Source organism: Triplophysa rosa, linkage group LG7 (genome assembly GCF_024868665.1).
Source record: "Triplophysa rosa linkage group LG7, Trosa_1v2, whole genome shotgun sequence".
Lineage (NCBI taxonomy): Eukaryota > Metazoa > Chordata > Actinopteri > Cypriniformes > Nemacheilidae > Triplophysa > Triplophysa rosa.
Genome location: NC_079896.1, coordinates 4,572,462 through 4,680,787, shown reverse-complemented (window position 1 = coordinate 4,680,787; position 108,326 = coordinate 4,572,462). Strand labels below are relative to the sequence as shown.

Below are 108,326 nucleotides of genomic sequence, written 5' to 3'. Positions count from 1 at the left end.
TATACATGTATTCATAGGTATATAAAAAACCTTACGTAATGAAGTGTTACGTCTTTATTACCGTAGAATGAGCTACTTCTATCTACATACACCGCAGTGCCCCTATAGAATTCGCCATGTTGTTTCTACAGTAGCCCTAACGAAGTTGGCTGAAGAAATGCTAGTGAGGGCTGTAATCCAGTAGTGTACATCTTTACAGTATTTCATATTTTTGTTCTATTCAGAAGTGTGCCTGCTTAGCTGGATTTCCATTTAAACTGCTGACCTGCATTGTTGTCTGATAGTGGGCCTAAGAAAGTAACTCAACCCTCATGGTCTAGTTTCAGCTATGGGCCTCATCATTAACCATTCTTAAAGTCACAGAGACGAAGATGAGAGAAGCCATGTAGTGTTACAGTAACATATCTGAGAGGAACCACAATGCAATCCATGCCTTGTGTTGTCTTGAAGCAGCTGTTGTATTAGTGCAGAATTGTCCTTCATGAAAACATTGTGTAAAATATTTTTATGTAATTGATGAAAAATGTAATTGATGACAAATAGGAAGGATTCCATTTTCCAGTGTCCTTAAATTTACTACAAGATTACTTTTAACTCATTTCATCATATTTATTTCACTTCACAACCAAGTAATATTGCCACTGTTTAACTTCTGCGACACTGTGTTTCAAAGCATCCATACACTCCGCTCCTATAAATGAAAAAAATTGGACCTTATCAAAATCGTTCACTATTATAATACGAGTAATTGTGCAGCCCTACTTGACTTAGTCAACATGAAGTCAAAAAATGTCTTTTTACTTTTGTAGTACACATTACTTAATGTACACATGTCATAATTTATCCAAAGTAAATTTGTCATTTTTAGTTCATTTAAACCTTTTCAACTTATTAAAGGACTGCACAAACTATTGCATATATTCTTTACATGTGTGGTTAAACTGGTTTCAGTCTCTGACAGATTTTATTGAGTGAAGTCACGTTGGTTTTGTTGTTTTGTTTTGTTGAGGTATTTTGATGCTTGTTTCTTTTGCTAAAGCTCCTCCCTATATTAGGCCCACATGGAATGTAAAACATTGTTTGTCGATTGATTGCAACAATGGTTTTACCCTATTTTTAGGGCGAACTGATTTCCTCCTCACCTTTAACCACACAAATGTTGTAAAGTAAATGTATTTACAGTTTTCAATAAGAAAACAAAAATGGCATTACAAGTATGTCAGATGAATGTAGACTGAGGCTAAGCGTTATTGTTTCATGCGGCATGTAGCCTTAAGCGATTTTCATTAACCCATCGTGAGAAATTTTAGAAAACCCAACAGTTTCTCAACATTGAATTCATTTGGACACAAAGAACCCAGGCGCATAGATGGCACTAGGGACGGGGGGGACATGACCTCCTCAGATTCATAGTGACCCAATCCGTCCCCCTCACTGTCCCTACGAAAGGCGACAAACATCGGTAAAACTGAGGATTAGTCAGGGTTTCCGCTATGTACAATAGCCCAAGTAGTGGCGGACAGGCCAGCCGCTGCTTAATTATTTTTACGTCACTGCTTCAGAATCTGGTCGGCCACTGACGTTTACGTTCTCTGTGCTCTCTGTGTGCTGCTGCTAGCCTGCTACGACTCCTGACCCCGGAGCTGTTAGCTGCCTCAATTGTGCGTGTAGTAGCGGTACCATAGCGATCAATTGCCATCGTCTATGACTGGTGAAGCTGGTGATTTTTCTAGACTGAAAATAATGGACTGCATAACTGCCACATAAAGGCAATGAAGAGACAAAAAACAATCACCTCGTTTTTTCAAAAACCAAACAAACAATGTAAGTATCCTATGCCTGTTGACTTTTCCCAGATGTGGCAGATTAGTTTTGTTATTTATTTGTATAGCTAGTCTTTAGCACTTAGCAAACACAGCAAACGTGGAGAGCATGACTATGCAATAAGGTGAGTGGACAGAGACAAATAGCGAATTAAAACAAAAAGAATGGTTGGATAAATCAAACAATTTATCGTCAGGAAATAATGTTTTATCTGGACTTACAAGACTAAATTAGATTCCTGGCATAACATTATCATCTAACCCAATGTACTGTGTAAATTGACTGAGGTAAATTTACTGATTTATGTAGAACTAGTTAAAGCCCAAAATAGGCAAAATAACTAACTGAGTTGAAATCATTTGCTGACAGCTTGGTCCCCCCAGTTAAAAAATCCATCTGCACCCCTGAAAGAACCGGACACATTTCCAGCGGATGTGAGAATGTTAAGGTGTTCCTCTGTCTCTCTATATATTTTTTCTGTGTCTTTGTTTGTTATCTCTTTGATGGACTGTCCAGGGTGTTTCCAGGCCTTTGGTAGACTCTATGTAAGACAACCTTACCCTACGTAGGACAACAACCATAGAAATCAATGAATGGATGGAGTAGGTACGTCCAAATTTTTCACATATTTTACTACTATAGTGTCTAGTAATAAACATGTTTTCCCCTCCCGGTTTTGACTGACAAAGACCTTCAAGGTGCTTTATAAAGCTACATCAAAGCCAGCAGAGACGAGGCGCTTGCCCATTTATTTTCCTGTCCACATTCACCGTCATAATATGTTACAGTCAGTGCACTTGAAAAGCGGCCGACTCCTCAGAAAGTAACCGGGACACAGAATGGTTAGGGCTTTTTGCAGAAACGTGAAGCTGTCTGACAGGGTTGACATTTAAAGATGCTTTTCAGTGGAAGTATGTGGTTAAGCCAGTCAACTGAAACGTTGCCAAATATCCGTGTGGGCTTGAACAGTGGGTCCCTGTTACAGAGAGCTAATCGGCTTCAGGAGAAAATGCACCCTCGTCAGCAATCCGAGGAAATGGGGATGGTGCGGTCTCACAACGAAATGCCAGCGTTCATTTATTTGCTCTGATATCTGCCAAGATGATTCATATGTTCTGAGAATCAATGTTCCGTCGTGTACTAAAGCTTTGTTGAGTGTACACAGTAATATTCGGGACAGTAATATTGGACACTTCTTGTGTTGTTACTGGATTGGAGTCTTTTCTTGACCCCTTTTTAAATTCTCTTAAAGGTAAAAGATTAGTTGAATTATACTGACTTGTTTCAGTACAAATATACTGTTTTATATCTAAATAAAAAAACTCAAGACATATTACAGTAATTAGATTATTTCTAGGACTGTCATATGATTAATCATATTAATCACATCCAGAATAAGAGTTTGTGTTTACATAATATATGTCTGTGTACTGCGCATATTTATTTTGTATTTATAAACAAAACGCATACATGTATACATATTCAGGAAATATTAACTATTATCTATTTACATTCATCAACAATTTAAATTATATAAATGTTCATGAATTTGTTTATTTTTCTTAAATATATCCATGAGTATGTTTTTATAAATACAACATTTATATGCACAGTAAACAGACGTATATTAGTTTAGTACAGACTTTTATTCTGGATGCGATTAATCGCAATTAATCGTTTGACAGCCCTTATTATTTCAGAATAAAATACGCTTTACTTAATTCATATTAAAAAGTAAAAAATCTCAAAGAAATAGTTCACTCAAAAATAAAAAATCTGAGTCTTTCTTCTGTAGAACACAAAAGAAGATATTTTGAGAAATGTCTCTGTGGTTTGTGTCCATACGATGGAAGTCAATGGGATCCAATTTTGTTTGGTTACTTACATTCTTCAAAATATCTTCTTTTGTGTTCTTGTGAAGAAAAAAAGTCAAACGGGTTAGGAATTACATGAAGGTGAGTAAATATAAAAAAAAATATTTTTTATTTTTTGTGTCAGCTACCCCTTTAAGGGTTTTTTATCTTCTCTACACAAAATATTTGTCCAAATTTGTCTTCTGTTGACTTTTGGTTAAAATATGACTCATGTTACATATATGTTTTTGTGAGGTGTATCCAAAGACATGTTAAGCCGTTGTGGTTTGCTTTAGATAATATTCCAAAGTCACTATTTAATTTGTGTTGAAAGATGGAAACGCTTTGAAGAGGTGGGGCTGAAACTGGTTATGCTGTAACTTGCTTATTCTTAACATATAACTACATACTCCATTTATGTCAGGCACCATAACACATAGAATCAGAAAAAAGTTACAAATTAACAGATACATATGATGCCATAAAATCCTAGCTGTGATTAATATATGACTAAATTCAGAACTAAAAAATATGACTAAATTAAGAACCCATAAAATCTTTTTTCCTCTGAATCCTAGTCAACTTAAGTAAATAATTTTGTATAAAAATGAGAAAAACAAACAAAAATACTTTTTTGAACATCTCTTAGGCTTTAGGCTTGCGGTTCCTGTCTGCATCGCTACCGGTTTGTTTGTATCCCTGCACTTGCACTTCGTTTTAATATTAGTGTATTTTATTATCGTTACTTATCACTGTCGTTGCTAACTTATCCTAATATCTCAAAAACCCTGTTCTTGTTATTTACTTGAAGATTCTAAACCAAAATTGATAGTTAACTTAATGCCGTTAGCATAGCATTAGCGTGTTAGCGGCTCTCATGTTTTTGCTAAGTGGTTGATATCCTTAGGGCAACATCATGCTGACCCTGGGACAACATTTAAATCAACCAATCAGATTTCAGAAATAAGTTTGCAGTTTTTTTTTAATTTAATCTTCCAACCAGGATTAGGTGCTTCTAGACCATTGTTTTTCACTTATCATTTCCCTCTGATTTTAGGGGTAAGTTATGGTTAGGGTTGGGGTTTGGTGTGGGTATAGGTTTTATTTATAAAAATGTTGTCCTTAGGTCAACAAAATATGTTGTCCTGAGGACATCAACCACTTGGCAAAATCAGGTCGAGCTCTATTCCTGTTATTGTTACTTGCACCTCATGTCATATGTTTAGCTTAGCCTTCTCTGTCAGCTGTGAGGGTTTTATATGCGATAAATGATCTTAGAATTAGAGTCTCGCATCCAATCTTTATCTGAGGATAGTAAGAGTGTAAGGATCATAGAAAACACTTTGGATGCGAGCAACGTTAGCGCACACAGCTGGGTTCCAGTTGAAAATCCCCCGCAGCTGGGAAACTTCGTGACTGTGAGACAGCGTAGTCGCAGGACAAAACATCCCTCAACCATTCCGATTACAGTCTCGAACAGGTTTGCCCCGCTCAGTGACGCACCGACTGAGAAACCTGCTGAAAGTGCCCTAGTTATCGGTGATTCTATTGTTCGGAACGATAACATAGAGGCACCAGCCACCATAGTCAAATGTTTACCGGGAGCCAGAGCGCCTGACATCAAGTCAAATTTAAATGTGCTGGCTAAGGCTAATCGTAAATTCAGAAAGATTGTTATTCACGTCGGCACAAATGATGTTCGACTCCGTCAATCGGAGATCACAAAAGATAATATTAAAGAGGTGTGTGAGCTCGCAAGCAAGATGTCAGACACTGTAATAGATTTATAGCAGATTATCATCACTAATTGGCTGGTTGTCTGAGTGGTGCCTGCAGAATGATAGTTTTTATAAATAACTGGAAGAGTTTTGAGGGCAGACCTGACCTGTTGAAACGAGATGGTCTTCATCCCTCCTGGGCTGGGGCTTCCCTCCTGTCTAGAAATATGGCAGAAAGTCTTAATAATGCTAAAACTTGACTCACTGGGGCCCAGGTCAGGGAGCAGACAGAATGGCTTAACCAACTGTCTGCTTGCCATCTCACGTCACAGAATACACAAACATGTAATAATCCCTTCTCCCAAACATCATAAAATAGAGACTGTGTCTGTCCCCCGGATTAGCAAACATAAAATAATGCGTAAACCTCTTGAAAGTAATTTAATAAACGTTAAACAAATGAAACATGAACAAAATACAGATAATCAACTGTTACGACTCGGATTGCCAAATATTAGATCTCTCTCTAATAAAGCACTTTTTGTTAACGATATGATAACAGATCATAAAATAGACATGCTCTGTTTGACAGAAACATGGCTAAAACCAGATGATTATATTGCTTTAAATGAATCTGTCCCCCAAGATTATTATTATAAACACGAGCCTCGTCTAAAAGGCAGAGGGGGAGGTGTCGCAGCACTTTACAATAACTCTATTAGCATTTCCCAGAAGTCTAACTCTAAATACAATTCTTTTGAAGTCATAGTACTTCATGGTTCAACACCTAATACTAAGGATAAAACATTTAAAAAATGTGTTCTAGCTATTGTATATAGGCCTCCAGGGCACCACACAGATTTTATTAAAGAATTTGGTGGGTTCTTATCAGAACTAGTCCTTGTCGTTGGTGACTTTAACATCCATGTAGATAACGATACAGATGCATTAGGAATGGCTTTCAAAGACACTCTTAACTCCATGGGCATTAAGGACCCACTAACCTTCGTAATCATACTTTAGATTTAATACTGTCTTACGGTATAAATTTGGACGACGTTAAAGTCCTTCATCAGAGTGAAGACATTTCGGATCATTATCTGGTTATGGTAGAAAAATTACTTCAAAACTGCATGTCAGTTTAAATCTAGACTAAAGACGCATCTTTTTAATCTTGCATACACTACACTTCCATAATATAAATCCTCTGAGGGTTTAGGCTGCATTAGTTAGATCAACCGGAACCAGGAACACAACTGATGTACTTGTTGCATCAAAGAGTGCAGAACAGTACTCTACTCTCAGCCAGTCTTGTCTCATTGTTCCAAGGTTACCACAGCGAGCAGGATGCAGTTCATGGCCTGACCTGATGGTAGAGCGGAGAATGGGAAGTGGGGACCTGACAAGAGCTGAGATGATAGAGCTGGATAAAGAAGGACGCGGTCCTTGACACGTCTTCACCACAAAATTTCAAATGCTATTAGATTATTAATGATAATCTTAAATCTATAATTTACCTTATTAGTAAGTTTATTTATTTTTATTTAGCCTTGTTGTGCAAGCACTGTGAGCTTGTGCAGAGGCAGCAGCTTTTGCCAGAGGGGAACTGGAATCCCCTGGTTGGGCCTGGGTTCTCCTGAGGTTTTTTTTCTCGATTGGAGTTTTGGGTTCCTCGCCACCGTTTGCATACTGTTTTGCACTATTTGCCTGGCCGGGGGGGCTGCTTTAGAATTTTAAAGTTTTACTAATTAATATTGCATATAGGAATTTATAGTCTGTTTAATATTTGACCTGTGTTTCTCTCTCCTTTATCTTAAATGTGTGCTTTCACTGTGTGTCTGTGTCTGTGTGGTGCGTGCTTGTCTGTGTGCGTGCGTGTGTGTGTGTGCGTGTGCGTGTGCGTGTGTGTGTGCGTGCGTGCGTGCGTGCGTGTGTGTGTTCATGTTTGTATATCCCGGTGGGGACCTAAACCTGAATACACACCAACACATGGGGACTCGTGTCACCGTGGGGACCAAAATTGAGGTCCCCATGGGCAAAAAAGCTTATAAAGTAGGGATAAAAATACAGTTTGTACAGTATAAAAACATTACGCCTATGGACTGTCCCCACGGAGATAATAAACCAGACGTGCGTGTGTGTGTGTGTGTGTGTGTGTGTGTGTGTGTGTGTGTGTGTGTGTGTGTTTGTGCGTCCGTGTGTCTGCGCATCCGTGTGTGTGTCTATGTCTATGCGTGTTAGTACGTGTGCATATTGTGTGTGTGGAGTGTTTTGTATGTGGGTATGTCTGTATTCTGTGTTGTCACCTTTTTCTTGTTTTTACAGGTATAACTTTAATTGTTTTGCTTATGGTCAATATGTACAACTGCTTTGTAACAATGAAAATTGTAAAAAGCGCTATATAAATAAAGTTGAGTTGAGAGTTGAGACTGGTGCACACATGAACGAGACATTTATAATCACTTTTGTCATTTACTGTTGTTCACCAGAGGTGGCACTGTTGCCTTAGTAAACAGTTTATGGACAGATTTATGGATCACATTCAGTCGAGTGTGCTTCTCTGCGTACAAGAGATTGTATGCACTATAAAAATTATTATATCTAAATGAACTGATTATATAAATAAACCTAGACAGGGTGATAATATGCGGCTGACTGTACATTATTAAGGTTAAAATAACATTAAACTGAGTCATTCTGGCTACAAATATGTGCATGTACAACTGCATGGTTTTGTCTGTATTTCATGTTCCCTGTTTTAGGTGAAATGTTATGCTCCTTGTTTTATGTTGAAATAATTTAGAAAAATGCAGCAACGTACTGTACAGCAATGTATGTTTCATTCAATTCCTTTTCTGATTTTAGTATTAGCTTTTGTAAAGCTACTTAAAACATCACAGCCCATGGCCCACGGTTCAATCTTTCCCTCATTCAGGAGATTACAGGGTTGCAGAGATCCTTTGTGGTGACAAATGGAGTTTCATTAAGAAGATGATATGAGAAATGACGTTTGTGAAATGCTTTCAAAGGGATAGCAAAAAAAGCATGTCATCGCTTAGACTGACGCTTTGCTGTATGAATGCAATTAAAGTAAATGGCAACTGGACCTCTTTTTATATGTTTTATGGATGAAAGGAAGTCATAAGGCGTTGGATTTGGTCTATGCTTTAAAATACAGCCGCAGAATAAATTAAGAGACCGTTTCAAAATAATTTTCCGTTTTTCTGAATGTACTATTTATAGGTATGGGTTTTTTGGAATGGTCTCTAAATATTTTCTGCTCTGTGTTCCTGACAAAGATGTTCCTGACTGTTGTAAAGCAAGATTAGGGGTAATTGTAACGTGAACACAAGCATTCCCAAAAACAAGAAACAAGCTTCAGGTCGGTCTGGTAGTTATATTCCACATTTCTAAAGAAGTGTGTTGTATTTGTTCAAAGTGCAACTGTGCAAACCTATTTCACTGGGTCTGCACAACTAAGCACTCACCTCTGCATTTCTAACTGATGTAGGAGTTTGTGGCTTAAGAGAAAATTTCGGATGTGCTGTGATGGACAGCTATCTATCTTTCAGTGACCTTTAGAGGCCCCAGAGAGAACAGGAAGAAAAGATGGGTTTGATTAGTTTTCACTCCAAATGTTTTGGAAAAGAAAATCAGATTAATGTCTCCCAGACCTACGATGACTCACTGATATACACACGTAATGCATTTAGCCGCTTAACCAAGGCCAGGTTCGTCATCGCACAAACAATGCTACGTGTTTGAAATGCATTCGGAAGCAGGGGTCCTGAATCTGTTGATTGATGCCATTTCTGGAATTACACGCATGCAAACACACGCACGAATGACCAGGGCTGGGAAGGTTACTTTTAAAATGTATTTCACAACAGATTACAAATTACATGCTTTAAAAAGTAATTTGTAACGTATTTCGTTAGATTACACAAGTTCTGTACCTTAATCTAAATACTTTAGAATACTTTGGAATACTGATAAGGTACGTAACACAAAGGATCACTAAACAGAGGACTTGGTTTTCCTATGCATTTTATTTTAAACAACATTAGTTTTCCACAATATATCTTAAAGCAAAAAAGGAGACAGTCTTAGAAAAAAGAAATGGAAAAATGCTGGGGTGTGTAAACTATATAAAAAAATATATTCTAATAAATTCTAATATAAATTTTTTTATCTATAAACAAAATAAAAAATCTTTACACATCATACTGTTTAAACATTTCACCCCCTTCTCTGAATGCATTGTGTTTCATGGAAACTTGTTTCAATCACTAAATAAAAAAAATAATTTAGTTTTTTTCAGAATTGCAAGATGTAAAGTCACGGTTGCAAGTTATGAAATCAGAATTGCATGAAAAACTCACAATTAGTAAGTTTATTTCATGCAATTCTGAATTTATAACTTTATAACAATTCAGATTTTTTTTCTCAAGCTTGCAATCCTGAGAAAAAAGTCAGTGTTTTTTCTCTCATTGGACTGATAGATGCAATTGTGAGTGTATATCTCTCACAATTCTAAGAAAATAAATCAGATTTGTGAGTTATAAACTCGCAATTGTGAGAAAAAGTCAGAACTGTGAGATGAAAGATCTCTGAGATAAAAAGTCCCAATTCCCTAAGCAAATTACTTAAACAAGGGACTCGCAAAACATGAAAACAGTCGTTGATCATTCAAGTAACCACAGACATTAAAGATTCAATGATATGTCAATTCTTTTATGTGGCAATTTGTATAAATTGGCTCAAGTTGTGTAATGGAGTATATGAAAACTTCTATTGCGTGAAATAGCTTATTCAGAACAGTACTAAATAAAATTAATATGCATTTTCTATGAACCCAGATCCCTTTTATTTTGTTAAAATTATTCCAATTTTGCATATTCTACGAGGGGCATGAAAATGAGCATAACTGTAGTTTGGGATGCTTTTGCAGAATGTCAGCGAATCACCGATTGCTGTTTACATTAATTGCCCGTTACAGTTAATGAAAATACAGTTTTAATGAAATAAATGACATTGAAATTCCAAGTAATCACTTTGGTAATCTAAAATACTTTTCGGATGTAACTGTAATTTGATTACCACCATTTAAAAAGAAACTGTAATGAAATACAGTTACTCAAATTTTGTATTTTAAATACGTAACTACTGTAAATTACATGTATTTCGTTACTCCCCAGCCCTGCGAACGACAAAGGTGATCTAACAATCCAGAATCCATTCATATACATCATTAGGTGAAAAAACTGACCTCCAAAATAAAAGTCCTAAATTAACAGGCAACATTTATTAGTGGTGCTTTCTAAGTATTACATTTTAGAGTGTTATTCAGTCCTGTAGGTTTGTGCTTTGGGATTGAATTATGCCTCAGACTCTTCAGCTTTTGAAGAAAATATGGGCTTTTCGCAATAATCTGAAATATGATAAGGTAAGAAAATCCCCCAGCTTTACATTGAATATACACTTTAATGTAACATCATATGTTGTAGCGTGTTTACAGTATGTCTGATATAACAAAGCAATAGCTGCATAAAAATGCTTGTTCAATGTAAACATTCAGTCAGTACAATTAATATTTTGAAATATAAATGTTCGTTTACACAACTCTGACTATAAAAGTAGGACATGTCCTGAATTGAAGTTCTAATCTAAATGTTCAATCTATAACAGTAAAAAGGGTAGATGCGGGCGAGAGACACAGATTGAGAAAGACTCTCTCTCTCTCTCTCTCTCTCTCTCTCCCTCACTGCAGATGATGTTGGTTGCTGAGTGGGTGAAACGTGTTTTTGGCCTGTTTGAGATTCACACTCCAGTGCCAGAGTAACACTGTGTTTTATGGACGCTCTGTGAAGACATGCAGTATTTTATTCATTTGTTGATACATTTATAATTATCTCAGTTGTGCTTCAAGGTGTGTACAGTATATTATTTCGGTCTTGTTTTATGTGTGTCTGACCAGGTTTGTTTTAACACAGCTCCAGATGGAGAGGCTGTTAGAAATCAGGCCTCCCCGCCACTCATCTTTGGAAGCTCTGGCCTTCATCCCATTGTTCACAGATCTGAGCATCTCCAGGGTTGGTGTAGGCTCTGCACATTGTGACCCAGATTTGTTGCCTCATGGCCAGGTGGTGCACACAGCCACACGGTCAGTCTCTCTGACTTCTGATTTCTCCCCGCCCGGAGACCTTTTCTCTGCCATAAAATATCCTGTTGATCCTGATTACCTAGACCGTTATAAAGGTAATCAAAAATTATTAACTTTCTAATTTGTATTTTCACATCATTGTTTATGTTGAAGGCAGGGAATAACAAAATGGAAATCAAATTCAGTGCCATTTACAAAAATTGATATTAAAGTCCCCGTGAACCGGAAGTTGCGATCGTTTTTACTTCCGTATTGTGAAGCATTTCCGAGTGAAACGGAATTTCAAGGGACAAAATTAGGGGGCGTGGCTTGCGTTTTTCAATTGCGAATTGATTGGATGTATAAAAACAGCCGTTGCATTTTTAAATGAAACTGGCAGCAGACTGACAGTTGAAGGGGAGGAGTTAACGGATGCTCCGCCCAAGTCATCTAATTTACGTCATTTTCATTTCAGGGCGGAAGTGCATTTTCAGATTTTAACTGATCATGAGGGTACATGAATTTTAAAAAGAAAATGACGAACATTGATAAGCTATTTATTATAAACGCTGCAATATTTCATGAAAAAATAAGAATTGTCATTTTTAATTTCACTGGGACTTTAACAAGTAACAGTCACCTCACTAGGTGTTGTAGATGTAGTGGGCATGAAACTGCCTACGGCTAAAGTGAAATTAATACTACATGCCAATTTATTTGATCTCATTTGTGTCATGTGCCTCAATTTTCTCGGAAGATCACAAATAAGGTAGTGTTTGATGCCATGCACAGAACTCAATAAAATCACTCTTTTAATCATGCATCATGATTAAAGCAATAGTAATCATATAAAACAAAGCCCTTCTTGGATATTAAAATGAATGAATGCACAATTATTTTATTCCTTACATTTGCATTCTTAGGTAAAGCTAAATAATCGTTATATAATCACAGACAGCTTTCCATTCTGGTTAAGGGGCACATTTAGTTACCTTAACATTTGATATGTGCAGGTTTCCTTAATACAAATTTATTCATACACATTCATAAACACATAAATATACAGTAGGCCTATTTTTGTGGTAAATGTCCAAAAAGCCACGATAAATTAAGTCTTTTTTGATGGCATAAGTGTCTAAGTTTTGATAATATTATAATGTAAACTCAAATGAAGGGTGGCCTTTGTCTGAAGCAGGTTTTGTCTCATACCCTTTTCCCTGGTTTTGATAAAACCGTATATTGCATAGCTATGGTAAAACAAACTAATATAGCGAAAAAATATAGTACATTTGTAGTTACAATGGTTTTTCCCTCAAATACCATAGTTACAGTATAATTAGCCTACTGAAGCCATCGCTCATTTTCGTCGATAGTATTTCTCTTCCGAGCTCGCTCACGCTGACGTTGGTGACGTTTAAAACGCAAACGACTCGTTGAATCCTCTTAATGAATCTGACGAAGCGAATCGCGTTATTCTTTTTTCCACATTAAAGCACAAGCAACAACCGGCTAAACGAACAGCCTCGTTTTGAACGATGCATTGAGTCGAATTACTTCAAACGAGCCGATTCTCTCTCTCCATCGTAGCTCCAAACGATACAGTACGAGCGCGCGGGGATGTGAGCGCTGAGGTGCAGCATTCGCTCGAGAGCATCAGAAGCGCAGCATCATCCTAACGAAGCGCAAAGATGGCATTGCGCATTTAAGGCTAGACTTTGGAGAGTACCGTATTCAGGAATATAGGAGCTTCGTTCTTTGCCGAAATTTTAAAGACACGGGACACAAGCCTGGAAATCAAGGGCGGACAGTGGGGGGAATTTGGGGACGGTCATGGCGGGGGTGGGAGCCAGGAGGAGAAAGACGGGGCTCCCGGGGTTCTGTTGGAAAACATGCTATTTCCACATCCTCTTCTGGGTCGTGTCTGTCTGTGGAGAAGAGAGAACGTTTATTGTTGAGGTAGGTGGAGAGATGAGATGCCCACCATGCTCTGCTCCGCTGGCAGCGCGTAAAAGAGTGTTTCATTCAGCGTCAATGTATGGACACATTATAGCGCAGGTTCATCTTTACGCGCATGTTTTGGGTAGATGATGCTTGTTAGAATACATTAAAATGCTGCAGATGTAGGTCAAGTGTTAAATACTGATTTCGAGATGAATATTCACTATATAAACAGGCAATGCTCATTTTCTTTTTCTTTTTTTACAGATTTGTCTAATCGTTTTAAATAGTAGCCAATAAACACATTTGCGATATTACAAAACAGTAATAATATTTATAAAACAAATGTATATTAAGAAATATTATGTATTACGTTGCATTCAAATATATATTTTATTATTTTTATGAAAATGTAGTTCAGGTATTGAGCTGCAGCTGCAACAATAACAATGCAACCCAACCGTCCACATGTCAACCGACGAATTGTTATTCTTTCTCTGCTCCATTTTGCCTTACATTGGGCTCCAGACAGACATTAAGTGTTTGATGTGAGCTCTTCCAGGAAATACAGCACACTGAAGCCATTATCAGGTTGCCAGTAATTGGATAATTTCATTGCGCCACTCACTTCACATGCATCTCCATATTATACCCGGTATATTTTGTGTCTCTGTTGTAGGCAACATGCCTTTACAATGCCATCGTAGATGATGTTGAATGTTTAAGACACACAAACAGGACAAAGAGCTTCAGTTCAGATGTGCCACCAAAATCTTTTTTGTCAAAGACCTTCAAATAAATGTGATTAATGATACTATCCAATCTCTATATAGATTGTATTTATAGCCACATAACGCTTTTGTCTTGATGTAGAGATACTGCTTTTGTGTGTGTTCCAAATATAGGTTCCTCCATTATTGATGTGATAGGCTGGGATGCTTTTGAGTAGAGAGGCAAAGCTCACCAGAACAGTTCTGGATTCAGCTTTGTTGTGGCAGTGGGTTAGTCACTCGAGATCTTGCCATTTTAAATTGTTGTACATTATTGAAACATAAAACATTTCTTTATATCGACAGTAGGTTGATTTAGAACATAATATATACAGTGAACATAAATATATCCAGTTTATATCTAGATGTGTTTATCTTACTCATAACCTTCATCTTTTAGTTGGTTTAGCAGAAAGACACAATAGATGTATGTATTCCGAAAAAGGACCATGGTCATGGTCCATTTCGGTCTCATGCCAGGATGTGTTAACCCCCCCATCCCATCTCTTTGTTTCGTTCATGAGAGTGACCTATAGCAAGTGGCTTTTATGTAAAAGTATGCATAAAATCCTCAGTATGCTTTTACATAATAGCTAAATGCAAATATTGCAATGTATATTACACCATAAAAATAAAAACATTTAAAAAAACATTAAAAAATCAGTAGTTGCATTTGCACAAAACAGTGAACGACCCAGCAGTGAAGACGTGATATTTTTACAGTAACTGAAAAAATAAAGATGAGCTATAGCGAGCTCTGTGACCCAGTTTTTACATTACAATAGACAACCAGATTGGAAAGACAAATACATCTCCAGTCTTTTACCAATTCATGCTCCTTACAGTTTTCAACAATGTTGCTTGCTGGAAATTGAAAATGGAGAAAAAACAGGTTTCAATATCAACATCCCATCAAAACTAATCTCGCCGTGACGATCTCGTTAACTGCAGATTCTGTTCTCAGATCGTAATCTTTTAAGATTACTATATCGGATTTTACTACATTATATAGATTATATCTTCATCTCTCTGGCCACATTCTGCTTCACTAAATTACATTATTAATAGCATCAGTCATCATCACGGAAGCAATGGTGGCTTGCGAGGGGATTTCATTTGTAGTTGTTCACTTCAGTTTGGATGAAGCGAACCGTAAACAACCGTAAAAATATAATCTGGATTACTAGTCTTGATTTCATCGTCCAGCCAGACACATGTTTCTTTATTGGAGCGGGTTGACGATAAGGATCCGGGTGGAGCTCCTAATGAGAAAAATAATAATGGCAGCTGGGGAGGATGATGGTCCTTTTCTTGTGCCAGCTTTTCTGTCTAGTTCTATTCAAACCGGTCGTCTCGGACCATTCTGTTCTACCTCGTGAGTCATGCAGTGAGTAGGCTACAGTTTATACTCGCATTGGATTGTTGCCTCATAGCTGACTTAAAAATATTTTTTCTTACTGTATTGCCCCGGCACAGCAAAAAAAAAGACTTGTTAATATTTAACTCTTTTATATTTTTCGTATGCCACGAATATTGATTTTGGCAGAGATGAAAAGTTTCTGCAGAAGACAGTCTTTGATAAGAATTTAAATAGACCTTCTCTTTAATGTATTTTTTCCAGCAGTGTAATAATGCTTTAGAAGACAATATGTGGAGAAAACAGATTTAGATTAGTGATTAAATCAAATCCGATCATAATTTGTAATCTACATGCATTTTGTGTGTGGCAGTGATGTATGTTGCCTGATCCTGTTCTTTGTAAAATCACCTTGTCATTTACTTATAAACCCTAGAAGTATTTTGGTTAAAGTATGACACTTGCTTGTTAAGAATATACTGTAAGTTCAAATGAGACTTTTTAAATAATGTTATTTGAGTGCTGTTTTAGTTTTTTTTTTCAGCGAACTGTCATAAATGTTTCATCGACAAGGTGTGAATGACGGTGATATGCTTGTAGCAGGCCATATGACACCTGCTTTAATGGATGACAGCTGTTGGCTGTTATCTTCATAGGCCATAGAGAAGGTTGATGCTTCAAAGTCTTTATTAGGACATGTTCATCAAACTATAGCAAGCTGTAATTTCATTATTGCAAAGTGTTCAACTCCGACTATTAGTTTTCTAAGTGCTCAGACTTACAGTTAACAATCCCTCAATACATATTTGGTGCCCGATAGCACAACCCCTACACCCCCCTCCCCAGAAAAACAAAGTCATCTTAGTATTGGCTTTTACATGGGCTAATACTGACATTTTATTTAGAAAATGGCATGTTAAATTGTAGTATTTTGATATTAACGCATATTGCTTCTCACATTGTAGGAGTGCACCTTCAAAAAAAAAAGGAGAAAAAATGTACCCAATCTGTCACTGAGGTGGTACCCTCTTCCTAAAGATTGCGTATTAGTACCTAAATGGAACAAGTCAGGACCTTTTTAAATGGTACTGTCCCTGGGACGGTCATTTTTTGACCGTTATTTCCGACAGGGTGCATCTAATGTTAGTGTACCATGATGGCAGAGAATTCAAAACAGAGTATTTCTGGGGTTCTTATAAGCCCAAGTACTGACCTATTTTCCCATTTGCTTTGTTTCTGTAACCATTAGCTTTCTTCAATACCGTCATTCTCATGATGGACTGCTAATAGAAGCCATAGTGGAGCTTTCTGGTCATTTGGTGGTTTTGCTAGATTAGCCCGCACAGTCGTGCAGAATTTCAAATCTGATTCAGTGCTTTCCCCGAACCATCGATTGATTTCTCCTTCCATGTCTGGGCCCCTGGAGATGTGAAACCTATTCACCTGTGAGTTCTAGCGTCTGGGAAGTTGCACCCGGTGTGTTTAGACTGCTCTCTCCATCTGAGAGTTTCATTTCACAGCCAACAATTTGTTGGATTTGAATATAAACGTTCAATGGTCGTATACTGTATGTATATGTGACCGAAAAAAAAGAAAAAAAGATGATTTTCGTGATTTACTTACCCGCATGTCATTCCAAACCTGTACGACTTTCTTTTGTCTTCAGAACACAAAGGAGGTGTTTTGAAGAACGTTGGTAACCAAACAACATTGGACCCTATTGACTTCCATTGTATGGACACAAAAGAACCAAACATTTCTCAAAATATTTTACATATTTTACATCATCATTATAGATTTAAATGCTAAATCTGTTGCGACTGTTGGTTAGCAGGCTTAAGGGTCGTTCTACATTTATACATTCAATGACTGACATCTTTGTTTATCATGATTGTATAAAGCCTCTGTGTCTGTTGAAGGATCTTATGCATACCATGTACTGTATATGAATATATATCATATCAAACTACCATCTGCATTACAGTCTTTGGCTGTGTAGATATAAATATCATATTGGCCTAATTTTGCATCTCTGACGGTAAAGCCTTGTAAAAACATCTTCAAAGCCTCTGGAGTGTGCTGAGCAAGTCCTTCAGTCAGTCCCCAGTGGATTTGTGCTGAACGCTGTGAAGAAATCTGTTGTTTTGTTGTTTTATTTTAAACCTTGTTTTTTTGCTCTCTGATGCATTAGCGTATTTATCGTTATATCTTTAAAAATCACACACAACGGTAAATGAAACTGTTATAATGGCCCATTAGATAAATGTGTTACAAACAAAATAATAAACAGGGTCCGGATTCACGAAACTGTTCTTAGGACAAAATATAAGATTGTTCTTTAGATAAATTATAGGAAGTTCGTAAGAATGTTCGTAAGTGTAAACATTTCTTAAAACGTTCTCAGATATATCTCACTGTGATGTCATACACTGTCATATGCTGCACAAAGTCAAACGCATGCTTACGTCGGGCACCTTCTATTAGCATACCGCTGACAGTACAATAATAAATCAATGAGAGAGATTAATTTTTTGATTTTTTTTGTTGGAAAATCATCTTTCTAAATGGGAGCGCTTTGTTTTTTGCTAACTTTCCGCCAAGGGCCAAGGCTCAAACGTCACGGTTCGCTACTGTGTTTATCTATACAATAAACTTTATGTCTGCACAAGCACATCGCATTCTTATATAGCCCATATAGATTAGCATGTGATGTGTTAAACGGCATTTACGATCGCATGATATAGCTAATATGTTAGCAAGCGTTAAAATATATACTTATTATAATACTTTTTGCGTTACTACAGCATAATACTTGTGACCCTCATCATTTCGAGTCACTTTGTCCCAGAATAACGTAAAAAGCTCTCAGTTTTTTAAATAATGAAAGCTAAAGTAAGGGAGCTAGATTTTCTTCTTGAGAATGTTTTGTGAATCCGGCCCCAGATGGTGTTAAACATGTTTATTCTAATCAGTTTCAGTAATTGAGTCATGATCCTCAAAACAATTTTAAGACTTTCTCAACAAACTTTTCATATGAATAAAGTAGAGATGAACCTATACCAAATTTCTCCCCCGATACCTTATTATTGAGTGATATGTGCCGAGACCAATTCTGAAGATTAAATGTTATTCATTCATATAATGACTATTCATATTGAAAATCAGGTTGGTGATGTTTTTTAACATTTTCTATATATAGAGCAGAGCACAAATTCAATGCATTTTCGATAGCCGATTGTGTGAAAAAATTAATCGACCGATACAGATTAAAGGCCGACATATCGGTGCATCTCTTGTACAAAGTTTTTGTATTGTAGGTATGGTGAATACTGCAGCTTTCATTTTACATCCAAATGTACAAACCTGCATGTGTGCTTGAAACACATTTCATATACATACCAATGAAAGATCACGCTGGGTGAGATAAAAGCAGTTCTCTTTGACTCTGGGATCTAAATAAGGATGGATGACACAGTCTCCTCATATAAAAGTCTAATTTGGCCTGAATGTGTCTCCTTAAGATGCCACATGCTGAGGGAGAAATTAAACGTACGAGGAATTTATTTACACAAATATTGTAAAAACTGTCATTTTATCACCCTCATGTCATTGCAAATCTGTATGACTTACTTTCTTCTGCAGAACACAAAAGAAGATCTTTTGAAGAACGTTGGTAACCAAACCACATTGGTCCCCATTGACTTCCATTGTACGGACACAAAACCACAGAGCCATTTCTCAAAATATCTTCTTTTGTGTTCCACCCAAGAGTCATATAAATGTCATGAGGGAGAATAAATGATGACAGAAGTGTTATTTTGGGGTGAACCATCCCTTTAAGTGCACTCTTTAAAACAAAACTTCACATCCTGTTGACATGTTGTTTATCTGTGAAATGCTTGGAATTTTTATAATGCTTGTTGTTCCCGGTGGCTACCTTTGGTTACTCGTATCAGCTGCAAAGCAAACAATGAATTTGGGAAAGTCACGGTCATGTTATGATGCTAATCGTTGTGGTTTTGGAAGCGTTTGATCTGTGTTCTTTTGTCTGGCTATAAAGGATACAGGCACAAACAGCATCTCTCCTGTGAGTCTTTGTGCGAGCGCCTCTCCTTCATTCCCCTCCCCCACTCCAGCATCTACTGTACGCTCTCGTTTTCTGCCTCTCTCCATCGCCCTCCCTGTCTTTCTCCGTCTTGCTCTGTTTGTCTCACTGCGACTGTCTTTTGTGTCTCTTTTATTTGCTGCATATCTGGTTATTTCCTAGACGTCGTGTTGTTGTTCTTATTTTGGGTGAAATGATGGTAAAAGATAGGGACATATTTGATCCAGACTTGATCCTTGTTCTACCTACCATTGTATGTTCAAGCACCGCTGCGTGTTGTGTGTATATATTTTGACAGAGCATAGGAAACTTTATGTGACTCTTTATTCTGTGGAACACAAAAGAAGATATTTTGAGAAATGTCTCGGCGGTTTTGTATGGAAGCCAATGGGTGGTCGCTGTTGTTTGTTGACCAACGTTCTTCAAAATATCTTCTTTTGTGTTCTGCAGAAGAAAGAAATCATACAGGTTTGACATGATACGAGGGTGAGTAAATGATTAAATAATTCTCATTTTTGGCTAAACTATCCATATGATCAGGGCTGCTCTATTATAACAAAAATCATAATCCCGATTATTTCGGCCAATATTGAGATCCTGATTATTTAACACGATTACTCATTAACTTTTGAAACAACATAGAAAAATAAAAAACTTGGCTATCAAACTGTAAATTCAACTGAAAAATAAATGTGAAGAAATAGCACAGCTGAACCGCTGTAAAGGAAAGGGGTGCGCTGTGGATTTATATCACAAGAAAAGAGAGGATTCTTGCAGCACAATAATCGTTTTACCTCGATTATTTTGTCTTTGTAATCGCTGAAGGCCAAAATTGACGATTACGATTCAATTTCGATCAATTGCACAGCCCTACCTTTTATAGAACAATCCAAATAGAACAGGTAAATAACACAAGCCCGAGTCAGACGTCCACTTTTCGTTGACTATATCCAGACATTTATTGATTTCAGTGATGATGTGAAATGAGAAACACAAAACACAAAAAGCCATGCAGCACCTGATCGATGCTTACAAAATACACACTGTCTGCACGAAGGCAGGCTTAACATATTCTATAACACACCACATCACATGATCAGAGCATCTTGTATTTCAACCGGCCAATCGGCTGTGATCACAATCTTTAGTGCCAGCAATAATTTTAAAATACCAGGTTTGTGTATGCTCGGTAATGCACGTTACATGATTTTAATGGCAGATTATAAAGAAATATTTAAACTACTATACTAATATTTATATATATAAACAGTCATTTCATACTGTATGTTCTCCATGTTTTGAAACACACTAGTACTGAAGCTATTGTATGCAGGTTCAATATTCAATTTTAAATGCATTTGGCAGATGTTTTATGCATATTAAATATACAGTGTAATTGAGTATTTATCAAATTCATGGACTGCTTGGGAAATGAACCCATGACCTTGGTGCCGCTTGGCCAATTGAGCTGCAGGAGCACTAAATGTTATGAGTGACATCTTTCTTACATTTTAGAAACTACTGTAGATTGATGGTTGATTTGATCTGTCAGCACTCAGCAGAGAGTCGGGTTGTTTATTTGATGTATAACATGTGAAACCTTGCCCAGATTACATTACAGCAGATATCAAGATGAGGTAATAATCGGGCGCTATTTGAGATCTGGACAGGCTCGTGGGAAAAGATTGTGCTGTTTCAGCAGGGCTGTCCAATGTAATTGGACTCAAGCAGACTTCTAAACCTCTTTTTGTGTATACATTTTACGTAGCATGTCATTGTGGGTGCCATAAGCATTATGCCAAATCCAACAGATGATATTGTGTAAAGACTTAAAGGTCCAGTGTATGAAATTTAGCGGCATCTAGCTGTAAGGTTACGAATTGCAACCAATGGCTCACTCCACCCCTTCTCCTTTTTGAAACACTAAGGAGGCTGACACAGGACAAAGATGTCGTCACGTTTTCGCTTTGACGAAGGAGATAACGTACGTGGTCTGTATGTCCGTTTAGGGCTCCTGTAACAACATGGCGAATTCCATGCAAGGTGGCCTGCGGTGCATGTATGTAGATAGAAATAGCTCATTCTAAGGTAATAAAAACATAACGCTTCATTATGTAAGGTCTTTATACACCTAGTTATGTATATTATATTGCATTTCTCTCAATAGATCCTCCAAAAAATGACACACAGCAAATTTAAAGGAAAGAATCCCTCACAGTTTAAATAGTATATATATATATATATTCTATAAAAGAATATAAGTGTATGCTTATTTACTATAAATCACAATCACTAGGGTGAGTTTCTAAACACAAAGAAGCCCAAAACCGTCAGCTCTGTCTTTGTTTTGGCAGCAAAGATCGTCTTAACAAACGTTACTGGATGCTGCTCGTGAGGTAGAATATCATCGCTTTGTGCCACCTGGCAGGGAAAGGATTTCAAGTTTCAGGAACAGCTGTGCAAAGAAAGAAGTCCTGAGCTATTTGTGGTAATGAATACTAGTTTACTGTTTACTGAATATAGTACATCATGTGTACCGTATACAGTATAATTGTACTGTACTTTTAAAAGCAACATTTTGAGTATGTTTGTTTTATTCTTTTACGGAATTATTCACGGTATTTTTTTATTGGCTCAGTTAAAGTTTTGTAAATTTCACAAATGCCTGTTGAAAAGACAAGTGAAAAATGTATAAAACCTCAAGTCAATAATAAAAATGTTTAGATGTTACCAGTCACTAGGAAGTTTTGAGTTGGGCTCAGTGTTTTTACTGAAAAAATATCATGTTAGTATTTCAGCAAGCAGCTACAGTATAAAAAATGTCTAGATCTCATTTTTAAAATATCTGATCTGTAGCTCAAATTAAAGCTAAGTTCAATCACGGAAGTGAAGAAAGAGTTGTTTTTTCAGGTTTGTTATTATGTCCATACATTTTTATAAATAAATATACAGGTCTGGGATTTTAATGTCATTTATTTATTTATATTTTTTACTTTTTCCTCACAATTGAGTTTTGAACTCGCAAATGAGGGAAAACTGTAAAACTGCTGTTGTTTAAAATAATATGCAAAGGAAAGCCAAGTCCTCTGTTTGTTGATCACTTTGTTTTATGTACCTTATTAGTATTCTAAAGTATTTAGACGAAAACGAAATACGTTACAGATTACTTTTTAAAGCATGCATTTTGTAATCTGTAATGAAATACATTTTAAAAGTTACCTTCCCAGCCCTGCAAATATATAATGACATATATTTTAATATAATAAAATATATGATATACATTTGATATATAAATATATAAAAATGTAGAGGCCAGGATCATATTTAACCTTTGAATGTTAAATTATTACTGTAGAGTTCATCGTTAAAGGTTTAAAGGGATAGTTCACCCAAAATGAAAATTATTTTATCATTTATTTAGGCAATTCCAAACCTGTATGACTTTCTTTCTTTCTTCTTCAGAACACAAAAGAATATATTTGGAAGAATGTTGACATGGTTTTGTTTCCATATAATAGAAGTGAATGGTGACCAACAGTTTTTGTTAACCACCATTCTTCAAAATATCTTCTGTTGTGTTCTGCAGAAGAAAGAAAGTCATACAGGTTTGAAATCACAAGGGGGTGAGTAAAAAATGACAGAATTTTAATTTCAAGATGAAATATCCCTTTAATAGCTGCTGTTACTCATAATACTCTTTCTCATTCTTTATGAAGTCAATGCAAGGTTAATTAAAAAAACAGTTCACGACAACATCTGATCGCTTAGATTCGCAGACAAATGTGAATGTCAGACTTTAAACTGAATTGCAATGAAGTGCCAGATCAAAAATAGACCTGAGGCTGAACAAAGCTTATTACTCATGGAGCTGTACTGTCTCCCTCTTTTGTGTTCTTCAGATGTCAGATTTTTCAAAGTCTCTACCCATCCTCTTTCTCCGATCGGATGAGATGTGTATTGTTAGAGCTAGCGTTGGTTTCAGAATTCGCTGTATGCCATCCTATAATGATACCAATGCACCAGTAACAGCGTTGGTGAATTATTTAATGGCTACGATTTCCCAGGAGGCCGTGCAGCGCTGCTGTTACCATGGAGGCTGAGCCAGTTGTGTCAAAGAAGAGTCTGTGCTTTTCAGAAGTTGCTTTTCAGCATTTTGAATGAATATGCAAAATGATGGTACCATTATAGACTCGATAATAGATGCACATTGATAGACAAAGATGGTTTAGAATTAGTGAACGAGCTGTAAATGCTTTTATATTTTAACATTTAAATACATCTTCGCATATTTTCTTGTTTCTGTTGGTTTATTTGTATTAGTCACTTGACCTAAATGTTATTTTTGGTAATGTTCGTTGTTATGAATTAACTGTATGTATTACAGGTCCTATTAAGAAAGAACAAATTTTTATTTGAATAAACTTACAGGTCAACCTCTCAGGTACAGTGTATTGATCGATTTCGGTAGATTTCATGCAGTGACCCAAGCGTTTCTGATGGGTCTCGCTTCACGCTGTAAAGAAAAAGGCCAGCAACTCCAGTAAAATATTCATGTTGAAAATGGACCCCAAGTCATGAGCTCAATTAAAGAGCTCCTCTCCTCGTGTGCTCCGCTTTGAAATGAGGGCTTTGCTTACTGCTTCTCCGCTGTGCCGGTCCGTAGGGAGAGATGAAAGCCGAGAACACTGAGATGATGGGAATGAGGGTTGGAACGTTCTATATAAGTTCGTTCGAGTTTATTTTTATGTTCTTAAACGCGTACAGATCAAGGAGCATGAGCTAAGCAACTGAGAGAACCAATAGTGTATGCATTAGGTGGATGAGCTAGAAGTGTGTGACTCCCCTTGTTCTTTTATTAAGATGTCTAAGCTGTTTTTTGTCATGATATATAGCCGCGGAAACCATTTTAACATTATTTTTAGTATTTCTGAATTTACTATTTGTAGGTATGTGTTTAGGTAAAATGATACATTTTGTTACATTCTGTGAACTATTAACACTATTTCTCCCAAATTTCAAATTAAAATATTGTTTCTATCTGCGTTTATTTGCAGAAGATGAAAACTGGAGAAACAGGTCATCATTTACTCACCCTCTTGTCATTTCAAACCTGTATGATTTTCTTTCTTCCGCAGAACACAAAAGAAGATTTTCGAAGAAAGTTGTTAACAGCCCCCCATTCACGTGCATTGGTTACAATAGAAGTGAATGGGGGCTGTGTGTTCCGTTACCGACATTTTTCAAAATATCTTCTTTTGTGTTCTGCGGAAGGAAGGAAGTCATACAGGTTTGAAACGACAAGAGGAGTGTAAATGATGACAGAATTATGAACAGTAATATTTGTGGATGTATTTAGGAAAAGTTCAAAATGATTTTTTATGTGATATCACAGTTTTCATGTGTTATGTCACACTGTCAGTCTTTCACATTGCTGTTGGAGGACTTTATGTCATTCCTGAGGTTTGATTTAGTTGAAATTCAACACACACCGGACTGGAATGGCCACAAGACATTAGAAATGCTGATTAAAGGAAAATTTGGAATGGTCTCATAATATTACTGTACATATTGTATGTTACAAACAGAAATGCATGTAGAATTGACTGATATAATAAATCCATACCTACTGTATGTGATATATTCATTCTAAAAATTCATTCTATTATTCATACATTCTAAAATGAGCTTTGTGCCTCTTCATGAGAACTTCTCTCTTCATCTCTTCTCAGACATGGCTAAAGAACTATGGCTACCTGCTCCCTCATGACATCCGAACATCGGACCTGCGATCGGAGAAAGCCATGCAGTCGGCGGTCGCTGCCATGCAGCGGTTTTATGGCATTCCAGTGACAGGAGTCCTTGACCAAACCACCATCGAGTAAGTAACTCTCTCTGTATATGACAAGTGTTTGTAGATTGGTGTAAAAATGATGTCCATATATGTTAAATTTCAAGTTATTGGTGATGATATTGTGTTTTTGAGACTGCATGCTTCATGTAGTTTTTACTACTGTCACAAAAAGTATACTGTATTTATATAGCATACATCGTACGATAGTATATTAATAAAAACATGCAGCACTTTAACGTTGTACTAAATATTACTGTTACCTCAAAATTATTTGATATATCAATAGAGTTTTGAATAAAGGCCCTGCGCGTAAGTGACTTGCATACCTTTATTTTTTATTCTACACGCTAGTAAAAGCTAGCTAATGTTAAGCTGATGTTTTCTATTAATTTATATGAAAACCGCATATCAAGGTGAACTGTGGGATTTGTTGTCTCTCATTGTTATCATCTCTTTAAGGTGGATGAGAAAACCTCGCTGTGGTGTTCCCGACCATCCTCACATCAGCCGCCGCAGGAGAAATAAACGCTACGCCCTCACCGGACAAAAATGGAGGGACAAAAAGATTACGTACAGGTAAAGTGCGCATCTAGATAGATAGAGTTACTGAATGCTTTACTTGATTGTGTGAGGCAGAAGATCCTTCAAAAACTACATTTACTCATTATAGATCAATGAGGATTGTAGGCTATCACAGGGAGGCAGTCCAAAAACTCCATATGCCTGTAACTAACTGCACCTCGCGTGATTTGATTATCTGTAATGGAGGGCCCATTAGGCGTCTGGCTGAAGCTATCTTGTTGAGTATTATCTTCCCTTTATTCTTTAAAGGAGAAGAGCGGTTTCAGCAAAGCTGACAGTGCCAAACGGAACTGCAATCTCTTTGTTTAAACATTCAGACATAACAGCATCAATATTTTTGTGTTTATATTTGGTACAGCTCATTATTTTGGTGCACATTACGTTCACACATGTATGTTTCAAAATATATGCAAATTATGCGATCTTTCCAATCTTAAAGCTCCAATGTGTACATCATTTTTTTTGGAGGATCTTTTGATAAAATGCAATACATAACTATGTCTTCAGAGGTGTATAAAGACCTTACGTAATGAAGCGTTATGTGTTTATTATCTTAGAATGAGCTATTTCTATCTACGTACACCGCAGGTCCCCTTACATGGAATTCACCATGTTGTTTATACAGTAGCCCTAAACGGACAAACTGCTCTACAGAACACGTTTCGTAAATACGTTATCTCCATCGGCAAAGAAGAGAAAACGTGATGTCATCTTAGTCCTGTGTCAGCCACCGTAGTGCTTCGAAAGGGAGGGGTGGATAAGTCGTTGGTTGCAATTCGCCATATTCACCAATAGATATCGCTCAATTTCATACACTGGACCTTTAAAGGGAGTTAAAAATGCTTTTGTTTTTCGGCTGAGAGAGAAAAAGAAAGTAGGAGATTGTGGCATATATTAATATAAATAATCTACATATTATATAAAATATATTTTAGATAATAAAATAATGTTGGGCAGAGTTCAGTTGTTCACGGTTGCAGCTTCTAATTTGCTGCATTAATATAAAACAAACAAAGAAAAAAGTCAAACAAAGAAAATTAATTTTATTTCTCTTCATATTAGTCGTTTTCAAAATCAAACGAATTTTGACTGTTTGTCAAGTTAGGGCCTTGAAGTCCAAAATAAAAGGATTCTGGGATGTTTTATACTCACAGTTCATTCCTATTGGCCTACACATTAAATCGTTTTGATAATATGCAAACATTGTTTTGCTTTGGTCCTTTTTCAGGCTTTATTAATTCTAGCTATCATCTGATGTAGGGTTGTGTCTGGTTTACAGTCGCTGGTTAATTAAACGTGATTTTCGCACTTGCGTGTGCCTGCAGTTCTATGTCATATGCGGCCATCTGTTTGTGCCTTTAGTGTTTGGCCTGGTTTAACTTTTTGCCCCATATTCAAGGAAATTTTTGATGCAGATTAATTCTTATGTAACAACACAACAGTGCGCATTCAACTGCATTCAATTCGGTTTACTGGTGAGCTAATTCATACGTATCAATGCAACTGTAACGGCTGTTGTCATAGAGAAGTGTGTTTACAGCAGAAACTATCAAGCCTTGCTGTGTAAGAAATGAATTATAAATGTTCATGTTCATGTAGGTATATTAAAGGTGTTTCATGTCTATATACTGCTGTGGATACTTGGCTCGATGGTTCATCAGAAATGCATTTAATCTTTCATTCATATTCTCTCTCCTCTTCTTGTTTCCAGCATACATAATTTCACCCCCAAGGTGGGTGAGAAAGACACTCAGAGGGCGATTCGTCAGGCCTTTGACGTCTGGCAAACCGTGACCCCGTTGACCTTTCAGGAAGTGGCTTATTCTGAGATCAAAAATGAGGGTAAAGAGGCCGATATCATGATCTTCTTTGCCTCCGGTTTCCATGGTGACAGTTCCCCATTCGACGGAGAGGGAGGTTTTTTAGCTCACGCATACTTCCCCGGTCCCGGGATTGGCGGAGACACACACTTTGACTCAGATGAGCCCTGGACGCTGGGAAATGCCAATCATGATGGTGAGTGTGATGCTTTTATGATCAAATTAGGATGTGTTGTGACTTTTGACAATCACCTCATTTTTTATTTAAACCGCAATCTGTGACTTTACCTGGTTAAAAAGAATGATTGAACAAGTACATAAAACATTTGTGTTCAAATTTGTCAACTTACCTAAATATGATTCACAACGGTGTGAACTTACAATAATGTTTTAAAAGTTGAGCCGTCTGGTGCAATTTCACGGAAAATGTCAGTTTGAGATCATTTGACATCAACCCACGTAAAGATACGTGTGTAAATTAACCTGCAATTTTATGTTTCAAACAGAGATGGTGATAGAGAGGCAAAAGTTACAGATCGCAACTCTGATTTTTTAGATGATTTTAGTTTTCAACAGCATTTCTCAGAAATAGTTTCACCTTTAATGTTGAATATATGTGATGAATGTTATTTTAGCCATAGATGAGATTTCTGTAGCTTTTTAAGAATAAATAAAATTAATAAAAGGGATAGTTCACCCAAAAATTTAAGTTCCGTCATCATTTACTCACCCTCATGTAATTTCATACCGGTATAAATTACTTTGTTCTGATGAACACAGAGAAAGATATTTGGAAGAATGTTAGTAATTTTCAGTTCCGGGACATCATTGACTACCATGGTAGGATAAATTAAATGGAAGTCAAAGGTGCCCCAGAACTGTTTATTTCCCTAAATTCTTCAAAATATCTAATTTTGTGTTCAACAGAACATAAAAACTACAATATTATGGTAGTGGATGATGTCCTAGAACTGAAAATTGCTAACATTCTTCCAAATATCGTTCATTGGAACAAAGAAATTGATACAGGTTTAAAACAACCTGAGGGTGAGTAAAAGATAACTTTAATGCACTGTAAAAAAAAAAAAAAAAAAAAAACGAAAAAAGCTAAAATAAAAGAGAAAAACAACAATTTTTTTCAACGTAAAATTACATGCTTTTTCTTGTAAATTTGCAGTCTTTTTCAGTAGTTTGACGATTTTTTTCCACATTTCAAAATATGTGAAAAATCTGTAAAATACCAGGAAAAGTTATTTTACAGTGTATGTGATGGGTTTGGTTGGTATAGGTTTTTGATTGAAAATAGATTTTTTTAGAAATTTCTAAAAAAAGAAATGAGGAAACAGTAAGATACTGTATAAGCAAATCTGTTGGGATTCAGATCTCTGGTGGTTAACCAGAGCAGAGCTGAGGAACATCTGTACCGCAGGGGAAATAAAAAGGAAGCTGAGAGCTTCGGATGTTTTTTCGCCAGCATCAGCCCTGTTTGCGCTGTGCATATTTACCCTGTTATCTTTGCCCGGGTGCTGCATTGTCAGCAGTTTTAGTGCACGCTTTATAGATCACAGAATCTGTACCCACTACACGTACACACACACATTTCACGTACAAGTCTACACATTTATCTCTATACACCATATCTACCCTAGTGTATACAGATCAAAAGTAACCGCTTTACCTCTCACAGCAATATCTGTATTTATGATGCCGGGCTGTGTATTTCATTTATTTCAAATGATATCACAGGAGTGCGCTGAGCTCATAATACATTGTTGGTTATTTTGAAAGAGACAAAGAATAAATTAGACGGGTAAATTGAAAAGAAATAGTGCACGATGGGAGATGAAGAGGGCAAGGCGTAGAAAGGAAATACAAAGGAAAGCAGCCTGTAAACTAGATGTACTCGAGACTTAGAAATCAGGGTATTTTTGTGATCCGAGGGATTGGGTCACATCTCTGTTTACAAAGACATGAACATGTGAGACTCAACTGAGTCATGCTCTGGTAATAGCTCAGATTCACAACCAATGCACATGATGTTCTTTTGCATGTACGCTGGGTTCTCGGTACAAGCAGTGATTTTCACATGCAGTTTACTCAGAGTTGTTTTGCTTTGGAGAAAAAGTTGGGATAATGGATGCACAATTGTTAGTATTCACCCCTTACGTGCCTTTTATATTTTATGTTGATTATTGGCTTCTATGCATATGCAAATGAGGACAGGAATGGTTCAAACAAAACTGCAAATTCTCTTATAGTGCAGTATACTGTATGTCCTCCCTGGGGATCGAACCCATGACCTTTATGTTGCTAACCCAGCTTTACAAATGAAGCTACTGGAACACTGCATTCCAGTTCCAGCCTTTAATAACAGAGTGAACGTTTTATTCTCCGCTGATTAAGCGTTTAATGGTCTTACAGTATATGAGAGCCATTATCATTCTGATCTGCTTTTAACAAAATGCACTAATTTACACATGAAATATACAGAGCCTCAGGCCTTGCGTATGAAATTCAGCTGCTTCCATCATTCTGTTCACACATGGCAGACTATGTTGGTTGGAATTACATTAACTGATTTATTCATGAACGCACAGTGTACTCCAAATGGATTGAACTGTGCAGTTGACCTTTAACCTTTATTTTACAGGCAATGACCTTTTTCTCGTGGCGGTACATGAGTTAGGACATGCTTTGGGTCTGGAACATTCTAATGACCCCAGTGCCATCATGGCCCCCTTTTACCAGTACATGGACACGCACAACTTCAAACTGCCTCTGGACGATCTTCAGGGCATCCAGAAAATCTATGGTACAGTTGTATTATTATCGTTTTTTATTATTATTTTATTAGCTTGAATCCAATATTATTATATTATAGGGACTAAAATTATGGATGATGATAATGTAAAATAAATGACGCTAGAGAGTAGATTCAAACGCTTGCATGCATGTTTGTGCTCTGTGAAGATGTAAACACAGTTTACTATTTCTTACTATCAACAGATTTGTGTCAAAATGTCATATAGATGCATTAGACCTTGCACTGTAAATGCAAGCTAATATTGATTGATATTAATCATACAAGAATATTGACAGGAAAACCACTCGCTGCTCTTAATTCTTCATTTTTATTGCTGACAGTTTGCTTAAGAAATTATTTAAAACATGAAGCAGTGTTTACGGATTAAGGAGATAGTTCAACCGAAAATTTTAATTCTGTTATCATTTACTGAACACAAAAGAAGATATTTTGAAGAAAGTCGGTAACTGAACAGTGCCGGCTCCCATTCACTCCTGTTGTATGGAAACAAAACCAATAGAAGTGAATGAGTACCACCGTTGTTCATTTACCAACATTCTTCAAAATATCTTCTTTTGTGTTCTGTGAAAGAAAGTCATACAGGTTTGAAATGACAAGAGGAGAGTAAATGATGACAGAATTTTCATTTTTCGGTGAACAATCCCTTTAAGGATCATGTGTTTTTGCAGGTATACCCACAGCCATGCTGGAGCCCACCCGTCCTCTTCCTACACTACCTGCACGCCGAACACACTCCACCTCAGACAGAAAACATGACCGGCAGTCCCGGCCCGCTCGTCCACCCTCCGGAGACCGCCCATCCTCCGGTAACGGCAAACCCAATATCTGTGACGGCAATTTCAACACGGTGGCCTTCTTTCGGCGGGAGATGTTTGTTTTTAAGGTGAATTGCTGTGTTTTACTGTAACTTTTGATAGTAAAAGTGTTATCAACAAAGGTTTTACTTAAAGATTAGTCTGCTGTGAAGTTTTATATTGTATTGCTTTTTACAAAGAATATTCAAATGTCTCACAAAGTATGTCTAATATTTTAATTAAACTATGTGAAAGGTAAATCGGGTCTGGCATCTCAGAGACCACATGAACAACTTTAAAGATATCATTTTAATATGTCTGCTTGACAGAAAAAAAAACGGATAAACTTGATCCAGATAATCGTTTTTTCATCATAGGATCGCTGGTTCTGGCGTTTGCGAAACAACAAGGTACAGGAAGGCTATCCCATGCTCATCGAGCAGTTCTGGAAGGGTCTTCCTCCCCGCATTGACGCTGCTTACGAGAGATCCGACGGCAAGTTTGTGTTCTTTAAAGGTGAGACGACTTCTCTCTGCAGTATATTTATTTATACCTTTTCTCCAAAGCGAATTCAAGCATACATTTTCAGTTTTGTGTTAAATGCGATTCAAACCCTTTAAAGGGATAGCCTGACTACATCAGACTGTATAAAATATGGACGTAGTGTCCGTGACGTCACCCGTAGGTTTGTGAAGAGTAAAAATGAAGCCTAAAGTAGGCGGAGGCGCTCGTCGCCATCTTGGCATCACGTCATCGCACGTCACTCCCGGATAATCGAAAATGGGCAAAAAGGCGGGACGTGGTTAGAGCTGAGGCGCCTGGTTTGCTGAAACCACTTGTCACTCTAGTGGCCACGCACCTAATTTGCTGAATTTTAAAGCTTAATATAAGTTAAACGTGTGAGTTATAAAAAATTCACCCTCCTCACAGTTGTCATGAAGGGTAAACTTAGATATCTAGACCAAAATCATTTTTTGTACCAGGCCCATTTTAACATTGAGCTCAATGAGATTCTGCTCTCTTTTGGAGCCAGCCTCTAGCGGCAAGTCGATAAATTGCAATTAAAGTGTTGGCTTCACGAGAGAGACCGGAAGGTTGCCCCTCGGTCCCAATTCGCCTACTTATACTATGCACTAAAAGTATGTACTGTTTTTGTTATGGAAAAGTATATACATTTTAGCGTGTAGCAAAACAATATGCACACACTGGGACATACTAACAGGAAACGGACGTGGCCGTTGTTGCCTTGACAACATTGTGGCCATTAACTGTCATATTATATTAGCCGTTAGAGTGTGCATCAGTCTGCACTTCAAATTTCTACCGGAAGTAGTAGACCATCCAGGAATCTTTGGAATACTCTTTTCAACATACTACGATTTGGGACATACTAATTCTATTTTCGAATACTATTTAGGACGGATAGTCTGATAGTCTGATATAGCAAACCAGCTCCCAAATTATCTCCGGCTCCGCACCAGCCGTCCAACCAACGAACAGAGGGCAGGCTGAGAGCCGTGACGTAGACACTAAGCGCCGAATTTAAGATTGTAGTTTAGGTTAGGGAAATCTAAAACGACAACGGACATGGAGACACGGGATGCTATTCGCTCTGTTGTGGAGAATATTCCCGGCATTTGCCAACTGAAGCCCGAACAAGAAGAGTGTTTGGTTCACATTTTGAGTTTTAGAGGGTGTATCTCGGTCTCTTTTATCTGTCGAGCTCGAACTGACCCTTTTGACAGGTCAGTGTCTCCTTTCTTTTCCAGTCCTTGAATATTGCCATGTCATGCTGTAATCTTGCAATTAAGTTGCAGCATTTCCGACAGACTCGAAATAAAGTGTTTAACAGAACTAATGCCAACTTTGACAGTTGGCTGCAAATATTTTCTTGTTTGTCTACTGTCAAATATTAGTTTAGATGCACTAATTGTACCGTGGATGCGTAGATTTACGCATAACATACGTCATAACCAAACGTTATGTGATTGGCTTACGGGTACACCAATGATTTTAAACTTCAGACAAGCTCCCCCTCCACGAGAAAGTAAACCCTTGTCAATTATGCCCTTTCAGACTCTGTCTACAAATCAAAGCGAAGTAGCAGAGTTTGGTATTACCAGGCTATTAAAGGGATACTCAACCCAAAAACTTAAAATTCATGTCATCACACCTTCGAGTTGTTCCAAATCTGTATAAATTTCTTTGTTCTGATGAACACAGAGAAGGATATTTGAAAGAATGCTTATAACCAGAAAGATTTTGCCCCCCATTGACTCCCATAGTAGGAAAAAATACAATGGTAGTCAAAAGTGCCCCAGAACTGTTTGCTGTCCTACATTCTTCCAAATATCTTTCTCTGTGTTCATCAGAACAAAGAAATTTATACAGATTTGGAACAAATGATGACCGATTTTTCATCTTTGGGTGAAGAAACCCTTTAAGCTGTTAAAGCAAAATCTTATTTATAATTTTTATCATAAATGTAAACTATGATCTAAAAACTTGATTTGAAGCTCTAAGTTGAAGTACCTGAATGATAATCTGAACGTGTATATGGCCTTAACCACAACGCAAAGTGCAGCTACAGTATATCCTTTAAACAACTGCTGATTCTGGATCAGTTTTAACCACAGTCAGCCTTCTAAAGTAAGATACTGTTAAATACAAGCACACTGTATGTCTAGAGAGATGAGACGAGAATTAAAGGCCTGACTGTGAGTTCATCTCAAGAAACGACTGAATTTGTTTCTCTCACATTAGATCTGGAATCCTTGTTGAACCCATTCAATGCTGTTTTATTCTATCTATTATTAAGTCTGTTTATCTCTTGCCTTTTTCCTCTCAAGCGCTCGTTCTCACCCCTCTCACTCATTAAATTAGCCCGGCGCAGTCTTGCTGCGCGAGAAGAAGCTGGGTGAGATATTTATAGCCCAGTCTCCTGCTCGCATCTGAGGGTGAAATCAAGAGGAATTATAACGAATCCTGTTCTGATTCAGATTCCCAATTCCCAGTTTGATTCCTAATTCATTTAAACCAATAAGTACTTGTTTTCAACTGTACACAAACAGAAATACTACAAAAAAACAATATTACTATGTAACGTGTTTTAATATGGAAAGTGAAATCTATTACAATGAAAGTGCTTGAATCTTATCATATTAAGCTGCAATCCATAACCTTTGCCTCTCTATCACCATCTTTGTTTAAAACATAAAATTACAAGTTACTTTATGTATTTTTATTTGTGTTGAAATCAAATGACGTCAAACGGACATTTACAGCGAAATCCGACACAACGTCTCGATGTATAAATCATGATCATTATAACAAAATATTTTGTTTTGTGTTGGGCACAGTGAAATTTATTTTTATATATTATACAAGAATAACTTCAACTGATTCAATGACAAAGTGACTCCTTAGACTGATTCATCTGATAATTAATCTCCAATCCATTTTTGACCAATTCATTTAACCCTTGTGCAGTGTCTGGGATTTTCAATGTTTACGAACGAAAATGACTCATTGTTTTTTCAACCTTAGACATTTATATTGATTCACTATAGACATGTTTTTATTATAGATATTTCATAAATATTCGTCATAGATTTTTCTTTCTCAATACTTGTTTTTACAAAACAGCATCTTTTTGATGATAAGTATGATATAAAATATATATGGTGACCATGCTACTTTTATTTCTGTATTTTTATGCTTTATATGGCTTTTTACATAAATTAGACTGGCAAACATTGGGAGAGTAACAAAAACTTGAACACATACAATGGTTAAAAACAACAAACTCAAAAGAATCACTCCAAATTTGAGCTCATCTACTCTTTTCTCCTGTCGTCCTTCTAGGAGATAAATACTGGATTTTCAAGGAGGTTACAGCGGAGCCCGGTTACCCCCACAGTCTGGTAGAGATGGGCAGCTCTTTGCCCCGTGATGGCATCGACACGGCCTTACGCTGGGAACCCGTGGGCAAAACCTACTTCTTCAAAGGTGACCAGTACTGGCGTTACAATGAGGAGAAACGCAACGTTGACCCAGGTTACCCCAAACCCATCAGCGTGTGGAGGGGCATCCCTGAGGGTCCACAGGGAGCATTCATCAGTCGAGAAGGATGTGAGTCATTGTTTTAATAAATAATCAATATTTAAATGGCCATGTGGTTGATGGATATTTTATAGGACTGATTGCTTCAAAGTTTAACACACTGAGATTGGTGAATCCTTGAACATCTTGTAGTGTAGACATGATATTAGTTTGGTGCGGTGGTAGGGGTGTGACGAGATCCGACTGGTCTTGCGAGAACACAATATCCTCATGCAACTGGCATGATGGGAGTGCTGGGCTCGAAATTGCGACCATTTTAGTCGCATAAGTTCCCTATATTTAATCTGTGCGACCTCAAAATATATTTGGGAGCATTTGTGTGAGTGCACATTTTATTGTGGTGCGGCCTGTTTTCATTACTGTGACAGGCCCGGCCATTCATAAAGACAACGTCATTTACCATCCCACAACGCTACTTTCCCACCGTTTCTCTATGTAAACACGCGCTAGACAGACAGTTTAAACATTCGCGTGCGTCTTTCGTGTCCGCAGCGCCTCGCGCACTAGTGTTTACGTCGGTTCGCGCTGCCAGCAGCGCTTTGAGAGCGCGCAGCTCGCTGTTGAACAGCAGCGTACTGTACCACAAGTTGAGTATAGCAATTGCAAGTTCACATTATGTTATTTTAAATACATTCACAGGCAAACCTCTTCAAAAACGGATCATCTGTCTCTTCTCTGAAGGCTATAATAAATTCAGTCAGTGTAGGAAGGAGGATTGACAGTGTGATTTGATCGCCACCTCTGCTAACATGAGCACTATGCAATAAGCATATAAAGAAAACAACCACAGCTCTTTACTAAAAGCTGCACCTGTTAAGAAAACAATTTTTGTTTGTGACAAAACATTTTGCAGTGTTTACATATGGTTTATTGCGGCATGATATAATTAATTAAATAGAAGTTTAATTTGAAGGTTGATTTTATAATGCCTACACTTTGTGTTTTTAAGGTGAATAAGAGACTATTTTTCCCTATATATTTCATCATTGAGTATTTCTTTAAAAAAGTCTAAAAATCTCGTCTCGTTCTCATGAACTCAGTCTAGTGTCTCATCTTGTCTCGTCTCGTGGGATAAGTGTCTCGTCACACCCCTATGCGGTGTAGTGTGGAAGTAAATGTCGTTGTTGAGTAATCGATTGGTATGTTTTTGGCTCAGTCGATGCAGTATTGTTGTGTTGACAGTAACAGTTTGGCTCTGAATCGTCCTCACTGGTTATTAGATCTGGTTTGGCACGGCGGTTGAAAGAAGGGAACTGTCTGTGTCTCGACACTTCTGTGTATTCATATTTAGCTTCACAATGATGATGCATGGTTATTATGATGACATTAAAGTCCCTGTGAACCGGAAGTTGCGATCGTGTTTACTTCCGTATTCTGACGCATTTCCGAGTGAAACAGAATTTCGAATGAGAAATCCCCTACGATTTGATTGGATGTATAAAACAGCCGTTGCATTTTGAAATGGAACTGGGAGCAGACTGACAGTTGAAGGGGAGGAGTTAACAGATGCCCCGCCCAAGCCATCAAATTTACGTCATTTAAGATGGTTTGTCACTACAGGGCGGAAGTGCATTTTCAGATTTTAACTGAAGATTATGAGGGCACATGAATTTTAAAAATAATTTTGTTTCTATCTCCTGCGTCTCTGTTGTTTCTTCTAAGAAAAAGAGCAAGGCATCTCACAAATGTCTCGATTAGAGTTTCAGATAAGATGTCAATGTCCCAAACTGAACTCAGATTTGTCTGCAATCAAAAGTCAATATTATTGAAGATCTCAATATGAACTCAAACATTTCTCATCAAATTTACCCAAATCCAGATTCTTTTACCTCTACAATCTACATTCATTTTGCACCTCCATACTCTTTATGTATTTAAACAATTGTCTCATTTGTTTCTATTTCTCTAAAGCAATTTTAAGAGAAACATCTGAGACGCGACCGGCGCAACAGTGTGGACAAAATTTTAAATTATAATGGGTTCTAATGCGTTCTATTGTCTTTTATCGCATCGCGCCCGGTGTAGACACGGTGTAAGTTGATACTTAAATGAAACTATAAATCTTGCTTTGAATATTGTTAAATATTTGCATTAAACACACAGGTGTCATTGTTAACTCACAAGAGTCGTGTATTTCTTCCGCCGCTGCATAAACTTGCAGATTTATTCCTCATCTCCAGAGGGCTCTCCAGCAAGAGAACGATCATATTTTCTGCTAGCCGTGTCATAACCTCCCGACAGCAGAGCCGTGGGGCCAGGGCACAAGATGGAGACGCCGGCAGAGTTACACAGACTGTTTGCTCTGCCCGTAGCTCATGAGGTGAGTGTATAATTATACAAGAATAACTTCAACTGATTCAATGACAAAGTGACTCCTTAGACTGATTCATCTGATAATTAATCTCCAATCCATTTTTGACCAATTCATTTAACCCTTGTGCAGTGTCTGGGATTTTCAATGTTTACGAACGAAAATGACTCATTGTTTTTTCAACCTTAGACATTTATATTGATTCACTATAGACATGTTTTTATTATAGATATTTCATAAATATTCGTCATAGATTTTTCTTTCTCAATACTTGTTTTTACAAAACAGCATCTTTTTGATGATAAGTATGATATAAAATATATATGGTGACCATGCTACTTTTATTTCTGTATTTTTATGCTTTATATGGCTTTTTACATAAATTAGACTGGCAAACATTGGGAGAGTAACAAAAACTTGAACACATACAATGGTTAAAAACAACAAACTCAAAAGAATCACTCCAAATTTGAGCTCATCTACTCTTTTCTCCTGTCGTCCTTCTAGGAGATAAATACTGGATTTTCAAGGAGGTTACAGCGGAGCCCGGTTACCCCCACAGTCTGGTAGAGATGGGCAGCTCTTTGCCCCGTGATGGCATCGACACGGCCTTACGCTGGGAACCCGTGGGCAAAACCTACTTCTTCAAAGGTGACCAGTACTGGCGTTACAATGAGGAGAAAAGCAACGTTGACCCAGGTTACCCCAAACCCATCAGCGTGTGGAGGGGCATCCCTGAGGGTCCACAGGGAGCATTCATCAGTCGAGAAGGATGTGAGTCATTGTTTTAATAAATAATCAATATTTAAATGGCCATGTGGTTGATGGATATTTTATAGGACTGATTGCTTCAAAGTTTAACACACTGAGATTGGTGAATCCTTGAACATCTTGTAGTGTAGACATGATATTAGTTTGGTGCGGTGGTAGGGGTGTGACGAGATCCGACTGGTCTTGCGAGAACACAATATCCTCATGCAACTGGCATGATGGGAGTGCTGGGCTCGAAATTGCGACCATTTTAGTCGCATAAGTTCCCTATATTTAATCTGTGCGACCTCAAAATATATTTGGGAGCATTTGTGTGAGTGCACATTTTATTGTGGTGCGGCCTGTTTTCATTACTGTGACAGGCCCGGCCATTCATAAAGACAACGTCATTTACCATCCCACAACGCTACTTTCCCACCGTTTCTCTATGTAAACACGCGCTAGACAGACAGTTTAAACATTCGCGTGCGTCTTTCGTGTCCGCAGCGCCTCGCGCACTAGTGTTTACGTCGGTTCGCGCTGCCAGCAGCGCTTTGAGAGCGCGCAGCTCGCTGTTGAACAGCAGCGTACTGTACCACAAGTTGAGTATAGCAATTGCAAGTTCACATTATGTTATTTTAAATACATTCACAGGCAAACCTCTTCAAAAACGGATCATCTGTCTCTTCTCTGAAGGCTATAATAAATTCAGTCAGTGTAGGAAGGAGGATTGACAGTGTGATTTGATCGCCACCTCTGCTAACATGAGCACTATGCAATAAGCATATAAAGAAAACAACCACAGCTCTTTACTAAAAGCTGCACCTGTTAAGAAAACAATTTTTGTTTGTGACAAAACATTTTGCAGTGTTTACATATGGTTTATTGCGGCATGATATAATTAATTAAATAGAAGTTTAATTTGAAGGTTGATTTTATAATGCCTACACTTTGTGTTTTTAAGGTGAATAAGAGACTATTTTTCCCTATATATTTCATCATTGAGTATTTCTTTAAAAAAAGTCTAAAAATCTCGTCTCGTTCTCATGAACTCAGTCTAGTGTCTCATCTTGTCTCGTCTCGTGGGATAAGTGTCTCGTCACACCCCTATGCGGTGTAGTGTGGAAGTAAATGTCGTTGTTGAGTAATCGATTGGTATGTTTTTGGCTCAGTCGATGCAGTATTGTTGTGTTGACAGTAACAGTTTGGCTCTGAATCGTCCTCACTGGTTATTAGATCTGGTTTGGCACGGCGGTTGAAAGAAGGGAACTGTCTGTGTCTCGACACTTCTGTGTATTCATATTTAGCTTCACAATGATGATGCATGGTTATTATGATGACATTAAAGTCCCTGTGAACCGGAAGTTGCGATCGTGTTTACTTCCGTATTCTGACGCATTTCCGAGTGAAACAGAATTTCGAATGAGAAATCCCCTACGATTTGATTGGATGTATAAAACAGCCGTTGCATTTTGAAATGGAACTGGGAGCAGACTGACAGTTGAAGGGGAGGAGTTAACAGATGCCCCGCCCAAGCCATCAAATTTACGTCATTTAAGATGGTTTGTCACTACAGGGCGGAAGTGCATTTTCAGATTTTAACTGAAGATTATGAGGGCACATGAATTTTAAAAATAATTTTGTTTCTATCTCCTGCGTCTCTGTTGTTTCTTCTAAGAAAAAGAGCAAGGCATCTCACAAATGTCTCGATTAGAGTTTCAGATAAGATGTCAATGTCCCAAACTGAACTCAGATTTGTCTGCAATCAAAAGTCAATATTATTGAAGATCTCAATATGAACTCAAACATTTCTCATCAAATTTACCCAAATCCAGATTCTTTTACCTCTACAATCTACATTCATTTTGCACCTCCATACTCTTTATGTATTTAAACAATTGTCTCATTTGTTTCTATTTCTCTAAAGCAATTTTAAGAGAAACATCTGAGACGCGACCGGCGCAACAGTGTGGACAAAATTTTAAATTATAATGGGTTCTAATGCGTTCTATTGTCTTTTATCGCATCGCGCCCGGTGTAGACACGGTGTAAGTTGATACTTAAATGAAACTATAAATCTTGCTTTGAATATTGTTAAATATTTGCATTAAACACACAGGTGTCATTGTTAACTCACAAGAGTCGTGTATTTCTTCCGCCGCTGCATAAACTTGCAGATTTATTCCTCATCTCCAGAGGGCTCTCCAGCAAGAGAACGATCATATTTTCTGCTAGCCGTGTCATAACCTCCCGACAGCAGAGCCGTGGGGCCAGGGCACAAGATGGAGACGCCGGCAGAGTTACACAGACTGTTTGCTCTGCCCGTAGCTCATGATTTTTCTGTCACTCAGATTTTGCAGATAGGATCTGGGAAGTCTTGCTTGACAGGATTGAGAAAGTTAGAGAGGAGAGGAGCCGGAGAGGAAGGTCGAGCACTTCATCAATCTCAGGGGTTTCCGTCGAGAGCGTTGCCACTGTATTTAAGTTTGTGTATGATTATTTGGTCCACTGGTCTCGGTGGGATTGTGTAACGCTGGAACTTTTTGAAATACTGCGTCATTGAATCCTCACAAGGGCGGCTATTTTTGCGATCATGAATATGAATCAAGCTTTTTTTAGAAGGTCATACATCACTGCCTGCATGTAAACGCAAATATTTGCTTTCATTAGCACTTTAGTGAAGTGTTTCTTCTCTTAAATCTATGATATATGTTTACATCATGCTCAAACAAGAGGCTGGGTCTTTTATCACTTATTTTTACGTTTGCCAGCTGCATTATCTTATTATTTACATTATCCAAAAATGATCTTGTTTGCTGTGCGTATTTTCTTTAAACTTTATCATGTAATCATATCGCTGCTGTCCTTCTGAAACCTTGCATCTCCATATTTCGTGATCATTATTATTAGTCACCCTTTATGTTTGTCACTGGGTTTTGCAAATTTCTAACCAATAAAAAGTGTTAAAACGTGCTTGTCAACTTTGACAACACAATATGTAATCACTTAATAAGTACAGTGTACATTTCTTGAAAAACTGTGAATTTGGACATTCAAGGTTTCAGAAGGACAGCGACGATATTCAACTTCAAATTACCCTATTTTATAAATTATATGATTTCATATATTAAAATATTACTAAATAATTGACCATATTGCAATTGTCCTGATATCCTGTTTCGTTTCTCTCTCATTAGTTTATACCTTCTTCTACAAAGGAAAGGACTACTGGAAGTTTGATAACCAGAAGTTAACCGTGGAACCAGGTTACCCCAAATCTATCATCAAAGACTGGATGGGTTGCGACCAGTCTGATATGGAAAAGAACAAAGACAGGCACCTTCCGCACAATGACGTCGACATCATGGTGGCCATCAACGACGTACCCAGCACTGTAAACGCCATAGCCGTGGTCATCCCGTGCATACTCTCACTGTGCATTCTGGTCCTTGTATACACTATCTTCCAGTTTAAGAACAAAAACGTTCAACAGCACGTCACCTACTACAAACACCCGGTGCAGGAGTGGGTATGACAGACCGGGGGGCGTTTTAGACCCCAAACGATCGAACATAACTGAGGGCTACTATGCTGAGGTCTGAAAGCATATGTGACCAGTGCCTGTTTTCCGAAACTTGCCCCAGAACGCTGAAAGGACAAGGCAAGAGCATCGACGCCACTTAAGACAACGTAAAAATACAAATATCGCAATTTTTTATAGCATGAGCCCAAGGGACGAAACTTTTGAGATAGTTGGCGAGAAGAGCGGGATGGGTTCAAAGTGAAACCCAACGTTTTTACAACGTTCAGTCAACGTTATCGTTGTGGAACGAACGCTCCAGGTTTGGCAACGGAAGAATCCAACTTGTTCTCAGAATAAACTTGTATATGTTTTGAAGTATTAAGAAATTAATGAACAAAAATGAACAAAAAAATAACTCAAGACTTGAAAAACAATGTAGGTAGAAAGGCCATAGAAAAGAATACCAAGGAATTCATGCAGTCGTTTTCATTTATGAGGTGAAGGGTTCACCGCTAATACTCGAAGACTTCGAATTTTTTAGGGGGGTGGGTTGGGAGGCATTTCGGAAAAAAGAAAATAACAACAACTGACTTTAACTTCAATCTGAATGTTTGTTTGCTAGATAGTTTTTCTTTCTTTTGACACCTGCCTACTCGTTTCCACAAAGCAGGAACAGCGTTTGATTTGTAATAACTAGGGCAGTCTTAATACCTCCTACGCTGTACTGTACCGCGCTTCTATTTTTCTTCTTCGGCTGTTTTGAACAGTCTGTAACAAAGGACGATCTCTTTTTTGATCGAATTTTGTTTACAGACAGCATTCGTATTACGTTTTTATAGGCGAATCGTTTCTAACAGCTTCTGTGGGAAATCTTTGGGTCAAAGAGACAAAAAGAAGAACGCTTAAAATTGCGTTTTTGGGATTAGACACGATTTCTATTCATTATGTTTTTCCCACCCTCTTTTACGTTTTGTGTTTAAATTTTTAAACAATTTTTAAAATACTTATTAATTTATTTGTTACATTTGAACACATCTGAATATGAAAACATTTCCTTTGCTTACGTTTTGTGTTTAAATTTATCTTTTAAATTTAAAAAATATTTATTGCTTACATTTGAACACATCTGAATATGAAAACGTTTCCGTTGCTTGCGTTTTGTGTTTAAATTTATTTTTAAAATTTTAAAAATATTTATTAATTTATTGCTTACATTTGAACACATCTGAATACGAAAACGTTTCCGTTGCTTACGTTTTGTGTTTAAATTTATTTTTAAAATATTTATTAATTTATTGCTTACATTTGAACACATCTGAATACGAAAACGTTTCCGTTGCTTACAGTACAGGAGATGATCTGTAAGCAGTTCATCCGTCCTCATAGAATGAACATAATATGCTGTACGTCTTACGTTAAGTGAATTTCACGTGTTCGATGTTAACCGTCTAACACTTCACTCATAATGTCTGTCGAGTGCTTTAATTAGTACGACTGTGATGTTAAACAGTAATGTGTGTTTGAATCCACTGTATTAACACATCTCTCCACTCATCCGCTGTGGAATGGAATACATTGCACACTGCAAAGAGCTGAAGTGTTATTGATGTTTTAGGATTAACTTGATAAAGCTTCAGGCATATATTAAAGGTTTGTAGAATCTTAATCGGTACATTAAGATGGTAGATTTGGCAAGGCTCCCTTTGGTAACGCTTTACGGATTTTTTTTAATTCATCACAAATACATTTGCCTTAACATGTTTACTTTGCATGTAATACAATAACTTTACATTTTTGTCGGACATGTTTTATTTAAACAGTAAAGGACAGTGTAAATATTGTACGCTCAGTTTAGTTAGGTTGTCTGGTGTCTTGAAAGGTCTGCCAATGACTTGATGATCCGTCTGAATTTGATCATGAGCTGTGACGTTGCATCAGTAGTAAAAGGAAAAATGACGCGCAGGGTCATTCGATTTTGTTAATACATTTTAACCAACATGAATGTTTTCTGAATAGCCCTGTTGTCTGTTAAGTGAACTTTATGAGGTTTTGTGTTAGTTGGATAAGAGGAACAAACTTTTCTCTAAGCTTGTCTTCCAAAGTGACATTTAATGTGTTTGTGTCTTCTTTAAAGGGGAACCAACATATAGCCGTTGATCTGAGAGATGAAACAGAGCCGATTTATATACAGTACATAGTAATAAAAAACAAATAGTATGATCTTTAAAGAAATGATATTGTTATTACCATGTCAAACAATACCATGGTAATACAACTGTACCATCTCCACAAATCCATTGTCTTTTTTTTTTATAAACAGTGGTCTTAAAAACAATTGGTGTAATGTTTCATAAAACGGCAGAAAAATGTATAATTGAGGTTCCGTGACTTCCCCTTTAAGACACTGTGCCTTGTCTAACAGTCAGCTATGGCACATCGATTCCTACATCTGTGTTGTGTTTTAAGAACGCATCCATAAATCGTGTCCCTTGATCAAAAACAATGCATTTGCTTATAGAAAACGTGTCGCCGTTTATTTTAGTTGACCCAATTGTCATGTAATTTTTGGATGTGTTGCGCGAGCAGCTTGGCCGTGGGTAGAGAAATGGCTGAAGCTCGAGCAGATTTTACACGTTCGTGCCCAACACTTGGGAAAGACTCGATGTTATTGTCTCTCGGATAAGCATTTTTATTAGTCAACTCCTCCATATCTAGAGCACCTGCTCACTCCAACAAGCAATGAAATCGTCTAATGTCTAGGGTACAGGCAGTTCTGGTTGGGAGTATTTTAAATGGAACACACTGTGCTTTACCAGCCGTCTTCCTCAAATCTGTCCAATAAGCTGGTGTTGGTTTAATAGATAAAACCACCGAGACTTGGACTGAATTTGACAGTGTGGCACAAAAGTGTGTGTACCAAGACTGCGGTTTTGTGTGACGTTGGGATGCTCGGTTCCCTGAGAGATGTGTATTTATCGTTGTAAGAAAAAAGACGAATCATGTGGCAAGGGTGCCTGAAATAGATTCAGTTATTTTAAGAGTCACGATGACAAATTATTGTTTATTTGCAGAAACAAATCTGGCATTAATAACTTGTAGCTAAATAAGTCTCAGAACGGGGTCTGCACATAATTTTCTTTTTTTAAACTTGCACTATAATCACATTTTTAGTACACATTTTTGTGAAGAGACAGAACGATGTACATGGAGTTATGGAGCGCTCCATAAACAATTTCCAGACCACTGAGCAAGCCAGTATTATGTGTATATATATTAACACACTTTAAACAAACCTAATGTCAGAAGTGAGATGTTTATCAGAACTAAAGTGTATTTATCAAAGGTGGATATCTTTAGAAATGTTTGTCGTAGGGTCATGTGAACGGTTTGTAATGCTAGAGGCGTATCATACGAAAAGCTATTTATTTATCATTGATGGAGACATAAGGGTACTATTCTACACCGTTTCATTTAAAATCGAGGTTAAGCCATGCCTATCATATTAGTTGCACAGAAACAGAAAATAAATAAACATGTACAGGGAGACATAAATAGGAATTCTCTGGTAATTTGCCTCTTTTTATGGGTACGATTGTGGCTCTGGACAACAGTCACTTTGAACCCAAGCTGCTGTTGCCTTTTGTTTTTACTGTACTTTTATGAGACTAACAATAGGACAAACATATCAGAGGTAGTTGAGGACCCAAATGTATTTACGCTTTTGATTACAGAGGGTTCATTTTAACGCAGATTTTATCTGAGATAGCTTTAACGTTTTTTTCTTGACTGACCACGGGGGGATTTAAACCGTATTACTGTACATATGTTTTTTTTCATTTGACAGAATTGAAGAGCGAAACGCTCGCTCTGTAATTTGAATCAAACAATGCTGATTCTGTCCTTCGAGTTTTGATATTTTCTGATTTACAGGTAAAACGTTGCCGTCAGCTCCGCTTTTGTCCAAGTTTTAATGGTCATGTAAATATGAAGATTTACCTAAACTTTTTGAAGTTTAACCTTTTGTATTTTTCTTTCACTCTGACTGTCGCCTATGATTTCACATCGCATAATGTTATCTTTCTTCAGGACGAGTGTTGTTAAACTGAATTGGTTTACTAATATTAGATATGATTTAAGCTTTATTTGTTTAATTGTTTTTAATGCTATAAACAATGGGTCAGTTTCATTTCGGTCTACAGTTTTACACTGTGTATCTAATATCACCATGTTCAAAAAATGTCAATAAAATTACATAAATGTCAAGCGTTTTGTGGTTACTGGAAAGATTACTGTTTAGTCTATAATAACACATTTGCATATATATTTTATTGTACCATTAGTGCAGGTAAATATATAGACTATATTACAATACGTGCCATTCATAAGTGTAGCGCGGTTAAGCTAAACAGATTTAAGTTAATCTAACTAATCGGAAAATATATATTGTCTTGTGTGTTTATGCCTTACAAACACATTGCACAATTCTTTCAGTCGTAAATACAATCAAACTAACATAAACAACATTACAACTCAGCAAATTGCCCAGCATCTTCACGTCTTTTGTAGTCCAACATTTGGCACACATTTATTGAAGACATCAATGACCAGTAGGTTCGTGCAACATCTCCATGTGTCTAGTACCAGTTAGTGCACGATATCATGAAACTCATGTCGTCTACCCATCTGGTGCCAATTCTGCATTGAGGCAGTTCGGTATCTGGATCCAGGTGGTCCTCGGGGTCAGCAACACTATCAGAGCCGCCTGTGGATGAAGATGCCTCACCTTGGGATGACAGGTTGCCCTGATCCCTCTGTCGCTGGTCAGCAGCTGAATTGGTACTGTGATCCGACCCCATTTCTTTATTAAAATAGAAAAACAAAACATGGTGTTAACATTGTACGTCCCAAACTAACCATGTTACCGCATTACTCTGGTACAGCAAAAAATGTGCAATGTATGATTATGGAAATATCATGGTACTGTATGCCAAGATATGTAACCCAAGCTGCTTTGTAAAATACGAGAGTATATGTCAAAGACATGGTATTTTTATTGTACAATCCCAAAAAACATGCACAAAACAAGGCACTACCCTGATACATTAAACAACGTCCCTGATATCATACGGTAATATCACGATACTTTGACGCATATCACGGTATGTAGGTTGTATCCCAAAGCGTGTCCAAACACAGCACAGCAATGTCACTTTACTGTACCATGTACCCCAAAATACCATAGTACGTATCCAAAAAACATGGTATTTGTCTAAAAGTTGTGCTAGTAATATAAATAGTAGCTTTCTGTGTTAGTGATCGTTTCTGAATTCTTCAGTTACATGTTTATGACAACATTTAGCTGTCTCACAAAACAACATGAAAACAAAATTGTAACTAACTGTAAGCATCCGAAAGGCACTGTATAGAGAACACACTGCACAAGCTACATACAAAGTAAGCACTAGGGAGCGTTTGTCACCGTAGCTGGGACAAAAACAGATCAATAATGTGCGTTAACGAGCCAAGGTAACGGCAACACTTTACCCCACGCCGGCTCCTGCCCCCAGAATATTGCGTTTTCACAGCTGCGGTTAGCAGGCGATGTTTCCAGGCAGAAAACAAGGGGCGCTAGTCTGACAGCCACGGGCGCGCGCCGCCGTAGTGACGTTTCGTGAATGGCCAGCTAATGGAAGTGTCAACAAACACGACGTCACACAGGGATTCAAACGGGATAGGATCACAAATCCCCCGTGCGAGGATAGGCGTGTCCGGTTGCTATGCAGGATTTAAGTGGATGATCAAAAACATGCATTTCCAGCCGGTCTTGGCCAGTTGGACGTAAACAAAAGGTTATAGAAATGTATGTGCTGATTAAAAATACTTTTTATTTTTGTTTTGTTTCCTTATGATTTTAAGTTCAGTTAAAGTATCAGCACAGTATCACATCATAACAAAGTAATAGTAACAATTCCATAAAAAAGTAATTACTATTAAACACAATTAAAAGCTTAATATGTATTACTTTTACAGGGTGTTTTTGTGATTTAGTCCGTTTTCTGTTTTTGAATGAATACACAATACAGTGGTAATAAAACACATGCATTTAAATCTTTTCATTATTCTTTTCATTTTAATCTAACTTTATTCTTCAACTATTTTGTGTAACAAACACTAAATATTAGATCGTGCAGCCTTTAATATATGTTGAAAGCGTTTACAGAAACCTTCGTATTTAATTAATGCTGTATCTGACGCAGTTTAAAACACACACAAATGTATCACGCACTACATATATGAATTAAAAGATAAGAATTAAAACAAAAGCAACAGCACTGTTTCCCATGACCAACCTCGGCTTACGTACACGTACTGTCACGCGTTGACGTCAGCACAGTCAGGAAGAGAATTGAACACGTGGGTCTGGTTTCTTCGTTTTACAAGAGAGTGAAAATCGGTAAATATGAGATTATACTCAAGTACATACACATGTGATGTTAAAATGATTATATTTAAAGTTTATTCTATTTAGTTCATATAGTTGATACCTTTAACTACAGAATGCGTGCAGGTAAATAAAGCCTGGGGAAGGAAAAATAACTTCAGATAGCCGCCTGCTAACTATCGCTGCTACTAACGTTACCAGTGTCTGATTTTAAAGTTATTTACAGCATTTCAAAGCCTCATGATTTGCTTTGCTTTATTGTTTATATATTTTGTAGGTTGGCTATATGTACAAGTAATAACGGTAATTTCAGATTTAACCCATTTAGATATTTTTAACGGTCCTCTCTCCCATGTGAAAAAATGCTTAAGTATTCTGTGGCGTTAACTATAGTTCAGAAAAAACGTTTGTAAATAATGTAGTATACTATGGTATTTACTGTAGAAAGGTTATAAGCACTATATTATGTAGAAATTTTGCTGTAGTTTCTATAGTCCGTGCTAGTAGTTTTTCACGTGGCCTGATCTAACGTTAGTCAAATTACATAGAAGTTTAACCCTTCCTTATATTTGAGGATGATATTGTTTCTTTGTGGGCTTTGGGAGAACATAATGTACAAAATACTGTAAAGCAGCAGTGTCTTTTTATAATGTAATTTTACAGTGTGTAAACAGATCAGATTTTTTTACATGGTAAGGTTTGTTTCTATACCTCAAGACTTCAATGTATGTGTATGTGACTTTGAATTAAAATTATTTAAGAAAATTACGTATTATTCCATTTCCGCAATGCATTTCTCTATAAATGTTGTTTTCCAACAGTTTTGGGGTCTAATATCGGTTCATTGGCAGAATCATGGCAGTCCGTGCGTCCTTTGAAAAGAACAATGAAATCGGATGTTTTGCTAAGCTCACAAACACATACTGCTTGGTTGCTATTGGCGGCTCTGAAAACTTCTACAGGTGAGTAAGGAGGAGAAAATGATCATCTGTACTCATCTTATGTACAATATGCATTGCAAACATGCCAATACATTACATTACATTGTCTTACTCTAGTGTCCAAGCAGGATAACATAAACCTCATGTGATTGATTTGCTTTTCTTAATTTTTTATCAGTGTCTTTGAAGGCGAGTTATCAGAAACAATCCCTGTAGTTCATGCGTCTATAGCAGGATGTCGTATTATCGGTAGAATGTGTGTAGGTAAGTAACTTGGTGTAATACATGTATCTTTTATTTTACTATTTTGTATAATAAATATATTTAAATGATATTAAATATATATTCAATAGTGTATTCTTGCACAATGAATTCTCTGCAGTACAGTGTTCCCAAAGTGCAGGCATTAGTATATTCAGTAGGGGTGTAACGATATTCGAACCGAACCGAATGATCTGCGAACCCCCGCCCCCATCCATCACATGCGTTAGCTGCGCGTGACGAGCGCGCTTTTCCTAGCACGGGTTAGAGCATTAGTGGTGGGCGATACTGTAAAATTTAGTATCGATCCGATACCAAGTAAATGCAGGGCCAGTATTGCCGATTTCGATTTCGATACCGATACCAATACTTACTTTTAAAAAAGCAATCACTTGAACTTACATTTACTTTCCTGTAAATGAAATGTCATGATTTATCAGATGAATGCATCATTAATATGCTAAATCTGAATACATTTTCATGACCACTAAAATATTTTGTGATTTGTGCTCTTAATGTGCCTGTAGGCTAATTAATCATGTAGATGTTAAAACACTGGACATCATTTAAACCAAATAAATCTATTTATTTAGTTATTTATTCCTTTAATCGAATTTGCAAACATGAACTTTGCACCAAATTATTACTGGAAAATAGTAACAATAACAGATTAACAGAACAGAAAAACGATATATAACAAAACAATTTCTCGTTATCCCAGTACTACTTCTCTAGCTTTAAAAAAAACCAAAGTGCACAAAATTATTACTCAAGAACAAAGATTTTAAAACTGCTTTTCCGTTTTTGTTCAGTGTTATGTTTAGACAAAATAATAGAACAAATTAACGTTTCCCTTTCATTACACTTTTTTAAGTGAATTTATAAACAAAGTGCACACTATTATTTAAGCACTTTATTTACTTTGTGTCTCAAACAATAAAGTACTTTCAATCTTTGGCTTTTTTACCCCCAAAGGCCCACTGCCATACATCGCAGTTCGCAGTGTTTTTATTCACCGAGGTGATAAAACTCCACACGATGCTCCTTCTTCTTTTCGCCGGCTGCAGCAGCGTCTGCGTGCTTGCGCTTGGCGCTGCTGAGTCACGTGATAGCGGACTACAAAACACAGCAGGGCAGGGAGGAGCAACGTGTGCAAAACTAGGTGTATGGGAAATAGTTTTTCTTCATTATACAATTATTAACTACATTAGTAAATAAATAAAATCAGTAGTAAAAACTAAAAACACATTAGTATCGATATTTTTATGTTAGGATAGATCCTTTTCGATACAACCTCAGTATCGAAAGTATCGATACTTCAGGATCGATCCGCCCACCACTATAGAGCCAGAGAAACAAATCATATTAAGGTATGTTTATAATGCATGTGTGCGAGGGGAAATGATCGCGTCATGCTGTCAATCACTCTGTCCTGCATTGCGTGATCCTTCAAAGGATGAGATGAAGCGCAATGGCTTTTTCACAAACTACATAGACGGGAAAGAGCACGTAAAATAAAATAAGTTTCTTGAAGATCTTTATTATTATTAATGTGTTTAAAAATGTGAAGGGAATCTGCATTATTGTACTACATTGGCCGCGCATCCAGTCACTTTACCTCTTAAATGATTTTCTTCTTTGACATTGATTAAGATAGATAAAAGTACACTTTTAACAAGTAATAAGAGCTGCGCTTTTAGTGCATGTCACATGACTTGTGAGTGATCGATCACACTCGGTGGTTAAGAATTGTTGGCAGGATGGCATCTCCACAACAAATTGAAATGGCAAACCCTCCGCAGACTGCATTTATAAATGTTCATTTTATTTAAATGCTTCTGACAAGTTTAAGTTTACATTACTGTTATTTATTTCATTTTTATTTCATTTATTAAGTTAAGATTATTCTAGTGTTCTGTAGCATTGCTTGTGCCATGGCATGAACCCTGCCCTCACATCGAACCGAACCGTGGGTCCAAAACCGCCGTGTGAACCGAACCATGGCATTGGTGTATCGTTACACCCCTAATATTCAGAATACTTCATACTTAATCCTAAAAGGATAATTAAGGTGGCAGGATCTCTTGGGGTAGCAAATTTACTTTTTTAAATAAATAAAATGACACGCAGGGGCATATTAGATTTATCTGTGGCCTCATGCGCATAATAGTTGTTGAGTGTGTATTCAGGCTGTTTGAGGTCACTTCATCTTCCTCTGGCAGGAAATCGTCATGGTCTTTTGGTGCCCAACAACACAACAGATCAGGAATTACAGCACATTCGAAACAGCTTGCCAGATACACTCCGGATTCAAAGGGTAGAAGAGCGGCTCTCCGCGCTGGGGAACGTCGTTGCTTGTAACGACTATGTTGCTCTGGTTCATCCTGATCTAGACAGAGTAAGAATACATCCTGAAGTCAACTCTGCACTGTTCACCAAACACTTCAGATCCTCATACAAACCTAGCAGCAATGAATTATTTCTCAGATTTGTTCCATTAAGTAATCAAGTATTTAAAGTTTTGGGGTTGTTCCTTGTATTTAAGTGCATTATTCTGTACAGGAAACTGAAGAAATTTTGGCCGACACTTTAAAAGTGGAAGTTTTCCGACAGACGATTGCAGAACAGGTGCTTGTGGGTAGTTACTGCACCTTTAGTAACCAGGGAGGACTCGTCCACCCTAAAACCTCCATAGAAGATCAAGATGAACTTTCTTCGCTCCTGCAAGTGCCTCTAGTGGTGAATGACTTCTCTATTGTATATACTTTCATAAAATAAAGCTAAAAACAGTTTACAGAAACTTTGATGTTAATCGTGTGTCGTCATCTTTCTCCAGGCCGGAACGGTGAATCGCGGCAGCGAGGTGATCGCTGCTGGTATGGTGGTGAATGACTGGTGTGCGTTCTGCGGATTGGACACCACGAGCACTGAGCTGTCTGTCATCGAAAGCGTTTTTAGACTGAGTGAGACACAGCCCAGAGCCATAGCAACTACTATGAGAGATTCACTTATTGACAGGTATGTGAATATAGACCTCGATAAAAAGAAATAAATTGCCTGAATATTTCATAAAACATGCAGACAGGATTAACGTCAGATCAAAGTCTTGATTGTTAAATGCAGGTAAAATAAATTCATGGTTTCCTTTTCTTACAGCCTCACATAAATCAAATGGTTTGGGATATTTGTCGGAGGATGTCTGCAGAGGACCTGTACATCAACATCAGGTGGTTTAAAGCCTGAATATATCTTCTTTGAGGAAGAATCGCACTCTTCATAACATGAGAAATGTTGTCATTGTAATATTCATGTTTAAAATGGTTGTCACACCTGTCTTTTGTAAAACGCAAAGACAAACCCCTGTGTGTGCCTGGCTGATTTTAATAAAAAATCATCTTCAGACATAAATTACATCACATGTCCCTTAAAGGGATAGTTCACCCAAAAAATAAAAATTCTGTCATCATTTACTCACACTCTGTATACATTTCTTTGTTCTGCTGAACACGAAGGAATATATTTGGAAGAAGGTCAGTAACCAAACAGATCTCATACCCCATTGACTCCCATAGTATTTAATTCCCCCACTATGGCAATAAATGGGGGATGAGATCTGTTTGGTTACAGACATTCTTCAAAATATCTTTCTTTGTGTTTAGCAGAACAAAGAATTTTATACATGTTTGGAACAACCTGAGTGTGAGTAAATGACAGAATTTTCATTTTTGGGTGAACTATCCCTTTAAGTGGTTAATGAAGATTGATTTTACGTCTTCATAGTGCAGTGCACCATCAATAAAGCTGTGCATGGTCAATACTGTGAAGGCTGTGTTAATAATACAAAATATTCTCATGAATTGTTGTGACTATAAGTTTTGAATATCAATAAAAAGCTTTTGACAACATGATGGGATCTGCCAAAAGTTTTATTGAGCATTGTCGATATGTGGTTGTACATTAAGACATTTGATGCATGAACTTGCATAGTGCAGGAAAACATTGTTTTTTTTATTCTTTGGTGTTACAGTTGAAGCGTGTTTGTGTGTAATATAAAATTATGATTTGTAACATGCACACAAAGTAAAGTGATGTAACAAATTGAACACAAGAACTCACTTAAAACTAACATGTCAACAAATAAAAGTGAACAAAAAAAACATGTACTAATATATTACAGCATTTAAACATCTGTATAAGGAAGGTTTTGCCAACAAAAGCATTAACAAAAGAAATAAGAAAAATAAAAAGGTTGACAGTTATAAATGATGCTTTATACATTTTGAAAATCTTGTTCCCATTCAGTATAGTATAGCTAGCTGTAATATAATATAATCTAAGAAAAGTTGTTGGCATCACAGTGATTTACAGAAGCGACACATCAATGTGTAACAGCAGCTATTTGCCCAAATGCAAGACTTTGGAGTTGGAGATGCACGAGGGTGACCAATAAGGCAACATGATGATTTTAAATACATAAACGTTCTTACAGGCCTGTCTTTACAAAGTATTTTCTAAACCATAATCCTTTATAAATCCACACAATTCTCAAACCTATCATGGTATACTCTTTCAATAATAAAAATATTTAATCACTATCAAAAAAACATCCTGCATGAAATCCATATTAAAACAAACATACTTTCTCCTCTAAAATAAAATGCAAGTTTGTCCTGCAATCTGCACAGGAAGGCAAGAACCCTCCGCACAGCATTCACTTCTGTAGATACCTAAAATAAACATTCCATCCTTCATCATAAACCTTATTTGTCAATAATACTCAAATGGCAAAGAACTGCTCATTCAATAACTGATGTGATAATAAAAGGTGGCTAAGCATCGGCAGAGATATGACCCGCAGAAGTCAAAGGTGAAGACGTCCGGTCGAGTGGCAGTGTTAATTCTCCTCCTTCAGATCAAACCTGACAGAAAAGGTGGGTGAGGCATTTCTTTAAGGTACATGTATACCAGCACAGAATGAAACATACATCAGCATTCATCATTTGAGGAATAGTTGCTACTGTAAATAACAGCGTGTTTGTGCATTTTAGTCACAACACTTACCACTCAGTGACTCCAGATTGCAAGTCAATATGCCCCAGGTCTATTTGTACCTAGAAGAATAAACAAACCAACCGACCGTCATTAATATTTTACTATGAACTTAGATAAAAAGTTTTAGTCAAACTTGTTTTTAAGCAATGAAACTGAAGCAAGACTGACCTGGCCAATCACGTCTTTGTCTCGATTCATGAAAGACGATGATGCGTTTTTCACGCAAACGCTGAGCTCTCGCTGCCGAGCTTCTTCCATGCTCAAATCAAACTCGAACCTGGTGAACAACATTTTACTGTAGTACGTGACACATACACACTGATGAAACAACCATGGCCAAGAAAAACATTACAAATGTCAAAAATACCATGCTACTACTATGGTAATTTTTTATATGTTTTGTTAGTACGTCATGTACAAATGAGTTTAAGCCAGTGGTCCTCAAACAGGGGCCCCAAGATGGATCCAGGGGGCTACAGATTTTGTGCCAGATGTATCATACATTTTATGCAATCAAGCATCAGAAAAATAAGACCACCAACCAAAAGTATTGATGTTTGTTTTTGGTTTAAATAAAATTCTAAGATTATAAGTTTTTATTTGTGTAGAGTGCGATGCACTCTACACAAAAGGGGCCTTACAATGAAAAAGTTTGAGAGTAAACCTAGTTCTCTCTCTCTTATGAACACACAATATAAATCTTTTTTTTTTTTAAGATTTGTTTTTGGCCTTTTGCCTTTATTAATGCAGTAGGAGATTGAGGACAGGAAGTGATGTGGGTGGGATCGGGAAAGGACCACGAGCCGGGACTCTAACTCGGGTCCCCGGGAGCGCAACAGCACCATATGTCGAAGCACTAACCACAAGGCCATCGGCCCGCACAACACACTATAAATCTTTCCACACACACCTTTCATTGTATTCCGGGTTGAGGTTTTTTTTCTTCACGGCAGTTTTTTTCTTCGTGGCCTTGCTCTTATCTGGCAACAGAATGAGTGAGACGTAGGTGTCCGATCCGTCTTTAGATGATGTAACCAGACCCCTAAACACACAAGAGCACAAAAGCATTCAACTCCTAAAGTCAGCTGATAAACTAAACACCTAGTATAAAAACATTCCTGCTTGAATGCAACTTGTCTGTGGTGTACGGTCGATTATCACAGAAAACAACCCTGAGCCGTCCCTTGGTTTTTCAAAAAGCAGGAAAATGCGTTTACGCTAATTCATTTACAGTGAAAGTCTACCGCGACAGGGGGGGTTAAAAGCAGAAATATGACGATTGCGTTTTCGTCGATGCACTTACGTGAAGTCTTACGGACAGTTACGTGATGTCTTGTGATGTTAGACTCGCGCAGATTCCAGGCATGAGGCACGAGTTATGGATTCGATGTGGGAACATTGCATAGACGGGTTCTGTATGTGGTTTTACAGCATCAGCCTCAGGCTAACATGTTAAAATGTTATGGTTATGCTTAAAAGAATAGTTCACCCGAAAATGAAAATTCTGTCACGAGTTACTCACCCTCAAGTTCCAACCCTGTATACATTTCTTTGTCTGTTTGAACACAAAGATGTTTGGAAGAATGTTAGCTACTGAGATTTCCGGGGCACCATTGACTACTTTAGTACAAAGAATTGTATTTTTTTTGTTTGTTCTGTTAAACACAAAATAAGATATTTTGGAAAACAAACAGTTCTGGGGCACCTTTGGCAATCATTTGACATTTTCCTACTATGGTGCCAATGGTGTCCCAGAACTCTCTGTAGCTAACATTTTTCTAAATATCTTTCTTTGTGTTCAAGGACAAAGGATATTTATTCAGGTTTGGAACAACTTGAGGTTGAGTAGATGATGACAGAATTTTCATTTTTGGGTGAACTATCCATTTAAGAAACAGTGTGATAGTTGCATACCGCTGCTGTCCTTTTAAAACCTTGTATCTCCATATTTTGTGATTTTTTGCATAAATCATTATTATTAGTCATGTTCACCATTTATGTCACTGGGTTTTGCAAATGTCTATTAAAAAGTGCTTTTCAACTTTGACAACAGAGTATTTAATCATTTAACAAGAACAGTGTTTTTTCTATTTCATGAAAAACAGCAAATTTGGACATCCAAGGTTTCCAAAGGACAACAACGATATTTTACAATCTTCATTCACTGTATTGTATGAGTGAGTGAGTGCCTAATTTTGATTTTCAGGTGAGCTGTCCCTTTAAGTTGTATTTAACCGAATATGAACGAATATTTTAAATAACACAAAACAAACAATAAATAATAGTGTAAATAATAGAACTGTACAGCGCATCATGAGCTGTTTATGAAAAACCAGACCTGCATGCATGAATAATCACAGCGAGCTTTTTTTGGAAGGAGAGGGAAATTTTGATCTGTCCAGTGGTGGCTGCCTGCTTGTTACTCAGCACGGGACCTGAGCCCATCGCCACTAAGGCGGCCATTTTGGAATCCAAGATCTAGAAGAAAAAAATATTTGCTATAATAAAAAGTTCAAATATATTTTATATATTTAAATTAAACATATAAAATATAAGTTCTCTCCATGTCTTTATCAGTTAAAAATGTATCGCTGTGCCTAAAGAGATTTGTTCAAGAAAAACGGTCAAGTGTTTAAAAACTGGTCGATGTTCGAACCTTCAGTTGCGCCCTGAGCAGAATCTGACTCTGAGGTAAAGCTCCATCCAGATTCAGCCATTGGTCCGTCAGCAGCTCTGGTTTTGTAAGCAGCTCTTTGATTGGTAGAACCAAGGAGCCCATGGGTTGGTCCCAGGCACTTGAAAGCTGTTCAGTGTCATAAGCAAATGAAACAGCTGCTTATTGTTCAGGCGATTATTGCAAAATGGTTCACATTTCATTTTCAAAATTCTTACCTTGATGATAAGCATGTCCTGTTTGGGGTCATGAACCAGAAATTCGAATGTTTCATTCCAGTGAGGAGAGGCTGATCGTTCACACACCTTTCATGTGTATCAGAGGCCAAAAAGAGGTTAGAAACTTGTGACTCAACAATCCTGCATTACAAATGTTAAAGCAAAAAGAGTCGCCTGCCTTGGATTTATAGGATGTTCCTCCAAGAACAAGTTCAGCTGCCGCTTTGGGTTCTTTTCCACTTTTCTTCAGCTGGACACACACATGCAATTCCCATTTATTTAAGTTTAGAATAACCGAATAAATAAATATATACATAATGTGTGTGTTACTCACCGGCAGTTCATGTGCTTTCTCTAAAAGAATAAACAGCAGTCCTGCTGATGGAACGGTTTTATTCTGGTAGCTCTGAGCACTTTGCATCTGCAGTACCTGATAAGGACACACTCTTTTAATGTTAAGACAAAGCTGAAATTAAACACAAATAAGAGTGCGTTGTGATTTCAAACTCACTTGTTCCAGTTTATCACGCTGTGTTACGCTGGGCAGCCATTCGGTGACCAGGTGGACCCGACCGTGTTGTATATCATTCAGAGTAAACCACTAAAATTCAATTAGATTCATTAAGACACTGCAAACACATACATTTACATTTATGCATTTGGCATGGCCTTTGACCCATGACCTTTGTATTGCTGATGTAATGCTCTACAAATTGAGCTACAGGAACACAAATAATACTTACTTCATCGTTGTACTGGGACCTGATGATGTCACCAAGTTTCAGCTTGAATCTGGGTGAAGATGAAGTCAGCGTAAAATGTACTTTATGTTGACTACAGAATCTGAGAGCACTATATGTATACACATGATCCAGATCATATTGTCGAAATCAAATGATTATACCCTACATAAAGAAAAACCCTCGTCTCTGTTTGCACCTGTTTCATTATTTTTGTCATGACATCTACAGCAAGTACATTTTATTTTGAGATTTTGTTTATTTGGAGGCTTTTTATTTGGTCGTACTAACCTTCCCAGGAAATCATCAGAGTCGACATCTTTATCAAAGACCTCAAACTTCACTTCTAGATTAGGATCTGGATTCATAATCATCTAGTAAACAAAGTTATTTTATATCACTACATATTTTGTATCACAGGTAAGCTACAGTGTCTCTTAAAGGGATAGTTCACTCAGAAAATTCTGTCATCATTTACTCGCCCTCAGGTTGTTCCAAACCTGTATAAATGTCTTTGTTCTGCTGAACACAAAGGAAGATATTTGTTAGAATGTCAGTTACCGAACAGATCTCACCCCCCATTTACTGCCATAGTAGGGAAAATAAATACTATGGGAGTCAATGGGGCATGAGACCTTTGTGTTTAACAGAACAAAGACATTTATAAAGGTTTGGAACAATCTGAGGGTGAGTAAATGATGACAGAATTTTCATTATTTGGGTGAACTATCCCTTTAAGTAAAAAAAAACATATACTGTCCATACAAGTTGGCATCTGAAAATATGTGTAAAAAAGTTAAAATCTTGTTTAAGATGCCTTAAGAGTAAACACAGGAAACAGAGAAATGAGGAAAATGAAGGAAATGAGATAATAATTCATGCATGGAACACTTTTAAAACGTTTTGACTAAGTAAGGAAATCTTAGTGCTTCATACTAAAATGATCACATTCTGATCTTATCACAAAATAAGATGATCTCTGTTGCCATCAGCAAAACTTGAATTTTCATCCCTACCTCATACATCTCATTCCAGGTGGGGTTGAGGTTCTCCTTGATCACATGACTTTTAAAGGTCGCATCTCTAATATGGATCTTGACATAGGGGTCGCTCTTCCCCTTCACCATTCCACCCATCAGACTGTCCTTGGCAACCAAATTCTGAGCTTCCAAAAGATGGAGACGCAGCACCCCCTATGGGAGAGATATGAAACAACACTAACAGTAAAAGAACTTGTGAGAAGCAATAAGTGTACAGAAAAATAGTCAAACAAACAGTCTAACCTTGGTGCCAAAACTGGGGTCATGGCTTGTCTTCTGGGGTCGTACGTCTGTTGAACTAGTGACCTTTGACTCCTCTACAGAACCAGGGGAAGCCTTTTTATAAGACCTGGTTAACATGAACAAACACACAGAGGCACAAATAAATCAGGGTTTATGTAACTATAGCCCATCATTGATATGTTTTATAATATTAGTTTGATGTTTAATGCTAAACTGGGAAAACATCAACCCATGTGATACAGTTTATAACGCACGGTTTATCTGATTCTCGTTGCTCTTTATAGGCTGCCGTATCTGATCCAGATGTTTTGAGCGGTCCCGTTACATGACCGGATTCAACGACAGTAGAAGGTGAATCAGCGACTTTGCTAAGATCCTGTGAATGCAAACAAAAGTATTTTTAAGTTCAAGTTGAGCTTTACTGTTATTCCGCTACATGTGGGGACATACAGTGGAACAAATAAGCAAAATCTAATAATTAGATTTCTTTTACAGAATCCCCCTTATTAAACATATAAAAAACACCACCCCAAAACAAAACAAACACAAAAACATCCCTGAACTAACATTTTTAAAACAAAAACAAAGCAACTCTATTAAAAACCACACAAAAAACACAACCCCCCCCCAAAAAGAATCAACAACACAAAACAACACAAAACAAAAAAGAAACTCAAAATAACCCAAAACAAAAAACATAAACACAACAAAAAGCCCAAAATAACACAAAAAACAACCTCCCTCTAAAAAACAACAACAACCACATACAAAATAAAAAACAACAATACAAAAAAAACCAAACAACCAATAAAAAGCAAACCATACAGAAAAAACGAAATATATAAACCTCAGTGTCTGGTTTTGTTTTAGGAGCAGATGGCGTCACGTGATGATCATCTATGACTTGGGCGGCTTTCTGTTTCTGATGTTCCTCAGGAAGTGACACAGACACTGGTAAAGTGGAGGCTGCTAGTTCACTGAGCCTGTTGGTCATCAACGCACAATCTTGTTCAGGTCTCAAACAATTGTCTAAAATGACTATAGAATAAAACAACTAGATTCATAACACAATAATCGTACCCTTTCTTTAGCTGGGACTTCTTCTCAGACGTCTTACTGACTGCAGTCTGTGTTTGTCCAGCAATGACTGGCTCTTTATTCTCGTGGTCTCCACCCACAGAATGATCTTCATCAGTAACAGACGTCCTCAGGTGTACACTTGGATCCAGCTTTGAGTCCAAAATCTGATATAAATATCAACAAAATTAAGAGTTCATAGCTCTTCTGTTCAAAAAAATGTGAAAGTGACCAATTTGTCAGGTATGGTGACCCATACCCAAAATGTGACCACGACTGCCCCATCAACAGGATGTACTTCCTCAAAAACGGATTTTTGTTTTAGTTAAAGGTTTAATATTTGCATTACAGTTTACATTACAGTGAAGTAATTTGCTCCATTAATTGTTAATAAAGTAAAGTGTAATTTTTTGGAGGATCTATTGACAGAACTGCAATATAGTATACATAACTATGTCTTCAGAGGTGTATAAAGAACTTATATAATGAAGCGTTATGTTTTTATTACCTCAGAATAAGCTACCCTGTTGAAAAAAACAGCATATGCTGGTTTGGTATGTTTTGATGCTGGTTTGCTGGTTTAAGCTGGTCGTGTGCTAGCCCTTCCAGTATCAAAACATACTAACCCAGCATATGCTGGTTTTTTCAACAGGATATTTCTATCTACATACACCGCGGGTCCCCTTGCATGGAATTCGCCATATTGTTTCTACAGTAGCCCTAAACGGACAAACTGCTAATTTCATACACTGGACCTTTAAAATCAATAAAAGTGTTTCACCTTAAGTTGGGCCCTCAGAAGAACTTCACTGTCAGGATCTGCTCCGTCCAAACTCTGCCATTGGTCCAACAGAAGATCTGGTTTTGAAAGCAGCTCTCTGATTGGTAGAACCAAAGAACCCAAAGGCTGCTCCCAAGCGCTGGAAAACTAAAAGCGAGCCATAAGACATTCATTATTTGTAATACATTTTTAAGCACTTGTTTATTTTAAATGCAATGTGAACTTCACATAAACTAACTTTCAAACAGTTTAGGGTCTCTTGACCAAAAGTAAAATGAATCTCTTGACCTTTAATCTAAGAACAGATGCTTTAATGGTTTAAAATAGTTTTTCTATACAATATAATTGTGCAGACAAATGATTCAACAAACTAAAAACAAAAAATATTGCAAATATATTAGTCTGACTGGCTTTGACTGAACAATGAAAGATAATAAGAGACCAGACTAGATAGAAATTCTTTTAATACTTTAGGGTCAGACCTCAAGAAGTTGGCTGATAAAAGGTGACAGCACTGAAGATGTTAAAACATCAAATTTGAAAGTTTTGACTTTTTTTCTTATTTTGTTACATCATAATGAATAATTCCCATATGTCCATTTGTGTTTTCCATAGTTTCAATGAGTTTTCTATCATTCTAATGTGGAAAATCCTTCATGGGGAAAAAAAGATTAAAAAGAAAGGAATTATACGTGACCCTAAACTTTAAACAGCTTTGTAAATAAACTTATTTTACCTTTATAATAACAATCTCTTCCTTAGGGTCAATAACCGGGAAGTAAAATGCTTCACTCCACTGAGGAGAGACGGAGCGCTCACAGACCTTCAAAGACCAGAACAGAATCCTTAATTAGGATCAGAATTGAACAAAAATTCTTGATCTCTCTGAAAAGCACCAAATCTCACCTTGGTTTTATAAGAAATATCACGTAGAACCAGCTCTGCAGCTGCCCTGGGCTCCTTCCCGCTCTTTTTCAGCTACACATGGAAATCCATATGAAAATGCCATTAGAAAATGCTTAAGTCACAGTTTGTGATCGGAATATCATCCTGTGTTTGTGTGTTTGTGGGATGTACCGGCAGGGCGTGTGCTCTCTCAATGAGGATGTAAAGCAGCGCTGCTGATGGGACAGATTTGTTCTGGTATGTATGCGCTGACTGTGACTGCAGAGCCTAGACCGAGAGAGAATAGAAAATTAAAATACAAGAGCGGAAGTAAATTAAATAGAAAGTGTCTAAAGTAAAAATAAACAAATAAAACGATTATTATTTTGTACCTTTTGCAGTCTCTCAGGTTGGGTTACTGTGGGAAGCCACTCCAGAATCAAATGAACACGGCCATGTTTGACATCACTCAAAGTAAACCACTGCCAGATTAACAAAAAACACATTATATGACATAAAAACATCAAATCAAAAACATTACATGTCCAAAAATGAACAATTTAAACACCAAATATTTACAGCGAACACTCACCTGGTCCGTCAACTGAGATCGGATTATTTCCTGTAAGCTTATCTTCGCCCTATAAAGACGTTCATTCACAAGTCGATGAAATGACTAAATGCAGGTAAATGAAAAGCACTGATGTTTCTTTGGGTTTGTTCCACATACCTCCCTAAAATGTCATCCTTATCCATGTCCTTATCAAACACCTCCACAAGAACGTCCGCGGTCGAATCTGAGGTCAAAACCAGCTGGGAAACACATTTAAAACAAGCATGTTTGTCTAAATACTTTAACACGAGTACACAACTAAACACCGGCACCTACCTCATACATCTCGTTCCAGATAGGGTTGAGTTTTTCTTTAACCACGTGACTCTTAAAGGTCGCGTTTCCAATCTGGATCTTGACATAGGGGTCGCTCTTTCCCTTCACCATTCCGCCCATCATGTTGTCCTTGGCAACCAGATTTTCAGCCTCAAGCAGATGGAGGCGGAGCATTCCCTGCACAAAATAAAACATGTGTTATTCACCTCACTACAATAGTAAATAATAACAGAATTTTATCATTGGTTAAGCAATTCTTTCCATTTTTCTCACCTCTAGACCGAAACTGGCGTCAGGGCTGGTGTGCGAGGGTCGAAGGTCATCTGAACTGGATACCTCTGGGACGTCTGTGACCTCCATGACCTTCTCTTCTTCTGGGACAGACACTGGGGTGGTGACAGGGGGTTCTGGGACCTCTTCCACATTAGACCTGAAACACAACGCAGATACACGCAGTCACAACACTGACGGGTGCTGGATTTAACGTGACGGTTGTGGGTTAATCTCTCACTTTTGCACTAACTCCTCCTGTTTTCTTTTGATGCTGGAGGTTCCTGGAAGTTTAAACTGTTCATCCTGGTCCACAAAACTCTCCGTCACATTCGGGCAAAGAATCTACGAGAAAAGCAACTGAGTATTGAGTGCAAAACATAACAAATGGTTTGATGATCCAAAAATAAAAATAGTGTTATCATTTGCATACATTTTTTCATTTTCATACATATGAATATGGAAGTACTGGATGTTTTGATCAGAATAAAACTTGTAGATTCGTATTTTGATGGTCCTTCTACGTAACACTTCATGTTTAATATAAAAAAACATAATTCAGGTTAGGAATGAGAAAAGTTAATGACAACAAAAGTTTTCATTGGGGTAAATCTGCTTAATAGTAAGTAATATATTGTTGTCACTGTTAGACAAAAACCTAATATTTCGTGATTTTTCTTTCTTGATAAATCGTTACTCATGTTTGTCTGTGGGTTTTGCAGAAATGTAACAAATGACACGCAATAAAAAGAGCTTGTCAACTTTGACAACACAGTGTTCGATAAAAAGAAAAGTGTTTTTCCATTTTCTGAAAAATTGTGTTTTGAGATACTAAGTTTCCACCCAACAGCGACTATATAAATATATAAAATGGTGGAATGTAAATGTATCTTTTCACCTTGAGTTCAGCTCTGAGCAAGATCTGACTATCGGGCGAAGCTCCTTCCAGATTCAGCCACTGGTCGAGAATCAGATCCGGTTCTGACAGCAGCTCTTTGATCGGAATCACCACAGATCCCAGAGAGAAATCCCAACAGTGGGATAGCTGGAGATAAAAGTGAGGTCAGACAGTAGAGAGATAGATTGAGATGTTTACAGCGGTGGAGAGGAGCAGACGGTTCCGCCGGGAAACCAAACTTTACAATTATTGATTATTTAAAAACTTTGGAAACATAATGTGATCCAGGAAATCAAATTACCGTCTGATATGTTGCGAGTAAATCATTTAGTAGCTGGAACTAATAATACTAAAAATGCTACAGATATATATCGGAAATGTGATTTCTCACCTTCACAACAAGGTCTTCTTTTAGTGGGTTTCGAACCAGGAAGTGAAATGCCTCGTCCCACTGGGGAGAGCTGGATCGATCGCTGACCTGTACCACACAAACGTCAGATAAAAGAGAACATTTAATAAACAGATTTCATTAATCTTAGTTAATTCGGAATAACTGTAGCTGAGTAAAATGGTGTTTTACCGTGGTTCTGTGAGATGATCCTCCTAAAATCAGCTCAGCTCCAACCTTCGGTTCCTTTCCGCTCTTCTTTAACTAAACAAAACACAAAAATACAGCCGTGGAAAAAAGTAAGAGACCATTTCAAAATTATTTTTATTATAATTCAGTTTTTCTGAACAATCTTAACAATATTTACTCCAACAATATTTCTCCCACAATTCAAATACAAATATTGTTTCTATATGCATTTATTTGCAGAAAATGAAAACGGGAAAAACAGGTGAAAAATAACAGAAAAGATGCTCTGTATTTTTTCAGACCTCAAACATTGCAAAGAAAACAAGTTCATATTCACTTTTAAGCAACACAACAGTAATATTTGTACATGTATTTAGACAAAAAATCACATTGCTGTTGGATGACTATGTCACTCCTGAGGATTAATTTTGTTGAAAATCATCAAACAATGGACTGTAAAGGGACGAGTATGGTCCGGCCGTCCGCACGCCACCCGCATGACGTAATTTTCATCATCAGGAGGGTCCGCGGTCGCCGCACACCCCGTGACGCATACAACAGCGCATGCACTAATCCACTAGGGGTCAATACATGTGTCGAACTCGCAAGATGGACAAGGACGCGGAAAGTCAAGTATACCCGCTCCTTAATGGCCACAATACATCTAGAAATGCTGATTAAATGAACATTTGGAATGGTCTCTTAATTTTTTCCCATTGCTGTATTTATTTAACAGAGTTACAAGTTTAAAAGTGTTTCATGTTGAAGTTTTTGCCTCTCTGGCGCCATCTCTGTTTGCAACATAAAATTGCAGGTTACTTTACAAACGTATCTTTACATGGGTTAAAGTCAAATGACTTGAAACTGACAATGCTTTCAAAACATACCTGACAGCTCAAATTATGAATCATTATTTTAAGCAAAAGGCTGTGAATCGGCGTAAGGTAAAGAGAGTTTTCAATATGTCGTTTTTTATTCAGTGGCTCAATAACTGTTTTTTGTTCATTTTTAACTAAAACGTTTCAGACTGAAGCTTTACGTAGCAATTCAAAAAGGAGTGAGTACATTATGTTAAACGAAATATGTGTGACCGTCTATTAAGATATTTAATGCAATCCCAGAGAGAAAATTAATTGCTCAGCTGTTGCTCTTTCAGAACTAAAGAAACTTCTCACGTATGCTTCACTAAGATTATTCTTATGAAAAATCAGACAAAAAATGTGACATACAGTAGGAGCTATAAAATGACTCTGGACTACAGTTTGAGACATTCTTGAAAGACTACCAGGGTCTTTTTCAGGAAATTTGATTAACATCTAAAAAGCAGATTTCAGCAAAACTCTCCATTTGTTTAATCTCATTTGCTTTATAAGAGAAACAACTGATACATGAAGGAGATTTGTGATACTACTCACAGGAAGCTCGTGGGCGCGCTCCACGTACACAAACAGGAGAGCTGCGGTTGGCACGGCCTTATTCGCAAACGTGCTCTTGGACTGGTACTGCAACACCTGCGGTTAAAACCACACAGATTAACCGTTACCTTCAAGTCATTTTCACCCCGTGGAGTAAAAGAGGAAGTATGAGATGTTTCTGCACACCTGCTGAAGTTTCTCTGGTTGTGTTACAGTAGGCAGCCATTCCAGAGCCAGAAGAACACGACCACGCTTGACGTCATTCAGAGTAAACCACTGCCACAGAATTCATATCAACATTGTAATGCCATTTGCCTTCCGTCTATTCAATATATATTGGGTTCAATTTATGTTTGTACTTATTAATATAATAATGCATTAACTCACCTCATTGATGTACTGAGAGCTGATAATTTCACTCAGAATGATCTTCAGCCTACAAGAAGAAGCAGTACATCTAAATAATGCAGATCAACGCCGAGAGCTCTTACAGGATTTACTGATAGCAGCTTTTATACCTGCCCATAAAATCATCTTTCATGTCCATGTCCTTATCAAAAACCTCTAAGGACAACTCTTGACCGGGAAGCTCCGTCAAAACCACCTTTAAAATAAAATGTAGTTTCATGTTATAAATACTTGTTTACAAATGTAGATTATTGGCATAAACCAATACTCTTCTAGCATTCCTACCTCATACATCTCATTCCAGGTGGGGTTGAGATTTTCCTTAATGACTTGACTTTTAAAGGTTTCACCTCCAATCTGGATTTTGACGTAGGGGTCGCTCTTCCCCTTCACCATTCCGCCCATCAGGTTGTCCTTGGGAACCAGATTTTGACCCTCAACAAGAAGAATACGCAGCACCCCCTGGAAAAAGAGAAAATACAAGGGAAAATAATTGATTTACTTGATTTATTGAAAAAATATATTGAAGTTTTTGAAGTAGCATCTTGGAGCTGGAGCCAAAGTCAAAACTAAAACTATTAAATCATTTCTGTTTATTAAAATAAAATAAAAGCCCGAATATGATTTGAAAAGCCTAAAGTAACTTTTAAACTTCCTAAAAATGAGAAACGTTGGTTTAGGAATAAACTGAAATGAATAAACGATCACTAAAGCCACTAAAATTAATATCTGAAAATAATTATAAAAATAAATATAAAATTATTGTAAAATTATATTTAAAAATGCTATTAAATAAAACTGAAACTAAAATAAATCCATCAATATAAAAATAAACAAACAAATAATAAAACGACCAAAGCGCATAAAAAAGGCTAAAATTAGGATAAAATAAATATTAAGTTCTTAAATAAATCAATCAATTAAAAAAAAAAAAAATTCAATATAAAATGAGGTAAGATTAACTAAAAATTAAAATGAAGCTTATTTAAAATATTAATAAAACTACAATAAAACAGAAGACATTTCTGTTTATTGAAATAAAATTAAATATCAGCCTAAATATTGTTTGAAAAACCTGAGCTAACTTTCAAACTTTCTGGAAATTAAAAATGTCGCATTAGGAATAAACTGAAATAAGTTTAAATAGAGTCACTAAAATTATTAACTGAAAATAAATAAAATAATTATAAAAATATAAAATCATTCTAAAAAATCCTATTATATAAAACTGAAACTAAAATAAATCAATCAATTTAAAAAATAAACAAACAAATCATAAAATTACAAAAGCAGATAACTAAAACAGAATAGAATTAAGTTCTATTTAATTTATAAAGAAATAAAAAAACGTTCATATCAAACAATCCTTTCTTTTTATTTTATGGTTAGGACTCTAATTGGTTTCCAGGAATGTTGTTTTAATTCTATACAGTATGACTAATAGAGCAGATCTGCTCACCTCAGTGGCAAAGCTAGAATGGGGCGTGGCATTCTGAGGGCGTGATGCAGAAAGTTGGGCACTGGAGAGGTGAGAGAGGTTAACAGCTTCTTCATCCAACCACAGCACCTATGAGAGATGACATCAACACACTGTCACAAACTGACATTTCTTGTCCAATGATGGGTGTAATGCCCTTATGCAACACGCATCAGAAGCATTACCCTGAGCACTGATTTAACGTGGATTCGGCTGTCAGGACCGGCATTCTCCAGACTGAACCACTCATCTAGAGTCAGATCGGGACACGTGAGAAGACGTGAAACAGGAATCGACAGGTTTCCTAAAGTTTGGACGCGATCATTGTCCTTCACCTGAGAGCGAGAAAGAGAGAGTGTTTTTTGGCTTAGGGGATATGATCTAAACCAGCACCATGATGTTTCTTCTTTAGAGGCAGATGATGTGGGTTTACCTGGATTGTAATGTCCTGTTGGCTTGGATCCCGGATAAAGAATGTGAAAGCATCTTCCCATTGGGGATTTACAGTGTTCCAGCAGATCTAAAGAGAAACGGAGTAGAGCGAGAGAGTACAGAGGAAGGGAGGTGATACAGAACAGGGTTTAAATGGAAAGGTCTGGCATGTGGCCTCTTGTATGGTTAGCATGAATGCTAAATGTGTGTGTGCGTCATACCCGACTATCACGAGTAACATCTTGCACCGAAAGTTGCACGATCGGATTGGGATCCTTATTGCCTTTCTTCATCTGAAAGCATAAGCAATGTGTAAACGTGTGATGAAAAACGATCATCAACATCAGCACACGCATGTTCAAGGTCTGTTTGCTAACCTGAAACAACACAAAAACTGCAAGCATGCTTTTGTTTGGTTACCGCTGTACACTCATTGCATGACTAGTCAAATACTCTGGAAATGGTACGAGTGTTGTATCTGAATTATATGACCATGAGCTGAATAAGTGGAGATGAAGCTAATGTTTCTGCAGTCTGTCTTCTCTTCTCTTTAGAGGCGCGACAGCCAGTCTGCTGCCAAACATGAAAGGAAACTACAGGCTGTGGGTAACCAGACGAACACACACACACACACACATTTCTATCTATTGTTTTATACTGAGCTAATGACATTTACTATTATCTAGTCCAATCATAGGCGGTAACATAGACTCTAAATTGTTTTTAAATCAAATTAAAAGTAATCAATCATCTATTTTTTTATTATAAGCATATTATTATCTTTTTCCAATGGAGTTGTTCCTGGGAGGGTTTTCTCATTTGTAGTTAACTGCAGAGAATGGTATGTATGGCATGTCCCTAAACTATAGTCAAGTAAACACACACATGCACACCCACACACATTGAACAAAGAGTGCAGCAGGAACAGGAAGTGAGACTATAACTCACAGGAAGTGCTTCAGCTTTGTCCAGATACACTGCCAAGATGGCTGCTGAGGGGGGGTTTGCTGTTTTACTCATCACACTTTCATTTCTCTTTATGACCTGAGAGAGAGAGAGAGAGAGAGAGAGAGGGGGGGGGGGGGGGAGAATTGAGGTGTATCCTGTGCGTGCGAGTGGTTGTGGCATTCAAGTTATAATTCTTTTAATGCAAATGTTTTTTCTGAGCTCCAGGAACACTGTTTGACACTAGCTTTGTACACTTTCTTTTGTACTGTAGCTCACAGTTGACGTTTACTGGGATTGGGTGGGGAGACTCGCCACACTGTTTGCATGTGGGGAGAACAGAGCTCCAGACCCGCCACACCCTTTCACAGCAAAGTGCCTTGTTTTATGTTTTCCTTTGTGCGCAAATAATGAATGTTCAATTTTTACAACAACATATTTTGGACACATTTAACAATGTCTGAATGCCACTGTATTAGATAACAAAGAATCCAACTAAGTGGTTTTGAACTGATCTTTCTTATTAGTCCCGAATTGCTTTTTGCCGGTTGTGTGAAGTCTGCTAACCTAGAAAAGCAACCACAGGATAACCACAATACCTACAGTACGAGCATGTCCCACTAACATCTGACAACCAAATACTTTTTGACTTAATTCTGAGCAGTATTTTCATGTTTGTGCTTTCTATTCAATGCAATTTACATTTATGCATTTGGCAGATGAAACCCATGATCTTTGTGTTGCCAATGCAATGCTCTACCATCTGGGCATGCAATGACATAAAGTGTCTATCTTTGGTAGATGCTTTTATCCAACGTCATACTGTAAATTCAAGCTACACGTTTGATCAGTTTGTGTGGGACTGTCTGTTATAAGTGTGTGAATAGTTTTTGTGATCGCTGTGTATGTGTGACCTCGTTCAATCTTTCTGTGTTGGGTTCCAGCGTCAGCCACTCCAGTTTGAGGTGAACCCGTCCTGTCTGAGTGTCCTTCAAGGTGAACCACTAATGAGGGGACACAAGGCAATAATTACCATCCATAGGAGTTTATGAAAACAGTCATTTTGACTCTAAATAAAAAAAAACTCACCTCATCAACAATGTTAGACTTCTTCACAATCCCCAAGTCTAGCTTTGTCCTGAACACAAGCGATAGAGAGATGGAGAGAGATAGAAAAAAGATGAAAGCGAAGGTGAGAAGGAATAAAGCACACATTTCCAGTTATGATGTCACACTTTGTAAAACTGATTTTAAGAGTAAAGTCTGAAACAAAAACAACATTTAAAGGTCCAGTGTGTGAAATTTAGCGGCATCTAGTGGCGGGGTTGCGAATTGCAACCAACGGTTCACTTCACCCCTCCCTTTAAAAGCACTACGGTGGCGGACAACCGGACTAAGATGTCGTCACGGTTTCACTTCTTTGCCGAAGAAGATCATGTATTTACGTAACGCTCTCTGTAGTGCAGTTTGTCCGTTTAGGGCTACTGTAGAAACAACATGGCGAATTCCATGCAGGAGGACCTGCGGTGTATGTACTATAGATAGAAATAGCTTATTATGAGGTAATAAAAACATAACACTTCATTATGTAAGGTCTTTATACACCTCTGAAGACACAGTTATGTATATTATATTGCACTTCTGTCAATAGATCCTCCAAAAAATTACACATTGGACCTTTAAAAAGGTTATATCATAAGCATCTCATTTTCATAACTTTGAAAAAAAACACTAACTTTAAAAACCTAAAATCTCACTGAGACAATGGCTCTTATAATTTAATTTTATGCCGAGAAAGAGAGAGGGTGGAAAATTGTTGTTTGAAGCTAGTTTTATTATAAGTAGATAGGTAGGCTAACATTACACGTAGAAAAAGACATCGAAAATTGAAGACATGACCCATTCAAAGGAATAAATGAGAAATGGAATGAGAAGAGAAGATAAACAGATAAACATGATGGTACCTGCCCAGAAAATCATCATGATCAGGGTCTTTGTCAAACACCTCCACCTCAAGCTCTTGACCTGGAACCTCATGAACGATGACCTGACACACACACGCATGCAATACCAAACACGCTATAATAACAGCACAGACAGTAATGATCACATGTGATGTTTCACAGAACGATGCACGAAGGACATATCACAAACAAAAAAAGATTTTTCTAATGTGTACATAAGCTTGCGCTTGGTCCGACGCATGTTTGGTCTAGTAACAACACAGTGTATAAATCCATTCAGGTGCGCTTCTGCTCCGCTTACCTCATACATTTCATCCCATTTGGGATTGAGTGTGTTGTCCTGATGCCGGGATTTGAAGGTCTGCGGTCCCACTCTGAGCAGGGCGTATGGGTCAGACATGCCCGCTATCACACCCTTTACATAGTTATCCTTAGAGGCTAGACGCTCAGCCTCCAGCAGGTGGATACGAACAACACCCTTAAAGAAAAAGAAAGATTTTTTAGTTAAAGACCAACAAAATGTGCTATAAATGCCATTCGTCACTGTATGTACCCTCTAACCATTGTCCTATTGTCCTTGAGCTCAAAAACTGGACACAGAAGGAATTTTTATTAGTGTTTGATTTGTGCATCATAGTGATAATAGTTTTGCTTTCAGCTCTATTGTACTTTTATTCATATTTTGCACTAGCTTATATTTGTACTTTTCAGATTAATTTTAGTTTCATTTTTTAAAATATTAATTAAAAAAAAAAGTTTAATTAATTTTTTTTCATTTCGTTAGTTTTAGTTTAGTTAAGTTGTTAGTTTTGTAGGCTAACCCGGAAGTAAGCGCCGCGCTTATGCATTTTGCATTTTTCCCATAGACTTTTGGAAGATCGCAAAAAATAAGCTCCGTGATTAACAAAGGTTTATGATGTTTACGCATTTTGTCTATCAAGATAATCTTCACAAATGAACACAACATTTGTTACCTTTAAAGTCGAAATACAATCGGCAGAAGTAAAAAGCTAACACGATGCTATAAGCAGACTACACTTAAGGTCGCTCGATATCAACGTCACCACCACCAAGCCTCCGACAACTCTTTCAAACTTTATTAAAAATGTGTTCCCTGGTTACTCCGTGAATGAATCTGCATCTACGCTTTAAGAGCTTTGTGCCCATGTTGCATTATTTGTGAGCTTTATAAGCGCGATGACGTCTAACGTCCATGCCAAAGGAAATGATCGCTTTTAGCAACTTGTTAGCAACTGCCGTTTATAAGACACGATAAGGCTTTAAAAAAAATCACAAGCGGGTTATAATCGGTGTGTTTTATGTCAGAATAAAACGTGAAAATATTACAGGTTTTGTTAACCACAGACCTTATTTCAGGCGATTTACCAAAAACTTCGGGGCGATGGAACCGGAAGTCCTAAAATGCTAACTTGCTTCCGGGGTTTGCATACAAAAATACTGTACATCATCCCTGATGTACTCAGTAGTTCTAGTTAATAATTGCAGTGCTTCAACTAACTTGTTTTAGCTTAATGCTGAGGCAACAATTCTAATTGAAGAATTTATTTGCAAAAACAGATAATTCTGTTGTTTTAAATGTTCAGAAATCATGTTTTTATTGTGAATATTATGTTATTGAGTTATTATTGCTTAATCAAAACAACCCAAGTGCAATTTGTTTGATATTACTTGGAATGCACAATAAAAAAACATGATTTTTGAAAATGTTTCAAAAACGGAGTTATCTGTTTTTGCAAATGCACTCATCAGTTTTTAAGTAATTGTGTGTGTTTGTGTGTGTGTTACCCTGGGCAGAGGGCAGCGCAGCTGGGCCACAGGCAGGTCTGACACTAAAGGAACTGTGAGGCGATTGGGCAACACCAAACATGAGGCAATCGCGTCCATGATCATAGTGTCGGACATCACACTGATACAGAGAAAGTGTTAAAAAACAAAGTGTATTCCTCTTTAATAGAAAGTATTGAATTGTGTATCTCTAATGTAACTCACTTTAGCCCTGGAATGTCCAACAAGTTGGTCAAACCCGTCCAATTAATGAAAAGTTTCTAACAATAACAAGACAAAGACGATATGAGAAGATGGCTTTGAACTGTTACAGAAACTTGTTATAGTTTAAACATATGTTTAGAGAAACATACAGGTCTTTGAATGAAGAACATGGTCACAGCGCCCACGATTGGCACGTCACCAATCAGAGGCTCCAAAATGACACGCATCATCCCATTAAGCTGCGACAGAAATCAAGTTTCATTTCTTTAGATCTTCAGTTTTACTCTTTAAACACACGCTGAGACACCTTCTGAAACGTACCTGTATTCCCTTCACACCTGCTTTGCAGAAATACCTCTTCACCTCAACATTTATCTCAGCGTCCCCCACATAACTGCAAAAGAGGTCAAAACGCTTGAGACACAAACACAATACAGACAACAAAAGGCTTTTCGTTCACTCCTTGAGTCCACAGCAGACAATCGACTCATTATCAGTCGTAGTGTAAATGGATTTATGTGTTACCTGATGTAAACATCGAGCAGGATTTGACCTTTTTCGTTTTCCGTATGAGCCTTCACTCCAACCACCTTCATCGGCTGCGAAATGTTAAAGAGACACACATTAACTTGCTTTCGAAGGCTTATAACATTGCACCATAATAACAGCTCATCTAATGTATTTGATTTATAATTTAATAGAACTATTTCGAGCTTTTTTTAAATGACTTCAACATCATAATTTCAGTCTGGCCTTGAGCTTGCCCAAACAAGAATGTTTACCATCAGAGGAACGTTTAATCAGAAGGCTTGATCTAACAAGCCACTATAAAACTGTGCATCGAGATGTGATAGAAATGCTTTACTGGAATATTTTTATGGTATAAATATGGGCATTTGGTAACAGAAGCTATGTATGACCTTGCCCCCAAAGTCTATCTTGGTAAAGTTGAGGGTCTGTAGATGCGTGCTGGACCCGCGGATGGATGGAGCAATGGTTTCTGTCAGCAACTTCTCCAAATACTGCCCAATAAAGGGCCAAGCCTGCTGGATAACCTTGAGAGAGTGAGAGAGAGAGACCATAGTCATAAGAGACCATTTAAGACTAAATCTGCAACCCTGTTACCCATTCTGGCATATTTTTATATTATTACACCTTAATTATAGTATTGCATTATTATGTTCATAATACTTTTTTTCTATTTGTTATAGAGGCTATTATATCTTAATTGGCTATATAATATCCATCTCCCAAATTTTGTAGCAAGGGTTGCAAAATTGCAAGCAAATACATATATAAATATATGTATTTAAATATATATAAATAAATATATACATTATATAATAAATATAACAATAACAATATTTAAAATAATATAATAAATATATATAAATGTAAAATAAATGTAAGTTATTATATGAAAGCTCATTTCTCTTTTTTTTCTGGAAGCAAGGTATGACACAACATACCAGCAATTGTTTTTTATGACAATCAGAGAAAAAGATTGTCATAAAAGAGACCATTTTTAGACTTAATTTGCAATCCTGTTACCCATTCTGGCATATTTTTATGTTAATATAACTTTAATGTAGGATTGTATTACAAGGGTTACAACAAATACATTTATAAATAGTATAAATATATGCATTTAAATATAAAAAAATATATATAATAAATATAATAATAACAAAATTTACAATAACATAATAAATATATATATAAATAAATATTAAATAAATGCAAATTATTATATGAAGCAAAAGGCACAGCCAGTGTTGGGTAAATTACTCTGAAAAAGTAATTAATTACTAGTTACTAATAACATATTCAATAGTGTAATTAGATTACTGTACAAATTACTCTCTACAAAAAGTATTTAAATACTATACTTATTACTAATTACTTTCTATATCTTATATCAACCTTGATTAGTTAAGTGAGTCAAGGACGACCCTTAATTCGTTCAAATAAATCATATAAAACTACATAAAGTACAATTATTAACTGACTTGTATTACAAATGTGAGAAAGATACATTAATGCATGCATTTTAAAGTTAGATTTTGAATTTTAATGTCAATTCCACTATTGTATACATTACACAGTATATAATTCAGTTACATCAGAAGTAACTGTAATTAAATTGCAGAACAAATAAGAGTAATCACTTACTTTACTTTAAGGGAAAAGTAATTAAATTACAGTAACTCATTACTTAGTAACTAGTTACACCCAATACTGGACACAGCATACCAGCACTTGTTCTTTTATAATAATGTTACAAGCTCAAACAATTCTGCATCACTCTGTATGTAGACAAATGTTTCTTTTTAAAAATCAGACAATAAACACAGAACAAACCCCCATAAAAACAGTTCACACCGCCCTGACCCCATTTAACACCCATGCCCATTCTCTACCTCCCTCGCAGCTGTTTACACTCTAACATTTGTGTTTGCTTTGTTACTATAGAGACCCGTTGTGGTTAAAGCCGATAACAGACGCTTAAGTGCCGGTTGCTGGAGCATTTTTCATATCATGATTCGCTCCTGCAAAACCCCGGATTTCAGAAATAGCACTGTGAGTCATGCACAGACACATGACATGCCGGACAGTCTCTTAAGTTTTGCCTCGGCTGGGATCACAGCCAGGGTAAAATCTCCCTCGTGAATCACTGATAAAGAATGTCAAGCCTAAATATTTGAGCATTGCCATTTAATGATAGACTACAGCATTATTACAGTCACTAGCACAGATCTGTCTGCAGAAAATGGGCAGAGCTTCATAGCACATAGGAGGTACAGGCCGCATATAAAAAAAGATGGGAGAATTTGCATTGCATGTAGTGTTTGGAGTATTTATTACATCGAAGACTTTAATCCTGCTTTTTATGTTAAGTGTGTGGGTGTCACAGCTGTTGTGACACGAGGAAGGGCGGGGCAGTGTGGCATGGATGGGGGACCCATGGGATTGGGATTTTGCATATGGCATTTTAAACAAAATGTGAACTAAAAATATGACTGATTTACCTTGTTAAGCCATTCAACCTTCTCCACATCTGGGAAATTTACCTGAAATTAAAAAGAGAAAATAATACCAGACTTGTGATTCCACTTCAAAAAAAGCTTCATAATACATAACAGACTTCAAGAGAGGATGTGGTTATGAACACAAAACAACACACAGCTCAGAAAAACAGCACCATAGGCTAGCGTTAAGCAAGAACGCGGTTTCTATTTCTGTTCATTAAAAACTCAACAAACAAGGATGGTGATGGTAAGACATGACCAAATATAGAATTAACTCGTTTTAATGGAAACATCGACTGTGCGTTTGGGTGGGGTTTGGCAAATACAATGAGTATTTTGACCAATAATGCGGTTTCCACTATGAATCCAACTGAGACAGCGCCACCAACAGTTTCCTTAAACACCGCATACCTCGTTGGTAGCGTTCAGAAATCTGATCATTTGGTTCGGCCCGTTAGATTCAATGAAGAGATTCCAAAAGCCAAATGACTCACCAATTCTTTTGCGACGTTGCTCGAAGTGTCCATGCACAGCAGCACCGTGTGTCATTTTAAGTATCATGCATGTTTTAAAATGACTATTTATCACTATTTATGAATGTTTGTGTTGCAATGTGTCAGTTATACTTAGATGGTTTTGTGCGAACGTCTATGAAGTTGTGCGAATCGGTTCAATTGACTCATTAAAACGAACAATGCGTTGTGGGAATCAACACTCGTTCAGTTTGTTTTAAAGCGATTTTTAAATGTGTTTTACATGCTTAGAAGCTTGAATGTTGTACGATTTATGCGAATACGATTTACTTGGAAGTTAGTATAGTTTTATTATCAATAACAAAACACACTTTCGTGCCACGCACGTTGCGTCCTTACCCAAGAAGGCAGGTCTCTTCTACTTCTAAATGATTTAGAGGATATGTCTTCCTTTTCATCGCTGAATAACTGTATAGCGGACCTCAGCCTCGCCTCCTTTGCCTCCCGGGTGTGTTTCCATCCTGCATAAACCATCATCCCGAACACTACTAAACTAGTGCTCATCCGATAGTAACCAGCCAGATAGACGGGCAATAAAGCAGTGAGACATTTCCCAAAAGTCCACAAGATCGCTTTAGCGTCAAATAATTTAGTTTTATGGACCTCCATTTCTCCAGGCGGACTGTACTGGTCCAGTTCGGTCTTTTTCTCCGAATCCGAGTCATTTTCGAGACTCGCGTAAGCGCGCGACATACTTGCGCTTTGGTTTCTACGCAAACGTGAGGATACGACTACCAAGCGATTGTGCGTAGCGATTTGCAACTCAAATTCAACATCTGGTGCCGATTCAAAGTTGCAATTCAGTCCGCGGTGAATCCGAACATGGGCTGATGCGAAGGGCTGCGGATGGATCGGGTGTGTCCGATGACTGCAGATCGATAAGTCAACCCGAGAGAAAGGGCTGGAAACGAAAACCCCCACCTCAACGCTTTTACCCGTTTGGCACGACGCAGCTTTTCCTTTTTGCAGACAGTACTTCTGTCTTTAAAGCACAAGGTGTGGGCCCGTGCCGTTATTTGATCAGATCCACGCCCATAGAAAACGTCGCAGTTGTGCAAAAGGGGCAAAACTTGGCTGGTGGGGAGCTGAAGCAGATGTTTTAATGCTTACGAGTAGGAAAAAGTCGCTGTTTTAGTCATCCCAGTTCAATATATTCATAGTAAAATGTTAACTAGTCAGAATGCCTTATAAGAAATGCTAAAACAATTCTAATGGTGTTAGGATTAGAAATACCATTACGCGTTACAAAATTCCGTTGTGTAGTGTGTTTTGGGCCTTACTCCAGTAGGATTTCATGGTGTTGTATTGGTTTTCATCCACCATAGAACATCCCACCAGAAGAATCCAGCGCATTATCAGTAGAGGCCCGGGGAGACCAATAGGCTATGTAATTTACCATAGGTTCTTTACATTTTTTTTATTCCCATTATAATCCCATTGTTTATTTCTTCAACAGGGTTTAAACTCTTTCCTGACTGTAATTTCATTGGATATTATTTAATTCCATAGTCTGATTCAAAAGTTATTTTTGGCCCAAATACTAGAGGCATGAAAGGCATTGAATAATTGTATGCCGTCTTAATAGATATATGTTTAATGATTTAAATAATACAGGAACAGAAATTCAGTATCAACAAAACATCAGTGTTTGTCCATAAATGTACAGCATCTACATAAAGAAAAGAGGACTGGGATACTCAACCCCAAAATTCTGTCATGAATTACTCCCCCAAGTTGTTCCAAACCTGTAAACATTTCTTTGTTCCGTTGAACACAAAATAAGCAGGCATGTGATCAGCCAAGGACAAAAAAAAGGAAGACTGCATGCACCCTCGCCCAGCCCCAATCCCCCCAAAAATAGTCTTTAATGTTACTAATTAAGTGTTACATGATTAAAAACAGGCAACTGTTTGCCAAAAATAGATGTTTTTCACTTAGCAACACAAAAACAAACTACTATAATTAAAATATCAGTTCAGATGTTTATTAGTTTAAGTCACCTAAACAATATTTAATAAAATAGGTTGATGCTTTGTGCAAATATCTTATGCTAATGCAAAATAAGATGGCTTTAACAAATTGCACCCCTTGAGTAGTTTATATAAGGCCTACTTTTAATTTTATTGTAATCAGCAATAATTGCACACAAAAAGTAAAGAATACTGTGACCTCAAGAGACTTCCATACACAGCCACTAGATGGCGCATCTACGTCATTCACACAGCGTTGGCCGCATTAATCCGTATGTAATAAAGGTATTTGCAAAGGCTGCGTGTTGCTGTTTTAGTTCATTTAAATGTATGCATTCAGTAGAGACTTCAACGCGTTTGTATATAGACAGTGACTAGATTCGGCCATTTGTATAGTTTCAAGCCATTAAATCGCGGAATGGCAGACTCTGTTCACCCCCGTGAGATTATGGGTGTTTCTCAAACGCAAGGACACATACTAGCGAATCTGCCTCCTGCCTAGAGCAGTCCTTCTAAAGGTAGATGTTTAGAGTCCTCTTCGACATTAAACGCTAGAATGAGACGGTTTAGTAAGAGCGCATGGCAACGTCATTACTGTTTCCGCCTCCGCGGTTACTTTAAAGAGAGACGTCACGTGTGACCACAGAAAAATAAAGCACCTCAAGAGCACCTCCTATTGTTCATTTTATTCAGTCGTGCCTAATAATATTGTGCATAACAACGCTCATGTAAGCTCAGGTCCATTAAATAATATTAACAGACACAACTTTTCATTTTAACAATGTCATGTACCATATTATAAATCATTAAATGTATTTAATTACTCATTTTCTGCCTTATTTTATCTTTTATTACATAAAAATAATGCGAAGAACGTGCTGACTGGATTCTCGCGATGTTCTTTGGGAACGTGTGCAAAGGAACACAACTGAACACTGAACGAAGGACACAAAGCGAAAGCTTCCTTCCAAGCATACTTCTGTTTGAGATGTCCTTCGGCGGCACTTGATGACGTGTAGCCGAGATTTTTTAATATATTTTTTATTGATGCTTAAACAAACATACAATGCAAATTACAAAAACAAAACAAAGTACCAGGGGAAATTAAGAGAATTACATAAGATTAAAAAAGGAAATAAAACTACAAACAGACAATGCTTTGACAGTTTTTTTGTTCTTTGACAATTTGATTGAAATTAGATATTTTTCCTATTCTTTCATGAAAACAAAAAAGAGAGGTTTATCTTTCAAAAATTTAGATTTATGAATGTGGACCTTGGCAAGTAACAAAACCAAGTTAATAACATAAAATTTACTTTTCTTGGACTGATCGTAGTCAATAAAACCTACTACCACATCCTTCCAACATAACACACAATCCATATATATTTCATACCTAATAAATCCTAAGACATCTTTCCAAAACATTTTAGTAGAAGGACAATGCCAAAAAAGATGAACAACCGTTTCATCAGTGTCATTACAGAATTAGCAAAACATTTTAAAAAGTGATTTGCAGGGTAACATTTATGAATTATTTTAAAAGATATTTCTTTTACTTTATTGGTTAAGAAAAAAGAGTGTGGAAGCATCCACACTTTTTCCCAGCAGATGTTACCTCCTACATTATTCCAGTAAGAAAGTACAGGTGGTAAAATAACAATATCCTGCTGGAATAGAGAACGGATTAACCTCTTATTATTTATATAAGAAGAAAAACACAATTTACCAACAGGAGTATTAATCAGACTCAGAGATACCGGAGAAACCTCTCAATAAAACAAGAGCGCCTGATGGAAAAGAACCCATGACTACTGAAAATTCTTTGGGAGAAACAGGGAATTGAAAATGTTCTAGAAATTCCTTATATGAAAATAACAACCCTTGCGAATTAATTAATTGGCCTACCAACAAAATATTCTTATCAAACCAATTTTTTTAAAATATAGACGTATTCTTGTACAAAATATATATTCCAAATGAAATACTTGTGAGGTAAAAAACTGTGCTTGAATATCAAAGACCAAGCCAATAGAGCCTGTCTATGAAATGCTGATAATTTTGCTGGTAATTTTTCTATTTTGTAGTTACATAACAAAATGTCACCAAACTGAGAAAAAACGTAATTGGGAATAAAGTTCCACAAAGACAATTTCTTTATTAAATGTTTTAACCAATTGATTTTAAAGGCACAGTTTAATGTACTAAAATCCAAAAAATTAAGACCCCCTTCTCACTGACATTCATCACCACAGACTTCCTAATATAATGAACTAAATTTTTCCACAAAAATGTAAAGTCTCTGATCAATAATTTGACCAAACTTCGGCTCCAAATGAACTGATTGATCAGCATAAATGAGCCTAGAAAGGCCTTCAGCCTTAGCAAGAAGCACTCTACCCCTCAGAGAAAGATCTGAGAAATCTCAAAACCAAACTTTTCAAGACAATGAAAATTAAAAGTATGCTGCAAAGTGTCAAAAGCTTTGTAAAAGTCCAAAAAAATAAGAAAGCTATCATCAGAAATCAAACTAGAATAATCTAAAATATCTAAAACTAAACATGTATTATTTGAAATATGTCTGTCATTAATAAAACCAAATTGAGACTCATCTATTATAGAACTGAGCACCTTTTTAATCCTATTGGAAAGTATGTGAGCTAAAACCTTATAGTCATTATTTAATAAATTTATTGGACACCAATTATCAATAAAAAACAAATCTTTATTCGGTTTAGGAATGAGGGAAATTATTCCTTGAGTCATACTGGGGGGAAGCTTGTGGTTGTTAATGCTCTCAATAAACACCTTTAAAAGACAAGGGGCAAGTATATCTGAGAATTGTTTATAGAATTGTGGTAGCTTTGCAACCTGTCCTTGCGTTTGAGAAACACCGTATGACTCCCCTGTTTTACCCTACGAAGGTTAGGGTTAGGTGTGGGGGCAGGCTTTAGAGATATGGACCAATCACAAAGCAGCATTCTAGAAAAAAAGGTTCAATTATTTTTCCTACTATGGTAGTCAATGATGTCCCAGAAATTGCTAACATTCGAGTAAATGATGGTAGAATTTCAAGTACCCCTAGTAACTATTAACAAAACTGAATTAGAAACATAGGTTTGATCAACAGTTAGGAAAAGTACTTACCTGTCATGGAAGAATTAGATCTGAAAAAACAATGCAAAAATCCACACACATTTCTTTTTGTTAAGGAATTGAAATGATTTAATAATAGTGTTTAATGTGTCTTCTCATTGAAATAACAATAACACAAAAACAATTGACAAACTAAAAAGAAGTCAAATGAAATCTGATATGTAACAAGTAAATTAACAATCATTCTGTAATGATTATTAGTTAAATATTTACATCCTTCAAAATGAGTTCACAGGAGTTTGTGTTAATAAACGTCTAAGTGGGAAGTCTGGAAAGAAGGCATTTTTGGGTGCCAGTCTCAAAGGAGTCTTTACGGCAAACATTTGCTCTCTGGTAAAAGCAATCGTCCACAAAAGCATGGCGAGAAAACTGAATCATGCTTGACACAAGTGAATCTCAGTATGTTGCTTATAAAGAAAGCAGAAAATCCAAATCAGTCAAAATGACCCCCAACGCTGAGAAACTCACCACAATCCCTAAAAACCAAGGGGAAATTGTAGTTTCCTCATTTTCTAGCTCATAAACAGAAAGTCTGAGTTTGCCAGCAACCACACAAATAATGAGTCATGTAATGCTGAACACATTAGCCCCATGCTAATGAGGTATGGTGGTGATTCTCATACTTTGACTGGCTATGGGGTATGACACCATCGGCGTGGTGGCGTGACTCATCGTGATGCCTGGCAACGGCTGTGCCATCGACACGGAAACCGGTGCTACGGAAACCGCAACAGGGGCCATTGAAACAGCTGGGGCCATTCCCTGGGCGATGGTCTGAGCGAGGGCAGCGGAGATGGGGTCAGGGTTCAGATGCGGAGGGGGAGCTGAAGGGGGAGCAGCGTTTACAGGAGGGGCGGTTTGCGTACCGGCCGGGGCCACCAGATCTTGTTGGGTCACGGGACGTGGCTGAAGACCAGTGCTGCTGAGAGTGGTGTGAGTCTGGGCGATGCCATGGTTGTAGGAGCTGACAGCACCAACAGGGGGAGCCAGACTCTGATCGGATGGGGCAGGGGTTGATGAGAGAGTCATCACTTTAGCTTGGCTTCGAAACTGAGCGTTCTGCTCTAAGAGCACCTCATTGGTGGCTAGGAGATTGGACACCTTGAGGGAAAAGAGATAAATAAAAACAATAAAAATTAAAGACATTTAGCATTACAGTTGCCCCAAATGTTCAACATTCAAAATAAACTCCGGCAAAAATGTGATGTAAAGTTACCTGCAATTTTATGTTTCGAACAGAGATGGCGATAGAGAGGCAAAAGTTACAGATTGCAGCTTTACTTACTCATTTAAACAAACATGACCATCACTTCCTCACCTGTTTCTTAAGTTCTTCCACTCTTTTTCTCAACAAAGCGTTCTCCTCCTCTAGTAGACGATATTCCACCGGTCTGGTTAGCAGGGTGGTTTGAATTCCCAGGTCATAATGTGGACCAACAGCCCCATCAGCCAATCGCAGGCCCTCCAAACGTCTTCTCTTCAACTGAAGGGTTGTGTGGTCCACGGGAGCCTCTACTGGTCCAGCTTCAAACAGGCCATTTTCAAACAAGGGGTCATAGACTGAACAGGGACCCCTATCGTAGCGCCGATGACCTGCGGTTCCCATCGACATACAGCCACTCAATGAGCTCCCACCGCCCCCTCCACCCGACAGTCCCTGGTCTCTACAGCCCCCCATGCTGGGGCATCCCATCCCCATATAGGTACCTACACCACCGCCAACAATCCCAGACATCCCACTGCAGGCACCCACAACGCCGCCCGCCCCTCCCACACCTGCATTGGCCATCCCACTTACCCCACCCGTAACACCCATCATGCATCCAACGCCCACCCTCGACGAGGCCTCATAATCGTAGTCCTTTCTCACATGGCGAAACTTGCACTTGTTGCCTCTCTGGCACTCGCCCTTCAGGTAGTCTCTGCATATGGGGACCTCCCCGCGGCTCAACGGGAGATCAGTAGGGGACAACCCGAGCCCGGCAGCGACCTTTCCCCTCAGTCTCAGGGGCAACTCACCGGTTTTCTTATAATAGTCCTCGTCCTCTTTGGATCCGTGAACGAATCGGCAGTTGGTGCGCACACACTCTTTGTTCTGATAGTCGTGGCAGAAGATAAACTCGTTCTTCTGGACGCCCAGATCTGTAACGTCATTGAAGTCTGGATGGCGGAAACGGCAACGCTTGCCGCGCTTGCACACGTTCCGCAAAAAGTCCCGGCAAACGCCATCGAGTCCTAAACCGGAGCCGAATCCACCGCTGGCTCCGCCACAGCTGTTTCCGTTTCCTAACGCCCCGCCTCCACCCATCGCCCCAGGACCAGAGTTACCCCCTCCACAGCCTGCTGAACCGCCACCTACTGTCGTTCGACCCTCTCCTACCCCTCCACATAAACCTGTCCCTGAACCTACGTCCTCCCCAACCCCGGTACCCACCCCAGACCCACTTCCACCCCCACCACCTGCCAGGTAAGTGCTATCCCGGTCAGGCATGGCGCTCGGCCCAGCGGAAATAGAACACTGCGCTCATGTGGATGATATGATGAAGTTTTTTTTTTAAGTAAAAGGGTTAAGGAAGCAAAGCGTTCAGACGTTTTGATTTAGGTCACGACTCCACCTAGGCACCTGTTAATGTGATAAAGACACAATTTATTATTAATTTCAAAGACACACAATACCAAACAAAAAAAGAGGCTTAGAAAAAATAGGTAAAAAAATCTTTAAAATTGGATTCACGTGTTTGTTTCTTGCAATTCACTTAGCTTGAACATACAGCTTGATATACTTTTAGATTTTGGTTTTAACAAACTTCTCTCCTGGATATTGAACATGTACCCGTTTTCAATAATAAAAAACAAATGTGGGCCAATTTGCATAAATCTGACGCTTAATGTAAATATTGCATTTCAAATTTTGGCTTTATTTTAACACTACTTAAGTTTCAGTTAGAAAGTAAATAAATACCTTTTAGATTTTAGCCAGGAAAGCTTTTTAAATGTGGGTGATATGACACAAAATTAAGTTTAAAAAAGTGCTACACTCATAAGGTTCATGATGATAAACTCTGGACATAAAATGAATGAATCCCACATTCACAACAAATTTAAAGATACACTATCCAAAAGTTCAAAGTTTATTTGTCACATACAAAAGTAATTTACTGATAATAATAATCTGTTAACGTAGATTTACTATAATTTAATTTACCTAAATAAATAAAAATCTGTATGTATAGTAACCAAACATGCAGTAGGGGCCTCTCTCCAAACATGCTGTCAAGTTAAATTTGTGGGGAGCCAACTACTTTTACCAACATACATTTTATACGTCTACTTAATATTCACATGACGTCACACGAGGAACCAGATGCACCTGGCTGGTTTGTTTGTTTGTTTGAAAAATGTAGATTAAATAGCTAATATTCAATGTACATCAACATCACATACAGTAAAAAATGCTCAGCACTTTCAGGGTATCTGGTGCAAAGGCCTACGGAAGGTGCGTGGAAGGAATGTAAAGCAGCGAGCTAATATTAACCCAAACCAATAAACAGCATCAGAACTTACCCAGTTCAAAACGAGTCGTGTTAGACAGAAGAAAGCATTCGCATTTGCGCAACATTACTATTTACAAGAATCAAATAACAATTTGCGCTAACATCTTACGCTACACTTTTGAAGTCTTTCCGGTAATGTGGAACGCTGGGAAAATTCATGTCAAGTTAAAAGTCCTCTTTGCCTAGTAAGCAAGACGTTCTATGGAATAATGATAAAGTGATGGATACCTCAGTAATACTATGATTTTTACTAGAACGACAAAGAATACTATAATTATTTTGTGTACGTAAAGACTGTATTTTGCATGAATATCACTGTTGTACAGAATGTAAACATTTTCTGAACATTTTTTTGTATGCCTTGAAATTGGTTGGTCACTCACTGGAGCAATGCAGGTTCAGTCCTTTACAGAAGAAACCTAATAACTTGAAGGTATCCTATTCTTTCATATTTCAAGGGATAGTTCACCCAAAAAAATAAAACTTCCCAAAATCATATACTCACATTCATCTGTATGACGTTCTTCTGCAGAAGAAAAAAGTAACGATTTAAGAAACACCAGTAACCAAACAATTTGTTTTTATATACTATATAAGAGTTATAAACATGTTTTAATTGATCGAAGGATGAATAAATGACAAGATTGTCATTTTTGGGTGAACTATCCTTTTAACACTCTTAAAACTAATCCTTTTCTACTCAAAAAAACTTAGCTGTGTATACTGTGGTAGGCTATAGGAGACCAGTTTTCTTTTATTGCACTTATGCTTTTTGTTGTCCTTTTGTTCCAATTGCTTCCATTGTTTCCCTCATCTGCAAGTCGCTTTGGATAGAAGCGTCTGCTAAATGACTAAATGTAAATGTAACATCACTATTGACACCTCTCTGAATGACAAACATGCCTAAATCAAGTATATATATACATATATATAATATGACAATTTTGATAGTCTTCTATAAAAGCAATGATGCATTCATTCCCATGATATATAATAATGGCAAATAGTCAAGTAATCTACCATTAAACATCAAACTATATCAATTACTGAAAACTCAGACAGTACAGATTTTTAAATCAGATGAAACATCAAGAAATGTTGAAATTGGCTAAACCAATTTTTCTAAGTTCAAATAAGACTTCACACTGAGATAGAAGTTTTAAATAGTTTATTTGTTTACTCGTGCGAACATCAGACATTAATGTTCATATCCAGTAATCTTATAAAGATTCAATCCAGACCAGGAATGCAGGGGGACCACACAACCTGTAAATAAAAGGCATAAACATTTTAGTTCTACATTCAGGTAAAAGAATGACAAAAGGTCTAGCATCCAGACAAGCTGAGAAACCGTTATGTAAACGGTCACAATAAAATCCGTCTTTGTCAGAAATGCAGGCCCTACAGTGACAACTGGAATAAGGTACATAAATGTAGAAGGTATGAAAATAAAATATCTATTCAGAGGCTACTCACATGATATTACTTTATTCTCCAGAGGGCCTAACACTTTCAAAAATGCCAGCTTCTTTCATGGCATTGAACTCCTTCGTAGCATCATACTGTTTGTAGAAGTCAGCATATGCCTTATTCCTGGGTTCTGTTACTGCATACTGCAAAAAAAAAAAAAAAACACACACAACGATTTTTTAGAATATAAATTAAAATGCAATGGAAGGATGTTACCAATTAAGATTTTATGTCGAACCAATTGTATTGATAAACAACTAATCTGAATAATTGGGGAACATAACCCCCCTTAAGTACCATTCATTGTCTGGTTCTGTGTTTTTTAATGATAAAATATCTGTTGAAAAAAAAAGACTAGATATCAGGCACAGGATGACAGACAAAAACCAACTAAAGATTTGACTGCTTTCTATTTTATAAAACAGTAGTGAACAATACAAACGTGCAAAATAGCCTAAAAAAATACAAAATTGTTTAACACAATTCTACTGACCTTGAATGCAATTGCGGCAATCAGGGAAAGACCAAACGCAATGGGCAAATGAAACCTCAAACGCTTGGCAAGGAGGCCTCTCATTGCTGGTTTTGTTAGTGACATTGTCATCCCTAAAAAGAGAACAGAGCAAAATAAGTTAATAAACACCACGCACTAACAACCAAGCAGGAAACAAGTTTTCAAAAAGATGTTACGTCTACATTTTGTACTGCTAACTTTACGTGCTATTCTGACCATCACAAATGGATGCCATCTTCACTTTCAAACCAGACACACAATGATCCAGGAACTTCAAACTAAACTTTTGGTAGTTTATATGTTTAATAATATTGTTATTTTATTTGTAGCACAAATTCGCGTTTTATTAAAGCTTCAAACTGACGTTTAGCAGTTAGCGGTTTAGCTAATCGGTCTTATTAGCAAGTAAAAACGCAGAGTAGAGCAGCTAAGGTATGCGATTAACTTACTCAAATACAATGATATTGCCTTTAATTAATATGGATTAGTTCTCCATGAGACGCAAGACTCCCTGTCTAACGTTAGTTAACAATGGAAAGCTAACTTACATTACAATTGGAGCTATACACTAACGTTAACTTACCCTTCACAGAACGAAGTCCAAACAAAAACCTTTACAAATGTTATTATGTTTATAGTATCATGATATTAGCATATTTTATACAGCATTTACCTTAAAATATACGTTACAGACAAGTATCAACCTTAATATTTACCGTTTAATTCACGACCTTCAGCACACACGTCCGGGTATCAGTGGCCAAAGCGTTTTATGGGGCCCAACTACGGATGCTTGCGAAAGACAAAACAGTAAAAGCGAACGCGCAATTCAGGGCAAACTAGGGTGGCAGGTTCAATCCAATTCTAGTCAAAACAACAAGAATGCATTTTTAATTGCTTCATAAAATATGACAATTTCTTAGTTAATTTAATGATATAAGTATATACGCATTAAACAATTTATGAAATGTATGTTCTACGACATTTTCTGACTAGAGAGTACTATAGAGTGCATTTGCAATTCATATACTGTAAATAAACCATGAGTAGTAGTTTATGGCAAAATAAAGGGGGATGTCACAAAACGCTTTCTTTTGTGGCACAATAAATGCAATGATTCATAGGAACACGGGAACATATGGCAACCAAGTCTTTCCTTTGCCATTAGAGGTAAGATGTTTGGGGTTGGGTTACAATCGCCTTTGCCTTTCCCGATCTTCAATTAGCAGCCCGGACAAAGTCCCTTTAAAGAAGATCTCCGCACTCGGTGGTCATATTTGCAACGCCTTTGGGACATATTTCAGCCATACAAGACCAAGTCGTATCTCTTTGAATGGGTGAACGCTGGTATATTTAAAATGACTGGCTAAGCTTACAATAATAAAACATACTACCGACCAAAATCACATGTGACATCAGCTGTAAAGTGTATTTTCTTTTCGTGAGTTCAAACGAAAAAGTGAATTACTTTTTAAGCGTGCCCCATCTAGTGCGCATGCGTGTTAAGCCCCGCCTGCAGAGAATCGTTAGACTTTAACGATTGACGATTGGCCATTTTTACTGGAAGGCGGGACTTCCTTGCTGGAGCGAGCGACCGTACTGCGCATTGCAATTTTTACAATTCACAGTAACACCACTGCAACGTATTGTTATATCTATAGTCTTTGGCTCGGAAAGAATTGAAACCGAAATACGACACCGCCTGTTTCTTCAGCCGGCAAAACGTGGTGCTCGGCGGCTTAGCAGGAAAAGATACGATCTTCTAGCGCTTTCTAGAAGGACAACCAACTACATGTAGTTATTAGTTCACAGACTGGTTGTTGTGGGTTTAAATACACAGCTGCTAACCTCAACCGGACGGAGTTGGGTTATTACGGAAGTCCTTCCTTTACCGTTTACTGTATTGTTAGTTGCTGGTGTTCACTTTGTTTGTAACTTACTCTTTAAGGTTTAATTAACAGGTAAGTAGATACATTAGTAACACAGTGATCTCATTGATAACGTAACAGCTGTAAACTTTCACACTTTTGTTGTTACAGTATCATCATGCCTCATAAGCGGCGCTCGCAGTCGTGGACGGAGCTGAAACAAGCCGGTAACGAGCGTTTCAAAGCCGGTCAATACGGAGAAGCCGTGGCCCTCTATACACAGTCCATCGAGCTGATGGAGAAGTCTGGTAAGAGAGCTAAAACATAATGACTCAAGTCTTTTCGTCTAAAAATGCCTGGCTTCCACCAAATAGTTATTGTTACTAAACTGGGAAATGCCCAGCTGAAATAACACCACACATAGCACCATCACAGTAGAGATCAACAGGGACCATTATAGTTTCCATTAAACCAATACAATTCCCAATATAACCATTAAATCCATTCAAATTTCTGTGATGTCATTGTTTCCAATGGTTTTACAATAGCGACGGGTTTTACAGTGCATCTGTTCTGTTCTCAGGTAAGAAGAACAAGGAGGATCTTGGGATTTTGTATTCAAATAGGGCAGCCAGCTACCTGAAAAATGGAAATTGTAACGAATGCATTAAAGACTGTTCAAAGTAAGTCCAACACAATAGAACAAGGCGATATTGTATACACTACTTATAGATGCTCACATCTGATCCGGCCTGACGCTCTGAATTTAGTGAGAATCAATCCACAAGGAGCAAGTTAAAACATTCATGTGCAATTATTTTAGGTCTCTGGACTTGGTTCCCTTCGGATTTAAAGCTCTTCTTCGCCGGGCATCAGCGTATGAGGCTGTGGAGAGATACAGGCTGGCCTATGTGGACTACAAAACTGTTTTACAGATAGAATGGAATATACCAGCTGCTCACGATGGTGTCAACAGGTCATTTCACATTTCTAGAGTATAATAAAAATAAACAATAACATTATGACGAGTATGACAAGATTACAGTGAGAATTTTTTATTATTAGAATGACCAAAGTTTTGACGGATATTGATGGACCGTCTTGGCGAGAGAAGCTGCCTCCCATCCCCACTGTTCCCATGTCAGTTAAAGAAAGTCTGGTGCAGGCCGCAAACTCCGCCCCCACCTCGCCACAGAACGGGCTGAATGACAACAAGCAGAAAGGTAAAGGGTGCCGTATGATCTCTATGCAGTTTAACAGGAATAAATAGATCATAAACTTTTATGTTTCGTTTAAGTTCAGTCTCACTCTCTACAGTTGAAAATATTTATGTGATGCATCTGGCCATATTCTGATTTAGAACCAGTGGGATTGTTCTCCAAAGGTTATTTCAGACCTCAAAATTTACATTATATTTACATGATCGCTTAACAGCCGCTTTTATCCAAATCGGCTTATTAATGAAGAACATCAAGTTTGACATTCGTTATACAGGATCGACAAGAATTATATTACCCCAATTAAAGCTTCTTTTTTTTTTAAAGCAAGAGAAGGTAAAAATATTTTTTTTATTGAAATATAAACATTAGATAAACCAAAGCAGATTTTGCTGTGTTTTTATTATGCTCGTGGTTAAAGTGAAATAGGCTTCAAGGGTTACAATGATGAATCGGTTTTCAGTTTGTTGTAATATAAACTATTAATTTTGTGATTTTTTTATACTTGTTATTCTTCTTTTAAGGACCAGGACCTGAAGCTGTTAAAAAGGCCAAAGTTCTAAAGGAGGAAGGCAATGCACTGGTAAAGAAAGGAGAACACAAGAAAGCGATAGAGAAATATACCCAGTCTCTCAGTCAGGACCCCACAGAAGTCACAACCTACACAAACAGGTGAAAAACACAACTGACAGTCAAGTTTGTCTGACAAAACGGTGATTTTAATGTCTGGAAAAGCTAAATATCTTATGTAACATATATCTTTAGCCAGTAATCATAACTATAAGGTTTACAGAAAAGTGATAGAATTTACAGAAACCTTGAAATATATATTTATATTCATCTTTATATTCCTCTTAAGCCTGTGGCATACTTCCTTTTTTTACGTGTACAGCCGAACTCGCAGCCTTGCAAAGTATACTGCTTTCGACTCATACGCGTGTACACAGGTTTTGACGCATGTGCATTATGACATATTGCAATACCTCTCCGGGCCAACAGGGGTCAGGTTTTCTTCTATCTTGGATCGATGCTCCCAGGACACAGTGGTCAGCTGGTGGTTAAACTCATAGACATATATAATAATTAGACGCGCTATTGTCCGGTGGATCACACGTCAACGACGCCGCCATATTGGTCAGGGCAAAAGCCGACTATAAACACATACAAGTGAAAGGTGGAGCTGCGGTTTTCTGCATACAAACACAATAACGGTTTCATTTCTCAACTAATTCCAATACATTATTATTTGTACGTAGAGTACAGAAATGTTATGGCTCCAGTTGAAGATGGTTAGACTTGAAAAAACATTTATTGTCATACGGAACTGTTAAAACCCAAGCTTGTCAAGCATTCATTTAGGCTTAATAATTGTAGGGATGTAACGATTCACCGTGAGCCGGTTGAAAATCGGTTATAATGAGTGATGATTCAAATCGGTTGAGGTGTGAACTGAATCGCAATACATTTTTTGAACAGCAGGGGCCACTATTTTCACTGCAAATCTAAACGTGGACATGCTGATATTTCTTAAATGCAAAAAAATCCAAGAAAAGCTCAGACAGTATTAGTTTGTTTATATTAAAGAGACTTTTTCTATTATTAATTTGTTATAAAATTGCAGTTTAGTTTTGTTATTTGAAATAAAACATTATTTTATTATACAAAGAAACGTGAAGCATTTAAGAAATAATGCAAGGGAAGTTGTTCATTTCTAATTTGTTTCAACTCATTTTGTAAAAATAAATCGTGAATAAATCGCATCGTGAGCTGAGTGAATCGTTACATCCCTAAATAATTGTGTACACATTGCTAATGTGATGTCATTTAAGGTAGATGAAATGCACATGATTAGAACACACCGTAAACCATTGAAATGTGTTAAGAAATGTAAACGTGATTGTACATTTAATGCCGAAAAAGCTCAGCTCTCCCATTCACTTCAATGAGTTTAGAGGGCGCTGTTGACGAATCGCAGCAGCGGAGCAGAGTGGCCAATGCCGCGTCTAGGTATTTATTCTGTCTATGGTTAAACTAATTACTGCAAGAAATGTAATGCACATGCGCGACCTGTGTGTACTTTGTAGGCGAGGTAACAAAATTCTGGCGGTGTGCGTACAAAGGGAACTATACTTCGGCCTTTACTCTACAAAACATGGCCATACGTTTCTCAAACTATCATTGTAACTATATCTGATTGTGTCTTGCTTGTAGGGCTCTCTGATATCTGGTTTTAAAAATGCTTAAAGATGCAATTAGTGATTGCAGTGAGGCTCTTCGGTTGGATTCTGGCAACATCAAGGCACTTTACCGGCGTGCACAGGCGTATAAAGAACTCAAAGTAAGATTTTGAATATATAAATCCTTTTGCTACCTCAGATAGATTGACTGCAATATTAATGTCCACAGAACTATAATCTTAATTTTGTTAATGATTGTTTTTTTTCCCTCAGAACAAGAACTCTTGTTTGGAAGATCTCAATAGTTTGCTCAAAGTAGAAACGAACAACATGGCTGCACAGAGGCTACTGGAGGAAGTACAGAAGATGAAATAACTTGTGTAGTTCTTGTGGACATTTAAACCTTTCAATTGAGTTTATTTGCCTTTTAAAAGATTTACAACAGAGGTCTGTTTTTGATGCCGGATTCTAAAATAACTACTGGATTTTTGTCTATAGAATTTGTGTTCAAGTCAACAGTGTGACCACCCAAATTCATGAGTCCACATTATAAAACTACACCCTGTGTTCATATGGTTAATGTTGCTCTAGTTTTGTATAATTTGTCCATTTAATCAGTGTTAATTTAGCGGGTTTTATTTCTAGTATCTTATGCGCCTATTGAACTCAATGGCTTAGAAAGGTATTCTGAAATATACATTTTACTTTTAAAAGTCATAATAATTTTATTTACAGTCATAATTAGTTTTAATGTTGGAAATAATGTTCTTTCTCAATCAGCACTGATAAACAATAGATTCAAGTACATTTTTTATTTCTACAAGTTCATAGTTACCATTTATTAAATGCTTTATACTATTATGGGTTCTAGGGCTACGGTGCATGTTCTGAAACAACATTAAAACATTTGTTTACCTTAAGTAAATAAAAGATCTGTATATTTGTGTTCAGTAAAAGCATGTGCAGCTGCATTGCAATCTGGGTTTATGACTCAGAAGCACTAAATTTCAATGTAAATTTGTAAAAACCTAAAACCTGTATGTATTACTGTTTTGTGTGGGCAAAATTTCATATGCCGTTGTGTCAAAGCATTGTACCTGGGTGTTCTATGTTTTATATAGAGAAAGTGGTGTAAGCATTTAATAAAGAATTTTTTTTGGAAATATATGCTTCATGTAAACAGTACGGTGCCAATATAAATCTTCTGGTGTCTCTGCAGCAGGGTTGCCAGATCGTCGTGACAAAACTAGCCCAACTACCCATCCCTAACACCAAAGCTAAAAAACAAATGCCATGACTATACCTAAAATACACATTTTACAGATCCTGTTGTGCATTGCACAAAATTTCTTTAAACCACTATATAGAAGTTAAAATCATTCATAAATTACTTGACTTAAAAACCCTACCCTACCCTTAAAAAAATTACAGCAAATTCCTAAAATCCCTTTTCTTATCTCGCAGAATAAAAAAGAACTGGCAACAACAGTTTAAAAGTACCCCAATTCTGTAGGAAAAAAACAGACTTGGCAACTACGTCTACAGTTATGTGAAAATTACTAGATTTACTATCAAAATTTATGTATTTTTTAATAGAATGCAACTTTTTTCAAAAACCAGATAATGCATGGATTTATTTTCTGTGGTAATTTAGATCATGCCACAGATGACAGATTCACTTTAAAGGGACACTTCACCCAAAAATGAAAATTCTGACATCATTTACTCACTCTCAAGTTGTTTCAATCCAGTATAAATTTCTTTGTTCAGTTGAACACAAAGATAGATATTTGGAAGAATGTTAGCAACTGACAATTGTGAGGCACCATTGACTACCATAGTAGTAAAATTTTATTTTATTTTGTTCTGTTAAACACAAAATAAATTTTGAAGAATTTACAAAAGCAAACAATTCTGAGGCACCTTTGACTCAGAATTGTCAGTTGCTTACATTCTTCCAAATATATATCTTTTGTGTTCAACTGAACAAAGAAATTGATACAGATTTGGAACAACTTGAGGGCGAGTCATTCATGTCAGAAATTTCATTCTTGGGTGAATTATTCCTTTAACTAGAACCACCTATAAAGATCTTTTTTAAATGAGACATTACACATTTTTCACACCAAAAGTAGTGACCTGACACACAATGCCTTCAAAAAGAACTCCAGGTTAGTCCGATCTGCACTAACTTCACACGACTGTGACACAATACAGCGAAACTTGGAACTGATAAAACTTTTATTTCACTTTAAATTGTCTTTTACACTTTCCTGATTATAACATGTAAGGTGAAACTAGAACTGTTTTTAAAAGACACACAAATCTAGTATTACGTCAATAACCAGGTTGAATTTTTTTTACCGTTTTGTAATTTTTTCCTTAAGCTAGTCTAAAGTTTTCACAACCAAGTGCGCGCTAAGCAATGAAACCGTCACAGAAGCTAACTTTAGGCAGAATACTGGTCAGTAAAAACAAAGCAATTGGAGATACCAGATATACAGACAGGCTCGGCTCCACGTTCACTACTGTGTTTTTTTGTAATCAAGCGTAGAATAACTGCCATTTGTTCAGCTAAGGGGAAAGATATTGTTCTTCAGTGCATGAACGTTGTCTTTAGCATCAGACAGATGAGTTCTACACCTAAGTGGAATGTTATGGTGATGTAACGAAGTATTGTGACACTGAGTGAGTAGCTACCCCTATAAATATTCTCGGACCTTCAAATTCAGCTGCCGTCCTCACCCTACGACAATTTGCCATGTTCGATTATGCGTCTTTTGCGGAGAAGCTAAAATTCAAGTTATTTCATGATTTCTCAGTAGAACTGTCAAGTCTTCCTCAGGACTCATCTCTTGCTTTAAGCACACAAATTTATCAAATTTGGCCTTCGACTATGCGTATTACACTGACGTCAATCAAAGGCGAAAAGTCTAGCATCGCGCTTGGAGACTTCCTATAGGGGAGTTCATAAGAAAGTTGAATAACAGAAAAAGTGTGTTTGTTACAAGCAGGTTTACAACATTTAGTAATACGACAAATTAATATTTACCTCTTAACTTGTTTACAACTTTAACAATCTTTATTAAACGCGATGCGAGTCGTTTTTGCGCAGAAAAGGAAAACCGTAACATTGTAAGAACAAACCAGGAATTTTTGTTACTGATGTCAAACAGCACCTCTATGTCGACTGCCTCCTCGACAGCACATTAGGAAACTCTCCAGTTTGTTCACGAAAGATCGTGTGATGTAACGTACTGATGGAATGGCAAACCTAGGGTCCCTTTAATTTCGTACATAAAACAAAAACGAAGCACATGACAGAAATATTCGTAACGCGTGTTAGTCAGTGTCACAATACAGGCTGTTTTCATCCCTTCTGTATGAGATCGCAACAGAATTGTACTGTTACTCATAAGAAACAAAACTCTGTAGACTTTTATTACGCTATCCGTGAGGAAAAACTAAACATCACAGTGTTTGTTAAATTAATGGATAGTTTAATAACCTTTTGAATAAAACCAGCAAACGCCAGTACACTATTGGAGAGGAAAAAAGAGAGGGAGGGGAGAAAATGGAGACACTATAATGCATTATTATCTTCTAGAGAACATATATCTTTTAAAAATGTTAGAGGAAGGATTAGGAAGGGAAAAGGATGGAAATCGTTTCACTATTCAACCATAATTTTTCTCTTTTTTTGGGGGGTTCCCCCACAAATACACAATACATGTTTGAGACATAGTCAGCCTTTGAAAAGCAAACGTCACCCTGTCGCTCATGGCCTCTTAGAGGGGTACAAACTTGTAGATCAGGTACAATTCATGCTGCTCGTCATACAGAAAGGTGGATAGAGGTGAGATGGATGGAGCAGGGAATTATGGGCTGTATATGTAAGATAAAGAGTGTAGGTGGATTTAACAGTGAAGTGCAACGCGTTTAGTTCTCTCCCTCGCCGGCATCGCCCTCGTCGCCCTGGTTTTCTGATGTCCACAGCTGCAGGAAAGAAAAAAGAATTCAATTGAGCAATGATTCGTCTAACGTCTAATTCGGTTTACATCCAGGGTCCAAAATCCAGTGGTACCAAAAGTAATTGTAGTAATAAACTTGTTTCCTGAACGCTTGTGACTAGGGCTGGGTATTGATTCTGATGTTCCGATTCGATTCCGATTCACAAGCTCTCCATTCGAGTCAATGGTTATAGATTTAATACAAATCCTGTAGATATTTCTAAAAAAGATCAGATCAGTAAACAACAGATTACAATGGTGAATTAAAAATATAAATGAAGAGCCACAAATCTGTATATTAAACTTTAAACATAACAAACAAAATGTCACAAAATTAGCTGTGAAGAGAGGCTGGATTCATGTGAAGCACAGCCTATTATGTGAAGGTGATGTTAAATTCGACGACACACCCGCATCCCCATGTTAATTTAGCAATGAATGAACGAAATGCTCCCTGTTGTAACATCCACCCGTTGTAAAAAGAAAAGTGACATCTAGTGGATAGTAGTAGCAATAACGTTATTCACGTTAATGAATGTTCAGTGCTTGCGGAAATATGAAAAAAAAAAGATTCATGGCTTTTGAGAATCAATGTCGAATCACGCGCATTTAAAAAAAACCCCAGATTAATCGATTTTTTTGCCCAGCCCTACTTGTGACGCCATTAACCACTGCAGTTCCTTATAAAGTTTTTACCTACTGTAACATTTTATATTTTATCGGACTTCAGGTAAATTAAAATAATACTTACAGTGAGGTTGTCCCTTAGTAACTGCATGATAAGAGTGCTGTCTTTGTAAGAATCCTCGTTCAAAGTGTCCAGCTCAGCAATCGCCTCATCGAAAGCCTAAAACCAAGACAAACATGATACCTCAAACACACTTCAAAACAAATGATTCACATAAGGTTTCATGAACAGAGATGAAAGCTGATCGTGTGTACACAAAACACTGATCCAAACAGTCGCCGAACCCAAAAGACAAACCAAGCATTAGAAGAACAGCCAATTCTCTCACCGTCTTTGCCAAACTGCAGGCCTGCTCTGGGGTGTTGAGGATTTCATAGTAGAAGACGGAGAAGTTGAGAGCTAGACCCAGCCTGATGGGGTGTGTGGGCTGCATTTCCTTCTTGCTGATCTCGAACGCGTCCTGGTAAGCCTTCTGAGAGTTGTCCACTGTGGCTGTGATTCGGCAGATAACAAAATGTATGTTACATCATAGCTACCAAACAAAAACAGCCCATCGAGGTCTTCAATTCCATTCTATAAGCCAGTGAGCTGCATTGCTATCTACTGCCTGCAATAGACAGCTGTATTTTAAGAAAGCTCCTAAGCAATTGATTTGGAAAGGTCTACTCACAAGAAGCATCTAACCAAAAGACAATTTATTTCACTCATAAGTATCTAAGACAAAAGGGTGACGTCACCAAGATTAAGATAAATGTCTAAAGGTAAATGAGCTCACTTTTCTTGGACTCTCCGGACGCCACCTCGGACAGGTATCTGTAGTAGTCTCCTTTCATTTTCAGGTAGAAGACTTTGCTCTCTGCCTGGCTAGCGTTGGGAATGAGGTACTTCTCCAGGAGACCCTAAAAGAACAGAGGACATCGGCATTAAGCTTTAACATTTACATTTTTACAAGACACCACAATGAGTTGCAACGCTTGAAACGGTTTGACACAAGCAGTTGCCTACAAATATTCACTTATATCACACTGTACGTGATAACAGAACACAGCACACGTTCTTGCTCAAAACACAGAACTTGAAACACATCAAATGAGATCCTTTTTATCGAAATGGTAACAGGGCTGTGGGAAACAACTAACAATTTTTCTGGACGATAAAATAAGTTGAATTCGATTATAAGAACTTAACTATTGTATAACATCAAAGTTACTTATTTTCACAACCTTTTTTCTATCTTAATACTACATTAGATAATATTTCTTGTTGGGCTGTTTAACAATTAATCGCATCCAGAATAAAAGTTTGTGTTTACATAATATATATCTGTGCATATTTATTTAGTATTTATAAACACATACACATTTATTTAGGAAATATTTGCATGTATATATTAATATTTATTTACATATCATTTCAATTATATATAAAAATTTATTCATTTTTAAATTGAACATTTTTCTTAAATACTTACATGTGTATGTGTGAGTTTAAAAATACAAAATTCATATGCACAGTGCACAGACATATACTATGAAAAAACAAACATTTATTCAGGATGCGATTAATCATTAAACAGCCTAATATTTCATGCTAATGAGATTTGTTGAATCACCGACACCAATCATAACCTATACGCAACAAGCATCGATATTCAGACCGTTCCTCTCCACATCAACACTCTGTCTCTCAGATCCACACGCTCGGTCTCTCACCAGCACATCGTTGCAGATCTCCTGAAGCTCGGCCTCGATCTTCTCACGGTATTCGCGTGCCATCTGCTGTTTCTTCTCATTGCCCTCCGTTTTCTGCTCGATGCTGGAGATCACACGCCAACTCGAGCGGCGAGCGCCCACCACGTTCTTGTAGGCCACGGAGAGCAGGTTTCGCTCTTCGTTGGAAAGCTCGATGCCGCCCTCCGTGACGGCCTTCATGGAAGCGGCCATGTCGTCATAGCGCTCGGCCTGCTCCGCGAGCTTAGCCTTCTGCACGAGGTCACTCTTGTCCATGATGCGACTGCGGGGAGGAAAACATTGAACGTTTTATTAAGTCTACCGCATTCTTCAACCCCTAGTGACAGTGGTGAAAATAAGTCAAGTTTGGTATTGCTTAGTTGACCTCCTTTTGTTGTAAAGAGGTCAACCTTCAAGATGGTGCCTATTTTGACCTGCACCAGATACTATTATTAAATTTGGGTCTTACAAAGATTTATGTCATACTGAAGGCAACCCAGGGCTTTCATGAATGACTAAACATGCGTGAGAGTTCCAATGAAAAGGAAGAGCTTTGAAGAAGCTTGTTTATGTGTCCTGTTACTTTTTATCCCCTCAGGTGTCTTTCAATGAGACTTCGAGAGGATTCAAGCAAATAAATTACAGTCGAAGAGTAAACAAGGTCAATAAAGTCCTATTCAGGGGTACTAACAAAACATTCAGTTATTCTTGAAGAATGGCACAACGTGACTCAACATGAAGTTTAGGGTTGAAACGATTCCTCGAGTAACTCCAATACAAAAAAATCAAAATTTGCCCCGAAGCCTCGTTTAATCCATTTAACTACAGTACACACGGAGCACTGCGTTTCCCCACAGACTGTTATTACTAACGCACAGCCCGCTAAACTCTATTCATGTTAAAGGGCTCTCAAGTCTCCCGCATTCACTGTGAGACGCACGCATTTTAGTCTGTTCACACGTGTTTCTCATGCTGATAAATAACTGATAGCTTATTGAAATGGTGAACTGCTATTTTACTTAGTTTTAGTCTATTTTGCGAGTGAAAATTGTTTTGCGGCTGCATTGAGTCCATCAAACTAGATGCGGACTTGTGGACGTCGAATCCTGTTATTTACACATGCCATCTGTCTGTTCTGCGTGTCTGCGTGAATGAACTGCACAGTCTAACGTGCTACATGCGTGATGCTCATAAATTTGTCTGCGCTGAATGAGGACATGAACTTCACCTCCAGAGTTGCTCTGAGAGTTTATGTCACGAACATGTTATTGTTTGAGTGAAGAAACAGACATACTAAAAAATAAGCGTCTTCCGACAACCTGCCAAAATAAAAGTCATAGGCTATATATTACTATTTAATAGTAAAAACAAGAAACAAACTAATTTATATAAACTAAATGCATCATGCATAAACTGAAGTTAGTTGTTTACCTTTGAAATTATTCTTTCTATTTTTATTCATGTTTCTTATTTATATATTTGTATTATATTGCATTTTGAATTTAATATGGCAATGGAATGTACTAAATGGGTTTAGTTTTCACAGATATTAATGCATGCAATTTCAGCAATAAAAACTCTAATTGTTCTAAAAAGGAAACAAATTAGTTGTTTTACTCATTTTAAGAGACTCGTCTTATTTTCTCTTGTATATTTAGTATTGCTTTTTAATAAAGAAAAAGTACTTATTATCTGAAAACCCGATTAATCGATGGAAAAATCAGTAGAATACTCGATTAGTAAAAGAATCGATAGCTGCAGTCCTAATGAAGTTAGAATTGAATTTATTTACTTTCTTAAAGGCCCGTTCACACCAAGAACAGTAATGATAATCGTGAGGTTTTTTTAAATGATTCTTAATTTTAAATTTAAGAGAATAGCAGAGTCCACATAATAAAGATTCAGATGAATGATAAAAATTAGAAATGCACTGATACTCCACCGATAGCCGATTATTCAGTGTGATATCTAACAACCGACGATAACCGATAAACCGACGATAAATATCACGTGATTTATGCACAGCTTTTGAGTGAAGTACGGGAAAATGCTGCTGCATCCGAAAGCCAGAGGGCGCTCTCGTGCGGAAACTCCAAATACGCACCGCAGAAGAAGACCATAACACGTTCTAGAATCTGGGAAATGCCTATGGACATGTTTTTATCACTGTTCCTCAAGCCTCATCAGGTATTTTTATGATAATAAAGTATATTTATAATGACCATGTTTGACGGGTGTTGCTTTTTCAAATGGACATTATAAGAGACTCAAACTCGCACTGCTTTAAGATCAGCATTTCCTACTGATCCCAGAGATGTGCTTCACAGACAAGCTACGCATAAAAAAAAAATGTTGACAAATATCGACACATTGCATATCGCAGCAAGCTCCATTACAATAGGATTTAGTGGTATCGCGATAAATTATCGTGCAGCCCAACAGAGCACAAATTCATTTCATTTTTGGGCCCTCTTTTGATTGACAGGATATATCGACACTGATCATCGGCTGTTTTTAAACAAGCAAATAGTGTAAAAAAATAGCTTTTATCGACCGATAAGGACCATTGGCCGATATATCTGTGCATCTCTAATAAGAATTCGAACAATTATTGTGATCACTTTCAGTGTGTTTGGTTTCCCAGGTGATGAAGGTTAAACATTCACAGCCAATTCAAAATGTGGTTATTCTTGGTCTGAACGGGTCTTAAAGAGTTCACTCCCCACATTTTAAAAAATAATTTACTCACCCTTATGTCAAATCTGTATGACTTTCTTCTGCAGAACACAAAATAAATTTTGAAGAACGTTGGTAACCAAACAATATTGCTTCCCATTGACTTCCATTGTACGAACACAAAACCACAGAGACATTTCTTAAAATATCTTCTTTTGTGTTCAACAGAAGAAACAGTCAATTACAAGTTTTGAACAACATGAGGATGAATAAATTACACTTTATTTTTTTAATGGAAAAGAACTGAGTGTACAATACTCCACACAAAAACATCACAATTGCATCACACCATGGAAGTAAAAAGGGTTGCGAGCTGACTCGCACTAGTCTAAAAAAGTTTATCATCACACATCTTTAAAACAACAAATGTTATGATCCTTAAATATATGATTATTACAATAATAAAGGGCAAAAACACAATTGGGGCCTGTCTCATTTCATTTGCCAATATAATGAATAAACTTCTTATGAATGATACACTCAGGTTAACAGATCTAAAAGGTTAAATGTCTTGTCCAATAATAACTATTTGTAAGCCATAACATTTGTGTAAAGAATACATTTTCTTTTGACATCGTAATGAGTTATGCAAACTATGCAGAACTGTCAAACTTATTTATTCAGCATTTATTCAACAATGCAGTGATTTAACGAATGTCAGATTAACCCAATTCAAAAACTAGGTCACAAAGTTCTGTTTAACACATCCAAAGGTGAATCACCCAAGACCCAACTATGCAACTGTAACTGTCCAAAGTCTATATTTATCCCCATATCGCCTTCGGTTTTATCTTTATGATCAAATTCACACTGACTGTATTCTGCAGAATACAGATCTGTCCTTCTTGTCCCTCTGCATTTGTGCAAGGTCATTGATTGACCACAAATACAACGCCAAGTAAATCGGGACAATGTTAAATCATATCGGGAATGTCAAGTCTGCGCAACCTCTCAACTTATCGATACACGTCTAAGCGCCAACGCCCTGGGCGTGATCCCTGCTGCCCGATCCCGTCCGGTTCTTATCGGAGCACGAATAAGCCCAGGTAACGGTGTCAGGCGGGTAAACAACCCGTTCTGCCGCTGTATTCGAACCGTATTTGTAGGTTTAGTTCACCTGCAACTAAACGTAACCACAGGTCGTAATCGCACGTCTTGTTTTGATCTTTTCGTGCCGACGTCGAATTAAATGCATTTAAAAGGTGTGTCACGATAACTAACCCGAGCATCAAGGCCCTCGCGGTGCGACCTGGCTGACGACAAATACAATCATGTTCGTTATCGCCTCCTACTCTGTCCCACTAGCGTGATCCTATATCACATCTGTAAATCGATTTAATGAATATACCCGTAGAAACGATTAGTTATTGCCGGTTGTAGCGCTCAACCTCGTAAATAATGCACTGCAGCATATTCATCGCTTGAGCTAACCGCGTTAGCCTCCGATGCAACGCCCTCTCACTCACATTCCCTTGTGGAATTAAATCGGGCGCATCGCCGATTGTAAGCGTCGAAATTTACGTTTTAAAGCGTTACTGATGTCAACCAAACGGCGCTGGCATAACAAGGCCTCTGCTTTAGTAGTCTGAATTTAACTATTAACTGGTTAGCCTGTTAGCATTCATGACAACCAGGCAGACGCGGGAGTTGCTGACCAATCCCTCGCGTACTTGCGAGGTTCATTTTGCTGTCACACTTCGGTTACGTGCTAAAATAATAATCGAGCGGGAACAGAACGCCGCGAATATAAATCGGATACAATCGGGTAGAATTCGGGAATAGTGGTTATTCATCCCCGCCTCGGCCTTAGTCCTTGTACCAGCCCCAAACCACAATAGACACCTTCCGCCATTGACAATAATGAGGGGGGCTCACATGAGCCTGAACACAGCAAAATGCATCTCACAATATCACACGAACGGCGTTCGCGGGCAGTATAACTCACATTTAAATATATTTCGAGTCCTGATTTGTTTCTCTTAACGATGGTAGTATCAAGCTGTCCTCCGTTTCGCTGCTCGGGGTATTCAGGGCAGTACCACTTCCGCTTGCGCTGACACTTCCGCTTCCTCTAAACTCCACCCCTCCCCCTCGCCAGTATCCATGGAGACCGCTATTCGGGGTTTCCTACACCGTTTTACACGGTTGATTACGTCACGAGGCCCATGGTAACCAAGTCGAGCGTGACGTAGTTTGTCACCATAGCAACCGTTGCCAGGAGGCTCTTGGCGGCTAGCTGCACGCGAAATGGCAGTTTTGGAGCCTCTGGGTTCACATGAGTGCTGATGATATCGGGATAACAGAAGAAAAAAATATTTCTGCTTATAATGGTCTGGTGTCATTTATCACGGTTATTAAAATAAGCGAACATCTTTCACGTGCACTAGCATTGTACAAGGCCTTGGTCATTTTTTTCATTTGGGTAGCACAAGATATACTTTGAAACACTTCTTCCCATCTTTGATTTTATTGTTAGTGATAATAATACATTTGTTTTTATTACTAATAATAAACCAATCAGGTGGTTGCTGCTACCACCTCTACATTAATTATTATGCTACTATTTAATATGTACATACATATTTACTTATTTTTTTAATGTATTGTGTTGTATTCTGATTATTATTATAAATATAAATCTAAATAATATAAATCTATTTTTGTGTTGGAATTCTTTAGATTTATATATTTCCCTTTTTTTGATTTCTTTGCATTTATCTTCTATTTCTTTTGTTTTATTTAAATTCCTAATCTATATAATTTTATTGTATTCTGTGAAAAATTGTACCAGCGCATTTCACTACATGTTGCATTATGTATGGTTGTGTATGTGACCAATAAAACTAAAAAATAAATTTGTACAGCACCTTTTATACTTCAAAAAAGCTAATAATTGAAAAAATACATATAGGACACGAGACCCCTTTTCATCATTGCACATTATGTCAGCATAACATTTTGAATGAAAATTTTAACTGAAACATGAATTTAAGAAATTGGTATTAATTACTCTTAATTATAACAGTACAGCTGATGTGCACTCCACAAGTTTGAAGATCCATGTTATCACCTCACAATTTGACAATGCTGCAACCAGCAACTTGTGTATATACATTTATATTTATTATATTTAATCATAAAACTTACTTTTTTTTAGTGTTAATATATATTACAAAGTACAATTTCTAATGCAAACACTTCAGATAGCTACTGTAGTTATTCACTAGAGAAATTTCTCCATAAGGAATTAGTCTTTGTGTTTGCTGTAGTATAATAATGGCATTTTTAATAAGCCAAAAGAATAAGACAAACCATGTAAAGTAAGAGGAACTTGTATGACTAATGCAAGGAAATTTACAGGCCTAGTAATACACAGAACATACCAGCAGGGTGCAGTGTAGATCTCTAAGGGGACTTACACAAACAGGTCAGTCTGAAATATTGATACTGTAGCAAAGCCAGATGGTTTTCCATTTGAATCTGAAGTATTTCATCCACTTTGCAAGTCTCCAGATATAAAGTTCCATTCTAGTGCTGTGAGAGTAGGCTACACAAGTACAGGATTTCATTATACTTTGGCATTTAAGTAAGTTTGCAATGATCTTTTGAAATTGAGCTAACACATTTATTTATGCATACACCGTTTTGTGTTTATAAATATTTTTTCACTTGTCAAAGTTAGAATTCTCTTAATTTTATGTAATACCTTGATTTATAGGCACAGCTTAAAATGATATTTCATCCAAAAATGAAAAGTCTGTTATCATTGACTCAATCTCCTTTAAAAGGTGAGTTTTTAAAGAAGTCCTTGCCAATTTGTGCAGTATTGTCTAGCTTGATAGACGCAGTCCTCATTCACCGCCATTATATGGAAAAGAGTTACAGTTTTCACAGAAGAGAGAAACAAATGGGAGTTTTGAACAACACAAGGGTGCAAATGCAGCAACATTTTCAGTTTTGGCCAAACTATTCCTTGTAATCAATATTAAAGATTTTCTGAACATCTTAAGCAAAAATCAATTTTCAACCAGGTAATCAATTAAGCACCTACTGCAATACTGTAGAATTAGAGTTGTCAGTGTGACCTTTAACCTTTCTGGTCTTTAAAAATGGCTTGGCTGCACAGAGTTAAAACGTGTAAACAGTCCTTAACGCGTACCTGCATATGATGTCCTTTTCATAATTTAATGGTTGAATACAACAAAGCAGAGCACCGAATCTGGTGCATGAACAACCGGATGTATTTTATACAAGGTAAACGCAGCACATTATTTCATTAAATTGATAAAGCAAGATGGAAGCATGTTTTCAAAGCAATTCTCAGACATGCAATATCAGGTATGACTCAAACCCAAATGAGGTTTTTTAGAACAACATATGACTGAAATAAATATAGAATGAAACATCTGAACATAATTATTTTAAAATAGCATTTAAGTGCGCAATAATATATAATTCAGAAATCATCTAAAGCCTGTTGCATAAAATTAGTAACAAAAAAGTAGTGTGCTTGATGGAAATGTTATGAAATGTTGTACAAATACAATCCATTATATGCTGTACATTGACGGCTCTATGTATGTCCCCCAAAGGGACTTGAGAGTAATTTCTATAGCGGCGAGTCTCAGGGGAAATTTACTCAGGCCCCGCTCAAAGGCATGTTCAAGCAGATTTATTTGTTAAGCAATTGAAGTGTGTGTTCATGCTGACATGGTCATCACCTCTGTATTTATAAATGAAGACATAACATATGTGCTGTTGTTGTTAACACATGCTTTATGTCCCAGAGCATCACCCTAAAGAAACTGCACATCAATGCACTTTTTGGTTGAAAAACAAAGGCTTCTTATATTTTTTCATATGATTCAAACTGACAAGCTGACTTAAAGGTCCAGTTCATGAAATTTAGCGGCATCCAGTGGTGAGGTTGTGAATTGCAACCAACAGCTCACTCCACCGCTCACCCCTCCCTTTCCAAGCACTACGGCGGCTGACACAGGTCTAAGACATCGTCACGTTTCGCTTCTTTGTCGAAGGAGATAAAGTATTTACGAAACGCGCTCCGAGCAGTTTGTCCGTTTAGGGCTACTGTAGAAACAACATGATGAATTCCATGCAAGGGGACCCGCGGTGTATGTAGATAGAAATAGCTCATTCTAAGATAATAAAAACATACTTCATTATGTAAGGTCTTTATACACCTCTGAAGACATAGTTATGTATATTATATTGCATTTCTGTCAATAGATCCTCCAAAATAATTACACACTGGACCTTTAAAGCACATATGCATCCGAGAAAATACCATGCTGGCACATGCCACGTCCCATGTTGGAGAGCTTACATAATAGTTGTGGACAATAAAGCATAATGCAGATAATTCAGAGGCATTTTTTCTACCTGCAGCAACAAAAAAAAGGACCAAGAGAATTTTTCTTTCATGACAGAGTAAAAGAATGAAAAAGTTTTATTTTGAAGAACAAAATCATTTTGTACAATGCTTGTACCTTCCAATTTAAAGACGAGCATCAGCTGCACTTGCCATTATAGAGGGGGAGGGCTTTAAATGGATGAACTGACTTAAAAGCAACGAAGAATGATCAATAAATGCTCAGGGGTACTGAAAAATAGACGTTTGCCTGAAAATCACCGTAGTGGTAAACAAATGATTATTGTTTAATCACAAGCGTTTCTTAATCTCCTCTGGTGCTTCTTTCAATCTAAGCGTTGGATTTATTTAAGCAAGCAATG

General features: G+C 37.3%; 7 protein-coding genes and 1 long non-coding RNA gene across 8 annotated transcripts; 3 read left to right on the top strand and 5 right to left on the bottom strand.

Annotated features, from left to right (window-relative positions):
• Positions 1-13,132: 13,132 nt before the first annotated feature.
• mmp24 (matrix metallopeptidase 24) lies at positions 13,133-44,429 on the top strand. Its single transcript, XM_057337804.1, has 9 exons — positions 13,133-13,493; positions 25,437-25,585; positions 26,018-26,134; positions 27,852-28,156; positions 30,611-30,772; positions 31,453-31,667; positions 31,956-32,094; positions 35,443-35,709; positions 41,959-44,429. Exons 1-9 carry the CDS (start codon positions 13,368-13,370, stop codon positions 42,294-42,296), a joined length of 1,818 nt encoding a protein of 605 aa, XP_057193787.1. The 5' UTR covers positions 13,133-13,367; the 3' UTR covers positions 42,297-44,429.
• A 122-nt stretch (positions 44,430-44,551) lies between these two features.
• LOC130556623 (uncharacterized) lies at positions 44,552-47,960 on the bottom strand. Its single transcript, XR_008963238.1, has 2 exons — positions 47,829-47,960; positions 44,552-47,142 (listed from the first exon to the last, which is right to left on the bottom strand). It is a non-coding gene; the product is annotated as an uncharacterized LOC130556623 (long non-coding RNA).
• Positions 47,961-48,659: 699 nt separating this feature from the next.
• eif6 (eukaryotic translation initiation factor 6) lies at positions 48,660-53,833 on the top strand. The gene is made up of 7 exons (XM_057337537.1): positions 48,660-48,738; positions 49,548-49,688; positions 49,846-49,931; positions 52,151-52,326; positions 52,491-52,667; positions 52,765-52,946; positions 53,085-53,833. The coding sequence occupies exons 2-7, from the start codon at positions 49,582-49,584 to the stop codon at positions 53,092-53,094; spliced, it is 738 nt and encodes a 245-aa protein (XP_057193520.1). The 5' UTR covers positions 48,660-48,738; positions 49,548-49,581; the 3' UTR covers positions 53,095-53,833.
• Positions 53,834-53,836: 3 nt separating this feature from the next.
• esyt1b (extended synaptotagmin-like protein 1b) lies at positions 53,837-78,529 on the bottom strand. Its single transcript, XM_057337536.1, has 52 exons — positions 77,825-78,529; positions 76,953-76,994; positions 74,844-74,978; positions 74,449-74,522; positions 74,245-74,317; positions 74,073-74,162; positions 73,924-73,979; positions 73,720-73,840; positions 72,215-72,391; positions 71,914-71,996; positions 71,039-71,087; positions 70,864-70,953; positions 69,953-70,048; positions 69,226-69,297; positions 69,006-69,092; positions 68,758-68,907; positions 68,555-68,662; positions 67,381-67,557; positions 67,206-67,291; positions 67,075-67,123; positions 66,874-66,963; positions 66,688-66,783; positions 65,276-65,347; positions 65,087-65,173; positions 64,696-64,842; positions 64,039-64,142; positions 63,801-63,957; positions 63,528-63,704; positions 63,369-63,451; positions 63,231-63,279; positions 63,031-63,120; positions 62,831-62,926; positions 62,660-62,731; positions 62,490-62,576; positions 61,754-61,900; positions 60,976-61,139; positions 60,743-60,878; positions 60,150-60,271; positions 59,896-60,001; positions 59,629-59,805; positions 58,904-58,986; positions 58,616-58,664; positions 58,384-58,473; positions 58,207-58,302; positions 58,051-58,122; positions 57,873-57,959; positions 57,637-57,783; positions 57,319-57,458; positions 55,891-56,022; positions 55,149-55,257; positions 54,990-55,039; positions 53,837-54,847 (listed from the first exon to the last, which is right to left on the bottom strand). The coding sequence occupies exons 1-52, from the start codon at positions 78,176-78,178 to the stop codon at positions 54,823-54,825; spliced, it is 5,508 nt and encodes a 1,835-aa protein (XP_057193519.1). The 5' UTR covers positions 78,179-78,529; the 3' UTR covers positions 53,837-54,822.
• A 3,269-nt stretch (positions 78,530-81,798) lies between these two features.
• zc3h10 (zinc finger CCCH-type containing 10) lies at positions 81,799-86,305 on the bottom strand. Its single transcript, XM_057339052.1, has 3 exons — positions 86,176-86,305; positions 83,930-85,234; positions 81,799-83,712 (listed from the first exon to the last, which is right to left on the bottom strand). Exons 2-3 carry the CDS (start codon positions 85,100-85,102, stop codon positions 83,206-83,208), a joined length of 1,680 nt encoding a protein of 559 aa, XP_057195035.1. The 5' UTR covers positions 85,103-85,234; positions 86,176-86,305; the 3' UTR covers positions 81,799-83,205.
• Positions 86,306-87,318: 1,013 nt separating this feature from the next.
• On the bottom strand, positions 87,319-88,982 carry LOC130557000 (cytochrome c oxidase subunit 6C-1). Its single transcript, XM_057338396.1, has 4 exons — positions 88,866-88,982; positions 88,129-88,241; positions 87,642-87,778; positions 87,319-87,431 (listed from the first exon to the last, which is right to left on the bottom strand). The coding sequence occupies exons 2-3, from the start codon at positions 88,237-88,239 to the stop codon at positions 87,653-87,655; spliced, it is 237 nt and encodes a 78-aa protein (XP_057194379.1). The 5' UTR covers positions 88,240-88,241; positions 88,866-88,982; the 3' UTR covers positions 87,319-87,431; positions 87,642-87,652.
• Positions 88,983-89,781: 799 nt separating this feature from the next.
• On the top strand, positions 89,782-94,574 carry tomm34 (translocase of outer mitochondrial membrane 34). The gene is given in 8 exon segments (XM_057337663.1): positions 89,782-90,110; positions 90,189-90,325; positions 90,601-90,700; positions 90,841-90,993; positions 91,083-91,240; positions 91,759-91,906; positions 93,446-93,572; positions 93,685-94,574. Coding segments are annotated over 7 exon segments (918 nt in total). The 5' UTR covers positions 89,782-90,110; positions 90,189-90,195; the 3' UTR covers positions 93,787-94,574.
• Positions 94,575-95,634: 1,060 nt separating this feature from the next.
• ywhaba (tyrosine 3-monooxygenase/tryptophan 5-monooxygenase activation protein, beta polypeptide a) lies at positions 95,635-104,655 on the bottom strand. The gene is made up of 6 exons (XM_057337664.1): positions 104,521-104,655; positions 99,822-100,122; positions 98,885-99,008; positions 98,438-98,601; positions 98,173-98,268; positions 95,635-97,407 (listed from the first exon to the last, which is right to left on the bottom strand). Exons 2-6 carry the CDS (start codon positions 100,113-100,115, stop codon positions 97,351-97,353), a joined length of 735 nt encoding a protein of 244 aa, XP_057193647.1. The 5' UTR covers positions 100,116-100,122; positions 104,521-104,655; the 3' UTR covers positions 95,635-97,350.
• Positions 104,656-108,326: the final 3,671 nt, after the last annotated feature.

Excerpts from the sequence above, each read along its gene's own strand:
- LOC130557000 (XM_057338396.1), bottom strand. The coding sequence starts at position 88,239 with ATGACAATGTCACTAACAAAACCAGCAATGAGAGGCCTCCTTGCCAAG. Across the intron at positions 87,779-88,128 it reads TTGCCGCAATTGCATTCAAG|TATGCAGTAACAGAACCCAG; the intron begins GTCAGTAGAATT and ends TTTTTTTTGCAG.
- mmp24 (XM_057337804.1), top strand. The coding sequence starts at position 13,368 with ATGGCGGGGGTGGGAGCCAGGAGGAGAAAGACGGGGCTCCCGGGGTTC. Across the intron at positions 30,773-31,452 it reads GGGCATCCAGAAAATCTATG|GTATACCCACAGCCATGCTG; the intron begins GTACAGTTGTAT and ends GTGTTTTTGCAG. Across the intron at positions 32,095-35,442 it reads CAAGTTTGTGTTCTTTAAAG|GAGATAAATACTGGATTTTC; the intron begins GTGAGACGACTT and ends TCGTCCTTCTAG.
- zc3h10 (XM_057339052.1), bottom strand. The coding sequence starts at position 85,102 with ATGCCTGACCGGGATAGCACTTACCTGGCAGGTGGTGGGGGTGGAAGT. Across the intron at positions 83,713-83,929 it reads TGGAAGAACTTAAGAAACAG|GTGTCCAATCTCCTAGCCAC; the intron begins GTGAGGAAGTGA and ends TTTTCCCTCAAG.
- eif6 (XM_057337537.1), top strand. The coding sequence starts at position 49,582 with ATGGCAGTCCGTGCGTCCTTTGAAAAGAACAATGAAATCGGATGTTTT. Across the intron at positions 49,689-49,845 it reads GGCTCTGAAAACTTCTACAG|TGTCTTTGAAGGCGAGTTAT; the intron begins GTGAGTAAGGAG and ends ATTTTTTATCAG. Across the intron at positions 49,932-52,150 it reads TATCGGTAGAATGTGTGTAG|GAAATCGTCATGGTCTTTTG; the intron begins GTAAGTAACTTG and ends TTCCTCTGGCAG.
- esyt1b (XM_057337536.1), bottom strand. The coding sequence starts at position 78,178 with ATGTCGCGCGCTTACGCGAGTCTCGAAAATGACTCGGATTCGGAGAAA. Across the intron at positions 70,954-71,038 it reads AGTCTAACATTGTTGATGAG|TGGTTCACCTTGAAGGACAC; the intron begins GTGAGTTTTTTT and ends TCCCCTCATTAG. Across the intron at positions 55,258-55,890 it reads AACCCGGAATACAATGAAAG|GTTCGAGTTTGATTTGAGCA; the intron begins GTGTGTGTGGAA and ends GTTGTTCACCAG.
- ywhaba (XM_057337664.1), bottom strand. The coding sequence starts at position 100,115 with ATGGACAAGAGTGACCTCGTGCAGAAGGCTAAGCTCGCGGAGCAGGCC. Across the intron at positions 99,009-99,821 it reads AGATCTGCAACGATGTGCTG|GGTCTCCTGGAGAAGTACCT; the intron begins GTGAGAGACCGA and ends CTGTTCTTTTAG. Across the intron at positions 98,602-98,884 it reads GTCCGGAGAGTCCAAGAAAA|CCACAGTGGACAACTCTCAG; the intron begins GTGAGCTCATTT and ends GCCGAATCACAG.